The following is a 118,562-nucleotide window of genomic DNA, read 5'->3' on the forward strand; positions in this document are numbered from 1 at the left end:
TTTGTTAGAGACAGTCATAGATGTTTTATGTGTGAACACTTAGTCGCACGACACACATCGAGCCGGTAATCCATTGCTGCCCAAATGCGTGTTAAGGTATCTGAATCAAGTCCATCGATAGTAGCTGAGATACACTGCTTCAGCTCTTCTAGATCAATAGGAAGGGGAGGAATCCCCACAGGTAGACTTGTCTTTTAGGTACCCCCACAGGAAGAAATCACAAGCTGTTAAGTTAGGACTTTTGAGTGGCCATTAGATAAGTGGAATTTTGTAGTCCGCGGCTCGTCTAATCCATCGGTGAGGGAGTGTTGCACTGTGAATTTGGCATTCTCTGTTCCCCAAAAGCGAATATTATGCTTGTTTACCTTCCCATTGACATGAAATGTTGCTTCATCGGTGAAACTAAGCGATCGGCAAGATTGTCATTTTCAAAACGAAGCTGCATATCGGAAAGAAATTCAAAGCGCTTTTTTTTTTTGTCAAAGTCACTCAGATTTTACAACACCTGTACTTTGTACAGTACTTTTGAACCATTTTCAGCTTCTTTCTCAAAATTCTCCAGAATAAAGAGTTGAGAAATCTGCACTTCATTGACTTACTCTCAGCATTAATTTTCCCAGGCTTCATTGAATGGTAGTGCAAACTCAGCAGCAACTTCTTGCGATACAGTCGGTCTTCCAGGACCTTTACTTTTGGACAAACAGCCCATAGTTTAAAATTTTTCATGCCATTGATAGAAAGATTTTCTAGTTGGAGGTTCTTTTCGGAATCTTGATTGAAAATGCCGTTTCACAGCAGTTGCGGATTCTGTTTTGCTAATTCCAAGAACACAAAATACCCTCTACACTGCAGACGGCGCCCTTTCGATTGACTAGTCACAAGACACGTATGGTATTGTCTACGTCACTTCCGTCAGGGGCGAGGCACAAACTTTAAGAGTAGATCTACCTTAAGGTTCGCTGAGGTGGTGCGTGTCTTTGACTATTACTGTTTTACAGCATCTGAAAAGTGTATACTTCTTTATGAATCACCCTGTATAAACATACGGGACAAATGGACTTTAACCACATGGTAATACAGCTACTGCACCGCGATGCTACTGATCCAGGGAAGCATCCTACAAGGGTTCTGTGCTAATTTTCCGAACTATTTTTATGCAGTCATTAGTTACAGTGGTGAGTATGCTAAAATAAATATTGCTCCATAACAATTATTACTCACAAATATCTTGGCCTTGTTTCGGAAGGTAGTCGACAATATTGTTGATTTTTTATGTGATTTCGAACTAGTTAAAATATATCTTTTAAACTAGAGTTCGTTCGTATTTGGTCTAAAAATCTATTGCGTTTTGATTAATAGACATACAAACAAGTAGTGCTCTGTTGTGCCTCTTTCGCCGCAAACATGGTTGTCTGAGGAAGAATATATTTCGCTTATAGTAAGTAGGTGGGAAGGGATCGTGTCCAAATATGAATTGATTTAAAAGGGGGTTAATAAGATAGTTTTCCCTGTTTATTATAATAATTACATCTTGATTTCTTTTGTCTTATGGAAAACGTAAATGCATGTTTTCAGTGCACCCAACTACGAAAATTTAATTATCATTTCTACATCAGCAACCAGTATTAGCCATTCTGGAGGAAGGTGTTCTTATGATAGACAGACAATAATAACTTGTCGAATATCTTACTTAATTGTATGACAAACAAATTCGAGTCATATCTTTTGATTTAGGAAAAATATTTTATTAAAGGGAGTCATTTTTCATAATTACTTTTTGTTATAATGATACTAGAAAGCAGATATTTGTGCTGTAAAACATACTCAGTTCATTGAAAAATAAAATATGAAAATGTATCGTAAATGTACCTTGGAATATATCTTAAATGTACAAAAATAATGTAATCATGTAGGAAATCTACAGCAATGAAACTAAAATAGGGAACAAAATGGAATGCTGTAGCAACATCCCTCACTATGTAGGATTTATGCTAATTAACCTATTATTGTGATTTGAAATTTTATTATAAATTCCTATTTCCAAAGTCTTCACCAGAATCTAAATTAGTTGTAGAGCATTTAATCCGAGTCAATTACTTTGAATGTTTTAGAGTTGGCAACCTCGTCCGCAGTTCACGCACTTTCGCCAGCTCTGCGAAAAGATGTAAACTGCGTAGTTTATTCCGGCTTGAGTCATTTTGCTAGCCGATGCTAAAAGCGCGCCGCTAATTACTTGAGCTAGCTTTTAGCATCAGCTAAAAGCATTTTGTATGTAGTCTCAGACTAAGTTACCTGAATTCAAACTTTCACTTATGTTATTTTAATATCTGCAAGTAGCGGAACTTCGTGTTTTAGCACAACAATTCGCTTTCCTGCTAGTATGGTTTAGAGGCCATTGATTTAAGCTTCTATACAAGCAGAACCCTACAACTCTTTTCTGAAAACAGAATGGGTTATGGTTGATGAGTTTTCAATTAAACAAACTGATAAAAGTTACATTTAAGCTTTTCTTCTAACAGGATTTCCCTTTTTCCTGATGACACATAAATATTACACGAAACAGGCTATTGTTCGATCTTTTCTAATTAAGACAAACATCCACTAACGGAACCTTAGCTGGCATTCTGCCTAAACATTTAAACTCAAATAGCAAGGATATTAGCCTAGAAATTGCTCCGGAGAAGGATAACTTGGAAACGCAGATCATATTTTTCCAACCGCGCAAATATATATTTTTTTCCAATTCGGTAAACAATTCGGTCCGAATGGCACATGCGAGTTTATTCTCATGGTTGTAGTTCTTATGTCTAGGCAATCCTCAAGTGACATATCTCCTGTTTTAGTTTAAATAACTTATAATCGACCATATGTACTTTTAAAGGTTTACCGATTTCTTCTTCAGGCGAAACATTCATCTGAAGTTTATGGTGTAGATCGACTCAAGTTTACATATATAAATGTAACATCGCTTTCCCTCATTAAAATATTTTATCACAATGTGCAGCTATGTGCATTGCATACCTTTCCATACCAGAAAAATATATTTCATACTAGAAAAAAGCCATCTGATGAAAATGGTTTCCAATATGACAATAATGACCTACTACGTAAGTTAAAACTCAAATCACTCAGTCAAGCAATGATTTTGATTTAAATGCTATGAAATAAAAGACACAGACTAACGAACAAATAAATACGCTCGTACGCAAAATGAAAATTAGTCTCAATGCTTCTGGAAAATCATTTAAATATGAAATGAAATTTTACACCAGAAATCATTGCGCAAAATAAAAATAGAGAAATGCAATAAAGAATTTCAAATAAAGTATACCTCTTGTGTGTCCTTTGCTAATATAATATATGATAAAATTATACATTTTTAAACACAGACTACATTTCAATACATCGTGTCTTCCATGTTACTGACAAAAACACTGATGTCATCAATAAAAACGTTATTTAAAATATTAAACAGTACAATAATATGACTATGGACTGAGTGATTTAAAGTTTCATCGTGATGTATAACTAAGTTTCATCGTGATCTAGAACAATATAGCGATGCTATTGTACGTCTGTTAAGTAATCTTTTATGAAACATGCTTTCATTTTTGATAGATTGTAATGAAAACATCACAATAAATATTTATCAGAAATCTTGTTAAGCAGAGTTTCGCCTTCAAACATTCCAAATAACGGTACAGGTCAGTTTCGACGTTTCGACGCCAACGTTTTGACGCCAACGGTTCGACGCCAGCGTTTCGACGCGTGGTCAATTCGACGCGAGGTCGTCTCGACGCGGGGTCAGTTCGACACCATACATTTTTTGCTTTTGTTTGACGCCATACTTTTCGTATTTTTATTTATTTTTAGAATAAGTTTGCATCATCATTCAAATAAATTTGGTGTCATCATCATTTGATGTTTCACACCCCACATTATGGGAATTCATAGATGGTCTCAGGCGTGTTCAAAAATCAATTGATCAATGTTATGAAAAATTTATACGTGGAGATGAACCACCGCACAAGCGGAATAGATATCTGAGAGCTGATATGAGAATTAAAGTAATAGTTGAAGATTTTGAAATCGAGAAATAATGGAATACCTGAAATGTGTGGGGCATAACTTTGAAATGGATTAGTATAATAACAGTTCTGTGATGTAATCATATTTATCTCTAATCTTATTTATGTGTAATCTTACTTATCTGTAATCTTATTTATCTGTAATTATATTTGTCTGCAATAAAATATAACTACTTTGTAAACACATGTTTATTTACCATTTGTGTATTTTGCCTTTTTGATGCTGTTTTGTGAAATAAATAAATAGAAAAACCCTCCCTCATGTCCCGGGGCCTCGACGTTGGCAAGGGGGTTTCCCTGGGACACAAACAAAAATCTAGAACACTTTCACACATATACACACATATATTTATTTAAAATATGCATGCAAACAATCGCTAATTCAATAAATAAAAATCAGTCATATTACTTTATTATATTATTTCATATTTATTCTAAAAAAATAAATAAAAATACGAAAAACAAATATGGCGTCGAACTGCTTCTGCGTCGAAACGTACAGCGTCGAACTGCCCCGGCGTCGAACCGTTGGCGTCGAACCGTCAGAGTCGAAACGACCTGCTTCGCCAGATAATGCAAGATACAAAACAGTTTTCGATGCATCCGATGATGTAACGTGCATTATTTGTTCTTGTCTATAATCAGGATCACCTCCAATACACAGGATTATCTCTATTATAGGAAGACCATTTGGAGAATACATTTTCATTGAACCGAAATGGGTATGCATTACGATTCATGCTTGTGGATGGTTGCAGGCACCGTGTTCTTATAGGAAAGATTGATGGAAAGATGCAGTAATCTTTCGTTGATTGTGAAACATTCAGTGGAATAACTTTACAGTTCTTTAATTGTTGACTATTTAAATCCAGCAAATTAGTTCGAGGCAATGGCAGTTGCCCGAATTCCCCTTCAGAATTGTCATTCTGGAATGATCCGTTATCTGAAAGAAAATGAAAAAAAAAAAAAAAAAAGATTCAGCAAATGATATGTTCAGAACTCGAAATCTTCGTCGATTCTTCGGCTTTCATACTTTATTACAAAGCTTTGCATGATTATTTAAACGATTTTGTTAACGCACATTAAAAATTTTCCGTGAAAAATCATGTTATCATATATTGCAATTCAGTTTGAAAAATCTTTTTTTAAAATCGTTTTCAATACCTTCAAAAGCTTTAACTATTCGTTAATGCTGACTGCAATTTCTGTCGCTAACTTGGAAACTTAAAATATGAGATTGAACTGAAAGGTAAGAACTGACACTTTCTATATATGCCACGCGTATTATTTAATTTCATTTTTAAATAATGATTAAGCCGTAACATACATCAGTGAAATAAATTTTATAATGTCTGGTATTAAATTAAATTTAATTAAATAATTATAAATTAAAACGAAAGTTCCATCTTCCACGAATAAAATTTGAGAACATTACCGTTTTTACTTCCTTGTACGAAGTAAGGGAGATATTATAATCACGAAAAATTCCTGGTATCATATTTCAAAGAAAATATCCATTTTTACCGCTATCGAATGCAATTTAACGATGTCTTCGGGTGATATCTGCACGTACATAAGGGCAAAATACAGGACTCTTTTCCCCCAAACGAATTATAAAATTGATTTAAAATGGATTCAAAAGAGATGTTTTTCGTGCCGTCTGTACATACGTACGTATGTATGTATCTCGCACAGCTCAAAAATGAGTAGTCTCAGAACGTTGAAATTTTGTACATAGACTGTTATAACATTTAGTTCTGCATCTCATGATTGAATTTTGTTATTCTTAGCTTCCAATCAAGGTTTTTATGCCTTTAGTTAATCTGAATGCAATAGTTGTAGAATTATCAATAATTTAAAAGTTGTTTAAGTGTTGCTAAGCCTAATTTTTTTAAAACATAGCAGGTACATTTGCTAGTGGAACCAAAAGGAAACTTTCAGTTTTGTGCACTGAAAAATATGCCTTCTTGCAAGCTGACAGAATTGCTTGTTTTTGCGTAGAAACTGTAATTTTAATTGTAAAAATTCTTTTTTAATTGTTTTAACTGTATTTGGCGTTTTATGTTTTTCTATACCTTTCAATTTTTAATGAAGATATTTTGAGTTTTTAGGTATTTTTGCCTTGCCGCGAAATGAGAACTGAATTAATTGAATGAGAAATATTTTTCGAATGAAATTCGAGGAAATAAGTTTAAATGAAATGCCGAAAAAAATGCGTATAATTTAATACTCCGTAAGGAAGTTATGTGGCGTACACGTCAGATTTTTTTTTTTTTTTTAGAATAGTACGCCGAAAGCAGAGACGTCACGCTAATTTAATAAACTAATAACGTGTATTACTTATTAAGGGAGAACTATTAATAAATATTATTAATACTATTAATAAATCCTCGCATTTGAGTTTTAAGTTTGTCTGAACATTTTTTAAAATCAAAATTACAAATAATAAGAATTTTAGCCTTTCCAACTCAAGTTTATAACGGTATTTAGATTTTAAACACGATCAAATTTATATAAACCGTATTTTATGCTTAGTAACTTTGTTTAAAATTTAATGAAATGAATAAAATGCAGGTAGAGAGGCTCAGTAGAGGTTTTAAATAATATGCCAAGTTCGGTAAACGGTTGCTAAATATAAGCAAATTGAAAAATCGGATTTAAAAAGAATTAACGTACAAATATGGCGGGGAAATTTTCGAAGTCTTGGATAAATGGGAAGTGTTTACTTAATTGCACCTGGTTCGTTTCCCCTTCTGTGTGGGGCGAAGAATTTTCGGCTAAAAGGACAGTATTTTTCCTTTCGGCTAATCTTTCACCAGATGAAAAGACACTAGACCCTATAAGGTATTTCGCCCACTTCCTTAGCGTGCCTTCGTGGTGTAACGGTAGCACGCTGGGCCGGTATTCCAGAGTATCGTGGTTCGATTCCCGGCGAAGGCGGTTGCTATTTTTCATCTCTCTGGCTTCCCAAAAATCCTGATGTCTCTTCAACCCCACAAACAGTGTATTTATTTATCTGCTAAATGAGTTTTTTGGAAACAAAAATGTCAGAAATAGAAGACGTTTTAAGTCTTGCGTTGATGTCTCCCCCCTCCCCCAGAAATGAGAGTGACCTTCCCAGAAATTCCTAATTCTGTAGCCATACGCAAAGTATTTCTGATACATCACATCCTTTTAATTTTCCTATCCGTACACTATGGTCTTCATCAGAAGCGAAATCTCATAGTCATAATAAAACACTATTCATACACTCAATCAATGTATAGTTTAGAAATAAGTACGTCCGTGAAACATCATTCTGTCTTTTAACAGTACCATTTTCTCATTGCTGTGTGAAAAGAGGGTAGATACGATTACATTCGGCTGCACTTTCTATCACTTTTCTAGCGGTTACTGATGGTGATTGATATCACTTCACTAGATAAATTTCATCGCAATTCATCGCATCAAAAACATTATACATAAATGCCATAAGCCATTTGGGATTTCATTTCCAAATCATTCAACATTCTTCTGGCGTCTGAATTTAAATAATAGCCTTATATCCATATCAAGACGCTGTAATTCACTTCTCTGGTTTGATGCAAGGGGGGAACAGCTACTTTCAGATTTAAGAAATTGTAGTTTATTAGATAAAAGGAAACATTTCCTGTTAAATTCCCAATATTAATTTTCCAGAATTTTTCTCGAAAATCAGGTATCTTGTAATATGAAGGCTAAGAATTTTCGAGAATCGAGATTCAAGGTTACTTGTAAACTCGAGATTTCCTTCTGCGGGATTCTCAGGCCCACAAGTTAAAGCTAACCCATCCAAGATCATTTACTTATAGAAATTTTTGAAAAATCTGAGATATAATATTTGCTTTGTCATTAAGTCTATTTTCTTCTTTAATTATTCATGTGTAAAATTATTTCGTGCTTTGAAATTTTTTAAAAGCTGCAAACTGATAGACTGAAATTCACTAACTGAGAGGCAGTGAAGTTCAATGACAACGGATACATAAGAATATGTCATAAAACATTAAATGCTAATTTAAAAACAAACTGAAAACTTTTGTTTTGCATAAGTATCTTATCTTTTGTTAGAAAAGTGCTGTTCTGTTAAGAAATAGTCAGGTATAAACTAATAATAGTAGCAATCTGATTGTAAAAACGAGATTCATATCATATCTAGTTTTTAATGCAACATGAATACACTACCTCTTGATAAAATGCTTTTACTTGCAAGCTATTAATAACTATGATATACTGAGCCCAGTGGCTTGTCGATATTATTCCTTCGACGGACTTAGAATAAAATGTTTCCCAAGTTGTTATGACACCGTTCTTTACTTTCTGTCTCGAGACTACAGACTTAATGAAGACGATACAAAAATTAAAACAACGTTCCATAATTCAGAAGTCAAACAAATTTGAAAATATAACATATCAGCGTTATGTTTTCGAATTTTCACAGGATTATATTCGATGGTTTTTTTACCGAACCATCATCCTCAGCTGCAAAAAGCAATAGCTGCAAAAAGCAATAGCAATATATTCAAAAAAACATCTTCCATTGGAGAACTGGATTTTCTAGAGGCATTTCACATTCCTAAAAATCTTTCTGTTCTAGTTAACGATCCTAATTCCAATCCAAATTTGCCTTCGGCTTTTAGAGAAATTATGTTTTAGTTCTGGTTTCGCCAACAGATGGCGCCACTTGCTTATTCTTGTCCAGGCCTTCTTATCTAATCATTATTTCCTATCTTGTTCATTTGCGGTTTTGCAGCTGAGGATGATGGTTCGGTAAAACCATCGAAACTAGTCCTGTGAAAATTTGAAAATATAACGCTGATTTTTGTTGTTTGACTTCTGAATTAGTATTTTTTCGACGTGTTATTGTGTCTTAATAATCCATACCTCAGAAAACGAAGAACGGCTAGAGGGAAATACCACTAGTAAAAAAATAATACTTATGAAAAAAACCTATAGAAAATTAAATATACAATAACAACTCTTTCTTCAGTTGGCTTTGAACTATACCTCACATAAACCCTACATATATAACCAGATATACTTAATTTCTGGCGGAGTATCACGTTTAACAGAACGCAAAGCTCAAATCTGTAAAAACACTCTTTGAAATGATGCTGAAATTCCCATATATTGCCTTTGCTGAAATTTTAGACCATAAGATAAGATTAAATGCTAATAGGATCATATTCGAGGAATTTTACGAAATTTTATATCACTAAGTTAGAACAAAAAGTAATGAAAGTAAGACGCTCCGAAATATTATACAAATTTGTACGAAAGTAAAGTTCTTTGAAATATTTTTCGTTATATGGGAACTCAGCATTTTCCCTTGAATGAGCCCACCAGCGGCCGAATGGTAAAAATGCTGAACACTGGTAATTCCGACTTAGCTTCGAATCCAGGCCGAACGGGCTTGTTTCATGGTCGTTTTCGTAGTTTTCCCCATGTGTAACGTGTATACAAGCCACAAGCCAGTTTCCCAAAGGCATCCTTCCCTTAGGCAGGTAGCTCTAGTGAGCTTTGCCATAATAAACTAAACCAATACCCTCTAACGTACAGCCAGAGGTCTGAAACAAAATTTCCTGACCTAATAGAGGGGAAAAAATTGTTGAAAATTGGATAAATAATTGGTCCTTGAAAGTCTGTTAAAATTAAAATTGTTTATTAACTGAAAAATTTTTCGATGCATTGTATAAAGAAATTTAAAGTGTATTTATTACAACACCTAAAACTTCACTTAACCATACAGTACAACTGTACAAACTCAAAGAAAGGTGTAGATACATTTACAGCTTCTTAAACTATAGTTCTTATTGTAATGAGGATTTTCTGCACTCAGAGTATGATAAATGATTGGAAGACTTAACAACATATACTTGAGTGCCAATCAGTGGATAAGCATCAAGAAAAGGAGCCCTTTAATATTTTGAATATCCAATATAAATAGTTGAAATAACGCAACTACAATTATAATTTTCTAATAAACATTTTTCTGATCTGTTTGTTCACTGAACATCAAAACAATATTTCAGTATTAAATGGGCAGATTGAGGAATATTTTCATGTATTTAATACTCTAGAAGAAGAAAAAGAAATTAAACGATATGCATTTTGAAATTCTGAGGATATTTGAACGTAATATAATATAATAACAATTTACCGACTTGCATATGCAATGGTTAAAAACTTACTTTTGTGAGTGAGGTCGAAACGAGAATCATTAAAAGATTCCTTCAAAACTAAAAAGCAGTTTGAGCTGCAGCAGTCAGGTTCTTCTTTTCGTGCGCTGTAACAATATAATGTTATTTTTTTAGAATTTGAAAGAGATAAAAATACTAAATTATGCATTAACATGTTACCAAATAGCTAAGTGCAAGACGTTTAACACAATTAGAGTAAACGATTAAAGTGAAATAATGAAATATGATGTTATTAAGTGCTTATTTAAGATTAGTCAATAAATGATTTATCCAAAAAAATGCACGAAGACTATTTGCTCTTGAAGAGTTGCTTTCATGGTTGAGTTTATAAAGGAAACTGTATAGTATTATTGTTACAGATAGTAAAAACACTAGCAACCATGAATTTTCACCCCCCCCAGGAATCGAAACTGCGATGGAACTACAATATTCAGCTGTCTTATCAATCGCTCCAAAGTTGATTTTAAGCATCCAAAGTACAAAAATAGTCAGTCATTGCCGCCCTTATCCTGCTGAAGCAAAAGTCATTTGCACTAGTTGCTAAGCTTGTCTGAAGATTTTATTTGACAATATTCTTTGAGTGTAACTAAATTCGCGCCAAAAATAATTGTTCTTTAGTCTTACAAGTAAATTTCATTCCATTTGATTGGATCCCGTGAATACCATAGTTAAGTTTATAAGGTATTTCTCCCGCCTTCCTAGTGTGCCTTCGTGGTGTAGTGGCTCCGCACGCTGGGCCGGTATTCCAGAGGTCCGTGGTTCGATTCCCGGCGAAGGCGTCTGCTAATTTTTCATCTTGCCTGCTTCCAAAAAAAATCCTAATGTCTCTACAGTGGCGCCCGAACTAAAAGGGTGTTGATTGATGATTCTTCTCACCCAGGATTTGGCGAATGGATCCCCTAAAAATTCCAGTCGCCTTTCAAAAGTGGGGAGTATATAAGGTATTTCTCCCGCCTTCCTAGCGTGCCTTCGTGGTGTAGTGATTCTGCCCGCTGGGCCGATATTCCAGAGGTCTGTGGTTCGATTCCCGGCGAAGGAGTCTGCTAATTTTTCATCTTGCCTGCTTCCAAAAAGAAAAAAAATCCTAATGTCTCTGCAAGTTTTGCTCTTTTATTATGCTTACAATATCGTTAGACAAAAATATTTTATTTAAAAAGATTTTAAAACGTTGTAAAATATATTTTAATTTTATAACAGTTATTTTAATTTTGAAATCTTTTCCTATCAATTCATGTTTCCACTTACAGCTCCCTACCAGAATGAGTTTTTAGAAATGCGTTCAACGCAAATGAGTTAGAAGTATCTAAGGAAGGTTAAATTAACTTTGATAGAGAGTTGTAGGAGTCCTTAGTGGCGCATGTTTCCTTCTGGCTAAGTCACTCTTGAAGCTGTTACGCTCGGCCGTATTATGCATGCCTATCGACATTCGCCGGCTAGTTTAATTTAAGGGCCAACTATGTTAGATAATTGTGTCTAGCTTCGGCTAAGTCTCGCTTAGTTAATTATAGTTTAGTTTCTTATTTTCTTATTCTGAGTTAAAGCCCGAGTAGAGGCTTTCCTGTAAGTCAGAGAAGGGGCCAACTGTTACTCTTATTTGAGTGAATAAAAGAGTAATTTAACCCTTCTCGAGTATACGTCTTAGTTGTTCTGAACTCAGCGAGAAGTAACTATATAGTTTACTAGGTTCCTCGACGTTTTTATCATAGGTAAAGGGCGCGGCATCCTACAACTCATGGAAATAATTGCAGTGGTTAGAACTCATAAACATGTTTGAGGTAGTCCAAATATAAATTTCGAAACCACTAGGAAATGCAAATTTTCAGCAGCCTAATAAAAATTTCAAAAATGATAACGTCATTTCTTAGAAATAAAAATAAAATAATAATAAAAAAAAAAAAAAAAATTAAAAAAAACCGCGTTTAAAAGAAGGAAATGAGAGATTTTGAAGGGGGGCAATACAAAACCATTCGAAAATTTTTAGTATGCAACTTACATATGCGGTTGAAATTTTAAGTCCAGAATTTACTTTAAGATTATAAGGAGGGGGATCTTAGTCCTAAATTTAATAGCATTCTTCACCTCACTTCTCATTTCCTGTGCATACTACCTCGAAGTTTAAGCTCTGAGCTCTAATTGTATTTTCCACTTCACGATTTCTTTGCTCATACAGGACCGGATGCATTCATTTGCTAAGAAATCTCTCTGAGTGAATGACACAACTTCTGAACTCCTTTAACACTCTCCTTTTGAATTTATTAAACTTTTCCGATCCACTTATAGGGATCACAGTAGTGATACCTATGAATATCAGTGTAGTTCCATAGTGTTAATGTGTTCGTCTTCGTTTTTATAGCTTTGGTCACGCATATGCACGCCAAACGGAAGACTTCACCTGGAGCATTAAAAGAGTCTAATTTTTGGCTATTCATATTGTTGCGTACGTACGGCTTCGTAACAGATTGAACTCACAAGTCCGATAAAAGAATACAATTTGTTCTTATCAAAAGAAATAGAATAGAACGCTGGAATTTTTCTCAAAAATATTTGTACAAGTGTTCACAATATCACGCAATAATTATCAGTAGTTATCTTTCAAACTACTAAAACATTAAATAGAACGCAATCTATAGAGCAGAGAAAGCTAACCCGATCAACAATAACAACAACAGCTAACTAAACAACTGAGCTGAGATATATCTCTCCGGCCTTTTTAAAGCTTTCAATCGGTGGCAAGAGAGTTCTAGTAATTTCTTTGCATCTCAATATATCTGGAAACCAAAAAGACGATGGAATTACACAGTAGTCAATTACATTTACTCAATTTCAATACAAATAAAAGAGATATGCATTAATTCAATGTTAAATGCACATGCTCTTACATTTTTACTTTTTCGGCATAGCTTTCTCTTAAACCTCGTCTCTCGTTGCACTCTACGCGGAAATAACACAATTTTAATTATAATTCTACTAACATTAGCCATTTAAATATAAAATTCGTAACAATATAAACTGTGCATATCTGTGCACCATTTACCTGCTCTTTGTATTCAGTTATTGTTTAATACAAGAGCAGGATACCCTTTTAGAAATCCCTGTATATATATAGAGAGAGAAATACGCACAAAAACACACATTTGTATAGTTATTTATCATATAATTTAAATATCAATCTAATTCCAGAAATATTTCGAATATGATGTGAACTTTTAGTATGCAAACTTAGAAAAATCGATGAGCTTAACGGAGTGATGCCCAGTGTGTCTGAAAGGCCTTTGTAAGGGTACAATGATTCTCAGAAAAAGCACTGAGAGCAATAACACGTCCACCTAAAGCGTCCCAGACATGTGTCAGTATGATCGAAGTGTATATCTTATAAGCAATGTGTGGTGTTGTGTATGATCGTATAAGCAATGTGTGGTTTTGTGTATGATCGTATAAGCAATGTGTGGTGTTGCGCTGTCGCCGCGGGAAAAAAATGTTGACTATTTGCACCCGTAAGGACATATATCAAGAATGTCATTAAGTGTATATTTCAAAAATCACATTTCTACTGGAAATAAATGGAGCTCTGTGCGACCACTTAAAGAGATTCCTCCCCAGACACAGATGAAAGAGTTACGCTTCATGATGTAAATTCTTAAATTCTGTTTATTTTCTTCATTCGGGTGTTGCCTCAACTGGACACAGCCACCTGAAAACTGACGTTACCTTCACAGTTGAGAACACTTATTTTTTCTATCGCCTGTCTGGATTTTCTCCTAGTGCTTTAGATGAACTCTGATGAGTGATGAATCAAGCTGCTAGAGAAAAGAAAGAGAAGAGCCAAAGCGCTTCTTCTCTTTTCACCATCCAAGATCTCGTACGAAGGGCACAATTCATATACCATTCATTCTCAAGTTCCGTAGGGAACTCTGAAATTGCTCTGGAAGTACTGCTTTGACAGTAGAGCGCCGTAATAACCCTGTAGTACCGCAGTATCGCAGAAGCAAGATTCTTTTTTTAAGAATGAATGACTGATGATATCAGGTTCCAAGTTTTCGCCAAATCAAACAACGCCCGCTATCACTTTGGACTCTGACTAGATCTTGGCACATCCGTGAAGAATACTTTCTTCCATTGATCTGCAGTTCGGATGAGATGCAGACGTTTGCAACAGTGAGTGACGAGAGAGGAGAGGTGCACAAATGGCTAGTCGCATCACTTAAAAACACACTTCAACAGGGGTGTAGCTAGAGGCGGGCAAAAGGGGCATTTGTAACCAGGCGTAGCATCCAGGGAGCGCCAAATTGATGTTGTGAGTTTCTAAAATGAAATGTTTCCCATTCTTGTTAAACAGGAGAGGGAGCGAAATTTTCAATTGTCCCCAGGGCCGGAAACCCTAGCTACAGCTCTGTACTTCATGAAGCCTTCGGCAGAAAATAGGTGATAATATTCTATTATAGTTTTAGTGGCTGCAATAGAGAAGACCTACAGGGGTTATACAAAAATATGGAAACACCTTTAAAAAAAACATGTTTCTTTGCTTAATATGGTGTAGGAAACCCGTTGGCATCCAAAACAGCTTGCAGTCTTCTCAGAATGGATAAATACAGTTCCTGTATGTTTGCCAAGGGAATATTATACCATTCTTCCTGCAAAACGGTGGCAAGTTCAGATAACGATGTTGGCGGTGGATAACGAGAACGCACTTTCCGTTCCAATGTAGACCACAAAGGTTCGATAATATTCAGTCTGGTGACTGTGGTGGCCAGGGGAGATGGGACATCTCATCCTCGTGCTCAGAAAACCAATCCTGGACAATGTGAGCTGTGTGAACAGGGGATTTGTCGTCTTGGAAGACACCATCACCATCGGGGAACAAAGTTTGTACCATGGAATGAACTTGATCGGCCAAAATGTTCACTTAAGTCTTGGCAGTCATGTGCCCTGACACAGTTATCATGGGGCTAGCAGAGAACCACGATATGGCTGCCTAAACCATAACAGAACCCCTGCCATGTTTCTCTCTTGGCAACAAGCAGTCTATATTATAGGCTTGAGATGGCCTTCTCCAGACGTAAACTCGGCCAGAAGTGGGAAACAATGTGAAAGAAGACTGGTGAGACCATATTACTCGCTTCCACTGCTCTATAGTCCAGGCTTTATGACTTAAACACCACCTTTTCCTGTTACGGGCATTAGCATCACTGATGAGTGGCTTCTCAATTGCACCACGGCCAGCAATTCCCTGTTTATGAAGCTTCCTTCTAATTGTATTTGTACTCACAGGGTTCGGTAACACAACATTCATTTCAGCAGTAACTTTTGCAGCTATGGTCTTCTTATTTTTCGTCACAATTGCCCTTAATGATCGTCTGTCACGATCACTCAGGACACACTTTCGTCCGCGCTGTGATTTAGCAGATGATGTTTTTCCGCTTTTCAAATATGCGGAATAAATCTTCGATACAGTACCTCTTGAAACACTAAACACCTCGGCTACCTTGCTTACGGAAGCACCTACCATACGTGCTCCAACAATTTGCCCACGTTCGAAGTCTGTTAACTCTGACATAATGCAATGACAACCTCACATAACAGTACTCCAACAACAACTGAACTGTTTAGCACATTTACGAAGTTGTATAGGCGGCGTCAGTAGTCAAAAACGCCAGCACCACTTACATATTTCATTAAAATCAATCTTTCTTTTCAAACATGCATTTCACAAGGTGTTTCCATATTTTTGTCCATCCACTGTATGTTATGGTGGAATCGATGTCTTGTTCCTCCGCGCGTGTATACGAAAATACGTCTTAATCTTTGGTCATAGTTCTTGATCTTCCTTTACCAAAGCTTTTGGAAACTGAAATTGTGCTTAAAAATTATTGTCAAATTTTATAGACCGCAGAACGACTCATATGAATTCTTTCGGTAAGTAATACCTGGAAACCATTTTAATAATAATCGCCTCTATTATTCTTATCTTACATCATGTGGGAAATTAAAGCCCAGCTTTGAAACATACATGTTTTGGGCTGGAGTCTCACAATGTACTCGTATATCGATTCTCACCATCAGTATTCTGCATAGTGTTGTTTAAACATCGTTTCGTTAGAAACATATCGAAATTTTTTATCAGTTGGTTTATTTACTTTTTTCAGAGTTCCAGTTTTTTTTTTTTTTTTTTTCTAATTTTCCTTTATTTCCGGAAACTAATGTACTTGTGTTTTTAGTGGCTAACTGGGTTACTTTTGGGTCGATTTTTGCTGAAGAAAAGATTTTTAACGAAGAAATCCTGCGCAAATACTTGGGAAACTCCAACATTGGAAAAATTCTTACTTCATGCGTTTATTCTACAAATGCTATTATGAAACAATAGTAGAGATAGGGAGCTGTTTAAAATTTATTCATGGAAAGTTTTTCGATCCTATATTTAGTTTTGGGCTTTATTACAAATATTCTTAATTTAAACTCTAGAACGTCTGTTGATGAAAGGAAAAGATTTTTAATCTAGCAACATACAATTATTGCAAGTTTATTCATTTCTAACTCGTACTTAATTATCTAAATTCTTCCAATAAAGCTTTTTAAATAAATAAATAAAACTCTGAGAATTTAATTTTTGGTTTGAAATTTTATCGTAGAGTTGGGCAAAATCTAATTTAATTTTTGATAATCGTACGGAAAGTTTCTCACGGTTCAACAAGTCTGTGCCAAGTTTATGGAACTAAGTTTAAGAATTAAAATTTATTTGCTAAGTAGAATTTTTCTCGCATTTTGTTTTATATGAAGGCTTGCTGATTAGTTCATTATGGTAAACTACATAGAGGCTCTTAGTTCATTAATGAAAAAATGTCTGCGAGAACTTTAAAAGGGAAACTTGCATTCCATAGTCGCATTATCTGTGTTTAGCGATAGAAAAAACTTCGGAAATTCCCTGATTTTTAACTCTTTGGCTTGTAAATAATTGCGAAAATTTAAGAGTATTTTTATATACGAATATTTAGTTACCTTTTCATTCCAGTTTATAAAAACTACAAAATCCGTAATGTAACTAAAAATTTCGAGCCAAAGTGATTTCTAAAATTAAGTTAATGTTAAAAGTGAACACAAACTAAGTCTGCAGGATTAGCAAAGCAAGCCATGTAAAACTCTGCAATGTTATGATTCATGTAACAAACAGTGAAAGTTGGCATTATTTCTCTAGATTGGCAACCAATCCATTAGTCTCCTGTTTCAAATGTAAACATCAATGGCCGCCATTAAAAACAGGCTTAGCGGCAATTAAACAACTTTAAAATTCCTGATAATTCTAAAAATATTGCACACAGATTTACTAAAAGCCTAAAATCCTTAACCGGAAGATAAAAACAACATAATTCAATCATTTTTAAAGCAAAACATGTACAATTTACAAACATATAAGAGTAAAGAAGCTGAGATCACTGAGCCGGGTAATAGAGTAGATATATATATAAATATATTTATATACGTTTGGTGTGGCCGATCGCAACCAAAATACGAGGTGCACATCTACATGTTATAGCAGTCCTATATACAAAATTTCAACGTTCTGAGGCTACTCGTTTTTGAGTTATGCGAGATACGTACGTTCGTACAGACACCAAGAAAAATTCTCTTCAGAATTAATTTTAAAGCAGTTTTATAATTTTTTTGAAGGAAAAGAGTATTTTATTCTGTCCTTACGTACAGATATGACGCAAAAACATCGTTAAATTGCATTCGATAGCGGTCAAAATGGATATTTTCGTTGAAATATGCTGCCTGAAACTTTTCGCGATTACAATACTTCCTTTTTACTTCGTACAAGGAAGTAAAAATCTGAAAGCTTTCAGGTTCTTTATTGTGCCCAAAGGGGCGTTTTTTAAATTTGGGGGCTTACCTTTATTTATGAAATATAATGTTCTTCGCACTTTAACCACAAACTTCACTTCAACAGTAATATCCCAAAATAATTTAAACAAAGCATATCTTTAGAATTTGCGATATACAGTCTCGCGCGCTGGAGATAAAATGTTTTTTTCTTCCGTACAGTGTTATTATGGTTCGCTTTGAAATCCTTGAGTTTCTCAATGAAAAACTCATAAAGGATTTACAAAACATGAAATAGATTTTAAAAAATCAAAATTCGGGCTTCCAGATGTCCATATCCTTGTGGAGAAGTACGTTATTCAAAATTCAACGGCTCTAGGTACCGTTGTTTTATCGCAATGCGAGAAACATAAATATATTTATGCAGATTCTTCATTATTTAATTTCGTTAAATATAATACAGGGTGATAATCTTTGGTGGCAACAATTTTAAAAGTGATTCATACTTTTAAAGTTTTTAACGCAAAATGCCGAAACGAAATTAATAGCCCTTCTGAGCTAAAAAAAATGTCTGAAATCTTTCAGATTTTATAATGGCCGAAAGGGGCGTTTTTTAACGTTTTGTGTGTTGTCTTTATTTATTAAATATCATAAGTTAGTAAATAACCTTATTCAATTCAATTCAGTTTCTCATTACTCTCTATGTAATGCTCAGAACTCTGTTCGCGAACATCAAAGTTTTTCAGCAATCTTATTTGTCAACATATATACTCTTATCAAAAATCTCGATTACTGCTAGTTAATACTTTCTTTGATAAATTGTTCAAACTAAAATTTTCGTAATAAAATGATGATTACCACTCAAAATAGAGCATTCTATTGCAAATATTAATTCATGTTAAAAATGACTAGAATCATAAATTCCGAAATAAAAAAATATGCACATGAGAAATCGTTTAAATATTCAAAGCGCTAAAAATATTGTTACAGGATTTTGTATTTATTTAGCTATTTTTAGTAGAATTTGTAATTCAAATTGCTTCATATTCCCGTGCAATGCAGCACGAGACTTATTTGAACAGAAAACTACGCCGGAAAATTAAAGTACAACAACAATTAGGGCTTCCCTGCCTCGTGGAACTTAATCACATTACAGGTCCACTGCCCCTTTGGGCACCTCGTGGAGGTTCAACCTCCACTATTACCCTCCAAGGGAGCGGCGCACCACCTGGATACGACACCAGGCAGCACCGGTCGTCAAGTTGGTCCTACCAGTCGCTTGGGAGAGCCCGTCGCAGCGGGACATTACCCAGCGAACCCGGGGGAAAACCCCCGGGCTACTAGCACCACGCCGCGCTAGGACGTGCCAGACTCCGAGGCCGGCCAATAAGTGATTTCCCAGAGCCTTCAGAACCACCAAGTTCATAAATTTTATACCCCCTTGGCCGAGACTGCCTAGGTACAGATCCTAGCCAGTAGCTTCGCAGAGTTCTCTACGTCGACCCCCGGGGGGGAATTAAAGTACAGGAGCACGCGAATTTAACGTTTTAATAAATAGATATGTCGTAATTGCTATCTAGAAAAATCAAGAAAATACCATAATATTCTCGTGCAGGATTAAAAAGATTATAAAAGCTGAAGGAAATCATCTCAGTTCAGTTGTTAGTTAGTGCTGTTATTGAGTGTAGCCGATTCGCGGTGAGATCGGATTAGCTTTCTCTGTGTTTTGAATTTGAGTTCAATTTATATTTTAGTAGTTTAAAATATAACTACTGTGAGATATTACAATATTGTACGAATATCGCTGAGGAAATTTCAGCATTTTGTTTTATTTCTTGGGATAAGAATAAATTTTATTAACTTTTTATCGACTTGTGCATTCAGTCCATTACGAAACCGTATACACGCAACAATATGAAAAATACTGGAAACAAGAAAAGAGGGGGGGAAAGGGTGAAAATAAATAAATGGATATATCTCTTCTTTCTTTCTTTTTGTTATTGTTGATATAAGCTGATTATATCAAGCCCTTTAAAAGAAACATTTTTTTGGGGGGGGGGTTCTTCAGTGGCTGTTTCTTATTCCAAACTTATATAAGCGATTCAATACTGGATTGATGATAAAATTTTATGATGTAATACTTACAAAAATATCGAAAAACTCTTTTAATTGTTATGAATATAGAACCAATAGAAATCTCTGAAGGAGGTCATATCAACAAGAAAAATTACTGCACAAATACAAAAACAATGCGAGATTGTAGTATAAGGTATTTCTCCCACTTCCCTAGCGTGCCTTCGTGGTGTAACGTTAGCACGCTGGGCCGGTATTCCAGAAGTCCATGGTTCGATTCCCGGCGAAGGTGGTTGCATATTTTTCATCTTTTCTGCTTCCAATAAACCTAATGACTCTACAGTAGAACCTCAACAATTTTACTGGGCCGTAGCGGCCCAATTATAAGATGTATGTATATTTTTTTTTAAATTGCTGTTTTAAAGCCATACCCATTCTATTTATATGTGTAGCATAACCTTTAAAAATATAATAATCTATTATGAAGATTGAAGAATTACAATAATCTATCAAGAAGACTGAAGAATTAGAATAATCTATCAAGAAGATTTTATTTAATTGTACCTCAACGTACCGTATTTAGTTAGTGTACCTAACTTTACCTTAAAACAATCTTCATTACGTCAAGCTCATATATACATATAAGCCAACTTACATTCAAGACTTTTTTAATTCCTAGTGATGGTCTTATATAGAAGCTGTTTTATTTCGGGGAAATACTATATCACATTATAACTAACAGAAATCACTACGTGATATCTCTACATAATGCATTAGTGCAGAAAATAAAAGTGTAGGCTTCCTGAAGACTGTTAAAATTTTATCAGTTTCCGTAAAATGCGATTATAAAGCAAAACAGGTGTCAGAATTACCAGGAATCTACCATGGAACTTTCCACCTTAGCGTATTTTTCAGAATGCAATAAGGAACCCAATATTTCCGCTTTTGTGAAATACAAGAATTAAATTTAACTGTAGAGACATTAGGTTAATTGGAAAGCAGGCAAGATGAAAAATAAGCAGTCACCTTCGCCTGGAATCAAACCATGGACCTCTGGAATACCGGCCCAGCGTGCAGAACCACTACACCACGAAGGCACGCTAGGAAAGCGGGAGAAATACCTTATATATTCCCTTTTTTAAAGGGCAACTGGGGTTTTTAGGGGACCCAATCGCCAAATCTTGGGTGTGGAGAATCCCCATCCAACAACCTCTTAGTTAGGCCACTGTAGAGACATTAGGTATATTTTTGGAAGCAGGAGAATGAAAAATTAACAACGCCTTCGCCGGAAATCGAACCGCAGACTTCTGGATACCGGCCCAGTGTGCAGAGCCACTACACCACGAAGGCACGCTAGGAAAGCGGGGGATTAACCTTATATAACAACTTGGAATATTTAAATAAAATATTTTCATAGATATATCTTCTGAATATAAGCATTTGAAACAGTCTTACAATGGAATTTATTTATTTCTAACATTTACATCTGAATCTTAATTTATTTTCTTACGTTAATATTCATTGAATTAGAATCTCCATAAATTTAATGTTCCGTTCATGAAACGTTTATTTAATATGCAGAAATCAGTGAAAAGCAAGCAATTATCTTTTGATGAAATTAAACATAATATTCTTGGCTCTCGATAAACTACACGCCAATCAATAATATCTCTTTCCTTCATCGACGGTGGCAGGTGCTAAGATAAAATTCTCATTAATTCGAGTACTTTACTTTCGGAATTGCTGCAAGTGATATAATTCTCACTGCAGCACTTTATTATCACTTTAATATGGAGGAGAAGGGACTGTCTCTGTATTTTAATACAAAGAAGCTTAAACCCGTAAAGCTGGACAACTAGCAAAATATTATTATTCAAATAATAAAGGAAAACGATTGGGAAATCATTACATTTTTCTGATTCTGATGTTTGAGAATTTCATCGAAATGTTAGGCTTTTTAACATCATGAAATTTAATCGTATATCCTTTTTACCAAATCCTAGTTGCTTTTTGAGATAACAACGTAAAATATGCGAATCTGTCTCACTCCCTGCTGGATTATATTGGTTTCTTACAAGTTGGATGCTAAAACCAAACAATAGAATGAAATACCTTCACGATGCAGGTACGGTATGCAATAATTTAATTTCAAATTGCAATAAAGAATGACAAAGTTTGCAGTAAGAATAACAAGGACAAACAATAAATAATAAAGCATAACAAGTCTTGCAATAAAGAATAACAAGGACAAACATGTTTTTCGTTTGTGTTTTGAGAATATTACCATTTTAAAACATTTTATTTTATGACTCTGTTATTTCTTAAGTAAAGATGATTTGAATTCAGTTATCAGCAAAGTCCCTTTGCACAAGACCGTGTTTTCCGTGAAGACAGATCTTTAGGAATGTTATGGCAAGATGGTGGTAAATAGTATTTCTAATATTTCTCAGAAAATCAAAGTTTTGGATATATTACTGTTGTAAAACATGATTGACCTGTTTGTAATAGTTGCAATGAGCTGATGGTTATAATATATACAAAAGCATTCATTTCGTTTTTAAAAACTACGTTTTGCAATGCCAGGAATTAAGAATGTGAATTACCATCGTTTCGTCCCAATGAGTTAATTCATTTCAACTTTATCCTGTAACTCATAATCTTTGTATTCTAAAATGGTGACATATTAATATAAAAGCTTTCTAGATTTACATATTTTCATAACCTGATTCCCAATGCAGGACGTGAGCAAAAGTTCTCTTTCCGAGATAGCGTTAACCCTTTCCGGCACGCTACCATTTAAAGTCGGAGTTTTAATTAAAAAAAAAAAAAAAAAAGGTAAGCAGTTTAATTAGGCCTAGAGGAGTACACAAGTAAAATTTTGTGAAGATAGCAATTATCGTTTTAATTCTGTGGGTGTGCCCAAAGTGGACACACTGATTGAATAGAGCTTCGAAAAGAGTGCTGAAACGAGCATTGTTGTCAATGAACTGACCGATGAGATGCGGAGAAACAAAGAATACAGACTCTCAGGTGTCCTAGATTATCGGTGAGCTCGGTCTGGGCACACCTAGGGTTCGCCGTTTGGTTTTAGGCAAGATTTCAAGGTAAAAATTTAAAACTAATATAGAATAAGGAGATTAGCATACAGCCCAAAAAAATAACATAGAAATTTCTTTTCAAACAGTTCCTTTTATACCCTAAAAAAATATGGAAGATTTCTTTGAAAAATGAGGGTCTTAGAAAACTATACATGGCTAAAATATATGGATTTATTTGTGTTGAGCTGCCATCTACTATAAATAAAGAAGGTTCAGAGTAACCTATAGTAACCTATAAATCTTTTTTCATTCAAATTTTCTGTGCGTACAGAAGGAAATTTTTAGGTGTGTCCAGACTGGACACATTGTGCCGCAAAGGGTTAAACAAAAGTATTTAATATAAATGAATGAATCCTAGTTCTTTATCTAGAACTTAATTGAACTTTGCCACTTAACGGAAATACTTTAGATTTTAGATTTTAATGCATTTTTCAAATGAAACATTTGAATTGATAGTGTCGAAGGGGGCTTTAAATGACTCACCATTACTTTATTACTTTAAACGAAACTCAAATAGAGTTTCGTGAATAGATAAAGTTAAAATAAATTTATACTGTATTGGTCAAACAGTATTTACAATAATAACAAAAATAAATTAATCTTTTCTTACATCAATTCTATTTAAATATTTCAGTATTCAACATTAATGAGCATTTTAAAATTACACAGGTAATACTGAATAAATACTATGAATATATGTTATCGTAGAAGGAAATCCAAAAATTATCAGAAACGAATCTCTAAACCTTCCAATTATCTTTCCGTTCAACTACTATTAAACATTTTGATAAACTTAATGGATACAAATTTAACGCTCTTTCAAATTAAATCCAAATTTTGTACAATATAATTGAATATCCCCTTTTGACCAATTAATACAGCTTCGAGCAAAAGAAAATTCTCAGTCAGGTTCATCTGTAAAACTGTCATGCACTCAAAATCAGTAAAACTGTCATGACTCACCCAAAATCAGTGTTCACTATCTATCTGGGAACATGATAATTTTACTATCACTTTCAGAACTTTTTTTGTTATCATGACTATTATCACTTTCATTCGATTTCTTTGAATCACTAGAAATCATTATTTTGATTACCAGTTTTTGTCTGGTATAAAAAAATCACGATTATTTCTTGAATCCCCAACATCAAAATTATTCTTATAGATATCCCCATTTGCTATTTTCCGCGGAATACTAAACTTTTTAACAGTATGTGTAACTTTATTATTCCTCACTTTTCATGGGTATGAGCAGGAAAGAGGTTTATGGTTAATGGTTTATTAGATTACGGCAAAGCACTCGAGGGCTATCTGCCTTAAGGGAGGGATGCCTTCGTGGAGGACTTTTTAAGGGAAATTGGCTCGTATACACGTTACACATGGGGAAAACCACGAAAACGCCCATGCAGCCAGCCCGTTCGCGGGATTCGAACCTCTGAGCAGGAAAGAGGAATCTGCAGCTTTTTGTGTTATAAGGTATTTCTCCCACCTTCTTAGCGTGCCTTCGTGGTGTAGTGGTAAGCACGCTGGGCCGGTATTCCTGAAGTGCATGGTTCGATTTCCGGCGAAGGCGGCTGCTAATGTTTCATTATGTCGGCTTTCAGAAGAAAAAAAAAAAAAACTAATGCCTCTATAGTGGCGCCCGAACCAAAACGGTGGTGGATGTTGATTTCTCCCCCCCCACCCAGGATTTGGCGATTGGGTCCCCTAAAAAAACTCTAGTCGTCCTTTAAGAGAGGGAGTATATAAGGTATTTCTCCCACCTTCTTAGCGTGCCTTCGTGGTGTAGTGGTCAGCACGCTGGGCCGGTATTCCAGAGGTCCGTGGTTCGATTCCAGGCGAAGTCGGTTGTTAATGTTTCATCTTGCCGGCTTTCCGAAAAATACCTAATGTCTCTACAGCAGTGTCATTAGCTTAAGAGTTTTATTATTCCTTAAACTCTCTCAAATGAAAGTTCGTCATTTTATTATGGCACAACAAAATATGTAAAACAATTTAAGACTATTTTCACATTTTTCAGTTTTTTAGACATCGTTATTCCATTTATAATATAAATGTTTATGACCACCAAGATTCATCTTAATTTTTATTTACAAATAGTGTAGTGGATTTCCTTTACTATTATACCACGGAAGTTAGGGATTTTCCAGTATGACATATACTGTACAATCGTACATAGGTAGAAGCAAGTATATACACATAAATGTTGGAATAAATTTCATTAAATCCGGTTCAAAGAGGGTAAACATTTCTTGCATCCATTAAATTTTCAAAATTCGGAACTTATGCCATCTGTTTAGAGGAAGACACGAACTTAATTTTGCACTCTTTCTAAATAAATTATAGATAAAAGCATACTACTTTCTTGTACAATTTCAGATGGATGTAAATAATTTGACTGATAGAAAAATTACACAGACCTAGCCGCTTAGCATCATCGTCACAAGAGTCGCATGCCACTTCAAAAAATAAATATTTGCTTTTATTTTTCAAGCTACTTTTATTCTCAGGGGCTCTATTCAAATTTGTTCGTTATCGCGTTGCACTATGAAGCTGTCAAACATATCTTTCTTAGGTTGTATGCCTTTCTTGTGCTTTTGTTTCATAAGTGCTTTTTGTTTCTTAAATATGCAGTATACTGTGCAAGGTATTTCTTGACAGTAGAATTACGTCAAGTTCAAAATTATCTGCTGACAGCTTGCTGAAAAAAAATATTTGTTGGCAGACATAAATTTCAGTAGATTTTCATCTTTTAATTTGATTATCTACGATATCACAAAATGTATTCATAATACCTAACCGCGACCATGTATTCATAATTTAATACAGCTTAGACTTTTACTTCATTGTTAGAAACAAGATCTTAATTTATACACAATTTAAAAACAGCAACTGTTGTAATATAGCTTGTAAGGATCTTAAGTTTTACTAACGTTTATTTTATTTTAAATCTTTACTATCACTTCTTATTTTCTACTTCCGGCCAGAATTATAAGCGTGAAGGAGTTTATGCAAAGTTGTCTGGCGAACGCCAAGTATTTAAGTGTGGCCTTTTTGCCAAGCAGAAGAGAGGAAGCAGTGAGTTCGAAGCAGGCCGCTTACCTTAGAAGTTACGCAGTTGCTATTTGCCTTCCAGGCCAGAGGTTTTAATCCTCTTGATAAATTAAACGTATTGTAGTGCTCACAGTCTCTGTGCTACATACGCTTCCTGTTATTATAAGGCCAATCTTATTCTAAAGTTAAATTAGAGTTTAGTTTTATTTTGATATCTTTTACGTTAGACCCTGAGTGGAGGGTCATTGTATTCCGAAGTACGGAAGTCATTGTATATAAAGAAAAATAAAGGGTTTTGTATACCCTTCGTCTGTATCCTGTCTACTTACTACAATTAGTGAACATAGCTTTAGTAAGCTCTCTGTTCTAGTCAGGTCATTGTATGTTTCCGAAGAAGGTAAGAAGAAACATTGAACCTGATAGTGGCGCCCGACGAAGAATAACCATGGCCGAGTTTCAGGAAGAAACTGTGCTGCCTGCAGAAACGGCTCAGAATCCAGAAATGCCAGCTGCCGCCCTGGAAGGATTTGGGTACATCGTCCAGACCATGCGCGCTTCGATGAAACCAGAAGCAACGTTTAATGGAAACTCACAGGTAACCAGTTTTTTGGAAAAATTGGATGACCACTTCATGCTCTACCCCGTGCACGAGTTTCAAAAAGTTACCTTAGCTACCAGCGCTTTGAGGGGCCAAGCGTTTAACTGATTCAAATGTATCGGCAGAAGTCTCTTGGGTCAAGCAGGAAGTCCCACCTATACTTACGAAAATTTCAAGACTGCCCTACTAAAAGCCTTCCCTGTTGTAAGGGATCGTGCGAAATTAGAAACAGAACTTTTCAGTATATATCAACAAAGAATGGAAAACCTCTCGAGCTTTATTTTAAGAAAAATTCACGTTTTCAAACTCTTGTATGGAAACCGTCCGGATCCTGAAATAATTCAAGTGATTTTGCCGAGGTTACTACCCCAAGTGCAAGACTTTATTGAATTACGAAATCCGACTACACTGGAAAAGTTATTTGAGCTAGCAATCCAGTTTGTAAGTAGAAGAACGGCGGACGTCGAAAGAAGACGCCAATATCAACAGCGAAACCAATTTGGTACGCCAAGACTACAGCAAACTCAAGCACATGGCTACGGAGAAAAAGCGAATCAGTGGGCAAGGAACCCGAGCATTCAAAAACAGCCGGCGAACGTCGACAGTTCAATAGCAACCCAGGAAAAAAGTCTCAAGGCCAGTGGAGAAAGAAGGAAAGCACCGAAAGGAAAAATAATTTAAACTAAAACGGATTTCTGCTGACGAGAGGGTGCGGAAATCCGAAGGCCACGAAAACCCCTCTTCCTACAAGTTAAATACAGTAATGGTGAAAAATTTTAACTCTTCCGAAGATTGAAGTGTTGGTAAATAATATCCCGGCCACCGCACTCCTGGATACCGGCGCGCAGTGTTCCTGTGTGGCAGAAGTCTTTTTTAGAAAGTATTTTCGCAAATACCGCATATATAATGCGGATAATACAACAGTATTAGCGGCGCAAGGAGAACAATGTAAATGCGTAGGTAAAGTACCTTTGTACATCCGTATCAAGGACGAACAAGTAAAGGTTGATGTTTTTTATAGTAAAGAATTTGCAAGCAAATTTAATCCTAGGAATAGGTTTTGTATACCCTTCGTCTGTATCCTGTCTACTTACTACAATTAGTGAACATAGCTTTAGTAAGCTCTCTGTTCTAGTCAGGTCATTGTATGTTTCCGAAGAAGGTAAGAAGAAACATTGAACCTGATAGTGGCGCCCGACGTAGAATAACCATGGCCGAGTTTCAGGAAGAAACTGTGCTGCCTGCAGAAACGGCTCAGAATCCAGAAATGCCAGCTGCCGCCCTGGAAGGATTTGGGTACATCGTCCAGACCATGCGCGCTTCTTTGAAACCAGAAGCAACGTTTAATGGAAACTCACAGGTAACCAGTTTTTTGGAAAAATTGGATGACCACTTCATGCTCTACCCCGTGCACGAGTTTCAAAAAGTTACCTTAGCTACCAGCGCTTTGAGGGGCCAAGCGCTTAACTGGTTCAAATGTATCGGCAGAAGTCTCTTGGGTCAAGCAGGAAGTCCCACCTATACTTACGAAAATTTCAAGACTGCCCTACTAAAAGCCTTCCCTGTTGTAAGGGATCGTGCGAAATTAGAAACAGAACTTTTCAGTATATATCAACAAAGAATGGAAAACCTCTCGAGCTTTATTTTAAGAAAAATTCACGTTTTCAAACTCTTGTATGGAAACCGTCCGGATCCTGAAATAATTCAAGTGATTTTGCCGAGGTTACTACCCCAAGTGCAAGACTTTATTGAATTACGAAATCCGACTACACTGGAAAAGTTATTTGAGTTAGCAATCCAGTTTGAAAGTAGAAGAACGGCGGACGTCGAAAGAAGACGCCAATATCAACAGCGAAACCAATTTGGTACGCCAAGACTACAGCAAACTCAAGCACATGGCTACGGAGAAAAAGCGAATCAGTGGGCAAGGAAACCCGAGCATTCAAAAACAGCCGGCGAACGTCGACAGTTCAATAGCAACCCAGGAAAAAAGTCTCAAGGCCAGTGGAGAAAGAAGGAAAGCACCGAAAGGAAAAATAATTTAAACTAAAACGGATTTCTGCTGACGAGAGGGTGCGGAAATCCGAAGGCCACGAAAACCCCTCTTCCTACAAGTTAAATACAGTAATGGTGAAAAATTTAACTCTTCCGAAGATTGAAGTGTTGGTAAATAATATCCCGGCCACCGCACTCCTGGATACCGGCGCGCAGTGTTCCTGTGTGGCAGAAGTCTTTTTTAGAAAGTATTTTCGCAAATACCGCATATATAATGCGGATAATACAACAGTATTAGCGGCGCAAGGAGAACAATGTAAGTGCGTAGGTAAAGTACCTTTGTACATCCGTATCAAGGACGAACAAGTAAAGGTGATGTTTTTTATAGTAAAGAATTTGCAAGCAAATTTAATCCTAGGAATAGACTTTCTTTCAGACGCACAAGCTACACTGGATTTTAATGAAGCGTCCCTTAAGCTGACGATGAAACCAGTGCGTGTAGAAAAGGTTGAACCGCCAAGGTTAAATCTTGACCACCTGCCTAATGACGAGCAAGATAGAATCCGACAAGTGGTAAGTGAATTTGCTTCCTTATTTAGTGATATTCCAGGATTTACTCAGGTTACTAACCATAGTATTGACACCGGAGATGCATTGCCGGTTCGTCAAAAACCATACCGGTATGATAAGAATAAGGAAAAAATTATAGAATGGCATATTACCGATATGCTACGTAAAAAGATCATAACGCCTATCTCAAGTAGTTATGCTAGTCCGGTGGTTTTATGTAAGAAAAATAATGATTATCCTTTGGAGCATCCAAAAAGGTGGAGATTCGCTATTGATTACCGTAAATTAAATTCCATAACGAAATATCCGGTATATCCGTTACCGATCATAGAAGAAATTTTAAGGAACATAAAATCAACCAAATTTATGACGACTTTAGACTTAACGAATGGTTATTTTCAAATAGGGGTCAGGCCTGAGGACGTGCCTAAGACTGCTTTTATAACCAAGTCTGGCACTTATGCATTTTTGCGAATGCCGTTTGGCCTTTCAGGCGCCCCAGCAACATTTCAGCGATGCATGGACATTGTGTTAAGACCTGTTCTTGGAAAGTCCAAATTTATCTATTTAGATGATATCATTATTACTAGTGGTAATCTCGACCAACATATACAGGATTTAAGACAGGTGTTTTCTTTATTAAATGAGGCCGGTCTAAAAGTTAATGTCGAAAAGTGCAAATTTGCAGCCCCTGAATTAAAATATTTAGGTTACAAAATATCGCAAAAAGGGATCGAGACAGATGAATCAAAAATAATCGCTGTACAAAAGTATCCGACTCCAAACACGGCAAAGAAGGTCTCTTCTTTTCTAGGACTTTGTTCATATTATAGGTCCTTTATAAAAGATTTTGCGGCTATCGCTGAGCCATTGTTAAAATTAAAAAGGAAAAAGGCAAGATTCTCGTGGACGGCCGAAGCCAATAGTGATTTCGAAAAATTAAAACAAGCATTAACGCAAGCCCCTGTGTTGAAATTTCCTGAAAAGGATTAAAATTTAGAAATTTCAGCGGATGCTTCGGATTATGCGGTAGGAGCGGTACTTTCGCAAAATCAGCAGCCCGTGGCATTTTTTAGCCGAACTTTAAATCAAACACAAAGAAACTATTCCGCGACCGAGAGAGAGGCACTTGCAGTTCTGTTAGCAGTGCAAAAGTTCCGAGTCTATTTTGGAAAGGCGCCGATAACAGTATATTCTCATCATGCGGCGGTAACTAGATTGTACTCAGGGAAAAATTTATCCCCAAGGTTAATAAGATGGGCACTCAAGCTGCAAGAATATAATCTGGTAATCAAGCATACCCCCGGAAAGGAAAATATCGTAGCAGATGCCCTATCACGAATTAAATTAGACGAACAGGGTAATACCGTAAAAGTTGCAATGCTGACAGCGTGTACAATAAATTCCCGAGAAACTGTAATAACCGAACTGGGTAAGGATCCTGAGTTTGGAAGTATTTATGAGTATTTGAAGGATCCTGAAAATTTTAGCCACCAAGATATTGTGGCGATAAGAAATAGGGCGGCCCATTACGAACTAATAGATGGTCTATTATTCTACACAAAAACTACGAATTCCAACAACGAATTTCGACCTGTTATCCCAGCTAGTCTTAGATTAAATATCCTGCAAGAGCTCCATGACAGCCCTTTAGCTTCTCATGCTGGTATTCGAAAAACTATCCAACGCGTACGCGAGGCAGTCTACTTTCCTGAACTGCAAAAGTTAACAAGGGCGTATGTCCAGTCCTGCCCAACATGTCAAGCCGTTAATTATATGAATTTCCGCCCGGCCGGGTTTCTAAATAGTATTAAATCCGAATTTCCAAATGAAATAATCGGCATCGATTTATTGGGCCCTTTCCCAAAAAGTCAGTTAAATAAAAATCGCTATCTCCTTGTTATGGTTGATCATTTTAGTAAATGGACCGAAATTGTTCCCTTAAAACGAGCCTCCGCGAAATTAGTTACTGATTCTATTTTAAATAAATATATTTTAAAATACGGGGCGCCCCTAAAAGTTATATCGGATAATGGTCCTCAATTTGTAAGTAATATATTTGAAGACATGTGTCAAAAACCGGGCATTTTTCATTTAAAAATGGTCCCGTATCGGCCGCAATCAAATATAGCGGAACGGGTCAACAGAAATATAGTGAAAATTATCCGTAGTTATGTTAAAAATTTTCATAAAAGCTGGGATAACTATGTCAATGAATTTGCTTTCGCCCTTAGTACCGCAAAACATGATACAACGGGCAAAACTCCTGCTGAGTTATTTCTAGGCAGAAAGGTTATAACACCGTTAGATAAACTATTTTATGTGCAACAAAGAGCCCCAGAATTTAAAATGGGTGATATAGAAAAAATAATAAAAGAAGCAAAAAAGAATACGGAAGTAGCACAAAGAAAACAGAAGTTATACTATGATCTGAAACGACGGGGAGTAACTTATAAAGTAGGGGATGAAGTTTTAAAAATTAAGCATTCACTTTCTTCAGCACCAGAAGATAAAACTGCCAAATTTTTCCCACGCTTTGAAGGACCATATGTTATAGAAAAAATAACTCACGCTGTTGTAGTGTTAAAGGCAAGAAATGGTGAAACCTGTTCCGCAAATATGGATCAAATTAAACCCTACTTCGATCGTAATAAAATGAAAATCTTTTCAGATCTTTTGCAGGTTCCGGTACGGCAGACACCGCAGGTACAAGGTCCAGAGGTGGGAAAACGACAAGTACAAGGGCAAGCCAATGAGAGACAGAAGCAAGTGAAAAGAAAATTGCCCCGCGGAAAAACTGAAGGTAAAAAGAAAAAGAAGCCGTTCCACCGTCCAGAAAACAGAGTTCACGAACACCCCCAGAATGAAGAAGGGAGAAGGACGACGTATGTGGAAAGGACCGGGAGAAAGGACGGCAACTATAACCCGGCTGTGAAACGGAAGAGTGACTCATCCGACAGAACTCTCCGCAGCAAAAGTCGCCGAACTGCGGAAGGGCCATCAGCGGCGGAGGAAAAAGTACAAGAAAAATTTGAACGGCCAACAACGAGGTCCAAGCAGGATGACGACAGAATTTTCCCGGTTCCACCAAGACCAGCTGCCTTCAAACGGCCAAGACCACAAGCAGAGGACAGAAGGAAGATGTTCAATGGTGGCCGTAGTGGTGAAAAACGGAAGCTTCCAGAGGAAAGCACTGAAGGGCGAGCCCGTACAAGAAGGAGGATCAACCAAGCTACTATCAGCTATACCTTTAAAGACTGGGCCCAGAAAAGGATGTCTGAATATTACAAAGATAAGTAAAATTTTATGTTACTTTACAAACTTAAGTTAATCTTTCATTTTTACTGCAAGTGGCAGATTTCAAGAAGTTTTACCTCATGCGAGGTCTACCTTTATCGCCAAAAGGGCGAGAAATGAGTTGTGACCGATTTTCTTATTATGTTTTTCAATTACTCGCGCGTAAAACTAAAGTTGATGTATAATAGCGTTGTGTAAAGACTTAAATATTGTAAAAAGTTATTGTATAAATTTTATTTAAAACATTCTAGCAAGAAAGAAGTTTTAGTCTGAAAGACTTTTTGAAATGTAGTATTATTTCAATGTAGAAAGAATTGGCACTTGCTTTGAAAAGAATAGAAGTTAACAATGTACTACTAATGTATGTTTTCAAATGTGTAAAATTAACGGCATGTTGATATGTTCTTGTATACATGTGAACTGTTATTTTGAATGTTAAGAAATACCGTGATATGGTAAAAGTGAAAGTAATGTTAAAAATTTGTTATTCGTGTGACTGTAAAGATTAAATCATGACGAATATATGTTAAAGGTTGAATGATGTAGTTAGGCTCTCTGACGCTACACTTTAGAGTTAGCCACTTTCAGAATAGTACCTCAGGGTCTAGAGTTGAAATTAGGGTGTGTTAAGAGGTCTCGTATGTTGAATTTTAACACGTTAGTGTTTTGATTGTAGGAGGAAGTGTGGCACACGTAGACAGAAACACATTCGTGGTTGGTGTTCTTTTACAACACATGTCAGAGAGCACGGGGAGAGATAATTAAAATAGTCATGAATGAAATAAGAATGTTAAGAAAAGTATATTCTATGTTATTTGCAATGTCATTCTGTAACATTTCATTAAACTAGTTTTCCTTCCAGATCTCTGGAAGGAACCAGAATTGAATAAAGCTCCTGTTTAGATGCAGTACAGATGAAAAAGAAAAAAAAAGATTGTTGTATATCCCGGGAGCTGCTATTGTAACAAATTTCTTTCTTTTAAATTTTCTAGTTTCTAGCTAAGTTATGATTGTAAAAGGTTGGCCTCGCGTTAGTTTTTAGAGTTAAAAGTTTTCAACAAGGTCGTTTTAGACCTCAGTTTCAAACAAATTAACTCTGGCGGGAAGTATGTAAGGATCTTAAGTTTTACTAACGTTTATTTTATTTTAAATCTTTACTATCACTTCTTATTTTCTACTTCCGGCCAGAATTATAAGCGTGAAGGAGTTTATGCAAAGTTGTCTGGCGAACGCCAAGTATTTAAGTGTGGCCTTTTTGCCAAGCAGAAGAGAGGAAGCAGTGAGTTCGAAGCAGGCCGCTTACCTTAGAAGTTACGCAGTTGCTATTTGCCTTCCAGGCCAGAGGTTTTAATCCTCTTGATAAATTAAACGTATTGTAGTGTTCACAGTCTCCATGCTACATACGCTTCCTGTTATTATAAGGCCAATCTTATTCTAAAGTTAAATTAGAGTTTAGTTTTATTTTGATATCTTTTACGTTAGACCCCGAGTGGAGGGTCATTGTATTCCGAAGTACGGAAGTCATTGTATATAAAGAAAAATAAAGGGTTTTGTATACCCTTCGTCTGTATCCTGTCTACTTACTACAATTAGTGAACATAGCTTTAGTAAGCTCTCTGTTCTAGTCAGGTCATTGTATGTTTCCGAAGAAGGTAAGAAGAAACATTGAACCTGATAAGCTTAAGGTTATTTTTTAATAAAAGGAAGAAATAAAGATTGGAATTATTGCTAGTTTTCAGTCCTCATACATCACAGTCAATTCATTTTAATTTACAGAAATCTTTCTCAAGCTCTCAAAGCTTAATACACATGTGAAGAGTAATGCATATTTTCTTTGCATATACAGAGAAAATCGTAAAACGGTGTATAAAAGCGTGTATTGAATATAACTGTATAAAAACAGTAACTGTTGTAATATAGCTTAAGGTTTATTTGGTAATAAAAGGAAAAAACAAAGATAGGAATTATTGCTAGTTTTCAGTCCTCATACATTACAGTCAATTCATTTTAATTTGCAGAAATCTTTCTCAGGCTCTCAAAGCTTAATACACATGTGGAGAGTAATGCATATTTTCTTTGCATATACAGAGAAAATCGTAAAACGGTGTATAAGCGTGTATTGAATATAACGGTATAAAAACAGTAACTGTTGTAATATAGCTTAAGGTTTATTTGGTAATAAAAGGAAAAAATAAAGATAGAAATTATTGCTAGTTTTCAGTCCTGCTACATTACAGTCAATTCATTTTAATTTACAGAAATCTTTCTCAACTCTCAAAGCGTAATACACATGTGGAGAGTAATGCATATTTTCTTTGCATATACAGAGAAAATCGTAAAACGGTGTATAAGCGTGTATTGAATATAACGGTATAAAAACAGTAACTGTTGTAATATAGCTTAAGGTTTATTTGGTAATAAAAGGAAAAAATAAAGATAGAAATTATTGCTAGTTTTCAGTCCTGCTACATTACAGTCAATTCATTTTAATTTGCAGAAATCTTTCTCAGGCTCTCAAAGCTTAATACACATGTGGAGAGTAATGCATATTTTCTTTGCATATACAGAGAAAATCGTAAAACGGTGTATAAGCGTGTATTGAATATAACGGTATAAAAACAGTAACTGTTGTAATATAGCTTAAGGTTTATTTGGTAATAAAAGGAAAAAATAAAGATAGAAATTATTGCTAGTTTTCAGTCCTGCTACATTACAGTCAATTCATTTTAATTTGCAGAAATCTTTCTCAGGCTCTCAAAGCTTAATACACATGTGGAGAGTAATGCATATTTTCTTTGCATATACAGAGAAAATCGTAAAACGGTGTATAAGCGTGTATTGAATATAACGGTATAAAAACAGTAACTGTTGTAATATAGCTTAAGGTTTATTTGGTAATAAAAGGAAAAAATAAAGATAGAAATTATTGCTAGTTTTCAGTCCTGCTACATTACAGTCAATTCATTTTAATTTACAGAAATCTTTCTCAACTCTCAAAGCGTAATACACATGTGGAGAGTAATGCATATTTTCTTTGCATATACAAAGAAAATCGTAAAACTGCGTATAAGCGTGTATTGAATATAACGGAAAAGTCTTAATAGGGACAAGTTCAGTTCTGCGATTAGCTAAAGTTGTTGTTATCCATTTCACGTGAAAAGAAGAAATTACTCTAAATTTTTGTTTACTTATTTTTGAGTAGTAAAATCGCTGACCATCGGTAGTTCGACCCGGTTCAGATTTTAGTGAACGAACTGCATGCGATATTTCTTGGTTTATCCCATGTGTAATGTGAAAATAAATTAGTTTCCCTTAAAATTTTATCCACGAAGATATTCCTTTCTTTAATCCCATCGAAAACTTTGCCCTAATCTAATTAATCCGACTGCTAATCCGTCAAAAAGTGTATATGTTTTCAACGAAATTTAAAAATTTATGATGCCAGTCAGATGTGGCATTGTGATATACTAATAATTAAGTTTACAGCGTGTTAATGTAACAGCACTATGTAATCTCTAAGAATACGTTGAAAATGCTATAATAAAATAAACAGCAAAATACGCTTTTAATAACAAGTAAATGATCCCTAGTAGTTTGTATTTTGAGTCATCTGTTGCTTGGAAACCATGGCGCCAGACGTATCTGAATAGGTGAAACAAGCCAATTCATGTATTTATCAGACATTTGGCACCTTCAAGTGCTCCACTATTTGCTTTCGATGTATTCGCTGATATCGAAGAATAATAATCGTTGTTTGTTTTCTTTCTTTTCTTTATCCTCAGATTGCGACGAATTTCGGCAGCATTTGTAGGTTCTGAACTTCAAAGTAGGTATTGTAATGTGCGGTTAAAGATATATTTTTCAAAATTTCATAAACTAACAGCATTGTTTTTTATCGCTCACTTATGATGTCACTGCTCTCTGAAAATAGTACCTAATCCTAGTTTACGCCGTATTTCAAAATTGAGAGCACATTGAGCAATGCGGAAATAATTTCATTGCGTGAAGAACAACAGCGGTAACTTTCTGAAAGACATTTGAAATGATAAGTAAGTATTTAGAGGCCGGTGATCATCGAGTGCTGGTAGTGCTACTTTTCACAGCTCTATCCCAATTTTGATTGAGAACACACAGAATATGAGGTTTTCATGCCTTACTTACTTTATCACCAGCCTCTCGAGATGACGTTCAGACCAATAGGTTTTAAAAGCTGCTACTTCGTAAAAATATTCACAAACATTTACGCTCTAATGGTAATTAGAACATAGGTGCTTTAACAGCCATACAGGTCGGGTAGGAGAGACATTTATTTCCAAGAATGGAAACTAATTGCCTTAACATTATTAAATGCAGTAGTAAAATCAGTTTCATATAAGGAATAATAGATCTGTCTGTGTATTAAGCATATAATTTATCCACTATGCGTGAAAATATTAACGATGCCGTTTTAACTAATTTTTTTCTTACCGAAGCTAATAAATTGTGCTTAATCATAGATACCGTTATTATGTTAGTGCAATTTGTTTATAATTCCTACATTTTTTACTACATAAAAATGAAATTTTGTTGCTTATATGCTATAACATGGTTAATTTTTTTTTTATTTTTTTGTGGTCAAAGTTCACTAAGTGGAGAAATTTCCTCTTCCTCGAATTTAAGACGCGGCTGATTCAAATTCTGACCTTTTAATTTGCTTTGGAACTTACATTATTAAGAAATGAAATTTTTTCAGTTGTTTCTGAAAATCATACCTAGCAGATCTCCATATTTACTCATGTGCTTGACGTTCTCTCAAAAAAAGTTTGACCTATCAAATACATTTTTTAAGGAATTGCATATTTATTCTTGCATTTCATTAAATACTGCTAGACCTTTAATAAAATTAAAGATTAATTCTTTATTTGTATTAAAGGCCTAGAATTATTAAATACTACTAGACCTTTAATACAAACAAAGAAATTGATTATTAATTAATACTAATTAATACTACTTAATTAATTAAATGAATTAAATTAATTCATTAATTAAGTTACAGCATATTATCTAGTTCTGTCTCAGTTTTGACCGGTATTGCCTTAGGGAACGAAGTCCTACAATTTCATACCTCTTACTCTCTTTTACCAGTCTTTCAAGACGGTTCTTTTATTAAGAGATTTTATGTTACAAAAACAGTAAAGTTACAAACGCCTGCGCATTAAAACAGGAATCATGCCGAAGTCCAACAGCTCAGCTAACCATCATAAGAACTGAGGCAGCACAGCTATGGGAAATATTTCCTGATGGGGTAAACACACATTTATTAATGCCTTCATTAGTCCTTTCCCACAAGGCCATTTTTTAGCTTCCAGGTATAAGTCCGATCTTACTAAGAAAATTTTATGACGAAAAAACTAAGAAACTACTACTAAGAAAGTACTACACATAAAAAATAGGGCGGTTGCAACAAAAAGGAACAAGTCTAGAGCTGTTTTTGTTTAACAGAGTATGCATCTAAACAGATCAATGATTCGTAGTTTCTGTTATTAGATTTGTAATCTGATTAATTAATTTCAGCACAGCTAGGCTATTTGTCGAAGGGAATGGATGCTTTCCTGGATGCCTTTCTAAAGAAAATTGATTCATGTTCAAGTTACATATAATGACAACTCTGAAAATTCTCGCAGAGAGCCCGTTAATTTGGGGAAACCGAATCTTGGACAAATCGTCAGTCATTCCTGGTTAAGGTTATAAGGCATTTCTCCCGCTTTCCTACCGTGCCTTCGTGGTGCAGTGGTTCTGCACACTGGGCCGGTATTCCAAAGGTTCGTGGTTCGATTCCCTGCGAAGGCGTTGCTAATTTTTCAATTCTCCTGCTTCTAAAAATATACCTAATGGCTCTACAATGGCTCCCAGACTAAAAGAGTGGCGGATGATGATTTCAACCTACCCAGGATTTGGCGATTGGGTCCCCTAAAAACCCCAGTCGCCCTTTAAAAGGGGGAAGTATATAAGGTATTTCTCCCACCTCCTTGGCGTGCCTTCGTGGTGTAGTGGTTCTGCACACTGGGCCGGTATTCCAGAGGCCCGCGGTTCGATTCCCAGCAAAGGCGTTGCTAATTTTTCATGACTCCTGCTTCCAAATAAATCCTAATGTCTCTACAATGGCGCCCAAACTAAAAGGGATTTTAGGCCTGTGGATGATGACTCTCCACACCCAGGATTTGGCGATTGGGTCTCCTAAAAACCCCAGTCGCCCTTTAAAAGGGGGAGTATATAAGGCATTTCCCTCGTCTTCCTATCGTGCCTTCGTTGTGTGTAGTGGTTCTGCACACTGGGCCGGTATCCAGAGGTCCGTTTTTCTATTCCCGGCGAAGGCGATTGCAAATTTTTCATTTTGCCTGTTTCCAATTAACCTAATGACTCTACAAGGTCCAAAACGTACCTTTTTAGCCGCTTGGCTCTTTTTTTACTAATGCCTTTTATTTATAATAATATCTTGTTTATTATTTCCCCAAAAAGAATATTTTAAATCATATATGCATGATTATCTTATATTCTTCGTCTTTTTTTTAAATCCACCTTTGAAATTTAGAGCATAATAAAGAAAACAATAAACTGAGAAATATGCGAAAAGAAATATAGAAGTATTTTTCGAGTAATATGACTAAAATTTCTCAGTCGAGCAGTGAGAATACCTGATAGCTCACCCCGGTGTTGAAAACCTCGGCGAACAGGCTGCCTGCATGTGTGCTTCCGTGAACAAGCTGCCTGCATGTATGCTTTCATATGTGCTTGAACTGGCTCGTAAACGATTCATTAAAACACCAAACTGGTTCTTATCCAGGTTACATATACCAACCTGTATGATGTTCAAGGCTCTTGCCAACGACAGGTGCAGTCTTGCCCTCCTTGCCACGATGGATTTCGTGGAATTGTCATGATGCAGACAAGTGACAAATGAGCTAAGTCAGACAAGTGTCAGACAAGTGAGCTAAGTCATAACGCAACATTTGGGAAAAATCATGTGCAATGTGGATTCAAGTTATTTCCATTAAAAAGTCTTCCACGAAGATATTAATCCTCTTAGGCAGATAGCTGTCACTGCCATATTTTAAAACAGTCCTGACTTTTACTGAGATTTCCTGTATCTGATCTTATTTCTTTCAGTCCGTTCGTGATCTTAATTATTACTTAAAATTTTTGCTCCAATTATTTTTCTTAATTTATAAACCTAATATTCTTAGTTTAATTATTAGTGCCTTAATTACATATTTAACATTTGATTTAATATTGCTAAAATTCTTACCTGCTCTTATGGACCTCTCGAAATCCTTTCGCAAATGGGTTGCTGGCAATTTTCAGGCGTGTTATCTGAAAAAAAAAATGAAGTGTAAAAGTATATTCGAATTAGATGAAAATTCCTTAAGAAATAAACTGCTGTTACTGATGTTAATTCTTTTGCATGGAGGGGAGGAGGTAATTCAAGTAGAGCTGAGAAATAAATGAAAACGTGATTAAGTCTAACTGTTTAGACTTTCATCTGTTAAATCCACCAACTATAAGGAGCAAGAGAAGTGAAGCAATAAAAAATAGTAATGTGTACGAATGACTCTCAATATTTCTTACTGATACTATGTTGTATGCATTGCAAATTAATTAACTTCATATATCGATATGTATTCATCTTAATTTATTTCATCCCACTTATACAAATATGCCTATGCCTGCACTTACTGTATGTCACTTGCATTTATATTATGCAATTCATTTTACATAGACTCTCTCTCTTTTCTCTTTTTTCTTTTAGTTTAAGAAGATACTTAATATAAGATCATAAAAAGACAATCATGTAATTGTTGATACTTTAATTAGCTGTTTCTATGGTTGCGACCCTGATCGGTATGGCGATTAGCGGTACTGGCTGTCGTATTCCAGGGCCAGCGCTCGAATCTCTGAGAAGGCATGGATGTTTGCAGTGTAGAGGGTCTGTGCGGTATGGGGAGCTTAAAATCCTGGCAAGCTACAGCCCTTTCGAGTACCTTGACGGTGCTCCATCAAAACTACAATGCAACTATACAGTTTGATACTTGGAATTTAGACCAGCGTCAACGCGAACTTTATCGCGCTATTTTCGGCTCCACAGATAATCCCCGGGTGGAGAAACTGCACATGGATAACCTCACTTGTGAGTTATAAGAGAAGAAACACAAGTAAGTAGAAAGGAAAAAATAGGCCCATGCCTAGGAGAATGGTAGTCGATCTGACAATTCAAGGGAAAAAGTGCTATGGATTTCTGTGGAAATGGATGGAATAAGTCCTTAGCTTTATATTTATTTCTGTCTGCGTAGTTCACTGAACTGTGCTGTTAGTGCGGGGCGACTTTATATACCTGCAAGACCAGGACGAAGTTCTGTTGCCACAACCCACTTCCTTCCGCGTGTTGAATTTGCCATCCATTCTCCATCTAGGAAACTACACTGCAAGCTCAAATGAAACCCATAGAACATAAAAAAAAAATATGGTATTAACATTTAAATAACGCCTTTAAGTGATAATTATCATGCTTGAGAATTTGAACTTTTCATTTTCATTTAGATGGGTGTTAAAATGTAATCTGAATAAGAGTATCAGATGTCAGTCTTTTATTTAAATTTGCGTTTTTACTTATTTACACATTTTAATAGTCTTTTTCAAGCGTATGGAATTCACCAGTGCAGTATTATTGCCATGCTTGAGAACTGCGAAAATATTACAACGATTTTAAGAAATTCAGGATTTTAAACTCAGGCATATGGTTGTTAACGATTAAGCTTTTGATGCATTGATTCATCAATTCAGTCGAGTGGAAAGAACAAAGATAAGCTTTGTGAATAAAATTGAAGTGTGGTGTTGGTGTGGCGTATTTAATTATGGCAAAGCACACTAGGGCTATCTGCCTAAGAGGAGAGATGCCTTTTGTGGAGGACTTTCTAAGGGAAACTGGCTCGTATACACGTTACACATGGGGAAAACCACGAAAACACCCATGTAGCCAGCCCGTTCGCGGGATTCGAACCTCGGACCGAACTACCAGTGTTCAGCGACTTTACCGCTCGGCCGCTGGTGGGCGAGTAAAATTGAAGAAACACAAATTTTGTTGAAAGCTGATGCATTTTTCTCATCATTACTCAAACAGTATATCTTACTGTGGCGTTTTAAAAGATGTATACTTCAGCTATGCTTTTATTATTTTATACTGTTCTTTAATATTGTAGATGACTATCTGCCGAGTTACAGCTTGTGCTAGTTTTGTATAGTACTTTGAGTTAAATTGATGATCTCACGTTAAAAGACAATTAGCACTTTTTAACTACTTCATCCTGTTGAATAAGCGTTGCACCCATATTTTAAATATTGTTGATATAGCTACACATAAGGATATTTTCATTCATTAAATCATAAACATTAGTTTCTTTGTAGACGGTTAGGGTAACATTTTTTACTTTTATACTGTTGCAGCTCTAAGTTTAAAATTTGTGTCAACATGACTTTCATCGAAGGGCCTGGTTTAGACTACACAAATGTAAAGGTCAGTTACGGCCAGCACGAGATTAAGAAACTTAAATGACTAAATGAACAATTATTGAAAATTTATTTGAACCATATCTTGTGCTCTAGCTTAAAATAATGTATAACATAAAAGGGTGAAGATCCGTTAACTTGGCAGCAGCTCTCCAAATGCTGGCCTGAAGCTAACAATTTGAAATTCTCCTGCCAAATCGATTAGACACTTGGAAATATTCTAACTCACTAATTTCATTTCCCTAATTCAACTAAATTTGCATTTTTATTCTAAATAAATTTGCATTTTTATACTTATTTGGCACAAAAATTCGAAACGGTTCAGTCTAATTTACTACTTCAGCTTGAGTTAAATTGCCGTTATTATAGCCTAGATGAACAGGAAAATTCATAGTCAAGATTAGATAGGGCAAAACAGCTCAGATTATTACTTTTTTAATGCCAGTGATAGATTGTGAAAGTTAGATATTCGTAACTCCTATAACAATACTTGTATTACAACAAGAAAATTTATTGCATTTAGAAACTAATAATAACAAATGGTTTTTATGAGATCTCTATTGTTTCATTTGCGGCTAGTGTTTAGATTTTTGTCAATAGTTTTTTTTCATAGTGCCGGCTATATGTATAGAATTTAGAGAAATACAAGAATTTTGATACTTATGTATTTTCACAGTGCGGACTATATGTATAGAAGTTAGAGAAACATATGTGATTTTGCTATTTATGTAATTTCATAGTGCGGACTATATGTATAGAATTTAGAGAAATATAAGTAATTTTGCTATTTATGTTGTAAGATTCTCACTAGTGTAATTCTCAGTTACTGTAGAAAGTGACGAATCTTAAGAACTAGTTAACGAACAATCGCTTAAGTTCGTGTGACAAGAAGCAACAATATGGAAGGGTAACTAACCCTTATTCCAATAAGATTTAACAAAACTCCATCTTAGAGTGTACAATCAAAGCCGACACTTGGGCTTGAACTTAAGAGACTAAAAATTAAACTAAAACTAAGATTAACTAAAGAAATATATCAAGATTCTTATCAAGATTCGAAGCTATCAAGATTCTAATTGAGTTGGCCCCTTAACTCTATTTGACTACGAAGCTTATCAAGGGCCTGAGTACGGCCGAACGTAATAACAGCTTTGAGAGAGAGAGAGTGTAGCAAAAAGGCAGACGCGCTAAATCAGAAACTCTGCTTCTTTCTAACTCTGTAAGTAACTTCGCGGTTTAAATACCGCTTCTCCTCATTAAGTATTCGGAAAGATTCCAAAACTACGTTCTAGCCGGAAGTAGTAAGTTGAAGTTAAAAATTTGACAGAAAAGGAACTTTAACTTAAAATTTAACTGTTAATAAAATTAACATAATCCTTACAATGTGCTTTCAAAGGGAGGACTATATGTATAGAATTTAGAGAAATATAAGTAATTTTGCTACTTATGTATTATCCCATGACCGTAAAATTTGGAGGAGATCCCCCTACCCAAAAAGTTGCTCCAATCGTTCCTGCGTAATTCTGCATGTCTCTTTATAAACAATCAATACCTCCCACCCAACCTGGATAGTGGTTAGTAACTCTGACTGCCGTACCGAAGAGCACGGGTTCGAATCCCGAAGAAGGCATAGATGTTTGTAAATGTGTAGTGTCTGTGCTGCATGGGGGCACTTTAAGTATGCGGCGAGCCGGAAGTCCTCTCGAGAAGTTTGTAGTAGGGGAATACGGGGTGGGAGACGCTCGGACCCGCCCCCTCTGTGGTGCTCTCCATAAAAATTGGAGGCAGAATTGAACAAAGACGTGCTGTCACCTGTATGGTGCTAAAGGCAACGGCAGGCGCAATCTTGCACTCTTTGCCACGATGAATTTCATGGCCTTGTTCTGATGTTGCTGCCAGACAAGTGAGATAAGTCACAACAACAATCAATATTTTCCTCGCTTCGTTTTCTGCGCTTCGTAAAAATGCTTTCGTTGATTTCTGCTGTTTTGTTAGGCTCTTTGATTTTAACGAAGCTCTGTTTAGAAACTAACGAGAACAAACTTCCTGAAATTAATCGTTTCAGTTACTGTTTTGTCGGCCATACTGAACTGATCGTATCATGAACAGACCATATCAAATTTTTATGGTAAGATCCCACAATTTTGAAAATAATCCCCTGTTTGCTGTGCGGTAGAAAGCAAGGTCTAAAATTTTATTTCTTTTCTTCTTTTTAATTCAAGAAAAAAGTACAGCAGTAACGTTTAATTTATATTATCCACCGTAAAAATAGAAGGTGGCTTATCGAGGATCAGTGGAGGTTACAACAAACGAAAGCCCAGATGTATGAATGCGTGACGCCACGCTTATCTATAACTAGTGCTCGGCGACAGTTTCAACAGGATAATATTAAGTACGTTTTAATTGTATGACATCCTCTTCTATAGCTAAACTTACAATTGTCACGAAAATGCAACCAGGCCACCAGGAAAAATGATTAATAATAAATGAATAAAATAATAGATTACTAATAATTAAAACTCAAATGAGAGATCAATAAAAAATGTGAAGTTAAATTAAATGAATGACGAAAAACTAAATGACAAACTAAAATACTGAGTTCATTCATCAATAATATTTGTTCGGCGTGTTATTGTATCTTAATTACTGAATTCATGTTACTGGGGCTTCGGCTGATATTACAATTGCTTTTTCCACTATAGATGTAAACTATTAAATCATAACTCCATAGAATTAACATGCTAAATGCTGTTTAAATTTTTGTGCCCTAAAAACTAGCGGAAAGTGGCAGATCGTCTAAAAACAGATTATATATGCTTAATACACAGAGTTTATCCCTAGTTAATAGTGAGATTTCCTTATGAGCAGTTATAAAAGCTTTGTTAAAAGTATTTACTTTCCTTGGTATTTAGGAATAAATAAGAATATTTTTGTTGTTCATAGAAATAGAAAGTGATAAAATACTGAATTCATTCATCAATAGTATTTGTTCGGCGTGTTATTTTATCTTAGTTACTGAATTCGTGTTACTGAGGCTTTGGCTGGTATTAGAATTGCTTTATCCACTATAGAAGTACACTATTAAATCGTAACTCCATAGAATTAACATGCTAAATGCTGTTTACATTTTTGTGCCCTAAAAACTAGCGGAAAGTGGCAGATCGTCTAAAAACAGATTATATATGCTTAATACACAGAGTTTATACCTAGTTAACAGTGAGATTTCCTTATGAGCAGTTATAAAAGCATTGTTAAAAGTATTTACTTACCTTGGTATTTAGGAATAAATAAGAATATTTTTGTTGTTCATAGAAATAGAAAGTGATAAAATACTGAATTCATTCATCAATAATATTTGTTCGGCGTGTTATTTTATCTTAGTTACTGAATTCGTGTTACTGGGGCTTCGGCTGATATTACAATTGCTTTATCCACTATAGAAGTACACTATTAAATCGTAACTCCATAGAATTAACATGCTAAATGCTGTTTAAATTTTTGTGCCCTAAAAACTAGCGGAAAGTGGCAGATCGTCTAAAAACAGATTATATATGCTTAATACACAGAGTTTATACCTAGTTAATAGTGAGATTTCCTTATGAGCAGTTATAAAAGCTTTGTTAAAAGTATTTACTTTCCTTGGTATTTAGGAATAAATAAGAATATTTTTGTTGTTCATAGAAATAGAAAGTGATAAAATACTGAATTCATTCATCAATAATATTTGTTCGGCGTGTTATTTTATCTTAGTTACTGAATTCGTGTTACTGGGGCTTCGGCTGATATTACAATTGCTTTATCCACTATAGAAGTACACTATTAAATCGTAACTCCATAGAATTAACATGCTAAATGCTGTTTAAATTTTTGTGCCCTAAAAACTAGCGGAAAGTGGCAGATCGTCTAAAAACAGATTATATATGCTTAATACACAGAGTTTATACCTAGTTAATAGTGAGATTTCCTTATGAGCAGTTATAAAAGCTTTGTTAAAAGTATTTACTTTCCTTGGTATTTAGGAATAAATAAGAATATTTTTGTTGTTCATACAAATAGAAAGTGATAAAATACTGAATTTCATTCATCAATAATATTTGTTCGGCGTGTTATTTTATCTTAGTTACTGAATTCGTGTTACTGGGGCTTTGGCTGGTATTAGAATTGCTTATATAGTATATATAACTATAGAAGTACACTATAGAAGTACACTATTAAATCGTAACTCCATAGAATTAACATGCTAAATGCTGTTTAAATTTTTGTGTCTGGCAGATCGACTAAAAACAGATTATATACACAGAGTTTATCCCTAGTTAATAGTGAGATTTCCTTAAGAGCAGCTATCAAAGCTTTGTTAAAAGTATTTACTTTCCTAGGTATTTAGGAATAAATAAGAATAACATTGTTTTTCATACAAATAGAAAGTGATAATATGGAAATGCGCGTATTAAATAGGTTAATGATATGCGTAAGAATTTACTAATCACTTAAATTATAGCAAAGATCCTCTGTCACATTATTTTTCTCAAAATAATACATTTAAAACATAGTTTATTTCAAGCAATTTTGAAAAATGTGATAATAAATATGTGAACGGATGGACTAAAACTGGTTATCCACGAACTTAGATCTACTACTTAGAAACTGGAAAGAGGGTCGGATTGTATTTCCCAATCCTAGCATTATTTTGAAGTTATTTTACCATGATAATACTATTGAATTTAGTTGCGCAAAAATAAACCGCTATCATTTACAGCTACAGAATAAATATGTGAACGGATGGACTAAAAGTGGTTATCCACGAACTTCGATTTTTTAGAAACTGGAAAGACGGGCGGATTGTATTTCCCAATCCTAGCATTATTTTGAAGTTATTTTAACATGATAATACTATTTAGTTTAATTATAATTTAGTTGCGCAAAAATAAACCGCTATCATATACAGCTACAGAATAAATAATAATTGTAATAATAAAATCCCTGTCTTAAAAAAGTTTCTTTATAGATCATGAAATTAGATATAAAAATGCCAATAAATAGCATTTATATTTGAAATAATTTATAAGGCTTTTTATGATAAATAAAAACAACATTTGTTCATATTGTTGCGTGCGTACGGGTTCGTAATAGATTGAATGCACACGCCCGATAAACGGTTAATAAAATGTATTCTTATCACATGAAATTTAACAAAATGCCGGAATTTTCCTCGGAGATATTCGTACAAGTGTTCGCAATATCAGGCAGTAATAATCAGTAAACCGCAAATACGATAAATAGAACGCAGTTCACCGCACATTTAAAGAGAAAGCTAATCGTATCTCTCTGCGAATTCACAACAATAACTAACACAACAGCAGCTAACTAAACAAATGAGCTGAGATGTTCTCTGTCAGGCATTTTATAGTTTTAAATCGGTTGCAAGCAATTTCTAGTAAACTTCTGCTTCTCCAGATTTCTGGAAAGCAAAAGAGCAGTTGAATTATGATTATAGCTAACATACAGGGGTTGGACAAAAAATATGGAAACACCTTTAAAAAAACATGTTTCTTTGCTTAATATGGTGTAGGAAACCCGTTGGCATCCAAAACAGCTTGCAGTCTTCTCGGAATGAATAAATACAGTTCCTGTATGTTTGCCAAGGGAATATTATACCATTCTTCCTGCAAAACGGTGGCAAGTTCAGATAACGATGTTGGCGGTGGATAACGAGAACGCACTTTCCGTTCCAATGTAGACCACAAAGGTTCGATAATATTCAGGTCTGGTGACTGTGGTGGCCAGGGGAGATGGGATAACTCATCCTCGTGCTCAGAAAACCAGTCCTGGACAATGTGAGCTGTGTGAACAGGGGATTTGTCGTCTTGAAAGACACCATCACCATCGGGGAACAAAGTTTGTACCATGGGATGAACTTGATAGGCAAAATGTTCACATAAGTCTTGGCAGTCATGTGCCCTGACACAGTTATCATGGGGCTAGCAGAGAACCACGATATGGCTGCCCAAACCATAACAGAACCCACGCCATGTTTCACTCTTGGCAACAAGCAGTCTGTATTATAGGCTTGAGATGGCGTTCTCCAGACGTAAACTCGGCCAGAAGTGGGAAACAATGTGAAAGAAGACTCGTCAGACCATATTACTCGCTTCCCCTGCTCTATAGTCCAGGCTTTATGACTTAAACACCACCTTTTCCTGTTACGGGCATTAGCATCACTGATGAGTGGCTTCTCAATTGCAGCACGGCGAGCAATTCCCTGTTTATGAAGCTCCCTTCTAATTGTTTTGGTACTCACAGGGTTCGGTAACACAACATTCATTTCAGCAGTAACTTTTGCAGCTGTGGTCTTCTTATTTTTCGTCACTATTGCCCTTAATGATCGTCTGTCACGATCACTCAGGACGCACTTTCGTCCGCGCTGTGATTTAGCATATGATGTTTTTCCGCTTTTCAAATATGCGGAATAAATCTTCGATACAGTACCTCTTTAAACACTGAACACCTCGGCTACCATGCTTACGGAAGCACCTACCATACGTGCTCCAATAATTTGCCCACGTTCGAAGTCTGTTAACTCTGACGTAATGCAATGACAACCTCACATAACAGTACTCCGACAACAACTGAACTGTTTAGCACATTTGCGAAGTTGTATAGGTGGCGTCAGTAGTCAAAAACGTCAGCGCCACCTACATATTTCATTAAAATCAATCTTTCTTTTCAAACATGCATTTCACAAGGTGTTTCCATATTTTTGTCCATCCACTGTAGTAGTCAATTACATTTATTCAAATTAAATATAAATTACGAGATATCCATTTATTAAATGTTAAATGCACGTGCTCCTGTATTTTTATTTTTCCGGCTTAGCTTTCTCTTAAAATATGTCTCGTGCTGCATTGCACGGGGAAATAAAACAATTTTAATTATAATTCTACTAAAAATATCTAACTAAATACAAAATTCGTAATGATATTTTTGTGCTTTAAAAAGTGCATGTATGATCTTGTACACTCATGTCAGCCAGTAGAAATTAACATTAGTATGGATAATCGACTTTAAGTAATATGACTTAAAGTCGTCAATTGTTAATTGAACTATTATTATTTATTTGAGTATTCTAACTAACTAAACCATGATATTAACAATAACAATCGAAATATTTCGATCGATCGAATTATTAATTTCTAACACATTAAATTTAGTTGGGTTTTACTATCGAGCTATTCCTTTTCACGTCACCCTTTCACTACAGATTTATGCAAATAAGTAATTTAGTAAAATAAAGTGAGGAATAATGCACTGTTGATTAACTATAATTGCCTGCTACAAATGATCTTTTGCTTTGCTTTTTAGCCTTATAGTCTTCGATATACCCTGTCTTAATTTATTGTTTGGGACTCATTAACTTGAAGAACTATTTTGTGGTTAAATAAACTTATGGTGAAGGTCTTCCAGCCTTGAACTCAGCGCCCGAACTAAAAGGGTGTTGTATGAGGATTCTCCACACCCAGAATTTGGCGATTGGGTCCCCTAGAAACCCCAGTCACCCTTTAAAAAGGGGAGTATATAAGCTATTTATCCCGCTTCCCTAGCGTGTCTTCGTGGTGTAGTGGTTCTGCACGCTGGGCCGGTATTCCAGAGGTTTTTCCCTCAAAATTCTCCTATATAGTATATATAATATATGAAACTACTCATCTAGAAATATATATTAATAAAAAAAATAACTGTTAACGTTATACAGATATTATAAATCAAATTATTAAGTACGAAGTTTTTAATCCTCAAATAGAACATTTCTGACGAAATTTGACAAAATTTTAAAATTTCGTAAAATCTTCAAAAAATGCACTGCATTATCAAATATGATCAAATAACGACCACATCAACCATGTATAAATAAAGAAATTTTAATTTCAGTGTGGCATGAATAGTTCAATCGAAATACGTCTAAAATTATAGCGTAACACACAAAAATCAGTACAGCAATATAAGTTGAATAGGTAAAGTTTGGCAGAAGGCTGCAATCTCCACCAAAAAACATGCATTTTAATATTACATGTCAGCAATCAGCACTCTGTTCTTATCCCTAAGAACTATTAAATGATAATAAAGGTATCTGTGCCAACTGAAGGAGTTGCTGAATTTATGCCACATTTTTATATACAGCCGCTGCTGTGCAAATTCCTGCTTTTAACGTCACCTTTCTAAGAAGCCTGCTTTTGACTACTATGGTCTGATATTGAATTTCCAGCTCTCACTCTACTCCTATATCTGGTTTTTCAGTCTTCTAGTCTTAAATGCATTAAATGCAACGTTACGTTGCACAACAATACACAACAAATTATAATCCATTTGATTTGTTTTTATTCGTCCAATTCCCCTCCCCCCAGAAAATACCTATTTTCCGGACTACAGTTATACGGATTGGTTGGGTTTTTGAGGCTACTAAATTTAAGTTTGTTGCTAAGTCATTTACAAGGTTAGTTTTACAATTGATTTAAATAACACGAAATACAATGATGTAGTAAACAGATCGTTAAGATATATTTGAATTAATTTAAAGGACAACGTGATTATTGACTTATAATAACAGAAGTTTATCGTGAGTCAATAAATATATTACATTCATCCATCTCATTTACTTTAGCAGCGTGTCATCGTATAAGAGTTATATGTTGTCATATATCAATAGGAGAATATATAGATTTTCAAAAATTTACATTCTCAAAAGACTTAGTAAACATATATATAGCTTGTAAACATTACGACAAAAGCAACTGCGTGCTGTATATAGGCTTTATGCTTCTTTTTTAATGTTACTACATGAATCAGTCTAAACACGCACTTCTTTTTTTTTTTTTTTTTTAAAGAAGGTTAAGAGTCGTGGTGACTTTATATGATATTTCTCCCACCTTCTTTGCATGCTTTCGTGGTGTGGTGGTCTGCACGCTGGGCGTGTATTCCAGAGCTCTGTGGCTCGATTCCCGGCGAAGGCGGTTGCTAAATTTTCATCTTTCCTGCTTCCAAAATACCTAATGTCTCTACAACTGGCGCCCGAACTAAAAAGGGTGGTAGATGATGATTCTCCCCACCCAGGATTTGGAGATTGGGTCCCCTAGAAACTCCAGTCGCCCTTTAAAAGGGGGAGTATATAAGGTATTTCTCCCACCTTCTTGGCATGCCTTTGTGGTGTGGTGGTCTGCACACTGGGCGTGTATTACAGATGTCCGTGATTTGATTCCCGGCGAGGGCGTTGCTCACTTTTAATGCATCCTGCTTCCAAAAAAATACCTAATGTCTCTACGCTAGCACTCGAACTAAAAGGGGTGGTGGATGATGATTCTCCTCACCCAGGATTTGGCGATTGGGTCCCCTAAAAACCACAGTCGCCCTTTAAAATGAGGAGTATATAAGGTATTTCTCCCGCTTTTCTAGTGTGACTTCGTGGTGTAGTGGTTCTGCACGCTAGCCCGGTATTCCAGAGGTCCGTGGTTCGATTCCCGGCGAAGGCGATTGCTCATCTTGCCTCCTTCAAAAAAAAAAAAAAAAAAAAAAAAAAAAAAAAAAAATCCTAATGCCTCTACAGTGGCGTCCGAACTAAAAGGGTGTTGGATGAGGATTCTCCACACCCAGGAGATTTGGCGATTGAGTCCCCTAAAAACCCCAGTCACCCTTTTAAAAGGGGAGTATATAAGCTTTTTATCCCGCTTCCCTAGCGTGCCTTCGTGGTGTAGTGGTTCTGCACGCTGAGCCGGTATTCCAGATGTCCGCGGTTCGATTCCCGGCGAAGGCGGTCGAAGGCGGTTGCTCAATTTTCATCTTTCCTGCTTCCAAAATACCTAAAGTTTCTACAACTTTATGTCTTTTCTCTTCCTCTTGAAGAAATTTTTCTCTGAAATATATTTTACGTCAATAAAATATGACAGATTAATTTTAGCTGAACAAAAACAGGTTATGAGTTTTCTAATCCATTAAAAATACCTTTGTTTTATTTTAATAACAGTGAAAATAAAACTAAGTTTTTGTGTTTAGTTTTAGAACTATTGCTTGTAAGTAATTATCATGTTATGTGTGTACACTCGTGTTATAAGTGATGATAGCACGCCCAGATAGCAAATGGAAGATCCAACGTTTGAAACCCGGCCACTGAATTGTGGATTTCTCACATCAGCGGTGATAAAAAATTACGAGTAGCGTCCGAACTACGAAGTAACAGACAACTCGTCATCACTTAGATTTGATTGACTGGGTCCCAATCGCTCTTTAAATAGGGGAGAATTTTAGGCATTATCGCATTTCAGCATTTGATCTCATGATAAGTACTTACCACTTTCAGCTCATAGTTGGCAAATCGATCATTTGAATCCCATTGTGAGATCAGTTTATTACTCGAGTTTCCTATACAGAAAATTTTAGCACTATACACATATAAATGACAGCAATTTCAGTGTTTTACTTAACTTGAAAAGAAATAGATTAAGCGAAAACAATATAATTTTATATTATATGTTTGTCGAAATAGAGGGCGTTCACACATTTTTGTAACGATTTTGCAAAGATTTTCATATAAACAAACCTCAGAATTTTATTTTTAATATGTTCAGTCTGATAGCTCTTTTGTGGAACTATCAGATTACATCTTGATTTCCAAGATAAAAGTACTTTTCTTAAAACATCAAGGAGGATTTTATTCCACTCCTCCTTCACAATCTCCCAGAGTCCATCCAGTGGTTTGGGATGTGCTTATAAAGAGCTTGTTTCAAAAGTCCATATGCTCATTAATCTATAGAAGACACATCACGGGGCTTGGCTGGGATGTCGCTTATAAAGAGCTTGTTTCAAAAGTCCATATGCTCATTAATCTATAGAAGACACATCACGGGGCTTGGCTGGGATGTCGCTTATAAAGAGCTTGTTTCAAAAGTCCATATGCTCATTAATCTATAGAAGACACATCACGGGGCTTGGCTGAGATGCATTTAAAGGGAACAGTTTCAATTCCGGTTTCATTTCTCCTTTTTGTCAAAAAAATACAGCAATAGATTTAGAGGTATGGCTTGGAGCTTTATCCTGATTGACCTTAACACAGTGAAGATTGTTTGGAAAAAGAGATGGAATTTCCTTTTTAAAAATAGGTGTTAAAACATATTTCTGATAGTAATCCAAATTAATTTTAGACATTTTTTTCTATTTTCCTTATTTTAAGTTTTCTGTTACAAGAAAATCCAGTAACGATCATAAAACCTTCAGAAAAACTTTTCTTGTTTTCTCTGAACCAAAATATTAAGTCTTTTTCTCCTCTTTTTCAGTAGTAAATCGATCTATTGAAATCAGATAACTATATTCAGCTCTCATCAGTTGTAACTATGTATTTTGTATTTGTTTGTGTTTTAGTCTATGTGTTATATGTTTGATCAGATAGCCTGGCTCAGTAAAAGTAGGAGGCCAGAGTAAATCTGATTCAAAATCCGGTTACGACCACGTGTGTGCTGATAGCGACCGCGTGTTTCTGAGACTCCTTTGCCAATGCTTTATTTTCCCCCTTTCTAGTAATATCGTTCTCCTGATGAGGACGGACCTTTAGCTGCCCTCGAAATCGATGGAGTGTTTTAATTTATGTACGCTAAATACAAGGTTGTTATTTCCATTTTTCGTCTGCCAAATAATTTTCATACAACAATCTGCACGTGTTCTTGCGCTGAGAAACATGTTTCGGCGTTAGGCAATGAACAACAAGCTTTTTGTTTTGATTAGTTTTAAATCAGATTTTATAATTTTGTTCAAAGTTCCTACGGAGATATTTAAAGATTTTGCAATAGCTCTTTTTTTTCGGGGGGGGGGAGGGCTGGATTTTCCTTTAAAACATGAGATGCGACTTTAGCTTTAATTATTAGCTGTACGCACCTTTGTTGGGTATGCATTTTTTTGCCCTTTTCCCAGTCAGATGCAAACTTTGACGTTTCTTTCCTTTCAGATTAATTACGCCAATTATTTTACGTGAAGAAATATTAAAACGATGCTTTTTGCATCTTTTTTTTAACAACTGAATAAGAATATTTCTTTTCGGACAGCGCAAAAATATAGCCTTCGATTCATCATTTATTTTTCAGCGACATTTTAAAAAAAGAATTATTTTTAATGCTGCAGACAATAACTAAACCTTATCCCAATTCCATGCAAGCCACGTTTATATTTTAAAATTAATATTTAAATTCATGGAGAAACTCAAATTCGTTACCAAAATATGTGAACACCCTCCGTAAATGTATTTGCATTTCTTTAACGCAAATGAAGTTAAAAAGTATAATATGTATTTAGGTCTTCTTAAGGATCTTCTTAAGGATAAGGTAGCATTAGCAAGGACGTTCTATGACATGTCAGCTCCTTTTAATATTACCCAGGAAGAACACAAAAACTCTATACAGGTAGCCCATTCAGTAAGATACGAATCCGAGTCAGACTACCATGTCCAACAATCTTATTCATTCGGTCACAGGAGGACAATGACTCTCGTGGTCAAAAAGGAAAAGTAAACCAACAGACAGGGAGTGACTGTTTTTGAAATTAATATATATAGGCTACATATTTAACAATGAGAAAAATCATTCCTCTCCATTTGCATCGTTAATGTGATCTTGCCGAAGTTTACCCAATTGAGACAACGCTTTGCTGTGAACAGTATATGTTCAAGCCATGGTTTGGTTTATGTGATTACGGCAAAGCCTCGAGGGCTATCTGCCTAAGAGGAGGGATGCCTTTGTGGAGGACTTTCCAAGGGAAACTAGCTCGTATACACCTCACACATGGGGAAAACCACGAAAACGCCCATGCAGCCAGCGCGTTCGCGGTATTCGAACCTCGAACCGAACTACCAATGTTCGGCGATTTCACCGCTCGGTCGCTGGTGGGCCTGCTATTTGATCCATGATTAATAAAGATAATCAACACCCAAAAATGCATGTGTCACACGTACATTATTTAAATCAAAATGGTGTAAAGAATAAGAACAAGTTCAATATTATTGGGCCTAGAAAAAAAAGAACAATCTAGATGTCTGATATTCTAGGTGTCGGAAATCCTATCCGGATTTATGTTCTACTGTATTGTGTAGCGCTTCTTAAAATGTGACTTTTTTGTAAAAGAAAAAGAAAAGAAGAAAGAAAAAAGAAAGAAAGAAAAATAAAAATAAATTTAAAAAAAAATTCTCCATTAATACTTACGCTCTCAATAGTCAGTTTAACATATGAATCTGGGCTTTAATTAGCATTTCTACAGAGCAGTGATTCTCAAGCAATTTATCATCGCGACCCACCTGCATGTACTCGCAATTTATCGCAACCCTCATGCATATGGTTGCTCTGAAAAAATTACAGGGAGAGAAAGTAGGACCTTTGAAGAAAGTTGTGTAGTAATGAAAAATGAAATAATAGTAAACAGATGTACGTGGTTATTAGCAGTTATGTAATAATTACTGATTATTTTATAATTACAAACATCTTATAATTATTATATAAGGTATTTCTCCCACTTCCCTAGCGTGCCTTCGTGGTGTAACGGTAGCACGCTGGGCCGGTATTCCAGAGGTCCGTGGTTCGATTCTCGGAGAAGGCGGTTGCATATTTTTCATCTTTTCTGCATCCAATTAACCTAATGACTTTACAAGCGGCACCCGAACTAAAAGGGTTGTGGATGATGATTCTCCGAACCCAGGATTTGGCGACTAGGTCCCCTAAAACCCTAGTCGCCCTTTAAAAAAGGAGTATATAAGGTATTTCTCCCACTTCCCTAGCGTGCCTTCGTGGTGTAACGGTAGCACACTGGGCCGGTATTCCAGAGGTCCGTGGTTCGATTCCCGGCGAAGGTGATTGCTAATTTTTCATCGTACCAGCTTCCAAAAAATCCTAATGTCTCTACAATTAAAACAAAAAAGCTTCGCGATACATCCAAAATTTTCTCCCTATTCACTAACGGATCGCGACTCACACTTAGGAAGCTATTGCTGCAAAGACGAAAAGCCGTCATGGAATTTCATGTAAGGAGAAATGGATTTCGACTAAGGAAAATGAAAAACTAGGCAAATTATTTGCAATAAATCAAAAGTTTAAAAAGAGATATTAGAAATTCAAAACGACACACAACATTGTTTTTACACGGTTTCACCAAACAGAATAATTCTAGGAACGTTAAGAATATATAGCACTGATGATAGAGAAAATTAATGATACTGATAGCTTTTTGTTCGTTCATTCTTTAACTTTTGTCAGTTCTTTGACAGTAAGTTTTGTCACAGGAGAATGGCTTGCAATTTTATTTCTTTGACATTCTGCAATCTCTCAGGTTCAAATACCGTATCAATTTCTGAAAAGCACATCATTACAAAGCACATCATTACTTATTGACCCGCTTTCTCACACTAATATATAGCTTTTTATAAATCTCTTTGCATTATTAATCATCAGCTGGAGCAAAGTTTATTTTGCGACTTTTAAATTCATTTAAATCATAAGGGTGAGGAAAAGGATCAGAGATTCAACTTAGTTGGCAAAGTTTGAAAATGTGGAGTATTCCTAGTCTAGGAATTCGAAGAAATAATTCAAATAAATTCTTAAGGACAAACAAAAAAAATTACAGTTTACTTAATTTTAATTACTCTTACCCTCAATTAAGATTGTTAGATTTCATATTTACTGTTTTATAATATTCATGAATTCCTCATAATCGAAGCATTAAAAGGAATCCTTCTTGAAATGATGGATATTCGTTTCTTGCAAGATATGCATCGGAGTGACGAAATTTACTTTTCAAACAAAGCCGCTCAGACAGTACAGTGGTTCGGGAAGGCGACTGCTATACCAAAGGTGCTGGGTATGAATGCTGGAGAAAGTGTGGTTGTAACTGTCCGTCCCTTCACATAAGGCAGAGGTGGCCCACCTATTAGATGCCTTCATAATAAAGTGACCCCCCTTTTGGCCTTAGTATAGGCCAAGCAAAGGTCTGCTGAAAGCCCGTCATTGAAGAAAAAAAAAACTTTTCACACAATTTTTTCGGCATTAGAAAGAGTCAAAAATCCCATATTTTCTTAGAAACATTTTCATTCCTTGAAATTTATTGAAAGCAGTTATTACTTTAAGCTATATTTTGTCAGGTACTTTTGTAAGGATCTTAAGTTTTACTAAAGTTTATTTTATTTTAAATCTTTACTATCACTTCTTATTTTCTACTTCCGGCCAGAATTATAAGCGTGAAGGAGTTTATGCAAAGTTGTCTGGCGAACGCCAAGTATTTAAGTGTGGCCTTTTTGCCAAGCAGAAGAGAGGAAGCCGTGAGTTCGAAGCAGGCCGCTTACCTTAGAAGTTACGCAGTTGCTACTTTGCCTTCCAGGCCAGAGGTTTTAATCCTCTTGATAAATTAAACGTATTGTAGTGTTCACAGTCTCTGTGCTACATACGCTTTCTGTTATTATAAGGCCAATCTTATTTTAAGTTAAATTAGAGTTTAGTTTTATTTTGATATCTTTTAAGTTAGACCCCGAGTGGAGGGTCATTGTATTCCGAAGTACGGAAGTCATTGTATATAAAGAAAAAAAATAAAGGGTTTTGTATACCCTTCGTCTGTATCCTGTCTACTTACTACAATTAGTGAACATAGCTTTAGTAAGCTCTCTGTTCTAGTCAGGTCATTGTATGTTTCCGAAGAAGGTTAGAAGAAACATTGAACCTGATAGTGGCGCCCGACGAAGAATAACCATGGCCGAGTTTCAAGAAGAACCTGTGCTGCCTGCAGAAACAGCTCAGAATCCAGAAATGCCAGCTGCCGCCCTGGAAGGATTTCGGTATATTGTCCAGACCATGCGCGCTTCGATGAAACCAGAAGCAACGTTTAATGGAAACTCACAGGTAACCAGTTTTTTGGAAAAATTGGATGACCCCTTCATGCTCTACCCCGTGCACGAGTTTCAAAAAGTTACCTTAGCTACCAGCGCTTTGAGGGGCCAAGCGCTTAACTGGTTCAAATGTATCGGCAGAAGTCTCTTGGGTCAAGCAGGAAGTCCCACCTATACCTACGAAAATTTCAAGACTGCCCTACTAAAAGCCTTCCCTGTTGTAAGGGATCGTGCGAAATTAGAAACAGAACTTTTCAGTATATATCAACAAAGAATGGAAAACATCTCGAGTTTTATTTTAAGAAAAATTCACGTTTTCAAGCTCTTGTATGGAAACCGTCCGGATCCTGAAATAATTCAAGTGATTTTGTCGAGGTTACTACCCCAAGTGCAAGACTTTATTGAATTGAGAAATCCGACTACACTGGAAAAATTATTTGAGCTAGTAATCCAGTTTGAAAGTAGAAGAACGGCGGACGTCGAAAGAAGACGCCAATATCAACAGCGAAACCAATTTGGTACGCCAAGACTACAGCAAACTCAAGCACATGGCTACGGAGAAAAAGCGAATCAGTGGGCAAGGAAACCCGAGCATTCAAAAACAGCCGGCGAACGTCGACAGTTCAATAGCAACCCAGGAAAAAAGTCTCAAGGCCAGTGGAGAAAGAAGGAAAGCACCGAAAGGAAAAATAATTTAAACTAAAACGGATTTCTGCTGACGAGAGGGTGCGGAAATCCGAAGGCCACGAAAACCCCTCTTCCTACAAGTTAAATACAGTAATGGTGAAAAATTTAACTCTTCCGAAGATTGAAGTCTTGGTAAATAATATCCCGGCCACCGCGCTCCTGGATACCGGCGCGCAGTGTTCCTGTGTGGCAGAAGTCTTTTTTAGAAAGTATTTTCGCAAATACCGCATATATAATGCGGATAATACAACAGTATTAGCGGCGCAAGGAGAACAATGTAAGTGCGTAGGTAAAGTACCTTTGTACATCCGTATCAAGGACGAACAAGTAAAGGTGATGTTTTTTATAGTAAAGAATTTGCAAGCACACTTAATACTAGGAATAGACTTTCTTTCAGACGCACAAGCTACACTGGATTTTAATGAAGCGTCTCTTAAGCTGACGATGAAACCAGTGCGTGTAGAAAAGGTTGAACCGCCAAGGTTAAATCTCGACCACCTGCCTAATGACGAGCAAGATAGAATCCGACAAGTGGTAAGTGAATTTGCTTCCTTATTTAGTGATATTATAGGATTTACCCAGGTTACTAACCATAGTATTGACACCGGAGATGCATTGCCGGTTCGTCAAAAACCATACCGGTATGATAAGAATAAGGAAAAAATTATAGAATGGCATATTACCGATATGCTACGTAAAAAGATCGTAACGCCTATCTCAAGTAGTTATGCTAGTCCAGTGGTTTTATGTAAGAAAAATAATGATTATCCTTTGGAGCATCCAAAAAGGTGGAGATTCGCTATTGATTACCGTAAATTAAATTCCATAACGAAATATCCGGTATATCCGTTACCGATTATAGAAGAAATTTTAAGGAACATAAAATCAACCAAATTTATGACAACTTTAGACTTAACGAATGGTTATTTTCAAATAGGGATCAGGCCTGAGGACGTGCCTAAGACTGCTTTTATAACCAAGTCTGGCACTTATGCATTTTTGCGAATGCCGTTTGGCCTTTCAGGCGCCCCAGCAACATTTCAGCGATGCATGGACATTGTGTTAAGACCTGTTCTCGGAAAGTCCACATTTATCTATTTAGACGATATCATTATTACTAGTGATAATCTAGACCAACATGTACAGGATTTAAGACAGGTGTTTTCTTTATTAAATGAGGCCGGTCTAAAAGTTAATGTCGAAAAATGCAAATTTGCAGCCCCTGAATTAAAATATTTAGGTTACAAAATATCGCAAAAAGGGATCGAGACAGATGAATCAAAAATAATCGCTGTACAAAAGTATCCGACTCCAAACACGGCAAAGAAGCTCTCTTCTTTTCTAGGACTTTGTTCATATTATAGGTCCTTTATAAAAGATTTTGCGGCTATCGCTGAGCCATTGTTAAAATTAAAAAGGAAAAAGGCAAGATTCTCGTGGACGGCCGAAGCCAATAGTGCTTTCGAAAAATTAAAACAAGCATTAACGCAAGCCCCTGTGTTGAAATTTCCTGAAAAGGATTAAAATTTAGAAATTTCAGCGGATGCTTCGGATTATGCGGTAGGAGCGGTACTTTCGCAAAATCAGCAGCCCGTGGCATTTTTTAGCCGAACTTTAAATCAAACACAAAGAAACTATTCCGCGACCGAGAGAGAGGCACTTGCAGTTCTGTTAGCAGTGCAAAAGTTCCGAGTCTATTTTGGAAAGGCGCCGATAACAGTATATTCTCATCATGCGGCGGTAACTAGATTGTACTCAGGGAAAAATTTATCCCCAAGGTTAATAAGATGGGCACTCAAGCTGCAAGAATATAATCTGGTAATCAAGCATACCCCCGGAAAGGAAAATATCGTAGCAGATGCCCTATCACGAATTAAATTAGACGAACAGGGTAATACCGTAAAAGTTGCAATGCTGACAGCGTGTACAATAAATTCCCGAGAAACTGTAATAACCGAACTGGGTAAGGATCCTGAGTTTGGAAGTATTTATGAGTATTTGAAGGATCCTGAAAATTTTAGCCACCAAGATATTGTGGCGATAAGAAATAGGGCGGCCCATTACGAACGAATAGATGGTCTATTATTTTATACAAAAACTACGAATTCCAACAACGAATTTCGACCTGTTATCCCAGCTAGTCTTAGATTAAATATCCTGCAAGAGATCCATGACAGCCCTTTAGCTTCTCATGCTGGTATTCGAAAAACTTCTCAACGCGTACGCGAGGCAGTCTACTTTCCTGAACTGCAAAAGTTAACAAGGGCGTATGTCCAGTCCTGCCCAACATGTCAAGCCGTTAATTATATTAATTTCCGCCCGGCCGGGTTTCTAAATAGTATTAAATCCGAATTTCCAAATGAAATAATCGGCATCGATTTATTGGGCCCTTTCCCAAAAAGTCAGTTAAACAAATGTCGCTATCTCCTTGTTATAGTTGATCATTTTAGTAAATGGACCGAAATTGTTCCCTTAAAACGAGCCTCCGCGAAATTAGTTACCGATTCTATTTTAAATAAATATATTTTAAAATACGGGGCGCCCCTAAAAGTTATATCGGATAATGGTCCTCAATTTGTAAGTAATATATTTGAAGACATGTGCCAAAAACTGGGCATACGTCATTTAAAAATGGTCCCGTATCGGCCGCAATCAAATATAGCGGAACGGGTCAACAGAAATATAGTGAAAATTATCCGTAGTTATGTTAAAAATTTTCATAAAAGCTGGGATAACTATGTCAATGAATTTGCTTTCGCCCTTAGGACCGCAAAACATGATACAACGGGCAAAACTCCTGCTGAGTTATTTCTAGGCAGAAAGGTTATAACACCGTTAGATAAACTATTTTATGTGCAACAAAGAGCCCCAGAATTTAAAATGGGTGATATAGAAAAACTAATAAAAGAAGCAAAAAAGAATACGGAAGTAGCACAAAGAAAACAAAAATTGTATTATGACTTGAAACGACGGGAAGTAACTTATAAAGTAGGGGATGAAGTACTAAAAAATTAAGCATTCACTTTCTTCAGCACCAGAAGATAAAACTGCCAAATTTTTTCCACGCTTTGAAGGACCATATGTTATAGAAAAAATAACTCACGCTGTTGTAGTGTTAAAGGCAAGAAATGGTGAAACCTGTTCCGCAAACATTGACCAGATAAAACCATTCTATGACCGTAATAAAATGCAAATCTTTTCAGATCTTTTGCAGGATCCGGTACGGCAGACACCGCAGGTACAAGTTCCAGAGGTGGGAAAACGACAAGTACAAGGGCAAGCCAATGAGAGACAGAAGCAAGTGAAAAGAAAATTGCCCCGCGGAAAAATTGAAGGTACAAAGAAAAAGAAGCCGTTCCACCGTCCAAAAAACAGAGTTCACGAACACCCCCAGAATGAAGAAGGGAGAAGGACGACGTATGTGGAAAAGACCGGGAGAAAGGACGGCAACTATAACCCGGCTGTGAAACGGAAGATTGACTCATCCGACAGAACTCTCCGCAGCAAAAGTCGCCGAACTGCGGAAGGGCCATCAGCGGCGGAGGAAAAAGTACAAGAAAAATTTGAACGGCCAACAACGAGGTCCAAGCAGGATCACGACAGAAGTTTCCCGGTTCCACCAAGACCAGCTGCCTTCAAACGGCCAAGACCACAAGCAGAGGACAGAAGGAAGATGTTCAAGGGTGGCCGTAGTGGTGAAAAACGGAAGCTTCCAGAGGAAAGCACTGAAGGGCGAGCCCGTACAAGAAGGAGGATCAACCAAGCTACGGTCTGCAGCACCTTTAAAGACTGGGCCCAGAAAAGGATGTCTGAATATTACAAAGATAAGTAAAATTTTATGTTACTTTACAAACTTAAGTTAATCTTTCATTCTTACTGCAAGTGGCAGATTTCAAGAAGTTTTACCTCATGCGAGGTCTACCTTTATCGCCAAAAGGGCGAGAAATGAGTTGTGACCGATTTTCTTATTATGTTTTTCAATTACTCGCGCGTAAAACTAAAGTTGATGTATAATAGCGTTGTATAAAGACTTAAATATTGTAAAAAGTTATTGTATAAATTTTATTTAAAACATTCTAACAAGAAAGAAGTTTTAGTCTGAAAGACTTTTTGAAATGTAGTATTATTTCAATGTAGAAAGAATTGGCACTTGCTTTGAAAAGAATAGAAGTTAACAATGTACTACTAATGTATGTTTTCAAATGTGTAAAATTAACGGCATCTTGATATGTTCTTGTATACATGTGAACTGTTATTTTGAATGTTTAGAAATAACGTGATATGGTAAAAGTGAAAGTAATGTTCAAAAATTTGTTATTCGTGTGACTGTAAAGATTAAATCATGGTGAATATGTGTTAAAGGTTGAATGATGTAGTTAGGCTCTCTGACGCTACACTTTAGAGTTAGCCACTTTCAGAATAGTACCTCAGGGTCTAGAGTTGAAATTAGGGTGTGTTAAGAGGTCTCGTATGTTGAATTTTAACACGTTAGTGTTTTGATTGTAGGAGGAAGTGTTGAACACATAGACAGAAACACATTCGTGTTTGGTGTTTTTACAACACATGTCAGAGAGCACGGGGAGAGATATATAAAATAGTCATGAATGAAATAAGAATGTTAAGAAAAGTATATTCTATATGTTATTTGCAATGTCATTCTGTAACATTTCATTAAACTAGTTTTCCTTCCAGATCTCTGGAAGGAACCAGAATTGAATAAAGCTCCTGTTTAGATGCAGTACAGATGAAAAAGAAAAAAGATTGTTGTATATTCCGGGAGCTGCTATTGTAACAAATTTCTTTCTTTTAAAATTTTCTAGTTTCTAGCTAAGTTATGATCGTAAAAGTTTGGCCTCGCGTTAGTTTCTAGAGCTAAAAGTTTTCAACAAGGTCGTTTTAGACCTCAGTTTCAAACTAATTAACTCTGGCGGGAAGTATGTAAGGATCTTAAGTTTTACTAACGTTTATTTTATTTTAAATCTTTACTATCACTTCTTATTTTCTACTTCCGGCCAGAATTATAAGCGTGAAGGAGTTTATGCAAAGTTGTCTGGCGAACGCCAAGTATTTAAGTGTGGCCTTTTTGCCAAGCAGAAGAGAGGAAGCCGTGAGTTCGAAGCAGGCCGCTTACCTTTGAAGTTACGCAGTTGCTACTTTGCCTTCCAGGCCAGAGGTTTTAATCCTCTTGATAAATTAAACGTATTGTAGTGTTCACAGTCTCTGTGCTACATACGCTTTCTGTTATTATAAGGCCAATCTTATTCTAAAGTTAAATTAGAGTTTAGTTTTATTTTGATATCTTTTAAGTTAGACCCCGAGTGGAGGGTCATTGTATTCCGAAGTACGGAAGTCATTGTATATAAAGAAAAAAAATAAAGGGTTTTGTATACCCTTCGTCTGTATCCTGTCTACTTACTACAATTAGTGAACATAGCTTTAGTAAGCTCTCTGTTCTAGTCAGGTCATTGTATGTTTCCGAAGAAGGTTAGAAGAAACATTGAACCTGATAGTGGCGCCCGACGAAGAATAACCATGGCCGAGTTTCAAGAAGAACCTGTGCTGCCTGCAGAAACAGCTCAGAATCCAGAAATGCCAGCTGCCGCCCTGGAAGGATTTGGGTATATTGTCCAGACCATGCGCGCTTCGATGAAACCAGAAGCAACGTTTAATGGAAACTCACAGGTAACCAGTTTTTTGGAAAAATTGGATGACCCCTTCATGCTCTACCCCGTGCACGAGTTTCAAAAAGTTACCTTAGCTACCAGCGCTTTGAGGGGCCAAGCGCTTAACTGGTTCAAATGTATCGGCAGAAGTCTCTTGGGTCAAGCAGGAAGTCCCACCTATACCTACGAAAATTTCAAGACTGCCCTACTAAAAGCCTTCCCTGTTGTAAGGGATCGTGCGAAATTAGAAACAGAACTTTTCAGTATATATCAACAAAGAATGGAAAACATCTCGAGTTTTATTTTAAGAAAAATTCACGTTTTCAAGCTCTTGTATGGAAACCGTCCGGATCCTGAAATAATTCAAGTGATTTTGTCGAGGTTACTACCCCAAGTGCAAGACTTTATTGAATTGAGAAATCCGACTACACTGGAAAAATTATTTGAGCTAGCAATCCAGTTTGAAAGTAGAAGAACGGCGGACGTCGAAAGAAGACGCCAATATCAACAGCGAAACCAATTTGGTACGCCAAGACTACAGCAAACTCAAGCACATGGCTACGGAGAAAAAGCGAATCAGTGGGCAAGGAAACCCGAGCATTCAAAAACAGCCGGCGAACGTCGACAGTTCAATAGCAACCCAGGAAAAAAGTCTCAAGGCCAGTGGAGAAAGAAGGAAAGCACCGAAAGGAAAAATAATTTAAACTAAAACGGATTTCTGCTGACGAGAGGGTGCGGAAATCCGAAGGACACGAAAACCCCTCTTCCTACAAGTTAAATACAGTAATGGTGAAAAATTTAACTCTTCCGAAGATTGAAGTCTTGGTAAATAATATCCCGGCCACCGCGCTGCTGGATACCGGCGCGCAGTGTTCCTGTGTGGCAGAAGTCTTTTTTAGAAAGTATTTTCGCAAATACCGCATATATAATGCGGATAATACAACAGTATTAGCGGCGCAAGGAGAACAATGTAAGTGCGTAGGTAAAGTACCTTTGTACATCCGTATCAAGGACGAACAAGTAAAGGTGATGTTTTTTATAGTAAAGAATTTGCAAGCACACTTAATACTAGGAATAGACTTTCTTTCAGACGCACAAGCTACACTGGATTTTAATGAAGCGTCTCTTAAGCTGACGATGAAACCAGTGCGTGTAGAAAAGGTTGAACCGCCAAGGTTAAATCTCGACCACCTGCCTAATGACGAGCAAGATAGAATCCGACAAGTGGTAAGTGAATTTTCTTCCTTATTTAGTGATATTCCAGGATTTACCCAGGTTACTAACCATACTATTGACACCGGAGATGCATTGCCGGTTCGTCAAAAACCATACCGGTATGATAAGAATAAGGAAAAAATTATAGAATGGCATATTACCGATATGCTACGTAAAAAGATCGTAACGCCTATCTCAAGTAGTTATGCTAGTCCGGTGGTTTTATGTAAGAAAAATAATGATTATCCTTTGGAGCATCCAAAAAGGTGGAGATTCGCTATTGATTACCGTAAATTAAATTCCATAACGAAATATCCGGTATATCCGTTACCGATCATAGAAGAAATTTTAAGGAACATAAAATCAACCAAATTTATGACGACTTTAGACTTAACGAATGGTTATTTTCAAATAGGGGTCAGGCCTGAGGACGTGCCTAAGACTGCTTTTATAACCAAGTCTGGCACTTATGCATTTTTGCGAATGCCGTTTGGCCTTTCAGGCGCCCCAGCAACATTTCAGCGATGCATGGACATTGTGTTAGGACCTGTTCTCGGAAAGTCCACATTTATCTATTTAGACGATATCATTATTACTAGTGATAATCTAGACCAACATGTACAGGATTTAAGACAGGTGTTTTCTTTATTAAATGAGGCCGGTCTAAAAGTTAATGTCGAAAAATGCAAATTTGCAGCCCCTGAATTAAAATATTTAGGTTACAAAATATCGCAAAAAGGGATCGAGACAGATGAATCAAAAATAATCGCTGTACAAAAGTATCCGACTCCAAACACGGCAAAGAAGCTCTCTTCTTTTCTAGGACTTTGTTCATATTATAGGTCCTTTATAAAAGATTTTGCGGCTATCGCTGAGCCATTGTTAAAATTAAAAAGGAAAAAGGCAAGATTCTCGTGGACGGCCGAAGCCAATAGTGCTTTCGAAAAATTAAAACAAGCATTAACGCAAGCCCCTGTGTTGAAATTTCCTGAAAAGGATGAAAATTTAGAAATTTCAGCGGATGCTTCGGATTATGCGGTAGGAGCGGTACTTTCGCAAAATCAGCAGCCAGTAGCATTTTTTAGCCGAACTTTAAATCAAACACAAAGAAACTATTCCGCGACCGAGAGAGAGGCACTTGCAGTTCTGTTAGCAGTGCAAAAGTTCCGAGTCTATTTTGGAAAGGCGCCGATAACAGTATATTCTGATCATGCGGCGGTAACTAGATTGTACTCTGGAAAAAATTTATCCCCAAGGTTAATAAGATGGGCACTCAAGCTGCAAGAATATAATCTGGTAATCAAGCATACCCCCGGAAAGGAAAATATCGTAGCAGATGCCCTGTCACGAATTAAATTAGACGAACAGGGTAATACCGTAAAAGTTGCAATGCTGACAGCGTGTACAATAAATTCCCGAGAAACTGTAATAACAGAACTGGGTAAGGATCCTGAGTTTGGAAGTATTTATGAGTATTTGAAGGATCCTGAAAATTTTAGCCACCAAGATATTGTGGCGATAAGAAATAGGGCGGCCCATTACGAACTAATAGATGGTCTATTATTTTATACAAAAACTACGAATTCCAACAACGAATTTCGACCTGTTATCCCGGCTAGTCTTAGATTAAATATCCTGCAAGAGCTCCATGACTGCCCTTTAGCTTCTCATGCTGGTATTCGAATACTACTCAACGCGTACGCGAGGCAGTCTAATTTCCTGAACTGCAAAATTAACAAGGGCGTATGTCCAGTCCTGCCCAACATGTCAAGCCGTTAATTATATTAATTTCCGCCCGGCCGGGTTTCTAAATAGTATTAAATCCGAATTTCCAAATGAAATAATCGGCATCGATTTATTGGGCTCTTTCCCAAAAAGTCAGTTAAACAAATGTCGCTATCTCCTTGTTATAGTTGATCATTTTAGTAAATGGACCGAAATTGTTCCCTTAAAACGAGCCTCCGCGAAATTAGTTACCGATTCTATTTTAAATAAATATATTTTAAAATACGGGGCGCCCCTAAAAGTTATATCGGATAATGGTCCTCAATTTGTAAGTAATATATTTGAAGACATGTGCCAAAAACTGGGCATACGTCATTTAAAAATGGTCCCGTATCGGCCGCAATCAAATATAGCGGAACGGGTCAACAGAAATATAGTGAAAATTATCCGTAGTTATGTTAAAAATTTTCATAAAAGCTGGGATAACTATGTCAATGAATTTGCTTTCGCCCTTAGGACCGCAAAACATGATACAACGGGCAAAACTCCTGCTGAGTTATTTCTAGGCAGAAAGGTTATAACACCGTTAGATAAACTATTTTATGTGCAACAAAGAGCCCCAGAATTTAAAATGGGTGATATAGAAAAACTAATAAAAGAAGCAAAAAAGAATACGGAAGTAGCACAAAGAAAACAAAAATTGTATTATGACTTGAAACGACGGGGAGTAACTTATAAAGTAGGGGATGAAGTACTAAAAATTAAGCATTCACTTTCTTCAGCACCAGAAGATAAAACTGCCAAATTTTTTCCACGCTTTGAAGGACCATATGTTATAGAAAAAATAACTCACGCTGTTGTAGTGTTAAAGGCAAGAAATGGTGAAACCTGTTCCGCAAACATTGACCAGATAAAACCATTCTATGACCGTAATAAAATGCAAATCTTTTCAGATCTTTTGCAGGATCCGGTACGGCAGACACCGCAGGTACAAGTTCCAGAGGTGGGAAAACGACAAGTACAAGGGCAAGCCAATGAGAGACAGAAGCAAGTGAAAAGAAAATTGCCCCGCGGAAAAATTGAAGGTACAAAGAAAAAGAAGCCGTTCCACCGTCCAAAAAACAGAGTTCACGAACACCCCCAGAATGAAGAAGGGAGAAGGACGACGTATGTGGAAAAGACCGGGAGAAAGGACGGCAACTATAACCCGGCTGTGAAACGGAAGATTGACTCATCCGACAGAACTCTCCGCAGCAAAAGTCGCCGAACTGCGGAAGGGCCATCAGCGGCGGAGGAAAAAGTACAAGAAAAATTTGAACGGCCAACAACGAGGTCCAAGCAGGATCACGACAGAAGTTTCCCGGTTCCACCAAGACCAGCTGCCTTCAAACGGCCAAGACCACAAGCAGAGGACAGAAGGAAGATGTTCAAGGGTGGCCGTAGTGGTGAAAAACGGAAGCTTCCAGAGGAAAGCACTGAAGGGCGAGCCCGTACAAGAAGGAGGATCAACCAAGCTACGGTCTGCAGCACCTTTAAAGACTGGGCCCAGAAAAGGATGTCTGAATATTACAAAGATAAGTAAAATTTTATGTTACTTTACAAACTTAAGTTAATCTTTCATTCTTACTGCAAGTGGCAGATTTCAAGAAGTTTTACCTCATGCGAGGTCTACCTTTATCGCCAAAAGGGCGAGAAATGAGTTGTGACCGATTTTCTTATTATGTTTTTCAATTACTCGCGCGTAAAACTAAAGTTGATGTATAATAGCGTTGTATAAAGACTTAAATATTGTAAAAAGTTATTGTATAAATTTTATTTAAAACATTCTAACAAGAAAGAAGTTTTAGTCTGAAAGACTTTTTGAAATGTAGTATTATTTCAATGTAGAAAGAATTGGCACTTGCTTTGAAAAGAATAGAAGTTAACAATGTACTACTAATGTATGTTTTCAAATGTGTAAAATTAACGGCATCTTGATATGTTCTTGTATACATGTGAACTGTTATTTTGAAATGTTTAGAAATAACGTGATATGGTAAAAGTGAAAGTAATGTTCAAAAATTTGTTATTCGTGTGACTGTAAAGATTAAATCATGGTGAATATGTGTTAAAGGTTGAATGATGTAGTTAGGCTCTCTGACGCTACACTTTAGAGTTAGCCACTTTCAGAATAGTACCTCAGGGTCTAGAGTTGAAATTAGGGTGTGTTAAGAGGTCTCGTATGTTGAATTTTAACACGTTAGTGTTTTGATTGTAGGAGGAAGTGTTGAACACATAGACAGAAACACATTCGTGTTTGGTGTTTTTACAACACATGTCAGAGAGCACGGGGAGAGATATATAAAATAGTCATGAATGAAATAAGAATGTTAAGAAAAGTATATTCTATATGTTATTTGCAATGTCATTCTGTAACATTTCATTAAACTAGTTTTCCTTCCAGATCTCTGGAAGGAACCAGAATTGAATAAAGCTCCTGTTTAGATGCAGTACAGATGAAAAAGAAAAAAGATTGTTGTATATTCCGGGAGCTGCTATTGTAACAAATTTCTTTCTTTTAAAATTTTCTAGTTTCTAGCTAAGTTATGATCGTAAAAGTTTGGCCTCGCGTTAGTTTCTAGAGCTAAAAGTTTTCAACAAGGTCGTTTTAGACCTCAGTTTCAAACTAATTAACTCTGGCGGGAAGTATGTAAGGATCTTAAGTTTTACTAACGTTTATTTTATTTTAAATCTTTACTATCACTTCTTATTTTCTACTTCCGGCCAGAATTATAAGCGTGAAGGAGTTTATGCAAAGTTGTCTGGCGAACGCCAAGTATTTAAGTGTGGCCTTTTTGCCAAGCAGAAGAGAGGAAGCCGTGAGTTCGAAGCAGGCCGCTTACCTTTGAAGTTACGCAGTTGCTACTTTGCCTTCCAGGCCAGAGGTTTTAATCCTCTTGATAAATTAAACGTATTGTAGTGTTCACAGTCTCTGTGCTACATACGCTTTCTGTTATTATAAGGCCAATCTTATTCTAAAGTTAAATTAGAGTTTAGTTTTATTTTGATATCTTTTAAGTTAGACCCCGAGTGGAGGGTCATTGTATTCCGAAGTACGGAAGTCATTGTATATAAAGAAAAAAAATAAAGGGTTTTGTATACCCTTCGTCTGTATCCTGTCTACTTACTACAATTAGTGAACATAGCTTTAGTAAGCTCTCTGTTCTAGTCAGGTCATTGTATGTTTCCGAAGAAGGTTAGAAGAAACATTGAACCTGATACTTTAAGCTTTTCATCTAATGTTTAGCAGATCAAGCGAGAGTCAAATGAGTATTTCTACTAAATTTCTAGAGTTTCTGAATTTCAAAAATATTTGTCTAAAAGTTTAATGATACTCATGTTACTACTCTATAGATCTGCCTATCTATCCACTAAGACTACTATAGCATAGAAAAACAGAACTTGCTTCAATTTAATCACAAATAAAATTATTCATTAGCATGCTCATCTAAGATCATAAATAACCATGGCATTAATAATTCTTGAAGTGATGTGAAATTTATTCAAAAGTAATTAAAATTACAACCTGCTGATTTTGGTATGCCGTCACTGTGATGAACTGAGTTTCTGCAAAAGTAAATGTTAGAGCTAATGAGCTGTTGACTTCCAGGTATGGATTTTCCCTGGCTCCCATTGCTTTCTGGATATGAATTCGAGGCTGGTATTTGTGCATTGACCGGAGAGGTACCTAAAAAAGGGACAAAATCAAAATGACCTGATAACATAAATAACGATACAGGAGAAAGTAACAAAGCACATTCAAAGTTTTCAACATACATACTTTAGTAAAAACTATAAACTTTATTATTATTTTTATATTTTTTCTCTTAAAAGCAAACAAGTATTAAGGCCTGAGCTCAGAATAAGTTGCCATGATAATGTTACCGTTAAAAAAAAAAAAAAAAAAAAAAAATCTGAAAAACAGCAATTTCTGTTCACCATAAAAAACATGTGTGGTGCTGGAAGGGGGTTTTGCGTGACTGTTATGCTGCTGATGTGTGGAGAAAAAGAGAATTTCCGAAATATAATTTTGTGTAAGTCATAAACTAGACTTTTCAGGACATAATAATCTTTTACCTATTTTGAAATATTCTAGAAACAGCAAAGCCTTTATTTTAATTGATTGAACAATTTGTCGAAGTAAAGTAACTATATTCACCTGTAAATTTACCATGGGTTTGAAATATCAGTTAAAATTATCATGAAAAATTATATTTGCAGCATTTCAAAACATTCTTGAAAGAGAGTTATATGAAATTAAATTTTTCCTTAATATAAAATATATTTAGTTACTGGCTAATAAAACAATAGTCCGAGCTCAAACCTCGTAGGGTAAAATTTTTAATTAGAATTGTTGCAACGGTAAATCTAATAATTCTGCTACACCTTTATTAATTTCATTAAAAACAATTCAAAACTACTCCGTAAACATTTATAATAAAATCAATTCAACATACAGTACTCATATACATAATATGCTGGAACACAGAAACAATAGAATAACTTTCGTATGATCCCAAACCGTTAATCTAAATCATTAGCAGCAGTTTTTCTCGCAAAAGTAGTGGTACAAATAAAATTCAAAATACTTGTTTCTCATAAGGTAACTAAAATTCAAATCTTCGCACTTTCATATTTCAAAACCAGGAAATCGTTAAGTGGTGAAATACTCACAGAATCAATAATGATGCCTAAAAATTAAAAATATACTTTATATCAAGCAACTAAGAACTCACCAGATTATTAAAATGACAGATTCAACAGTTCTACGTCCACTTTGATATGCAAATTGTTAATTGTGATAAATATTCTTGCAGAGACATTAGGTATTTTGGAAGCAGGAGAATGAAAAATGAGCAACGCCTTAGCCGGGAATCGAACCACGGACCTATGGAATACGCGCCCAGTGTGCAGACCACCAGACCACGAAGACATGCCAAGAAGGTGGGAGAAATATTTTATAAACTCCCCCTTTTAAAGGGCGACTGGGGTTTTAGGGGACCCAGTAGCCAAATCGTGGGTGTGGAGAATCATCATCCACAACCCTTTTAGTTCGGGCGCCAGTGTAGAGACATTAGGTGGTTTTGGGAGCAGGAAAGATGAAAGATGAGCAACGCCTTCGCCGGGAATCGAACCGCGGACCTCTGTAATACGCGCCCAGCGTGCAGACAACCACACCACGAAGGCATGCTAAGAAGGCGGGAGAAATACCTTATATTCTAACTGTGTGGAGACATTAGGTATTTTTTGGAAGCAAAAGTGATGAAAAATGAGCAACGCCGTCGCCGGGAATCGAACCACGGACCTCTGGAATACGCGCCCAGCGTGTATTCCAGAGCCCAGCGTGTATTACACTACGAAGGCATTATAAGAAAGCGGGAGAAATACCTTATATACTCCCAATTATAAAGGACGAATGGGGTTTTTAGGGGACTCAATCGCCAAATCCTGGGTGTGGAGAATCATCATCCACCACCGTTTTAGTTCGGGCTAGGTTATTTTTAAAGGAGAAGTGATGAAAAATGAGCAACGCTCTCGGCTAGAATCGAACCACGGACCTCTGGAATACGCGCCCAGCGTGCAGGCCACTACACTACGGAGGCATGCTAAGAAGGTGGGAGAAATACCTTATAACTGCTAAGATGTATTCAAGTAAATTATCATAATCGTATTATTTATTGTATGAAGTTTATCATATAATTTACCATATGACCTACTAAATTGAGGCTTCCAGTATGGTAGTTAAAAACAAGTGAAATTTTATACCTGTAAAACTGAAGTGGGATTTTTGCAATTCGTGAGCTTAAGTTTATCAAATGTGATCGGTTGTGACATCCAGTGTCTGCCAGAAGCAGGGCTGTCAGGATGTACATATGCTGGACTTCCAAGCACATCTCCTTCCATTGCAGCAACGGTCCATTTTGAGCTGAATATCCCATAAATTAAAAAAAAAAAAAAACCTGTTATAAGTAATGGGATATATATGCTAAAATAAATCCATCAAGTTTGATCTTTTTAAAATATAATACATAGTTTCAGAAACATACAAGAGATGAAAAGATATCGAGTCACACAGGTATCGTATTTAGAGATGTTAAACTTAGAATGCCCTGTTATTAGTGACATTTCTGAAGTGGTGGTACTGGTAGGCAAAAGCATGAAAGCGCGTTTAGAGTTTGGCGTCGGAGAGCAACGATAGAAAAATATTTCGAATTAGTGGGGCTAGAGAAGAGGAAATATGAGCCGTAATAAAAAAGTGAAGAGTCTATGAGAATCTACGGAAAAACAAGCACGTTTACCAGTTAAAATCAAGAAGTCAGAGATGCAAAGGGAGGTATACTGTTGCATGACAAAACTCGTCTCGGTACCGATAAACTGAGAGTTGATCTTCTGAAGAAATTTTGTTGGGAACCACTGAAATATTACCCTTGTAATCTTGATTTGCACTGCGGAATGATTAAAGAAAGTCGCCTATCCTGCTTTGATCTGGCCCATCAAAAAAATACTTACCTGTGTGGAATCCCTTTCGAGCCGGACCAAGAGAAAACTCAAGAGACCAAACCAACTCAGAGAAAAGTTCAGAGCTAATTCTATACGTCACATACAAGACTTTTACTTGATATAAATTAAAAGCGTTAGTTGCACACCGGAATAAAGAACTTTGATAACTGTGGAAAGCATTTTTGAATATTAAAAGATCCGCACAACTCGATATCTTTCCATGTGAATATTTCTTATACAAAGCACGAAATTAAATTCAAATGGTAAAAAACAGTCGTTTTGGGTGCAACGGTTATTTTTTTATTGTGAGTTGAAGCTGCATGCTTACACGGCTATATACCGACTTCAAAGGCTGCTCAAATGAAGTTGCTTCTTGCAGACATAACCGACTGTTGGACATATATAGTAATATAACTGTTCCACACATAACTGCCTGTTGGACATAGTAATATAACTGTTCCACACATAACTGACTGTTGGACATACATAACGGACTGTACATTGCTCGCATAACCGACTGTTGGACATGTAATATATGAAACATTCAAAATGGTATGCGGTTCTTTGGTCTTGTGTAGAAATGATTTTATGTCCTGCAACTACAATGAAGATAACATTGCTCAAAGTAATCCCCCTCAGCCCTTTTTGCTTAATACAACATAACTGTTAAACCGAAAGAATTAATCTCTGAACGTAGAGATATTTGAACTTAATATTTAGAATTTGTAAAACTTGTGGTATTTCAACAGACTTCGATAGCACCGAGAAACATTTGATCAGAAAAATTAAAGGATCAAATATTTAAAACATCATCAGGGATCTTTTGTGTATTATATATGTACCTAAATACAGAGATCTACTTTCCTTTGTCATTTAGATACATCTACTTTCGTAAGACTGAAATAAATTACATGTATAGTTTCATCTGTGTTTATAAATACAGATTTTTGATATCGTTCACGGATTCGAATTTTTAAAATATGTTCAATATTAAACATTTTAACTACTTCAAGCGGAATTAGATTTGTTTGCAACAGAAAAGCATATCAGGATTCTGCTTGAGCGATAAGCGCTTTACATTGAGGCTTGTTGAAAGACTTTAACTTATTGAAAGACTTTAACTTCTACGTACTTGCATTTCAAAATACATACTGGAATACTTTACACAGCTAAATGTTTTGCTTAGGAATAGATTCTGAATAATACCTATGTTAAGGACTTTCGTCCTCAAACGAGTGTCGGCAGTTTCTTAAGTGATAACATTTTATTTTAAAAGTGTTCTCTTCTCCTTTAATGAATGAAGATAATGTAAAATTATTTGATGAAATTTAATTATGAACTTTTACTTAAGCTTCTCACATGCACACACATACAGACAAAGTACTTAAAAATATTGAATTATTTTTACATGAAAACATTTTTAATAAAAGCAGAATAACCGTTAATGAAACTTTTCAGAAAATATAAAAGTACTGTATCATTAATATTGTTACGAATTTGGTATTTAAAAAGCTAATGTTAGTTCAATTATAAATTAAATGGTTTTATTTCTCGCGCAGTGCAGCGCGTGACGAATATTAAAAGAAAGCTAAGCCGGAAAATTGAAAATACAAGAGCGCGTGCATTAAATAAATAAATATCTCTTTTTGATTTCGAGAAAGTACTGGAAAATTCTAGCGCGTGATTTTAAAATCTTATAAAAGGAGGAAAACATCTCAGTTTGTAGTAGTTGCTTAGTTTGTTGTTGTTTAGAAAACTACTGTTGTTGATTGTAGCAAATTCGCGGATTAGCGTTCTTTAGCTGTTTTGAATTACGTTCTATTGGACATTTGAGTAGTTAAAAGAAAACTACTGTGAGATATTGTAATACTGCATGATAATTTGAGAAAATTTAAGCATTTTTGTTGTGATAATAATAAATTTTTGTTCATTTTTCATCGGACTTGTGCATTCATTTCATAACGAACCCGTACGCACACAACAATTTTTGGTGTCAGGAGTGGGGTTTGAATGCCAATAACAAGAGCGATGGAAGAACAATTGAGACAGCTCATTAGTGCTTTTGCTGCATTCCAAGAAAAGATGGAAGCTGGCCAAGCATCATTTAAGGAAGAAATGAAATTGGGCCAGGAATCCGTTAAGGAAGAAATGAAATTGGGCCAGGAATCCGTTAAGGAAGAAATGAAATTGGGCCAGGAATCCGTTAAGGACGAAATGAAAGCCGTTCAAGCTGGTCAAGAAGAAATAAAAAGAGAAATTACTTGCATAATAGAAAATAAATTTGAAGCTATGGAAGGCAGAATTGACGCAGTTGAAAATAAAGTTGGACATATTGAAGAAAGAGTTTCTTCGGTGAAAGAAGAAATAGAAGAAAGAGTTTCTTCTGTAAAAGAACAAATTGATGAGAGAGTTTCTGCAGTTGCCAAAGAAATGGATACTTTAAAGAAATTCGTAGCGTCGGCAGGGAGCAGGAGTGATGATTTTAAATTCTTACCAATGCCTGCTCGTCCACCTCTGAAGCTATCCACATATGATGGGAAGACCTCCTGGCAGGTGTATAAGACACAATTTTCTATCGTGGCGGATGCGAATGGATGGGATTCCCAAGCTAAGGCCTGTCATCTCGCCGCTTCTCTAAGAGCCGACGCAGCGGATATCCTTCAGACTCTTCCCGAAAACAAAAGGTTAGATTTCGAAGCTCTGTCCGGCGCCTTGGAGTTGCGCTTTGGGGAGAAGTGTTTAAAAGACTACAGCAGGCTCCAATTAAAATCTCGTCAACAGAAGCCTACCGAAACACTTCAGGAGCTCGCCGCGGATGTTGAAAGGCTGTCCCATCTCGCCTTTTCGGAATGCCCGACAGAAACAAGGGAAATCCTGTCCTTGCAATACTTTATCGACGGCATCCGAGATACTGAAATACAGAAAGCTCTACGAATGGCGGATATAAAAGATTTAAAAAGTGCTCTAGTGTACGCCATGAAATTTGAGGCAGCCCAGCAAGCCACTCGTCGAGACCGCCACCCAGTCAGAGCTGCTCAAGTCCAGGAGCCAGGGGATCAAGTCACCGCTCGACTTGACGATTTAACTAGACAACTGAACGCCTTGAGACGGAATATTGGTGAGAAGAAACCGACCGTTAAGTGCTGGAACTGCGGTGCTGAAGGACACATACGACGAAACTGCAAAACACCCCAGGGTACTGATGTTAAGACCGCTTCTAACAAGCAGCAGAGAAACTAATTAGTGGCCATCTCGCGGGGCGGAGGTTGCCAGATAATGAAAAGCCCCCGTTTAAAGCGCTTCAGATTTCTGCAGTGAGAGGCGGCAGTAATGGACTTTTCATAATAGGACATATTAATGGAGTTCCGTGCAATATGACTATAGATACAGGAGCCAACGTCACCATCATCCGAAAAGATTTGGCTCAACAACTAGGAAACAAACTTATCTGGACGCCGCCCTGCGTTACCCTCCAGACTGTGTCCGGTGAGAAGATCGACATCGACGGAAAAGTAAATGTTAACATCACGTTTGGAAGTGCCGCTTATCATCACACGGCATATGTAGCAGAGATCACTGATTCTTGCATACTCGGATTGGACTTTCTAAGGAAATACAATTTTTCCTTGGATTTTAAAAATAACGAATTGCATTCTACATCTGAGGACATAGCGTTATTTCTCGTTAATGATGAAGAAGTTAAATCTGTCCATAAAATCATAGCACAAGACTATATTACATTACCGGCAAGAACAGAAATTTTACTTCCTGGATCCATAGCCGAAAATAGAAATTTCCGCTACGGCATCATAGAATATCCCAATAACTGTAATATCCCAAAAGGAGTATTAGTAGCCTCAACACTCGTCGACCTATCCAGAACGGTTATCCCGGTGAGAGTCGCCAATGTAACTGAAAAGTCGAGAGTTATTAAGAAAGGTGAAGTGGTTGCAACATGTACTCCAGTAACCAGCGTTGAAAAAAAGAGTAACATCCCAGAATCCGTGTCCTCAGAGAGCATTACATCGGAGTTATTGCAGAATGCACAATTAAACGATAAAGAGAAAAATGCTGCCGATCGCGTCATTAAAGATCTTCAAGTTGTTTTCTCCCGCTCGTCTTCTGACGTGGGTCGAACTAGTTTGACACAACATAGAATAGATACTGGCGATCATCCCCCGATCAAGCAACATCCAAGACGTCTACCGTTTGCTAAACAGGAAGAGGTGCGAACACTGTTAAAAGATATGGAAGAAGGCGATGTCATCGAGCCTTCAGCGAGTCCATGGGCCTCTCCCATCGTTCTCGTCAGAAAGAAAGACGGCTCAACAAGATTTTGCGTTGACTATCGCCGGTTGAATGAGGTTACGAAGAAAGACAGTTACCCTCTTCCTAGAATTGATGACATTCTAGACACTCTTTCTGGAAGCAAGTGGTTCTCAACACTTGATTTAAAGAGTGGGTATTGGCAGGTAGAAATCCATCCTGATGACCGAGAAAAGACGGCATTTACTACGGGACAAGGACTTTGGCAGTTCAAAGTGATGCCGTTTGGACTGTGTAATGCGCCGGCAACATTCGAACGTCTTATGGAGACTGTTTTGAAAGGCCTTTCTTACGAAGCCTGTCTGATATACCTGGACGATATCATCATCGTCGGAAAGAGTTTTGAAGAGCATCTAGAAAATCTTAGAAAGGTGCTTCAGAAACTGAAAGAGGCCAATCTGAAGCTGACTCCCGCTAAATGCAAATTGTTTCGAAAGGAAGTGACTTACCTGGGACATGTCATCTCTGCAGAAGGTGTGCGCACGGATCCTGAAAAGGTATCAGCGGTTAAATCCTGGACGCGTCCCGAAAATGTCCATCAGCTGAGAAGCTTCCTAGGGCTTTGCACCTACTATAGGAGATTCGTGAAGAACTTTTCTTCCATCGCAAGACCACTTCACAAGCTGACAGAGAGCAAGCAAAGATTCTTGTGGACAAAGGAATGCGAGGATGCATTTAACAACTTAAAGGAAGCTCTAACATCTGCTCCAATCCTGACGTATCCTCAGCTCGACAGACCATTTATTCTCGACACCGACGCGAGCAATGAAAGTGTCGGTGCTGTTTTGTCCCAAGAAATAGACGGCCAATAACGTGTAGTAGCTTACTGGAGCAAGTGCCTGTCTAAACCGGAGAGGAATTACTGTGTCACAAGGAAAGATTTGCTCGCCATAGTCAAAGCTGTAGAACATTTCCATCATTATCTATACGGGAGAAAATTCCTCCTCCGCACGGACCATGCCTCATTGGCCTGGCTTTTAAATTTCAAAAATCCTGAGGGTCAAATAGCCAGGTGGATACAGAGACTCCAAGAATATGACATCACTATCCGTCATCGTAAGGGATCATCGCCGACGCCCTATCTAGAAGACCTTGCCAAGAAAACTGCCGATATTGTTCCAGGGTGGAAGCGAAATACGAGCTGCTGACTCCGGTCGCAAGACAAATTACAACACCAACATCGGCTGATCGAGACCCGTGGAGTGATGATGAAGTCAGGAAAGACCAGCTGGAAGACCGCGACATTAAACCCATACTTGATTTAATAGAGTCATCAAACAGAAAACCTACATGGCAGGACATTTCTATCTGTAGTCCTACAACAAAACAATACTGGGCACTCTGGGATTCACTTCACATTCGAAACGGCGTCTTATACCGGAAATTCGAGTCGGATGATGGGAAGACGTTCCGATGGCAACTGATACTTCCAAGATCCCGGATTCCTGATGTCCTCAAAGAACTACATAACAGCCCTACAGGAGGTCACTTTGGAATTATGAAGACCTTACAGAGAGTTCGTGAGCGCTTTTACTGGAATAATGCAAAGAATGACATGCAAAAGTGGTGCCGATCTTGCCATGCCTGTGCAGGTCGGAAAGGACCGAGGAAAGGCAGCCGAGGCAGACTGCAACGTTACAACGTAGGTGCGCCTTTTGAACGTATCGCCTTTGACATCCTGGGACCTCTGCCACGAACTGCTGATGGCAACAAATACATACTCGTTGTCATTGATTACTTCACCAAGTGGCCTGAAGCTTATCCTATTCCTGATCAAGAGGCAGTCACAGTAGCTGAGGTAATGATACAGCACTGGATTTCCAGGTTCGGAGTGCCTCTTCAGTTACATTCCGATCAGGGAAGGAATTTTGCCTCGGCAGTAATCAAAGAACTATGCAAACTACTTGGCATTGACAAAACTCAAACGACGCCATTGCATCCCCAGTCGGACGGCATGGTAGAGAGGTTCAATCGAACCATCCTTAATAACCTCTCATTAGTGGTTTCCAGAAACCAACAGGACTGGGACAAGAAATTACCATTCTTTTTACTGGCTTACCGCAGTGCTGTCCACGAGACTACCGGCTATTCTCCATCACAGATGCTCTTCGGTCTTGACCTTCGTCTGCCTTGTGATCTATTGTTTGGCCGCCCTCCGGATGCTCCTTCATCGTCTGAGGAATATATTCAAGATCTCCAGGCCCGGTTTGAAGTGATGCACAATTTTGCACGAGAGCGAGTCAACTTGGCGACGGAGAAAATGAAGACCCGATACGACACAAGAGCTACTGAACATCAATTCCACGAAGGAGACAAGGTGTGGTTGTGGAATCCGACTCGACGGAAAGGACTTTGTTCGAAATTACAGTCACCTTGGGATGGGCCGTACACAGTCCTAAACAGGCTGAATGACGTCGTGGTTCGGATTCGTAAGTCTTCGAACTCTAAACCTAAAGTCGTTCATTACGACAGGTTAGCTCATTACTATGGCCATAGTACATAATGTAAATAATTGTAAATAGTATAAGACCATGGTCCATTTTGTTTTTAAATGTGTATTTGATTTGTATTTGATAGCATTTGATTTGTTTTATGTATTGCATTTATTGTTCATGTTGTTTATTATTGTAATGTAATGCTTATTAATGCATTTATGCCACAGTTGTAAGTTTTGCTTCCAGTCCAGGGATTGTACTGCCCGGGACGTGCAGTCCTTGGGAAGGGGGCAGTGTTACGAATTTGGTATTTAAAAAGCTAATGTTAGTTCAATTATAAATTAAATGGTTTTATTTCTCGCGCAGTGCAGCGCGTGACAAATATTAAAAGAAAGCTAAGCCGGAAAATTGAAAATACAAGAGCGCGTGCATTAAATAAATAAATATCTCTTTTTGATTTCGAGAAAGTACTGGAAAATTCTAGCGCGTGATTTTAAAATCTTATAAAAGGAGGAAAACATCTCAGTTTGTAGTAGTTGCTTAGTTTGTTGTTGTTTAGAAAACTACTGTTGTTGATTGTAGCGAATTCGCGGATTAGCGTTCTTTAGCTGTTTTGAATTACGTTCTATTGGACATTTGAGTAGTTAAAAGAAAACTACTGTGAGATATTGTAATACTGCATGATAATTTGAGAAAATTTAAGCATTTTTGTTGTGATAATAATAAATTTTTGTTCATTTTTCATCGGACTTGTGCATTCATTTTATAACGAACCCGTACGCACGCAACAATATATTTATCAAAACATTATGAGGCATTTTTAAATTGGATGGAATTTGATTTAGATAATATTAAGAGATGTAGATACATTGTATTATTTGAATTAAATTAAAATATGTAAGCTGATTTATTAACGGCATAAGCAGGTTTCATGACAACAAGAAAATATATTTTTTCCTAAATGTAGTACACTATGAAATGAAAAAAACTCCAAATATTCAGACTATACTGACCAACCGGATATTTGAAGAAAAGCAGATAATTTGTGTGCTTTTTTTCTGTAGACCAAATATTTTAATGCAAATGAGGTGGTTTTAGTTTTTTTCATTCATTGTATTTTATATCAGCAAAGAATACAAAGTTAACAAAAAACGTTTTTATTGCCTTAAAACAAAATAAAAAAATCCTTTTTGATAACTTTAAATAATATCAACATGCCCATCTACATGTCGTATATACTCATCTAAATTAATCTAGTAGCTTTTAAAAACACATAGTATCTGTATGATCTTTTCATATTATTTGAATCAGTCAAAATACTACTTGTAACACATATATAAATTAACAACAAGCTTAAACTTACTTCGCCTAGGACGATAAATGAAATTTAGATAACTGGAGCTCTAGTGTACCCTTGCAATATGATTCGCACTCTTTCAAAAGGGTATGGCTCCTGTTCGCAATACAACTTGGGGAAAATCACACATACGGCACGGAACCATTATTTAAGTTTTTAGATTCAAATTTAGCACTAAAATACCAGTACTTATTGACTTAATTGGTTCGACTGCTTTTGAATTACTCCACAGAGAGAAGAAAAAAAACTTTCTGCAGTCATTCTTTGGCCAATACCGAATTTAAGATTTTAAGGCTTCTGAAAGAAATTCTACGATTATATCAAATCTAAATTATCTCACCGGAGTATTAATACTCAGTACTCTTTCCCCGTATTTCATACCCATTCAAAATCACAAAATAATGATGAAATTTCAAGTTTAGTTGAAAAATTGTACGCATATAATATAATTAATAACATGCTGATGGTAAGAATAAAAATTGGTTCCTGTCCATTACTCGCAATATATCTTAAAATAATTAATTCTCTTGTGCATTGCAGGGCAAAGTAACGCAGCTTGCATCAGGATTTCTGTGATACTTCTCCCCGTGCAATTTAAATACCAACCATTTCCATTAAAAAATCCTCTCTGAAGACACAGCCTTCAATATGTATTATATGATGTAGCATAATGCTCAAACTGAATCCACTTTATTGTGAAATATATTACTATAATATATTTTGTCTTGTAAGAGAACAAGTCACATACCTTTTTTTTTTTTGCATCATTTCTTTAAATATATTTATGAATAATGACGTCTTTGGAAACAATGCTAATATATATTTCTTGTAAAATCTAATAAAGATTAATTGCTATTAGAAACCTAAAGGCAAAGATACAAAAATTGAGTTTTTCGATATCTGATCTCAAACATTTTAAACATGCGCACTAGCAACTATCAGAATCGCATAAACTTGTTTACATACATATATATGAGGAAGTCGGAGTCAGAGTCATTAAAATTCCAGAAGTCGGAGTCAGAGTCGGAGTCGGTCATTTTCCCTACTGACTCCACAGTCCTGGTTAGAAGGTTTCTAAAGCTCATCTGGTTTTGCAATACTTTGCGTATTCAAGAATAGCCAGACATTTTAGGAAAAAGAAATTAATTTGAGTTTTTAGAAAACTTTTCCTCTGTTTGGAATGTTTTATTCTCAAAGATCTTAAACGAAAACTAACTACTGATATATAAATTCAGGGACGCATATACATAATAAAAAGAATAATGCAAATTACGCAACTTTGTTCGAAATCAAGCATACACAGTGAACCAATTTTTGAGAATAATTATAAATGTGACTTTAGTAGTTTTCTCATTACGAGATTTCATTATGAAGTTATTAACTCGGAAAAGCATACAAGAAAATACGTTCCATTTCACTCTCAAAAATTAGATATGAATTCAAAGCACGTATCTTACCTGCCAGTTTTAGTTATTATCATTTCATTTCACAGGTTGTGAAACTGTGTCCATAACGCTTTGTCGATTACAGATTAATTAAGATACAATTTATTAAGCGAACTGTAAAATCGATTTTTATTAATTGTTTTGATGAAATGTGAATTATACTTTTACCAATGCGTTACCTTTAATGCCCGCTAAAATATTGAAGACGTCAGGTGAAGTCTGTTTTACACAGACCCAAAACTTCCTTTGTAAATAGTAAAAAGTAAAAATATTTTTAAATATTTGGGAATTCTGCTTTGCTAAACATGGGAGAAATCATTCATAGAAACTAAAAGCATTTAACAGAAGAAAGGACCAAAGGGAATTATATTAAATATAAAGGGTTTAGCATTAACATTCCGTTACTTCTCATTGAAGCGTTAAGATACGAACCTGCTATAAACATATCGATATCGTAACTGATCCATTGGTACAATATCCAACCATATAATATAACTGCTGTCGAGATCCAAGCCACTAACATGTACTTTCAAAGCAGGAAATGTTCTTCTGTTAAAGAAAAAGGGGAAAAAATTAGTAACGAATTTAAAAAAGAAACTATTATTACAATTTTAATCTGGAAACTTCAATAAAGATCTTTGGGAAAGCATTAATGTAAATATTTAAGAATTTTATTTAAGATTTCAAAGAATTTTACTATGACAATTTACTTATTCAAATACTGATATCCTGAAAAGTAATTAAAGTTGAAATTTAAAAAGAAAAGGTTATATAATGTATTAGTAGTGTAAGAGACTTTATTTTGTCGGTGAAAACAGTCAAGATTACTTGCGCTAATTTTTCTATAAATTATAACGATATTTTCTAAAGAAAAGACGTTGCAGAATTAGAAGCAGAGCTGTGGAGTCGGAGTCGGGCAGATTTTGGGGTAAAAGGGGCCGGAGCTGGAGTCGTTAAAAACAGGTCGACTCCGACTCCGATTCCAATTTTTGTTGGACAGTTTGAATTCGAAATGAAACCTAAATGAATTGAAAAAAAATTAATAACAAGCTGAGTTATTATTTTTATTTACGAACTGTATACATTAATAAATAGTTATTTTCTGTTTTATTGACATATTAATAAATAAATATAAGGATGGATGTGATATTTGCCATTAGCAATTAAACTGATTCATTTAGTTACAAATCTCCATGGTAAATTTAGATAAGCAGCAGTAGCAGCAAGAACTCCTAAAATTGATGCCATTCTTAGGACGCGAGCAGGAAAAGGAGCAATTATTGATCAAGCAACGCGATAAGGAATACATATTTGACGATAAAGAGTTTTTAGAATTAAGAACTTTTTTAGAATAAGTAGATAATCCTAATGTTTCACTAACAGAAAGAATGTGGAATGATCTTGCGCAATTGGAAACTCTTCTTTTTACACCGTATATAGCCACAAAAAAAAGCTTCAATCTGAAGAATTGACAGGAGGCGAGAATGGTAGACTGGGATGTTTGTTCTTTCTGAAATGGAGGGTTTATTGCAGAAGGAATCCTTTCGTCAATAAAGAAAAGAAAAACTAGTTTTCTAGACAATGAGATCTTGCTGGGTTCAATATATGTAGCTCTGAAACACCGAATTTTCTTGGATGACGAACAAATTAAAAAGGCAAAGAAAGTCATCTACGAACTTTCATTAAGAATGAAATTATTCTCAGAACATTTGGTGAATTCGAATCAGGACAGTCAAACTGCAGACATTGCAATTGAGTCTCTATCATCCTCTTCTAGTGCTGAATTAGATTTTAAGAAATATTTTTGGATAATATTGAAAAAGCTAAGGCAAAGCGAATGATAATAAAGAACCAAGAGCCTTTCGATATAAAAATGAAAAAATACAAAAAAGATTTCTACACGGCCTTTGAAGAAATAGAGAAATATGATTGCGCTTGCAAGACACCTCTTTCAGAACTTATAAAAATCTATCCTGAAAAGTTAAAAGAAGTAGCCCTAAAAGTAATAGCTCTTCCTCCTACTCAAGTTAGTGTGGAAAGACTCTTCTCAGATCTGAAGTTTATCAAATCGGATTTATGGGCCTCCAACAAAGATCTTGCCGAAGCTATACTGTTTCTTAGAAATAACTAATGCCAGTTTTTCTATTTCATAATAAATGCTAATTAATATAAATAATTTGCTATTCCATCTATTTTTTTCTGTAGCATCTATTACTTCTTTTATATTAAAAAAATAAGCTGTAACCCATGCGTATATGTTTACATACATATATATGAGGGAGTCGGAGTCAGAGTCATTAAAATTCCAGGAGTCGGAGTCGATCATTTTCCCTACCGACTCCACAGCCCTGGTTAGAAGGTTTCTAAAGCTCAACTGGTTTTGCAAGACTTTGCGTAGTCAAGAATAGCCAGACATTTTAGAAATAAAAACTGATTTGAGTTATTAGGAAACTTTTCCTCTGTTTGGAATGTTTTATTCTCAAAGATCTTAAACGAAAACTAACTACTGATATATAAATTCAGAGACGCATATACATAATAAAAAGAATAATGCAAATTATGCAGCTTTGTTCGAAACCAAGCATACACAGTGAACCAATGTTTCAGGATAATTAAAAATGTGACTTAAGTAGTTTTCTCATTACGAGATTTCATGATGAAGTTATTAACTCGGAAAAGCATACAAGAAAATACATTCCATTTCTATCTCAAACATTAGACATGAATTCAAAGCACGTATCTTACCTGCCACTTTTAGTTATTATCATTTCATTCCCCAGGTTGTGAAACTGTGTCCATAACTCTTTGTCGATTAGTTCCATTCCAATCCCTCGAGATCCGAAAGTGCTCATTGCAGCAAAACATTGATCCATTTGATTCCCATTTCCTACGCAAAATAAATTACTGTAACGACAGTTCTTGCTGTTCTTTAAAAAATGTTATCGATCTAAACAAAAGCATTTAAATACTCATCTAAAATAACTTAGTTAATGAAATGTTTTGAATGTCTGTGACTTCAAATATCAATTGCAACACCCGGCTAATTCTCGATATTGCCTTATTTCAAATAAATTTAATAATAATAAGCTTGGTTTATACATATATATATATATATATATATATATATATATATATAGGGAAATGCTGAACTTTCTGCTTGTATACTTTTAAGCTAGTTTCTCCATCCTTCTAGCATGCCTTCGTGGTGTAACGGTAACACAATCGGCGCGTATTCGAGGGGTCGCGGAGAAGGCATTGCTCATTTTTTATGCCTCCTGCTTCAAAATAACTTAATGACCCTACATACTCACCGTTAAAGACAACTAGCTTTACTTCCGATTCTCCAGTACGATTTTAAAACACGCAGCTTCAGCACACTACATTTAATCTTCTGTTGTCGAATTCAGATATAAACTTAAATTTAAATATAACTTTATATAAGTTGAGATACTCTTGATATATATAAGTGAATATATAATATAATAATATAAGTTATATATAATATAATATAATAATATAAGTTATATATAATATAATATAATAATATAAGTATAATATAATATAAGTTGAGATTATAAACATATATTTAAATATAAGTTTATATCTCAGTTCGATATGAGGAAATGCCAATATATTTAAATACAAACTTATATATTTAAATATAAGTTTATATAAAACATATTGGCATTTCCTATACTGGCATTCCCTCATCTACCATTTAGATGCCATTATGTTAACGCTGTTGAAGTTACATATTTTAAATGTGAATATTATTTAGACATATTTTTAAAGACCTATTTTTAAAGTTTACATTCTTATAGAACATATTTATTTTACCTCAGCATCGATAAATATTTATGAAATTTTATTGCCTGCAGCAATAAAAACGCTTTAAAATTAAAATAGACACTTTTTTGACAAAATTTAAAGAGATTACTTAAAGAAATATTAGACAGAGAGTGAAACAAGGTACGAAACAAGTTTTTTCTCCTATGAACATTTTATTGTCGCATCAATAAAAGTATTTGTAAATTAAAATACTGACATTTTTTAACGAACATTTAAAAAGTTAATTTGAAAAAAAGATTAAATGAAGTGTGAAACGTTGACAGTTATTGCCTATTATATTTTCTCCTATTAACATTTTCCCTGACAGTCACTCGGAAACTCATCTGCACGAAATTAGTGACAGAAATAACATTTATATTGACGGAAAAAGCGTTTTATCATTTATAAAGCATAGTCTAAAAATCAGGAACGATTTGGGGGGGGGGAAATGATTATTTCAAAGATTCAGTCATGCATAGTAAAGCACTTAGCACAGAAACAAATAAAATGGAGTTTCTTTTCCTTTCCTTTCTCTCTTTTTTTCGAATAATTTTATTATGCACAATTTATTGAAAATGATATTCATCAGAACGGTGCTTTCAAATACCACCCAACTCAAAATACCTCTAAAAGTGCTGGATGTAGAGGCCATCACAATCAACGAGTACCTAAAGACGACTTAGACGTTGAGAACAAAATGAAACGGCGTTTCATTAGACATTTTTATGCCAGTTATCGCCAGTGACACCCAGTGCTCTTTGTGCACACTAACCTTAGGAACTCATATCGTCAAAAATCACAGTACCTTTTGTACCGAAAACGACGCTTTATTCTCCTTCTTCCCCAAAATTGAGAATAAAAGGCTTTTTTGCATTTTAAACAATAGTGATACTCCTTTGCAGCATGAACATCTCAAAATCAACTACTTCTTGTCTTTTTCAGTCTAGGGCCATCACAATCAACGAGTACCTAAAGACGACTTAGACGTTGAGAACAAAATGAAACGGCGTTTCATTAGACATTTTTATGCCAGTTATCGCCAGTGACACCCAGTGCTCTTTGTGCACACTAACCTTAGGAACTCATATCGTCAAAAATCACAGTACCTTTTGTACCGAAAACGACGCTTTATTCTCCTTCTTCCCCAAAATTGAGAATAAAAGGCTTTTTTGCATTTTAAACAATAGTGATACTCCTTTGCAGCATGAACATCTCAAAATCAACTACTTCTTGTCTTTTTCAGTCTAGGGCCATCACAATCAACGAGTACCTAAAGACGACTTAGACGTTGAGAACAAAATGAAACGGCGTTTCATTAGACATTTTTATGCCAGTTATCGCCAGTGACACCCAGTGCTCTTTGTGCACACTAACCTTAGGAACTCATATCGTCAAAAATCACAGTACCTTTTGTACCGAAAACGACGCTTTATTCTCCTTCTTCCCCAAAATTGAGAATAAAAGGCTTTTTTGCATTTTAAACAATAGTGATACTCCTTTGCAGCATGAACATCTCAAAATCAACTACTTCTTGTCTTTTTCAGTCTAGGGCCATCACAATCAACGAGTACCTAAAGACGACTTAGACGTTGAGAACAAAATGAAACGGCGTTTCATTAGACATTTTTATGCCAGTTATCGCCAGTGACACCCAGTGCTCTTTGTGCACACTAACCTTAGGAACTCATATCGTCAAAAATCACAGTACCTTTTGTACCGAAAACGACGCTTTATTCTCCTTCTTCCCCAAAACTGAGAATAAAAGGCTTTTTTGCATTTTAAACAATAGTGATACTCCTTTGCAGCATGAACATCTCAAAATCAACTACTTCCTGTCTTTTTCAGTCTAGGGATAAGGCTATATCTTAACAGGTTAGCGCAATATTGAATTATTGGTAAACATAACTCAGAAGCAGAGTCACATATTCCAGACTCGAATGTATGACATCGTTTAATGGATATCATTGCAACCAAAAATTTGCATAATAAAATTCTTTTGAGGTAAAGCCGTAATTTCATGCGTTTTATGCAACATTCTTTACTGTAAATTAAAATAGAAAAGTAATTTAAAATATTTAAAATTTACTGTAGATTGTAATTTCATCGAAATAACAATTTTCTATCTATCTATTTATGTATGAATATATACAACATTACTCTTTTCTTTGTAACTCAAAAAAGACATCTTGAGCATATATATATATATAAGGCTCTCGTTAATTAGAATTTCAATGAATTAATGAAATTGTTCTAACTATAAGACGTTCAGTTTATCAAAAGGATTCTGGAAATTATTTCTTTTCAGCGTTTACATTTGAAAACGAGCTAGTAGAGTAGTTATATTCTCTAAAATAGAGAAAATACAGCTCAGTACACTTTTCCTCATATTAAATCCTGCAAAAACATTATGTATATATCTGTAAACTGATTATCTTTATTTTATGGACTATAACTGTAAATTCGGCTTCTTTCGACTTACAAGCGGCCGAGCGGTAAAGTCGCTGAACACTGGTAGTTCGGTCCGAGGTTCGAATCCCGCGAACGGGCTGGCTGCATGGGTGTTTTCGTGGTTTTCCCCATGTGTAACGTATATAGGAGCCAGTTTACCTTAGAAAGTCCTCCACGAAGGTATCCCTCCCCTTAGGCAGATAGTCCTAGTGTGTTTTACCATAATTAAATACACCACATCTTTCGACTTACAATGTTTAAATCCACCATGAAAAATTTTCTACACCATGACTTTCCACGAAAAATTTTCTACAGCATGACTTTCTGCTTGTATACTTTTAAGCTATTTACTCTATCCTTCTAGCATGCCTTCGTTGTGTGACGGTAACACAATCGGCGCGTATTCGAGAGGTCGCGGAGAAGGCATTGCTCATTTTTCATGCCTCCTTCAAAATAACTTAATGACCCTACATACTCACCGTTAAAGACAGCTAACTTTACTTCCGATTCTCCAGTACGATTTTAAAACACGCAGCTTCAGCACACTACATTTAATCTTCTGTTGTCGAATTCTACACCATGAAAAATTTTCTTGGTGATGATATACTTTTCCTTTTACATTTAAAATTTCAGTTCAATAAGAAAACATGTTAGATTCTCTGCCTACGAGTAAGAAAAGTTATCAGTAAAAGAAGTATTCATTACCTCATACTATAAGGTATTTCTCCCACTTTCCTAGCGTCCTTTGTGGTGTAACGGTAGCACGCTGGCCCGGTATTCCAGAGGTCCGTGGTTCGATTCCCGGCGAAGGCGGTTGCTAGTTTTTCATCTTTCCGGCCTCCAAAAAAATTCTAATGACTCTACAAGTGGCGCCCGAACTAAAAGGGTTGTGGATGATGATTCTCCGCACCCAGGAGTTGGCGACTAGGTCCCCTAAAACCCTAGTTGCCCTTTAAAAAAGGGAGTATATAAGGTATTTCTCCCACTTCCCTAGCGTGCCTTTGTGGTGTAACGGTAGCACGCTGGACCGGTATTCCAGAGGTCCGTGGTTCGATTCCCGGCGAAGGCGGTTGCATATTTTTCATATTTTCTGCTTCCAATTAACCTAATGACTATACAATACCATTAAAAGGTATTTCAAACATTCTTCATCTATCATTTCCTTAGTTTAATTACAGAAAGTTAAATTTTTTCATATTCCATGTATAACTACGGAACTCAGTTTTTTTTTTTTTTTTTTTTTTAATTTCATACTATTAAACTGTGAAGCACATACAATAGTAGCATGCGAAGTCAAATTAATAATTAGCAAAGTTTTCCTTTTGGCATGGTGTGGCGTGGCGTATTTAATTATGGCAAAGCACACTAGGGCTATCTGTCTAAGAGGAGGGATGCCTTTCGTGGAGGACTTTCTAAGGGAAACTGGCTCGTATACACGTTACACATGGGGAAAACCACGAAAACACCCATGCAGCCAGCCCGTTCGCGGGATTCGAACCTCGGACCGAACTACCAGTGTTCAGCGACTTTACCGCTCGGCCGCTGGTGGGCACAGTTTTCCTTTTGTTTCGTATTCATTTTAATTCGGTCTGCATGTTACTGCAGTTCAAGTAACAAACATGCGATCTCTCATACTTGCATCTGAGGATAAAAGTCAGATTTCCTGCATTACCAAATGCAGTGACCTTTTTAAATTTAGATAACCTCAATGCAGGTTGAATTCTGACAATTATTGATTAAAATTTCACACATCTACGCATATCTAAGGAGTTCCATACTAAGCTTTGGATAAGTGTCAAATATTTATTCCTTTTTACTCTGCCTTCGCTTTAAAAGTAATAAGACAGTGACATATTTTAAGAAATTTTCATAAATGCTTCTTCTCAAATGAAATTATCAATTCCCTTATTCAAGTTATGTACAATATTAAAGAAATTTGTAAGTCATCTTGCTAGTAAATAAATCATACGCTCGGACTTACTCACAAATCATATATGTTTCTATAGATTTTTCTTTTATAGATATAAATAGATATATTTATAGATTTTTCTATAGAGTTTCAGACTTCTATACTGAAATTCATGGCAAATAACCAGCCATTCTGAAATTAAAAACTTAAATTAACCACAGAATTATCGGCCATTTTATTCATTCTTAAAAGACCTCTGAGTGAGGTGTTTATAGTTAAAATATTTCGTGTTCAGTATTTATTTAAAATGCTGCTCTTCCACAAAACTATAGAAAATTTCTTACTTTATTATTTATATTCTTTTTCCCCCTGGTTTCATTCACTTATGTAAGAATCTTCTGTACCTTTCTGACACGTTCTACAAAACTACTTTTTATCTTACAGCGCTGTAGCCCTATTACTCGATCTACAAACTGAACTTAACACGATGAAGTACGCAGTATTAAGAGTTTCACATGAAAATCATTAGAAATTCGTAATATTTGAAAACCGGCATCTTTACAGATAAAGCTATTATTCGTATTCATCTAGTGTATTTTAAAGAATAAGGAAGTTTGCTGGAATACTTTATTGAAACAAAAAAATTAGAAATCAACAACGAACACACACTTTAGAAATTAACACCGAAAAGAAAAGCATTGTTATCTTATTCTTTCTTTTTTTAAAGAATACAAAAAAAAAATTAGAATACTTAATTAATATCTAATTTCATTCTCCACGGGGGGAAAATACTTTCTAAGCTGCATTATTAAACTACAAAGCATTTTTGAAAATCATCTTAATTTAATTGCGGAAATATTTAAACATGACACTACATATTTGAACATGCCAATATGTTCTCCGAGTTATTAATTAAAACTCAAAAACAACTTTAAAAAATTCTAAACTATCTGAATCAAAATAACAACAAATGTATAATTTTTTAACTCACCTGAGTCTTGTACACAAGTTTGAGATGTGAAACTTTTTCTGTTCGTATTCTCTTTGAAACCAAGCAAAGCGTCGACAGAAAATGCTACAGCTCTTTCGCTTAGCGAATTCTTCTTTGGTTCGGACATGATGAACGAGTAAAGATTGAGCGCTACTATTCTCAAATAGCTGTTTCTTCTCATCTGTTGGTTTTACTGATAACCACTCGGCATGCGATAGGCCTATGCTCGCTCTTTGATCAACAGAATCACGCTGTCTCCCGCGATTGGATTTCGATTGTCAACAAAGCACACCTTCAATAAACCATGTGCTGATGAGGTAGGGTCGCCTAATCCGCATTTTAATAAGATGGAATATGGACCTATTCTCAAAATCTTAAAATCAGTATTTCAAAATCCCACAAAATAATTTCATAGTGTCACTAGTTAAAGAAAGGATTTATAAAGGTAATTAATTTCCTGTCTTATTTAATATTAAACCAATGTTTTGTCAATTAATAGCTTTAACTTCCCCCGTTTTCGAATACGGAAATTAAAACTACATTAATTTCATTTTTTTTTAAACTTCTTCTTCAAAATAACTCTTTCCAATTGTTATTTTTGACAATGCTAATTTAATGTACGTTTTCAGTTCAGAAAACGCAGTTTTTTATTTCACAAATGAAAGGTTTTCGCATGAAGAATAAGCATAAAATCACTAGCCTTGATTTAGAATGTTTATTACTTTCAATCAATTGTTATTCGTCTTCATATTCTGAAAATTTTCTTTCACTTTCAACATCATTCTGTTATTTATGTACTTATATTAGATAGATAAGAAATGGACCGATGTGACTATCATTTATATCCCAAAGGTGAACCGTGGCAGCTAAATATATCGACCCGAAGCATACTGACTGCTTTCATTTCGTGTAACCAGAAGATAGTATCTTCCACACAGAAAATAGTGGCCAGTTGACCATAATTCTATTTATTTGTTTAGTATTTGTGCAGCAAGATACATGCAAGAATTCTCTCTTTCAAGTTTAACATAGAAAGTTAAGTTGTTTGTACTAACTGTTTGTTTGTTCATAGGAAAGCTAAACATTTTCTTTTCCTTAGATGATATACTTTCCATCTGTTAGTATTAATTTTCTAGAAAGGAGATGTGTTTAACATACTTTCACGTGCATGGTTTTTGTTGCCGATAGTTAATTTTCAGATGGAGCTTAATCACACCGGCGTTTGCTAGTAGCTAATATTTTTAGAGGTGAAGTCCTATTTGGGATATGCACTGGAAATATTAACTCACGTTATTTTGTTTTACCAACATTTAATTAGTTGTTTTGAATTAGGAAACACATTCGCATAATCAAAGTGACTCTTAATAATTCAAATTTAGAATGCAAAAATGAGTGTATAACAAGAATATTTTGATTAGCCTTTGTCTGTCTGGAAGGCCAGTCAAATAAACAACGAAATCATGTTTCTTATCCTAAGGTTTCGATGATATTTAAAAAATCTTTAATTAAGAAATCTAGCTAATAAATATTTGAAGAAAACAACTATTTAAAAAAAAAGTTACGATAATCAATAGCAATAACGTAAATCATCCAGGGTCTGGGCTGTCCAAACGCGGTACGATTATGCCGATGAGCAAAAAGACTATCAAAATGGCAAAAGGTTAAATGCCCACAGAACGTAAAAGCAGTGTATACCACTGTGTCCATAAAAGTCCTTATCCGACCTTTATTCTCTCAACTGTTGGTAGTAGACATATACTTCCAATTACAAAATTGGTTTTAAATGACGCAAAGACTCATATTTTAGTATTCTTAAATTTAAAGAAATAAATTTTGTAAATATTTTGAAACGTAACTTTTGATCTTTCCTCCGATTCTTATACTCATATTTAAGAACATTTTGCACTCGTAATATAAAATAAAACACAAAAGTTTTGATTCACATGCAACAAAAACTGATCGAGATATTTAATTTCAGAATCTGCGATTTTTGACGTCATATTCAATTTAAATTGAGAGATCGGTTATAAAGTGAATTAGATTAAATAGAGGTAGTTTTTTTTTTCTCCTTTAAAAATGTCATTAAATCATATTCTTTCGTGATTTACTTGTGTCTTCTTTTATAAATTTTTTTTTGACATTTAGTACGAAGGAAGAATTTTCCCACAAGTAATTTATAAGCTTTTAAGCGCTGGAAACATGCTATTAATGTTAAGATTTCTATGTTTTAGATTTATTATCTAATGATCATAGGGAAATTCATAAAACTAAAATTATTTTTATTTCATGTAAATTATGTTACAAGTTGGCGGTGGGCTAATACTGAAGTCTGCCAGTGCTTTTTTGAACACAAGTTCTGTAAGATTCTGCGAATAATAAAAATTTCCATTTAGGGGAGGGAAAAAAAAAAAAAAAAAAAAAAAAAGTCAATCTTAATCTCTTAAAATCAGAAAATTTTTTCCAAACAATGTTTGGCTACGAAAAAATTCAAACATTTCATTATTAAAATTGTGTACATCCCCTTAATATAATTCTTGATTTTAATATCAAATATCTCGGTCAATTTTTGTCGCATGAGGCTCAAGCTTCATTTGTTTTATTTTTTATAAAAAGTACGAAATTTTCCTAAATTTAAGTATAGGGACCAGAGTAACATGTAAAACGTTAGATTTCGCATTTTACACAAAATTATATTTTTAAAATTTAAGAATACAAAAACACGAATCTTTGCGTCATTAAAACATTTTTGCAGTTGGAACATGTCTACGACCAACGATGGCGAAAAGTCAGATGTTTTTTTAGCCACGGAGTAAGTCAGGTAAGGACGTTTTTTTAGACACGGTGTATACAAACAGGGTTTGAAATAATGTTTCTTCCTACAGCATATTCTTTATAACCATTAATTTAATTAATTTAAAAATAGCACATTAATATTTCGAAATTAAAATAGGAAGTAAAAAAAAATATAGCTTGAAATGCAGAAAGCGGCTCGAATATCGAATAAAATTAACATAAAATCTGGAAATAGAGGTGATAAGAATTAATTCCTATATCGTGTTATTTTCTCATGTTGTGCTACTTACTATTATATTTTATAATATCATCGTTATAAAACGATGATATTATCTCTAAACAGAAGTAAGCTAAATTTTCATTCAAGCATGAGGTATAGTTCTATTATTTCTAATTTTTAAATATTTTAAAGAGTGTAATCATGAAAAGAAAATGCACCCAACTGTTGAAAATACAGTACCGAAATGAAGCCGTATAACTGTTATTCATAAGAAAATTAATTTGTTCATTCGATTCGATGAACAGTCACCATGTCTGATAATGTGAGTAGAAACCGTTGTTAAATGACAATACCCGAGACTTTTATAAGTTTTTTTTTTTTTTTAATCTCGAAAGTAAGATTTTTTTAAATGAGATTTAATTTCAAGATCAAATTTCATTAATAGTCAAATAATTACAAAATAGCAACCCATAATTTCAATTTTCTGAAACAATATCTGACACAAAATTTATAAGAAGAATAGCGAAGGATCTGAGATAAAATAATTTAAGATTCAGAATGACCTACTTTATCAAAGCGAAACTAAGCAGAGAATGAAAATGTAAAGGATAGATGGCATTTATGAATAAAAACAGCTGAACATATAAAAAAAATAACAAGGAAATAAGAATTAGTCATTATTAATGTGAAAAAATTAAAACAAAAAATGACTAAAATTTACCATAACTACTTTATGAATTAAGAATCAACAAATGTTTAAGATAAATTTACACAAAATGCTTTCATCAGAATGTGTGGATTTTTTTAATAAAAAGCGGTTTCCCATTTTAAAGTGGACTAACTGATTTATCTTAATCAATTACTTCATTATCAATAAATGCTAACTAGTTCGTCATAGAGGTCTTCCTCATCGAAAACTTCTTTTATTTTCACACAGTGTAAACTATTATTTCCCAGTTTTACACCGTGGTATTAGGAAAGTATTTATTATTAATTTATAAATTAGTTATTTGAATTTCCTCGTTTTAGTTTTGAACATAGTACATTTATCACTTAGTAACTAATTAACCTGTCGATGTGTTGAAAGATCGAGAGAAGCAGTGGCACGTATTCAAAAATATAAAGTTGTTGAGGTTACAGGAAGACATATTTTGCATCCTCTGAGATAAACTAGGGAGGTACTTTTAAGACGAAAGCAAATACTGTGTCGATGGTATCAAGTGCTTAAAAAATGAGAACTGTTAAACACAGTTCTAACATAATAACGTTTGTTTAAATACTACCTTCATGAAAGTATGCGTTCCAGCAAAAATATTTGAATAACCTGATAACTTTAGTATAGCTTTAGCCTTTTCCCGGGGGCTGGGACATATATGTCCCGCACGTTCACTACTTTAAATGTATCTCAAGAAATTTCAGTAAACTATGGAGATTTAAAATTTACTCCTTAATATAAATTAGGAAGTGCAATACCCTTTCAATTTGTTTTTCTGTTCCCTTCAGTTAAAATAAGTAACTAAATGGCCAAAATACATTCAAAATTGGACCCTATAGCCCACGGGAAAAGGTTAGTATTTTAAATACTAAATACAAAATTAAAAAAATGGTAAGAAGCTGTGTTATATTTCATGTAACTTCTAGTGTATAATACTGTATTATTCTGTAATTAATACAAAATAAATTACATACTATGTAACACTTTATAATCTGTAAAATTACAGTGTTACTTTTTAATTCTGGAGGAACATTTAGCTTTAGATATAATTTGTGAACGAATGAAAAAAATTTTGATTCTATTTTTCTTGTAAAGTACAATTTTCCTAGATTAAGTGCAATACTAAAAAGCATCAATCATATAAATTTCATAAAGCGAACTCTCTTAATCAATAGATTCAAAAATATAATAATAACTTTTTATTCATTTAATGCCTTATTTTGCAAATCTTTTTAATATATGTTTTAAAATGAAATTAAAAATTGAATGAATGCTAGATCTAAGGTAAAAGGAAAATTGTCAAGCTGGTAAATGTGAGTAATTACTAGTTGGAAAATTATTATATGAAATATCTATTGTGAAGTTTATCATTTAGTTGCCAAATATTTATCTTGTCAAGTAATCTAAATATATAGCTATCATCTTATTAGTCATGCATACATAATTCACGCACTGAAATAAAATTACCACATTTGAAACTCCTCCATACGAATTTTCAATCCTTTAAGATAATTTCAAATAAAATAATCTGCGGCAACAAACTAGCTAACTAAGCTCTCCATATATTACAAAGGGAATAATTTCGTGGTTCACATTCCCATCGTAATACGTTCCACGTTCATGACGCTCGTGCAAGAAGTCGAAGTATTTTTAATATAAATGAGTACACTTCAGTAAAACCGTACCTCAAAGTCGATCGTGATTTTGACACTTTCTGAAAGGAAATAGATAATTAAACTGATTATCGACAATCAAATTAACCTAATGATCTGGGGCGGTTAGAGTGACAGTCGTATGCCAATACCCCACTGGGTGTCATGATAGCCCTCTTTTCTAGTACACTAGATTAATGAGTGTTAAGTAGTTCATGCTTCAGTTTGACACAGTCTCATTTCGCCTGCAGCCTCATTAGTACTCTTCATTCTTCATTAGTTGACTGTAAATTGGTTTATGACTAACGCCACCTCCTGATCAGACTTCTCATCCTATGACACTAATTTAAGGTTCGTTAAGTTTACCTTGGAAGGTATGCAACTAAAACTCAAAATTTCCTAAAACGGGCATATAATAAATAATTTTAAATTTTAATATTATTTCATCAAAATGTTAAAAAAATTAAATGGTAACTGAAAACTTTCTAACTATTCCATTTAGGAAAAGAGTTTCGTTCAAGTTATATGCATATAAAAATAATTTTCAAATCATGAGTATAATATGAACTTTCAAAGCTAAAATTTAGCGCTTACGCAGATAAAATTAAAATAATTTAATTTATAAAACTGTATATTTGTCAAATCAGGTATATTTGTGGAAATAATGTGGTGTCAAAAGACTACTGTAAATTTAGTTAACGGTAAAAAGTTTGTACAAAAATTTAAAGTTCAAATTGAATTAAAATAAAAATTAATAGATAATAATAATAATTAGTTATATGGCTGCTTTTAACAGTGCAAACATATGCACTGCCAGGTCGAATTTCAGTTCTTAATGTTCATGGCACCATTACTCAATAACAATGTGACTCTTAAATAATACCTTTTAATTTTTACTTTTATATGAAAAAAATTTAGAAATAGGAGGGTACTTGCAGTGAATGATTGTTTGATGTTTTTGTTGGCTTATTTTTATAATTGCTTGCAACATTACGATTCATATCTAGATCTTTTAATTATATTTCTTATTGCGATTTTTGATTTTATTAATTTACTTCATTTTTGAATATTTTCTTTTACTTAATGTAAACAGTTTTAAGTTTGGCATATTGATTTAATGTAGCGTTATTTTCTGAGTTGCTTGAGAATTAATAACACATAAAAATTTTAAATGAATATGCTTTCATATGGTCTAGAATGTCAGAAATGTTAATCAGTACTCCTTTCAATAGAAACATCTAATGAAGAAAGGGTTAATACCCCTAATGAAGTCATCCTTGCTTCAATGAATCATCATTAATTAATTATTATTATTTTAATTTATTTTGAACTTTAATTTTTAGTAAAAACATTCTTGCCATTAACTAAGTTTAAAATAGTTTTTTACACACGTTTATTTCCTCAAATAATCCGAGTTAGATATATATCTACACATACATATCAGTGATAAAATGAAAGGTCGTTGATGACACAGATATTGCAGCATACATAGAAGATGCGTAATAAAGAATAAACTTAGCAGCTGAGGCAGATTTAAATATTCATTTTTAATTTAAATTAACACTTCCGGCCATAATTAAGTTGGCGGACTACACGTATCTATTCCAGAATTTAACATTAACATATTTATACTATTCAGGTATCAAGAGAGCAGCACAGCTTTGTCTTAATAGCAAGAAAAGCAGATGCGAAATACAATGTGTTGGTGTATTTAACTATGGCAAAGCACACTAGGGCTATCTACCTAAGGGGAGGGATGCCTTCGTGGAGGACTTTCTAAGGGAAACTGGCTCGTATACACGTTACACATGGGGAAAACCACGAAAACACTCATGTAGCCAGCCGTTCGCGGGATTCGAACCTCGGACCGAACTACCAGTGTTTAGCGACTTTACCGCTCAGCCGGTGGTGGGCTACGAAATACAATGTGCTCAGAACAAAATCTTAGAGTGGACCAGTTTCGATTTCCATATAATTTTGATAGGCTAATTAATAAAGCTCTAAAATTATTACTGGCTGTTTGAGTTTTATTCACAAAACCATTTACATCACCTGGGTTTGTAAAAGTCATATGATAAATCTCAAATGGAGAAGTGCAAAAAAGTTTATTTTAAGCAATCACTATTTTTAGAACAGAAAGGAGAAGCATCCAAATTAAAATGAAAAGTTAAGGGACCATTGGAAACTTAAGTTGGAATTTTTATTTATATAGTTCTTATATTACACACACACTATCTGATACAATTTTGCAATTTTTACAAAAATGACTTTTAAATTAAAATGCCAGAACCTGAATCTTCCAGTCATTTAGAAAATTTATGTAAATGGAAGCACGTGTCTAGGACCAACGGTTGCTAAAATAAACGCCGTGTAAGGACTTCTGTGGACACGCTATAAAGCATTCTTATTAAAAAATCCCCCTTTTAATAAACTGCACACAGAAAAAAAAAATTCAAACTAAAAACTTTTTTAATGTATAAACGCTTAGCATTTCTTCCATAAAGCGTAGACAATAGAGTAATAAAATTATCTCTTATAATTTGCGCTTTTGAGTACTTAGAAGGTATTTCTTTCCGCCTTCTTAGCATGCCTTCGTAGTGTAATGGTTAGCACGCTGGGCGCGTATTCCAGAGGTCCGTGGTTCGATTCTCGGCGAGGGTGTTGCTCATTTTTCATCTCTCCTGCTTCGAAATAACCTAATATCTCCGCATACTTTTACATAATTTTGTTCAAGTGCTGTTTTTGCTTTATACAGATAACACTAACTTCATTATCTAAAAACACGTTTTCATTAAAGCACTAAGCATATTGATTCCTGCATATAGGTACATGAAGAATACATGTCCACAGTTTTAAGGAAACATATGCGGAAAATAACTCCTCTAAAAAACTGAATTTCGTTGTAATGCACTGTGAGGGGTGCAAAGTTTCGAAGTTAGACGTTTTTTAAGACACAAAACTCGTAACGATTTTTATGAATCAATTAGACTAGAACTGTTAAAAACGATTGATCGACCTGAATATGCCGCAGATTTAAAGCGATAAAAATATCAATACATATCAGGAGACAAGCTAAAGCGAGTTTATCGTCTTTAGGGGCAGAATACTTACTCACAGTATAGAAACAGGACAGTATCAGACTGTAACTTAAAATTCTTTCACCATCATGCTTCTTCGTGTTGAAACTGACGGGTTTCTTTTACATGTGTACATAATACAAAATCAGACAGATACAAATTGCTTTCTAAAGCTATCTTATCTATTGAATTCTAAATTCCAATTACATTTATTCACTAGACAATAGTATGTTTAAATATCATAAACCGTAAATTTTGCTAATGGAGTATAAAGACTAGCTGAGGTCCCTTAATTGCCTAATACGATTACTTTAAGGCCTTTCAGAAAGGCATTTGAAACACCTAACACTGGAATTACGAGAAGGAGTGTTACAGTAGAAACTTAACAAGCTAGTGCAGTTTCTTGAATGAACATAATAGCTATAAAATTAGTATCTAATATTTTAAACTGCTCTATTATTTAAATTAGTTCCAGATAAGAATTAAACTCAATAAAAATTGTAAAATGGAGCTAGAAAATATGGCTGTAATTCGATATATGATGTGATGCACTTATCCATTAGGGTGAAACAGGCTATAATAATGTTAATGAAAAATTTAAATATTACTGAAGCACATATGGTAGTTAGTAGTTCTAATAAATAAAATGTTTTTAATATTTTAATCGGCGAAATAACTACGCAGTGAGTAAGCATTTGCTTAATAGAAACAACTGAGTTTCTGGATAAAGACAAATTTATCTCACTTCACGTTTACTACCATCCTAGTCATAATCATTGGAATAAAGATTTAAAATGTATTTAACACTTTAGGAATAATTACCTAACATTATCAAACGTATGTTGCGCTACAAGGAACTGCCAGATTTAAAAATATGAATGTAACTTTATTTCCGTAAACAAAACTGTAACTTTTTACGATAAAATTTCATTGTGAACTTCAGAACAAGATGAAAACTATAGGAAAACTTTAATATAATTTATCGCGTTCTTTGTTCATATTCGCATTCTGAAACTTGCTTATTAATTTCAATAAAGATGAAAAAGATTGTTACTCTGAGTCTCAGTTTCCTTTCCTGAACAAGGCCCACCAGCGGCCGAGCGGTAAAATCGCTGAACACTGGTAGTTCGGTCCGAGGTTCGAATCCTACGAACGGGCTGGCTGCATGGGCGTTTTCGTGGTTTTCCCCATGTGTAACGTGTATACGAGCCAGTTTCCCTTAGAAAGTCCTCCACGAAAGGCATCCCTCCCCTTAGGCAGATAGCCCTAGTGTGCTTTGCCGTATTCTCAATACACCAATACACACCTTTCCTGAACAAAACATAAGATAAATCTTCAAACTAATAATTGTTCAATGAAAAAGATTATTGAATACTTGAACCCCAGCTAAAAATAATAGAAGTAATTCTAAAGGTGAATGTAATTTTTACTGCCTGACACTCATGCATATTTTCTGAAAAAAAAAAAAAAATCAAATTTTTGTGTAATTGGCAAGAAACATTCGCCGTCGATGTGAAAATAAATATGTCATATTCACAAACTCGAATTATCGCATATATCATATAATAATAATGAACACATCTCAGAGACAATGAAGCAATTGAAAACATTTCTCCAAATCATTATTTATTGGTACACAAAAATACTATGTTATTAGTTGAAAATATTTTAACAAAGAATAAATCTATCAAATACTTTATTTTTATAACTGCGTAACATGCTGATTGAAATAAGAATATAGATCAACTTAAAGTAGAAATGCTTCTTTTATGAAAAAAGCATTGTTTTTAAGGATGAATTAATTACCTGTTATAAGGATGTAGTTTTGAGAACTTTAAATCAGATTTCGCAGCACACAGTAACATACATATAAATCTTTAAATACACATATACATACATACACACACATATAGACGTATATTTACTTGCTATAGATAATACTAATATTTTTTTTTTTTACTAAACTTGCATAAAAATTTACTTTTGATTAAGTTTTCCAATTTCCTTCCTTTTTGTAGGAGATAATCGAAAAACTGGTCTAATATATACAAGGTTTTCCTTTGGATAAATTGTTTTTTATTTACCAATGATAAAAGGCGCTTGTATAAAACAAAACCTATTTAATTAACGTTTTTTGTTTCTTTATTCAAGCTCTGCAATACTTTTTAAAGGCTGACATGTAGCATACGTACATGTCATGACGCATTGACTTATTTCCATATTTCTAATATTTAGAGAAATATAGAATTTTTCTATATATAAGAAGAACAGTATTATATACACGAAAAAAAAAAAAAGAGTTGTTTCGCTTTTTACAGTGCGTGATTACTTTAATCTTTTCAGTCGAAAACTATATTTATTGCTTACATTAGGTTTAGAACAACTTAAAGGTATTCCTTAAGTGAACTCTTGTGATGTTACGATCAACTCATCGATTCGATAATTCAAAAATTCCATGCTCGAACTTATTTTCAAAGGTTGCTTGCTCCCAAATTCCAATCCTCGCCAGAAATTAAGTGCGCAAAAGCCAACAAATTATATATTAATGTAAAAAAACCAGAAAAATCTCTACAAATCAAAATGATGTCACAAAACTTTTGGCGTAGTTTCTGGAAATATTCAGCGCTCTATTATTTTAATGTCTAAACCTCAGTCTAATATTTAATATCTAGTTTTAATATCTAAATTTTCTGATGTTCTGGATTTCGTTGAAGCAAATAACATGCATATTTATAAACAATATACACAAAACATATATCAATTATTTTATTTTACTTTATTTATTTATTTTGGGTAAAATTATTAACAAAGTATATTTAATCTTGCAATTTATAAGTGTGTTATATAATTAAATATGTGGCTAAGATTTTTCTTGAACTGTAAAAAAAAAAAAAAAAAAAAAAGGAGAGAGAGAGAACTTTTCTTTCCGTCTTTAATTTCCGTAAAGACCAGAAAACAATATTTAATAAACTACCATATATGCTGTTGATGTGGTTTATAATAATGTGATCCACTTGATTTCAATAGGTAATTGCAGCTTCTTACTCAAGGACGTTTAGGTATTCCAGTAATTTACATATATTTTTGCAAATCACAAAGCATAATAACTGAAATAACTGTGCATAAAAATTATTTGCTTATTATTATGGAATTATCTTCATCAATACACCTTTTCCTTTAATGTATCGATATGTTTGCGTACGTTTAAGCTACAAATGATGTTTTAACTTAATTCACAGCCTTTATAGTAAAATCAGCTTTAAAAAGTATCGAAGCAAAACAAACGTAAAAATAAACATCATGGCGCAAGGGGTGAGGCAGAAATTTGTCGCCTCACTTATCGAGGTTTCTCAAAACTGATAAAACGGAGCCACTGTTTGGATTCTTGCTTCACATTCGTTTGCTTCTTGCAAACAAATACCAAATTCCTGATTTTACACTAGAACAATTAAATAAAGATCGCGGTAGTTCTTATTACAAAACCGTCAGCGAAATCGACTGTTGCTGTTGCTGTTACTTCTATTTCTTTATTTGATCGAATACAGCAAAGGACGCTAGAGCTAACAGCCTAAGCGAAGGTGGCTAACGTTCTAAAAGAAGATGGAACATTCACATTATCCATAGAGAAAATTGTGAAACCCCCTCCCATACAGTCAGCCCGTTCGCCAGGATTAGAGCTTGAGTCTAACTATTAAATTTCAATAAGCTCATCCTCTCGGCCACTGGTGGCTACGTTCTTATTATTATATTGACATTCGATCATAATACTTTTCAGACTCCGTAGATTATTGTTTAATATATAAAGACAACAAAGGAAAATAATTAGGCTTTAGTATTTAATCGTCTTAGTATATAAACCTGATGTTCCTTATAGATATATTACACGTGTTTATCACATTCCAGAATAAAATTCAACTTAATAAAATTTTTAAAAATTAAAATACTTCGACAAGGGTTTGAATTATATTGGCGCAGTAAATCAAACGGATCATTACGTTCATAGTCATGGATGCTATCCCCAGATGAAGTAAAATATTTACTTGACACTCGGTTAACCTCTTGATAGCCATCAAAGAACTCAGTTCATATTCCAGTTATCCACCGCAGTGTGCGTAAACGAACACAGCTCTCGTTACAATTTTACGACTGACATCGCGCGCATTTGGGAAGGAAGAATTGCTTGATCTCGTAACCACTAAAGTTTTAAAGAAATGCATCGAGTAGTAACACACAGATTCTTATTGAGAGAATGTTTCGCTTCTCATCAAATAATCTCTGTTATTATAATGCTAAATGGATTAGAATCGGACTGAAACTATTTAAATCCAGCAAAGCACACGAAAGTATCTGCTTATACAAATTATGATCGAAACTCTTGTTGAGATGAATTCCGAAGTTCTCTCACTATCTTTCTTCTGTCAGAGCCTCTTGAATGGTCTTTAAATGTACTCACGTTGCTCATACACTTCAAGTGCGCGCAGATTATATACATATTATTTTATGACATCCGTATTAGTACCGTAGGCATTCGTTCCACTTCCACATTTGAAAAGGACCTTTCGCAGTGTAACGCATTTTTCCGCGTCCCGCAGCTTTACATTGCTAAGAATGCACATAAATCACATATAACTAGGTCTAGGTTGTAAGCAGGGTATTCTACTCTAGGCCGATCTAATCCAGATAGTGCTACTGTGCTGTATAATGTATATATCTGTTGATAAAACTTATATATGCGGATATACATAACGAAAATCACAAGTGGACGATATCTTATTAAATTCACATCAGAGGCCGATAAAAATTCACTTACAAAATGTCTGTCATAATATATATTGTATGGTCCTGTTATGGCTAAAAGCCTGTGTGAGTGTCTTGCAGACCCTACTAAACTGGAAGCGAGTTTTCGCTGTAGTCTTAAAAAAGTTAAAGTAACCTTTTTATTTAATTCTTAAATGAGTAGGCACTTACTTGTGCGACAGACGAGCCTCCGTAACTTGCGGGTATTTAACTTAACATCAAATAAAGTTAAATTCAAATGCAGGAAAAGTAGACAGACTACACACAATACAGACGACTTAAGCTGGCTCAAGATAATTAACCATGCGTATTTTAAACATCGGCTAGCAAGAAGCTAAAGCCGAACTAACTTTGGCAAAGCTAGAGATAATGCATAATTGCAAGGCGAGGCTGGAAGAAGCACTAACTCTAAAACATTTAACCCCTAGGTTTAAGTATACAGCAATTAATTTGAAGTCTGGTGAGGGCTGCAAAAAGAAGAAGTAAAGGTTCAGCACATAATAACTGCAATACGTAATAGCAAGCGAAGCTGAAAGAAGCTCTAACTTTGAAACATTCAAACCGTCGGTTTAAGTAAATAGTAACTAATTTGCAATGCGGTAAGGTCTACTCAAAAGAAGAAGCTAAATCAAAGGTTCAACTCATAATACCTGGTTCATTATCATTAAATCCTACAATATATGTAAATATGTACTTGATTTTGATTACGAAAAGCACCATAGAACCAAGAAAATATCTCTGCTGTAAACTATTATTAGGGGATGAATTACATGTGTAAAGGAATAAATGCAGATTAATAATTGCATCTATTTACATAAGTATGCTTACGTATACGATACTGACTATTAAAATTTGGTTCTGAAAATAAACCAAATTTTACAACTCTCGCCCCCCCCATTGGCGGGCCCTCAGCCGACTTCGGCTTGGCCACTAATAAGACCAGAAGTGATGGTCACTTTATTATGTAGATATCTAATAGGTGGGCCATATTTGTCTCCTATGAAGGGACGGACAGTTACAACCATGGCTTCTTCGGGATTCGAACCCAGGCCCTTTGGTATCGCAGTCAGCTTCCCTAACCACTATACCGTCCGAGCGGCAAAATTTTCAACTTTAAAGCATGCAGTCAGATTTTCTTCGACCAACTGAAATGGCTTTCTCCATGTGTAATGTGAATATCAGCGATCTTTCCTTAGAAAGTAATTCACGAAGGTATATCTTCTTAACAACAAAGCCCTTAGATATTTTGCTATTAATTAGCCACACTAAGGCATGGCATAGTGTTTTTTAATGGACGGGGGTTAAGTCATTACGTGCAAAGGCTCAAGAGCTATCTGCCTAAGGGGAGGGATGCCTTCGTGGAGGACTTTCTAAAGAAAACTGGCTTGTATACACGCGACACATGGAGAAAACCACGAACACGACCATGCAGCCATCCCGTTCGTGGGATTCGGATCTCGAACTGAATTACCAGTTATCGCTCGGCCGTTGCTGGAGCTCTGGTATAGTGGGCATTTGGAGGAAAAATCTGATATACGATTATAAATGGGTAACGGAAAAATTATAATTTATGATTGTGTTGCAGACTTTTAGTCTGTGGTGGGAATTTCATCCAAAATTCCCAACTTTACTGTCAAATCCAAAGAGTCATATGGCAGTTATAAAGAATAATAATTAAAGTAATGACTTTTTTGCAATTAACAAAGGAAGGGAACTAATGAAAAAGTATTTTATAACGTATAACACGGAATGCGAAAGCAGGCGGAAATAATTCCAGACAGTGCGTCACTCAAAAAGCTTGTTTTTCACACAAATAAGTAATCTCTCATCAGATCTGCTTGGTTTCAGCAAGGAAATTCCTGAAGGACGAATTTTTCCTGTTATCTAGATCATGCTATGCTAAGCAGATTACACTTCAATATCCTCTAATTTCACTGATTTCAAAATTCTTGGTATTAGATTAGAAGTAAAGCCCATTCAGATACAAATGCCCAGAAAGAAAGGGCGATATCAGTTATGAAAAATGACTGCACTATTAAAGATTTTAATTTCCATATTCCAAGCCTGGGAAAAAGGCTGGAACCATTAACTGAAATGTGATATATTTAAAGAAATAAAACTTATAAGAAAATAAAAACAAAATATTGTAATCAGCTTTAAAGTAAATAGCTGGAATTATTTTCCATAGCTAGAGCTTAAGCCAAAAAAATAATTCAATAATTGAACCTGATTTGAAAGTTAAGTAGTAGTTACTGCTCATATTTCTCTTGTTTAAAGTGTACTGATCATTTAAAGACTTTACTATGAAATTAAGATTTAAACACACAATTTGCTCTTAGACCAGGGCTCTTAGGCCAGATTAGGGTGGGGGGTATGCATCAGTAAAATTTAGTGCTCACTTTTCACTGAAAAAGGTAATGATAAAATTAATGAAATACGCTGGCTCCCGATTACTAACACTAGGAATGGCACCAGAATGATAGCCGCATTATAATGTCAGAGCTTTTTACAAAAGGTGAAGGGTTCCGGCTAAAATATTCCATTGTTCACATAAAGTTTAAAAAAAAAAATTGCACTTACGCGTTTAATTATGCATTTCAGTCAACACAGGGGCGTAGCTAGAGTTTTCAGCGCCCGGGGACAATTGAAGAATTTGCGCTCCTTTCTGTGTGCCAAAAATGAAAAATATTTCATTAAAAAATTTCGTAGCATCAATTTGGCGCCCTTGTATGCTGCGCCCGGGGACAGATGTCCCCCCTTGCCCCACCCTAGCTACGCCACTGAGTCAACAACAACCAAAAAAACCAGCAAATAAAATAAAAAGGTACAAAATAAGTACATAGTAATACACAAACGGTAAATACATATGATCGCGTGCGTTTGGTGAAAAGAAATCTCATCAATGTGTCCATGTTTTATACGTACAGAAAAAAAGTAAACAAAATTTTAGTAAGCAAACTTTCTCAGCTGTCGTTTGGCGTTTAGATTTTTGGAAAAAATTAAATTTCCAATACAGATACCACGTACCAGATACCAATCTACGTACTTTTCATGAAATAATCATTCTGAATTTCAGACCCCTGATGGTCGAATTAATAGCTTCGAACGTTTGTTCGTTTGAAAAAGATGTTAACTTCTGTCGTTCATTCTAGATTTATTAGATTAGAAAAAATTCTCAGACAATTTTAACTGAATTTATTTATAGGTCCAGCATTTCGGGATTGCTATTTATGTGCGATTTTAAGCACCGTCTTCGGAATATCCAAAGCCCCGCTAATCTAACAGCCTTATAATGGCGAATATAATATATAAATTATGGAGATCTCTCTCTCCGCCCCAACGGAGACGAAGGGAAGACACTAATATTTGGAAACTTGATATTCTCGAAACCCATTCAATCTTTTTACTTCCTCGTATGAAGTAAAGAACGTATTATAATCGTGAAAAATTTCGAGTATCATATTTCAACGGAAATATCTATTTTGAGCTTTCCTGAATCCATCTGGCAGATATTTTTTTTTATCTGACGCACAGATATTTATACATACGCACAGAGTAAAGGGTTTTTATTTCCGAAACGGAGTAAAATGGACTTAAAATAGATTGAAAAGGGATTTTTTCGTGACGTCTGTAATTACGTACGCACTTTTAAATATGCATACGTATGTATCTCGCCTAACTCAAAAAAAGTCAATCTTAGAACGTTGAAATTTTGTATATGGAACTATTATGACATCTAGTTGTGCACCTCCCTTTTTTATTGCAATGGGCAGTACCAAACGTGTGTGTATATATATAAAATAATCAAATTTGAGGTCTAAGAAGATAAAGGTAAATATAATCAAAATCTAGGTTATGTGTAAAAAAAAATCCAAATTATCCTATATATATGTTGTGTGTGCGTTAAGTAAGAAATTTAGAACTAATGTTTCACAAAGACGAAAATTTTGAAATTCATAATTAATAAATTTCAAACAAATGCAACACAGAATTTAATAAAACGTAAAAAATTAAACTTTTAAACAATCAATAGCCCAATCCAAAATCATTCCTTAAAGAAATTTTAAAAAAGGAAGGGTAATTCAATCAACTTCATCAGGGAAAAGGAACATTGAAACTGAACACTGAAACAATGAACTAACTGATATCTCTCTTTTACAAAAATCCTTGCTTTTCTGTATCCAGAATTAGCCAATGAACCATTTCAATGTAGCTCACCCGAAAATTCTGGCCCTTCCCCAAAGCAAGGAAAAAAATTCAATTAGAACTTGTACCTCAAATAAAGAGAATTCTATTATGTTTAAAGAATTGAAACCGAAAGTGAATAATTATAATACTTCAGTGAAAAAAATAATAAAATAATAATATAAATACTAGGCACGTTAATATTTTGTTTAAAAAAAATCTGTTTTGTAATTATTACTCACTCTAAATCATTTAACTGATAGGGATATGATAATTTATTCCTAAACCTGAGAAGGCGGTATAAGGCGGCACCCTACACTTCTAAGTCAGACACGAAGAGAACACTTTGCCAACTCCCCCACTAGAAAGAATGTAAGTTACTTAATACCTTTCTGGCCTTTATATCTTCATGTACATTCACTGATCTTATTTATATTATTTTCTATATTATTTGTATATTATCTTTGATTTGTTTTTACAAAGTTTGCATTATTTATCTTTTTTATAATCTTCTATGTTTATTTCAACTTTACTTTGAATTCGATTTCATAATGACAATTTCCAATGTTTAATTTCTACAAATAATATACTACTCAAATGCATAAAGATGAAAGTGTCGGGGACGGTTACTCGAGTTTTACAGGATTTCTCTACAGTAATTGATTTTTACTCCAAATTGAATTGACTAAAATGCTTCATGAGAATAAGTTCTTTGAGTAGCAACTATTCGCGGAAATATTTGGCCTGACTAGAATTGCCGGTTTGGCTTTAACTTATAACTCGAGTAAAGACGAAACACTTTCATATTTACGTATTTTTATCAATTATTGTTCATTGAACGGGAGTTGGTTTGTTCCCCTTGAAAAGTCAACTAATTTCCGATCAATGACAATGATTACATGTTTTAATTTTTCCTTTTACAATTGAAATATTATTCTTCGTGATGATTTAACTCCAGTCCCCGTTAAAACATTATTAACATTTTGCTTTCAAATTACTTCAAAACATCTTTCAAAATATAACTTACCAGTATGGATGCACACTTTTAAAATAATTCTACTTTAATTAAACTTAGGAGATAATATAATCAATTAATCAATACTGTTTAGGAAATAAATTATATATATATATATATATATATATATATATATATACTCTTCCTTTTATACGACTTAAAAGTCCTTATCCGGGCTTTATTTTCGCAATTGTTGGTCGTAGTCATATACTTCCAGTTATAGAAATGTTTTAAATGACAAAAATATTCATATTTTGGCAATGTCAAATTTTTATAAAAATTAATTTTCGACAAATAACGAAATCTAACTAATGCGATCTCCCGGTTCCTATACATATATTTGGTAAAGTTTTTTGCTCGTTATGAAAAAAATAAAAATACATAACATTTGACTCCCGTACGACACAATCTGACCAAGATATTTAATTTCAAAGCAAATTTTTCATATCATTTTCAACTTGCTTTGAGGGATCGGTTAATTAAGACAGCATAATTCGATGAAATAAGTTTAAATGATTAAATAAGTCAAATATAACGTCTTTCAACCTGTCAACGTCAATTCGGTGAAAATCCGAGATGGCGACGTCGCTTCCGTTTCTCGCATGATTCCAAGATGGCGGTGGAGAGTAACGAAAGATGCCTACAACAGGCCGTACAAGGAAGTCATCTGGCGTCGAAAGCAGATTTTTGCAAAATTATGTCTGTAGCGTTGTTACCTTTCGTTATTGAGGTGAATTCGTGTGCTCGAAGCGGTGAAGAAGCAAATAAAAATCTAATTAAAAATTTAACAATGATAGTTAATAGCGCAAGCAAAAAAAGTGCGTACACTCGGGAGAAAGCAAGGAAAGAAATGCTGAACGTTTCTCTGCATAGTCGTATATCGGGGCTGCAACTCTATTTCATCTGAATGGTGATTAGATAAGCATGCTCAAATAGGCTATGGATGATGCCATCCTTCTGACGCCATTTTGTAAAAAGCATGCCCAAGCAAAAAACTTATGATGTCAACTTAAGCCCGTGCTTCAAGAGGTCGTTGCCACAAAAAGGAAAAAAAATATGGTTGCCATAAAATAAACTTCGAAAAAAAATTCCCGTTTTCACAAAAAATAAAAATTATCAAATATGACGTCTTTCAACCTGTCAACGTCAATTCTGTGAAAATCCGAGATGGCGACGTCGCTTCCGTTTCTCGCATGATTCCAAGATGGCGGTGGAGAGCCATTTTTCTCTTCTTGCGTAATCTGTTGCTATATTACGTAATGACTTCCGGGGAGGCATCCTTCGGCCGCACGAGGACCTGGGTGACTACTCCAGTACAAAGCTTTAGGTCTTTGATAAGCATTCACAGCACTTATGCTTTAATAAGTCGCGATGTGTCGAGTGCGGTTTAGGCCGCACAAATCCCGACGAACGGGCTGGCTGCATGGGCGTTTTCGCGGTTTTTCCCATGTGTAACGTGGATACGAGCCAGTTTCCTTTAAAAAGACCTCCACGCGGCATCCCTCCCTTTCCGTGTAATACTAAGGCGCAGCACGTAAAATAAAATTCAAGGGCAAAACAAAAAACAAGCCGAATTAAACGAAATCTGAAACATCCCATGTAAAACGGAGATAATGTAGTGATACTCTGGAAGGAAAAGATGAACCGATGCTTATCTTTCAATTAGTTGGAGAAAAGCGTACCTTCTAGAGACTTCAAAGCAATCAACACTGCTGACGCGAGATTCAACCTAGCCATAAAAAGTGATTAAGTACTCGAAGGAATTCTAGATTAGGCTTTAGTGACGAGATCTAAGTGCTAGAAAATATCGCCCCACCGGAGGGCACTGAAGGGAAGAAGCAGGGTTCGGAGTCTGTACCTGGAAGCGCTATCTTCTAGAATGGCCACACGCTATTTTCTTAATGCTGTTGCTAAGCTCGTTGGTCAGGCCTCGAACAGAAGCAGAAACCTTCTCAAATAGTGAAATTTCGTAGGTGTAAATGCGAAGAGGGATGGACATCAAATTTGTAATTTTTCATTTCTTCGCCTTATTGACGGCATATTCCCAAGTCAATGTTAACGTATTATGGTAATAATTCCAAATGTGAGTAGAGATTTTAACTAAGTGATCTCGATATTTTAAGTTCTAAAGAGTAATCACGGCATCTCAGTGACTAACAGACGTTGAGATATTAGAAACTGATTTAAATTTTTAAATAAAACGATCAGTTTGGTTTACTTAGCTACTGCAAAGCACGCTAGGAATATCTGCTTTAGACAAGGGATGACATTCAAGTGGTCGAAGAAATGGTTAATTATCTTAAGTCGGCTTAAGTAGTCTATTGTGTGTGCAGTGTCAGTCCTGCATTTGAATTTAACTTTAACTTAATTTAAATATCCGCAAGTTACAGAGGCTCGTCTGTCGCACAAGCAAGACCGACTCATTCAAGAGTTAAATAAAAAGGTCACTTTAACATTTTTAAGACTACAACCATAACTCACTTCCAAGTCTAGTAGGGTCTGCAAGACTCTGACCCAAGCTTCTAGCCATAACAGGACCATACAATATGTATTATGATAGAAATTACGTAAGTGAAATTTTATGGTCTTCTGATGTGAATTTGAAAAGATACCGTCCACATGTATAGTCGCATATATTTTATAAACAGATATATATGCAGGCTTGAAATATTTTGAAACAATTTGCTTCTTTTGAAAACTGTTCCTATTAGACACTGAAACCTTGTATTAGGCTTTTTGAAGGTTATACTGTAGATATAAATATCTTTAGAGAAAAGGAAGATCCAAAAACCAATTGTGTCCTTGTCGAGATTCGAACCGCAGTACTTCGAACTGTGAGCTGGATGTGCTAACCACTTACACAATAAGAGTCGGTATGGGTAAGTACGAAGAATGTTATATTTCTTAATATTCTGCCATGCTTAAAAGACGACTAGCGTGAAGATCGCTAGTCCCAGTCAAGTAGTGCTGAGTAAACGTTCTCAATACTTTGTATGCCACTGTAAAGACCGCTAGATTTTCATAACCGGGTAGAGTGAGATATTAACTGCGGCCTCGCTGTTAATATCTCACATATACGGAAATTCTTCCGTAATCCTCGTACGGATCTTCAAACTACCAGCTGAGTACTAACTATTTACACAATAAAAACACGCATGGGATAATTCCTTACAATAATATCAACGTGCTTGAGCTTGCATTTAGACAAATATGGCCTTTAGTATTTGGTGACAGCAAATTAAATTTAGGAACAGTCGTAATGAGGCACCTAAATGTTACAGTATGCATATGGTGATGAAACATGAAATATTTTATTATATCACGGATGGTGGTAACATGCGAATGATCAACAAAACCTGTTCCAGTATATTTAGTCCGGCTATTGATGTCAACACTTCAGATACTTGGACAGATATTGAAACGAAACTATTACGTAAACGTCTTGAAAATCATACCTGCGTAGTCACGGGGAAAAAAAAGAAACAGTCGTTTTGTTCCAAGAAAGTGTTCCAGCATGTTAGTGCTATGGCATGGGCAGCACTATCTGTAATTGAACAGCCGAGAGCTGAGTATCTTGCTATACAACCAGAACATTGTTACATGTAAATCTGCGAGGCGCGGGAAAAAGGTTCTTTTCATATGATGAAGTGAAACAAGGCACGCCTATAGTACTACTGCAGATGCCACAAAATAGTTTATTGCATGTTTTTGAGTAGTTTACAAAACGCCGTGAAAGGTGTAATTCAATGCAAAGTACTTAAATTTGGAAAGAAAAAAATACAGGATCTGTAAAGCCCTCTGATTCTAAATAAAACGTTTTATGTACCCTATGTATATAACCTACATGCTTTTGTAGTGTATGAGCAAGTGAAATTTTATGGTCTTCTGATGTGAATTTGAAAAGATACCGTCCACATGTATAGTCGCATATATTTTATAAACAGATATATATGCAGGCTTGAAATATTTTGAAACAATTTGCTTCTTTTGAAAACTGTTCCTATTAGACACTGAAACCTTGTATTAGGCTTTTTGAAGGTTATACTGTAGATATAAATATCTTTAGAGAAAAGGAAGATCCAAAAACCAATTGTGTCCTTGTCGAGATTCGAACCGCAGTACTTCGAACTGTGAGCTGGATGTGCTAACCACTTACACAATAAGAGTCGGTATGGGTAAGTACGAAGAATGTTATATTTCTTAATATTCTGCCATGCTTAAAAGACGACTAGCGTGAAGATCGCTAGTCCCAGTCAAGTAGTGCTGAGTAAACGTTCTCAATACTTTGTATGCCACTGTAAAGACCGCTAGATTTTCATAACCGGGTAGAGTGAGATATTAACTGCGGCCTCGCTGTTAATATCTCACATATACGGAAATTCTTCCGTAATCCTCGTACGGATCTTCAAACTACCAGCTGAGTACTAACTATTTACACAATAAAAACACGCATGGGATAATTCCTTACAATAATATCAACGTGCTTGAGCTTGCATTTAGACAAATATGGCCTTTAGTATTTGGTGACAGCAAATTAAATTTAGGAACAGTCGTAATGAGGCACCTAAATGTTACAGTATGCATATGGTGATGAAACATGAAATATTTTATTATATCACGGATGGTGGTAACATGCGAATGATCAACAAAACCTGTTCCAGTATATTTAGTCCGGCTATTGATGTCAACACTTCAGATACTTGGACAGATATTGAAACGAAACTATTACGTAAACGTCTTGAAAATCATACCTGCGTAGTCACGGGGAAAAAAAAGAAACAGTCGTTTTGTTCCAAGAAAGTGTTCCAGCATGTTAGTGCTATGGCATGGGCAGCACTATCTGTAATTGAACAGCCGAGAGCTGAGTATCTTGCTATACAACCAGAACATTGTTACATGTAAATCTGCGAGGCGCGGGAAAAAGGTTCTTTTCATATGATGAAGTGAAACAAGGCACGCCTATAGTACTACTGCAGATGCCACAAAATAGTTTATTGCATGTTTTTGAGTAGTTTACAAAACGCCGTGAAAGGTGTAATTCAATGCAAAGTACTTAAATTTGGAAAGAAAAAAATACAGGATCTGTAAAGCCCTCTGATTCTAAATAAAACGTTTTATGTACCCTATGTATATAACCTACATGCTTTTGTAGTGTATGAGCAGCATGGGGACATTTAAAGTCCGTTCTCGATGTGACAAAAGAAAGACGGTAAGAGAACCTCGGATTTCATCTCAGCAAGAGTTTGACCATAATTTGTATGAGCACATACTTTCGTGTGCTTTGCTGGAATTAAATAGTTTCAGTCCAATTCTAATCTATTTAGCATTATAACAACAGATTATTTGATGAGAAGCGAAACATTTTCTCAATAAAAATGTGTTACTATTAGATAGATTTCTTTAACTCTTGGGTGGTTGCGAGGGTAGGCAATTGTTCCTTCCCAGATGCGCGCTATATACCGTCAGTCGTAAAACTTGATGCGAGCTATGTTCGTTTGCACTCACTGCGGTGGGTAACTGGAATACGAAATGAGTTCTTTGGTGACCATCAAAAGGTTAACCAAGTGTCAATTTAAATATTTTGCTTAATCTGGGGACAGAATGCCGTAAAATGAATGTAGTGAGAACCTTAGATTTACTGCACCAATATAATTCAACCTTTGGTCTTGTCACCCAAAGGTATGCTACCTTTGGTCAACATTTCAATTCCTTCCCTTCTTTACACGGCGGAGAATCCAGTAAACAGAAAGCCCACCCAGTTTTTATTATGGGCATTTTACTAAAAACATGTTTATATTTAAAAGCTGTAGAATATTTAAGTGTAGTTATTTTATTATTTTTCGGTTTGTAAACCTCTAACAGCTTATAAACAGCTCCAATGCAACCAGATATAGCTTGCTAAAATGTGTTGGCCTTCTGGATAAAATCTGAGGCCTACCAGCGGCTGAGCGGTAAAATCGCTGAACACTTGCAGTGCCCACCTGGGCTCAATTCTAGGCGAACAGGCTAGCTGCACGCGCGTTTTCGTATATTTCCCATGCATAACGGGTGCACGATATAGTTTCCCTTGGAAAATTCTCCCTCCCATTACGCAGACAGCATAATAGACTTTGCCATAATCAAGTAAACCAAAGCAAACTAAACCAGTTTAAGACTTTTAGAAGCTCTAAACACTTAAATGGTTTTGACACCTCCACATACAATCACATACTTGCCAACCTATGACACTCAAAAAATCAGATTTTTTTAAGAAATCGGGAGATTTTTCACAATGTTAAAAAGACTTTTTAAATGAGGAAAATATAGTTTTTAATAATGAATTAACTTTAAATAGTAACTAATTCTTAAATGCAAGCATCGTTTAAGAAAACAAAACAAAACAAAAAAAAACAAAACAAAAAAAAAGAAAAAAACCCTTTAATCAGTTTTCGTATAAATGGTATAAACAGAGGCAGATTTTGCTTTCTTTAAGAAAGAAACTTCATAATGTTGTTCATAGCAATTGCCACGTAGGCCTGCTTTTACTAATAAAAGTTTTCTAATGTGTCATCACTAATATTAGATCTAAATTTAGTTCTCGTTTTCGCAACAACACTGAAAATCCTCTCACACTCTGCATTACTATGGGGAACTGTCAAGATGGTCAACATAATTCTAGACAGTTCACTATATTTTAAAATTCCATCAGCATCTTTCACTTTTCCAATTAAACTCCACTGGGTGTCAATCCTAGCTGATTTTATAACTTCATCCAAGTTTTCTAATTGTAAACTGCTGTTATGCAGCTGTTGGATCTGTTTCAAATTTTCCTCCTTTTTATAACTCCTTTCAAGATAATAATAAATATCAACTATGTGTTCATCCACATTTATTGGTAAAGAAGCTACTCCTTTTTCAGCTGCTAAATTTAAGAGGTGACAGGCGCACCTCATAATATGCAAATCTAAATTTTCCTTTCTGAAGATGCCTGCAACACCAGTCTTCAAGCCTACCAATACTGGTGCATTATCGGCACCAAGTGCTAAGCAATTATCCAGAGGGACTGCATTTTTTTTTAATGTTTTAATAATTAGCTGTGCTATATTAAAGCCTGTCAAATGTCCTTCTAAAGTGGGGACAGAAAGTAAACTGCACTCAATTTCTGAAGACTCTGGATTAAAAAAAGAAACAACAATTGGATACAGTTTTGAATCGGGATTGAACGCAAATGCGATTGAATCGCGTTAGCTTTCCCCTTATTCCTTCTCTCTCGATCTTGGCTGGATCATCTTCCAGGCATAGTAAAGCTACGATGAACACAATAACCA

The 118,562-nt window shown here is 35.4% G+C and overlaps 1 protein-coding gene across 1 annotated transcript; it reads right to left on the reverse strand.

Annotated features, from left to right (window-relative positions):
• Positions 1 to 1,729: 1,729 nt before the first annotated feature.
• Positions 1,730 to 92,942, reverse strand: LOC118202622 (T-box transcription factor mls-1-like). The gene is made up of 8 exons (XM_085807459.1): positions 92,802 to 92,942; positions 86,371 to 86,512; positions 84,058 to 84,174; positions 73,328 to 73,487; positions 71,088 to 71,249; positions 40,089 to 40,153; positions 10,295 to 10,389; positions 1,730 to 5,031 (listed from the first exon to the last, which is right to left on the reverse strand). The coding sequence occupies exons 1-8, from the start codon at positions 92,926 to 92,928 to the stop codon at positions 4,736 to 4,738; spliced, it is 1,164 nt and encodes a 387-aa protein (XP_085663585.1). The 5' UTR covers positions 92,929 to 92,942; the 3' UTR covers positions 1,730 to 4,735.
• Between the last annotated feature and the right edge of the window lie 25,620 nt (positions 92,943 to 118,562).

Source organism: Stegodyphus dumicola, chromosome X1, assembly GCF_044657685.1.
Source record: "Stegodyphus dumicola isolate Sdum_Otavi_A_Nest chromosome X1, ASM4465768v1".
NCBI classification, from domain to species: domain Eukaryota; kingdom Metazoa; phylum Arthropoda; class Arachnida; order Araneae; family Eresidae; genus Stegodyphus; species Stegodyphus dumicola.

What these genes read in the sequence shown, in the direction of transcription:
- LOC118202622 (XM_085807459.1), bottom strand. Translation starts at nt 92,928, where the DNA reads ATGTCCGAACCAAAGAAGAATTCGCTAAGCGAAAGAGCTGTAGCATTT. An exon ending in AACTTGTGTACAAGACTCAG is followed by an intron (nt 86,513 to 92,801) that starts GTGAGTTAAAAA and finishes TATTTTGCGTAG; the next exon opens with GAAATGGGAATCAAATGGAT. An exon ending in CGAGAGGTCCATAAGAGCAG is followed by an intron (nt 10,390 to 40,088) that starts GTAAGAATTTTA and finishes ATATTGTTACAG; the next exon opens with CGCACGAAAAGAAGAACCTG.